The sequence below is a fragment of the Pholis gunnellus genome (assembly GCF_910591455.1).
Source record: "Pholis gunnellus genome assembly, chromosome: 15".
NCBI classification, from domain to species: Eukaryota; Metazoa; Chordata; class Actinopteri; order Perciformes; family Pholidae; genus Pholis; species Pholis gunnellus.
In genome coordinates, this window is record NC_136542.1 from 9,252,362 (window position 1) to 9,381,273 (window position 128,912).

A 128,912-nucleotide genomic window follows, 5' to 3' on the forward strand; every position below is an offset into this window, starting at 1 on the left:
ATCATCGTGTGCCCTCACTCATGCTAGTGTTTTTTCCATCCCCCTCCCATGGAGTTGACTGCGGTCCCTCAGTGAGATGAGCGTGTTGGGTAATTGGAGCAGCAGGAGGCGATTTGTTCCCATCCTTCCCCTCAGTAGCAGCAGTTTTGCCGGTGGGCAGCCCATACAGCCATGCCATCCTGCCATTTGTCAGACAGGGTGCAATTTCCCTGTCATCTGTTTCCATCCATAACTGAGGGTAGGGGGGGAAAAAAATGGTGACTGATGGAGACTTTCATATGGCTCCTCACACTGTAGGAGCTTACTCCTAATAGCCACAAGCCAGACTCATGCACACTCACCCTTGTGGCAAATACCACAGCACAGTGATCATAGCCTTCAAATGCTCACTTTTTTACAAGTGACGCATTTCTCAGTAATGTGAGGCCCTGTCGATTTTTTTGTTTGCAGACTAGTGGTGCACTAGTGGACACCTCGTCTGGGAGGGCGTGTCGTGCTGAAATGGAAGCAGTCTTAACACAAAAGGTTTGCCCCTTAGCAACAGGCGGAGAAATTCCAGTCATTTTTTCCCTTATGCCTTAAACTCTTGTTGCTATAGCTCCCGGAAGCAACATATATGTTTAAGCTTTCACATCTTCCTGTGATCGACCTGAAAAAGGGAAACAGAAAGATGTCGACTGAGGGTTTGGTCAGATAATTAAAAGTGAAACAGGCTTGTGTTGGTGTTGTGTACGTCTATGCCGTATGTATTCAGGACTTTATTCAGTGGTTTGAAATAAAGTAATCTGTCTCGCTAGCGATCAAGACTCTTCTTAGCGAGCCGCCCATAAAACAAAGAAACCCCCGCAGTGTGCAGCTGTGCAGCACGATAAGCAGGCGAACTCTGCTTCCCGAACTTGGCCGATCACATGCTTCCATCTATCCATTTACCAAAAGCAATTATTTTTTTCAATCCAAAGGTGCGCCTGATACCTCCCCAATCAAACTGATGCAGCAGGGACAGAGGAGTTCTAAAGAAGAGCAATGGGTGGTTTGGGCAGTGCTCCTCTGAATGTGGGGAAAGGCTAGCTGTATTATTTGTAATCACAAATTGATGTTCTTTGTGGCCATCGGCCGGGTGTGATCCGTGGGTTGGGAGAGGCAGGCGTCATGCGAGGCAAGGCGGCCGCTCTGCCCGTCTCCCCTCCCTGCAGTAAAGGGTTTCCTTTCAAAGAAGCCACATGTATCTCCTTTGAGCTGGAGAGAATTGAGTCACTGGAGTTGAGGTCACAGATAAGTTTGGATAAGTGTTAGGACACCAGTTGATTTTTCACACAAATATCTTTTATTCTTCAGTTGTCTGGTTTAAGTAACCGTATGAATGAATACATTTTTGATGACAGGCATTAACAATAGCTATAGAAATTGAGACAGAGAGAGGCCTTTCTCTCAGACCTCAGTCCTGACAATCGCGCTGCACAATGTCATACTGCATTACAGATTCTGTATATTTCAATGTAGTATTTAGTCTAATAAATAGCTTAATTGTTTGGTTTGTAATATAACTCCAGGCGCGTCCCCTTGCACAGAACTATGTTGGAAAGTTGTTAAGGGGGAAGGGAGAACTGTTCATCTTTTCATCCTTATTGGCCAGACTGCGTGCCTATCAACAAAGATGTCTGTTTTTCAGAAACGTGCTGCAAAGGCAGAAGGGTGCCGCTATACTCTGTTATAAATGCAAACGTGTCTAGCACCTGACCTCATAATTCATGTCCAGTTTCAGGTACAGTCATACAAATGTGTTCAACCCCTGCTGTAAAAATATAAGTTGGTGATAGGTTAATGGACAGCTGACATTTTGGTTAGAAAGTGATTGCACTTATGGAGGTGTGCTTTCTCCTCTGCGGCATTTAGTCGACTTGGATTTCAATGGCTCCTCACGAGCATTACAGATGCATATGTTAACAAGTCCACAGTTATAGCTGCCGCATTCGTGTTTGTGCGGATGCATTAGTATTGCTGCTGCATGGTATGTAAGTCATGTTGCTATCAGAACAAGAAACTGAACAGCCGGAGGTGAACCTCATATCGCACTACCAGTAAGGATGAGGGACCGTTAGAGAGTGCGTCTGTGGCAGGGCCGGGGTCTGAAAGGGAAAGGTAGTCCCTGCAACTACCGAAGCTATAACGATGCACTGTGTACGACCCCCAGACGAGATTGATCAATAAGTCACTGCAATGAAGTGGCACATCGATTACACCAATGACAGGGCATTTACAGGTTTAATCTGTATAATGAGTGTAACCTTTTTCTTTCAGCCACCTGCTTTCTGCCTGGCACCAACCCGTCCAAGGCCAGCGGGGACTAGAGGGGGGGGTGGGGTGGAGGGGAGCAAGATAAGATGAATGTCTGTGTGCATGTATGGTGTGTGTGTGTGGGTGTGTGTGTGTGTGTGTGTGTGTGGAGAGGGGTGGTTGCAGACAGAAATGATGATGTAGGAAATATAGGGAGGGGAAAAGAGAAAAGACAGGAAGTGGAGAGGAGAGAGCGGTTTATGTGACACCTGGGCCAGTGTTTGTGTCACAGCTGTAGGTAAGATAGTGGTGCAGGGGAGGATCATCATCACCATGCATTCGTATGCAGTGAAGAGAGGCCACCGGTGATTAATGTGTGTCATGGGTAACTCGAGGCTCTGCAGTCTCTTTAGCATTTACAGTGTGTCCTCCTCCTCTCGCCTTCACAATCCTTCCCGAGCCTGAACAGCTTCTTCTGCTCTTTCCTTACGTCCTGTTGTGCTAGAAACAGCTTTCCTATCCGAGACGTTCTTCTCATGTTTCCTATTTGGGCTCACAGTGATAGATGTTATTCACAATAACTAGTTTCTTCTTCCCACACAGTAACTGAAAACTCCACTGAGTTATTTCTCACTTACGTACTTGCTTACTAACTTATCCACGTTATATCTCGCATGTTACTTTTCTCCCTCTTTTGCAGTACGACACAAATGCCATTTAACAGAAATTATATAAATTCTAATTAACCTTCATGCTTATCAGTGAAACACAGACTTGGTAAGAGCTCTGTGGGGCTGAATGCACTTTTCAAAAGCAGCTTGTTGACTTGTGGGATGTATCCGCATTAAGCTGTCTTTACACAGCTGACTCGATTTCCGTAAGTGCTCAACACCTGTCTTGTATTATCGTCTTTACAGTGTGGAAGCGGAATCTGCGAGTGCATCTTTATACTCAATTAACTTGTGGGTTTATACTCCTATAGATTTAAAATTTTGACCAATTTGACCATTGATATTTTTATCAAGCAGGCTTTCATTGCTGTTTTTCCCACTGTTTGCACTTCGCTTCTTATCAGTTGAGTGACCCTCGATATTTTACTCATTTACTTATTTTATTTACGTACTTTTTCCTAGCTTGACATCTTTACATGTATACATTATAATAATAAATACTTCTCTAAGGAGGGGGTTCCAGCATGGTTCTAATCTTTGCTCAATTGAATATCACATTATGACATATTAAATATAGTTTATTTCATCTTAAGTCCACTTGTATACTCCAAGTAAAGAACAGGGCATGGAAACACTCCCCTCTTATCTTTTCTTAGCTAATAAAAAGTGTGAAATAACACAATGCAAGGAATGTATGAAATTTTAAGATGTTGGACGACTCATATAGATTATATGTATTTATTAACAAAACCATGATGAAAAGCGAGTAAATTACCAAAAATATGGAAAACCGAAACTGGAAGTTTGCTTTAATAGGCTGTCTGCTGAAGAAGTCTCAGCATGGTAAATGTTCTTCCCCGTGGATGGCTGCAAAATTGTCTTGGGGCACAAAGTGCTCCGAGCGTGTTGTCTAGGGGATATTACTGCAGTGTTATGATGTGTTTTTATTCTGTCAGCCTCATCCCCAAGGGCAGGAGCCCCGCTCACAACTGTGCTGCCTGCTGGTTCCCTTCAGCAGAAACGCTTCGACATATACAGCATAGACACGCAGACACAAACAAGCACACCGACATGCAGATACACACAGACACCAACGTAAACACTTACTGTATATTCACACGCACACGCACACACACACACACACATACCCCATCACCTTCAGAAAGTTGACTGCTTGCAGCCGGAGCCAAGTTAGAGGCTGCTTTGCCAGTCCATGTCTGCGTCCCCTCCCTCCTCTGCTCTCCTCATCTCTTTGACTCCCAAGGACAAGGAGACCCACTGTACAATGGGACGCCATTTATCACCGCAGGAACAATTACTGGAGACATTTCATTGTCAGAAAATTTCAAGCCAATTCTTCCCCCCATCTCTCTCTCTCTCTCTCTTTATCTTTCTCCTCCCGCTCTCTCCCTCTGTCTCCCCTTCTTGCCCTCCTGCCACCCCCTCCTTTTTTTCTGCCTTGCTCTACTCTGCCTATTTGCATGGCTCGCGCAATGAGCTCTATTGCAGGTCAGACTCCCATTAGCCCAAGCCCATCACCATAGATTACAGCACAGAGGCGGCAGAGCGCTGTATTATATCTCATCTAAAGGCCCTGACAGACTTTTTCTCCCTCTGTTTCTAACAATGGGATCCTCTTTTTTTCCTAAGGAAAGGCATGGAAAATTGCCTCTGATACTGTATCTCCAGCCCTGTGCTGTTAATGAAGCCTTTCAACATGGTGCGTGCGGTGCGAAGGGCAAGGAAGAAAAGCAGTTGTCCAATCTCTGTTTGATCACACACGCCGGCCCAGCCTCAGTAAAGCACAGCAGAGCAGAGCAGGGAGGGATTTAAATGCCAAATCTGTATCAGATATGTAATGTATTGCTTTTGCTTGGGCTCCTTCCCCCGCGATGTGCGACTTCATGTCTACACAACAGCATTTTTGAAAGTGGGGTAAATTAATGTTCTATACTCATGAGTCACTTAATGCTGAAAGCCTCCACTGTAAAAGAGGGGAATGAACCATACAGCTACATTAGGTCACCAACTGAAAAGGTCAGTCTTTGCTCCCTTCGCCCTAAACCGGCAAGTCTGAAACTACTGCTGTTCAGCTCTGGACTGACTGACCCACGCTTTGCCTCTATGCTACTTCAACTTTTTTTTTACAAATATGTGAAAACTGAACCTGGACTTGAGGCCCTGAAACACATTTGTTAAAGTGACTCTCGTCCTCCCCTTATTTTTCATTGAATGTTGCATTTGTTTCGACGCAATATTTGGTTTTTGACATGGCAGTGAAGTGCGTGATATCAGATAAGCGGATTCAATGAAGTGTGAAGCGGCACCTCAGGTTCCCTGCATGGCATCCTTGACATCCATCAGTGCAGAATAGAAATGGGCTTTTAGTGTCAAAAGTGCTGGGATTTATCCGCGAGTGCTGATATGATCACTATTAGATCGTTTTTAATGACTAATGACATTTGAAAAAGTGCTTGGTCTGTGCTGAGGTATAGAGGGCAAATTCCCTCTCACCAGTACAGTGCTGAGTTCTGCCTGTGATGACAGCAGCAGGCCTAAGTCAGTTATGGAAACACGCATCGAGTATGTGTGTGTCCATTTGTGTCGCTGAGCAAGACCCCAAGGCAGTGCCTGAGGGCTTATTGGTTGCTTGTGCTGTAATGTCCTTGACAGTCTCTATGTGTGTGTCTCAGTACTAGCCAACAAACTTACACACTAATGCATACACAGACCCAAGCACACGCATACTTGTGCTCATTGCTGTGAGGGGGGGAGGGGGTGTGATATTCAGTGGCTCCTGCTAGGGCAGTGACAATTACAGCCTGTGTTAGGGAGTATGAGTATCCCTGTACTAGGGTGTTAATATAGTGACTCTACAGTATCTGCTGCAGCTATAAATTAATAAGGAACAATTAAGTCAAAATTTCAATTTTAGATAATTGAAGTGTACTTTACTTTTTGTAGAATTGGTCCAATATTTCCTTGTTTCGTTGACACTTCGTATTTGCCAAACAAAGTTAGGACGAAGTCTCTGTGAGGGAGCTGGTGAATAGAGCCTCCACAGCCATTTAAGTTAAAGTTTTTCATTTAAGTATTTTGAGCCAGGTCTGGATTAGAGTGTTATTGGCATGTTTATGTATTTGTAATTAAACTAAATTGAGGTAATGTAATCTGTCCTACTTTCTTTGTGTTTTTTCTTGTGCCTCGTAGTGTTCCTTTAATTAACAGCCTGCTCTTCCTTGTTTGGGGTCCCGGCTCCATGTTTTAAACTGGCCCATTAGTTCGTAAGCTACCTCTCTGTAAAAGGATCTTTGGTCCACTTACCCTGAGAGACATGACTTGTTGGTACTGTATGTGTGAAGGGACAGGGGAATAAGAGGAGAGACGGTACAAGACGGAATGGTGGAATGTGTGAAACAGTTGACAGATAGTGAGAGAAATGTTATGCATCTGTAGCCATGGACTGTCCTTTGGTTTTTAGGAGAGGGCCACTTAGCTTTAGGACCCACAGCTGGTTTCAACAGCAGCCAGACACCCGAGGGAACTCTCAAACATTCCTACGGGTCTGTCTCTGTAATAAGTCTGTGCCGAAATGGGTTAAAAGGGGCCATAGAGATAGACAGAGTTATAGATCTGACATGGCTGTACAAGTGAGTGGAGATAGAACTGACCGTCCGGCTGGCGTGTACACTGAATATGGAGAAGAAAAACACCACATTATTCTATTTAAAGTGAAAGTTTCCAGTACTATTCAGTGAAACTACATTAACCTTTCAGCGGATTTAATACAGAAATCGCCAGACAGTGGAGACTTTGGGTTTTGTTGCAGCGCTGTCTTCCTTGTAGCTCTTTTAATTTCCATCACAGCAACTGAATCCAAGAATAGACACACACCACAGACAATCCATACAGACTTTAATATCACTGAGAGGGCTAGAACAATGATTTAGAACCACTAAATAGATGCTCCACATAATCAACTTTGCATATTTGATGTGAGTTGCTCTCTAGAGTGGGCTGGCTTTCAAATGTAAATTTTGCCTGCAAACTTAAATCATTTAGTGCATTTTACTTGAAGCGTATCTTTGACAACAATAAATCACAAGGTTGCTGCATCCATTAGCAAATTGGCTCTGCGGTAGATGGAAGAATAAAGGGAGAGGGAGGTAGAGCGAGAGCGTGCGGCAGCGGTCTTTTATAATCAACAGTAACAGTTTCAGAGCTCTAGTAGCCAGACACTGCGGCACACGGACACCCATAAACCTCTGGTCGCATACATCACAACAATAGGCCCATTGATTGGCTGGCTAGGACAGTGGGTGGGAGGCACTGGCTCTAAGTGATGTATGCCACTATCAACTTTGAAGACTCTCTGTTCTTTCTGCCGCCCTGTCACACTCACAGCCCTCTCTGTGTGTCCGTGAAACGCCAGCGACGGATCTTTCAATGAGCGTCCTTCATGCCTCATAGTTTGCAGCCAGCACAAACTCGCTGTCTGCCTCTGCTCTCCATCTCATCCCCATTCTGTCATTCTCTCTCTCTCTCTCTCTCTCTCTCTGGCTCTCGCTCTCTTGCACACACACACACACACATGCACACACACAGTTTTCAAGACTCTGGCCCCTGTCATTTCTCTTTGGTTTCATTCGGTGGGTTTTATTGTATTTGGGTAAGTGCAGGCTACAGTGTGTCCTACCTTTTCAGAAATATGTATTAGAATAGCCGTTGCTTTCATGAGCACAAAGAGAGAGACAAGAGGAGGAGAAATGGGGCCAATTAGAGGCCTGGAGCTAGCTGGTCTTCTGATAGTGCTGGTCTGGGCTAGATCACTGTGTGTGCGTGTGTGTGTGTGTATGTGTGTAGGTGTGTGTGTGTGTGTGTGTCTGTGTGTGTGTAGGCGGATTGTCTGCAGGTTCTGTGCGGTAACGAGTGAAAAAGAAAGACCAGGAAATCCATTATTTCTATTTTGGTGTCCAAAATTACTGGAAGCTGGCTGAAATATGAATTATGGAAATGGCTGTAGGGGTTTTCTAGCCCAAAGGCTTCACTTCAGACCTCTCTAGTCCTCTAGTGATCAGATAAAATACCAAAAGCTGGGTTCCAGAGGCTGGGTGTTCTCCATGTCTTTATGCCAAAAGGGGGAACTTAAAATGGGCACTGAGCGCAGTAGTACCCTATTTTGTAGGTCTGTGTTTTATGTATATAATTCTGCCAAACGTATATCATTTCTTTGATGGAGTCACTGCCATACAAATTGCAAAGGAGAAGAACCCCCCCCCCGACACACCACACACACAAAGAATATCACATTGTGGGTCTTTTTTCGCACTGTGGTAATGGTGGTGGAAATGTGGCTCAAACCTTGCAATTGTACTCAGCAGGGAAAACTTCTGACCGCTCATTGGGGAGTTGCTAAAGGGATTGACCAACAATATTTGTCATCATTGTTTGACTAGAGAAGCTTGTGTGCTGTTGCAGCTCTTTGTTGACTTGTTCCTGCATCCTCCTCGAATTCACCGACTGCGTATCTTTACAGCACTAACCACATCCCTGCTAATTAACGGGACAATAAACATGCTGGCTCCCATTAACTGTGGCGGCCGCTGCATATTTCCCCAGACAGTGTCTGACTGGTAGATAGGGGCTCTCTCTACTGCACAATATGTTAATCGGCCTCCTTCATCTCAAGCTCTCCATCTCCTTTCTCTGTCTTCAAAGTCAAGTAGGAGACCCTCTTCCCTCCTGTCCCCAGGCCCTGTCCTATCTCCATCTGCAGGTAGCTTAATCTCTCTTCTCTGGAGAGAGAGTTTTGCCACATTACTCGGGTACTCACCAACCAATTACTATCCATTTCAAGTGGAGGGCTCGTCAGGTTGGTTTCGCAAAGAAAGAATTGGCTGCGTCCTCTTGACCTTTTGGTTGTCCTGATGCATCAAGCGCTAATGCAAACAAGGGAAGACTTGAGCGGGTCCATCAGGTTTTCGGGTGACTAACTTGTTATTGTCAACCAAAGAAGAACAGTGTAGCCGTCCTTAAAATATGTCCTGAAAGCGCAAAGGGAGGTGTTGCACAGTTCTGGAAACACTTTGGGCTTTATGGGGCGTGGAACCTCTTTATTTCGGAAGGAAGCGTGTGGCGGTAATCCGACCTGCAGATAATACGACGCCATGTCATAAATCCTCTCAGAAAACTGAGGCAGTTAGGCTCATATTTGCTCATTCCATTAGGGCACACACTGTTTGCTGCTCAGAGGGGATTGTCTCCATTTTGTTAAAAGACTAAAACTCATAGAATAGTCAAACTCTTTAAATATCAGCTGGCCGCATAGACACAGAGCAGACGCCCACCCAGCTTTCGACGTAGCTCAAGTGTGAACTCTGTAAACAGAGAGATTGTCCCACAGAGAGTCAGTATCATAAGCAACTGTCAAATCTTGTCTTTGCATTGTTAAGTAGAGAAAAAAAAAAAAACATGATTTAATTAAAGCTAGACTGAGAGCAGAGGAGGAATAAAAAAAAATATCTAAAACAAAAAAAGAATAGAAGTTGATTTAGTGGCATGTGTTTCGTGTGTGTGTGTTGTTATTGTCGGGCCAGTTGCAGAGTATTATTTTTTTTACCTTTGGGGGATTAGAACAGCGGTGGGCATATTGTGTGTACCCAGCTGCTGGTCTTAGACAGGCAGTTGTTAGGCAAGCCAATCTGGTGGCCTCTTCCAGCCTGCCAGTCTGACCAGATCTTCAGGGCTCCCCGCTAGCCCCCTCTGCTTCGCTCTGCTCTGGCAGAGGAGCTAATTAAAACAGGGCTAAATTAAACAACACATACACAGGCTGGCCTGCCTCGCCCATTTGACTCCCTCCTCCCCGGCTTTTCTTCTCTGTACCTTAATGCACACACACACACACACACACACACACACACACACACACCTCGTCACCCTATATCTCACTGAGGCTGCCTACTGCGGGAACATGTGTTTACCTTAAGGGGTTTTATGGCAATTACAGTCCTGCGCTCTCTCTGCCCGTTTTGTTTTCCATTTATGTGTTTATTTAATTGGCATTCAGTGTGCCGTAATTCTATTAGTTCCTGAAAAGGTCAGGGTCATAGGGGATTGGCCTCTGGCGGACTCTCATGTGAAACACGTAGCACTCAAACTGCTCTATACATACAGAGAGATAATTAGAAGGGCTATGGTAGAACTTGCCTCACAACCTTTAAGGAAAACAATTAAAAGGCGGGTTTTGCCAACTCAGTAGTACTAACAGGAACTCTGGATTTTAATCAATTTTGTTAAAAGTAGTTGGAATACAAATATTAGTTCTCATTGTCTACATAGCACAGAAGTCTGACTTAATTTCTCTTCATGATTTCTCTGTCAAATGGAAACATTGTTGAATTAGAGATTATTAAACATCATTACTTAACGGAATGCTTGGGTACTATCAGCAACAGTTTTCTAATGATTTTATACTTTGAACAACCTGTTTGGAGCAACGGTTCCTTTTCTCTTTTTAACTGAATAATACTGAGATAACGGTGCGGGTCTGAGTTACGGAAAAAATCCTTAAAGTAGATTTATGCTCATTTCCTGGTTCATACTTCTGTTTTGAGTTTTTACTAGATACATTTACATGCTTCAATGTTCAAAGAAGTCTTTAATTTTCTCATACTATCTTCTGAATATACCTGTATTCAGCCTCAGTCTTATTTTCTCCATTTTAGTAATAAAAAAGAAATGAAAATCTAACTTTTTAAGATATGGGACCCATTTACAGAGCCAGGGCTGTGTATGAGCACTAGAGGTGTCCCTGACTACGAATTTGCATAATCAAACCTAATAGGACAAGTCTTGCCTATTGACGACTGATAAAATATTGTCAAGATGCTGCTCTGATGGTCCCACAAATTTGGATAGATTTTTTTTCACACACACTAAGGAGAATGATTGTAAGCACAACTTTGTATTTACAGTATTATTAATAGACTGATCAAATATATATCATGAATATATATCATGATTTATTTGGAGAAACCAAGCAATTACATGTAAACCAGACATTCAGCACCTCCAAACACCAGATTTCTTGTCAGCACACACAACGAGCGGACAGCTAGCAGGCCGTGAGGGGATATTTGCTGAATTTGAAAAAAGTGTCCTGGAATCATATATTGGAATCGCTGACTGCACCTTTTAATGCTGTCACTGCGATGTTTGCTGTAAATATTTCTTGAGACTGTGTGCAGCGCGCCACCTTTCTGTTGTCAGGTCATCGTCCAAATTACCCAGGAATTTTGAAGTATTTAAATTTTAAACTTCCTTAAAGTGGCCTACATGGCCCCCGTCTGCATTTGGCTGTTCAATAATGAATGAAGACGAACAGATCTGCATGTGTAATGGCAACTTGGCTGGAGACATAGCGTGAGCTGACTGGGTATTTCAGACGATCTGTCAGCATGTCTGCTGACCTCGATGAGCAGTTATTAAAATTATGCAAGATGAGATGCAGGCACTTGATGGAGGCAAGACTCGACAAGCCTTCAGTGTGTTTGTGTAGCTGCAGTAGTGGAGCGTTATCATTCAAGCTTTAGCGTAAACGTAGGCACAGATCTCTCAGCTTTAGACTCGCAGCCTTAACACATATAGAAGATAATGGTGTTATTGTCATAAGTGTTTTGATCTGAGGATGCACTGCCAGCACTTTAGTTTTCAGTTTTCACACCTTCAGTACAGTGAATACTAAAATGTATTGCATTGATAATTGATGGATCAGTGTGTAGTCGACTGAAGCTGGGTATTTCACTTCACCCCATCGCAGCAATATTCCGCAGTTAAAATACATCACGTACTCAACCATAATTGTTTTTCATATATCCTTACATTTTTTTACAGCTGTGCCACCTTCAGAATATTTTCACTGGCATGTTTTTCCCTCCATCATCCACCTTTGTCTCTCTGTGGATGGTGCTGATTATGGTTAATTATGTTGATGAATGGTAGCGCTGAGGGTACTCCATCAGCATTTCATAATCTGTCTTCTCTCTGCTCTTTATCACGACGGAGCTGAGACAACGCGCAGGATTGTGCACTTGGTGATCAAATACTCATACATGTCAACCTTGTTTGAGTATTTGACAGAGAAGTCAAGTCCCTGGTTTGAACACAAAGAGGAAACAATATCTGTTAGACGGCAAGTGTTTGCAGATTAATTCAAATGGAAGTATGTAACCGAAGACCTTTCTTTATTTAAAGCAGATATCTTATTTTTGATAATAGCACCCGTTCTGGACATTTGTTCTTGTTTCCATTTTTTTGTAGACTTGGAAAATATTGCAGTGTTTTTTTTTTTCTAGTTTCCTACTCAGCAGTTGTAGCATTTGTCTTTTTGTTGTGCTTCTGCGATAAAAATATAACACTACACACACTTGCATGTGATAAAGCTCGGCTGACAGTCTCTTGTGAATGTGTTTAGACAATGATATTTAGCAATAACTATGAATTCTTAATGATCTCTTTTTAGTTCGCAACAGCTCCTCCTTTTGTAGTCGTCGTTACAAATCTCTCACAGAAGCTGCGTGTTCTTTTTTAGCAGAAACACATTGGGTGAATAAATTGCAGGCAAGCCATGCTGCTATTTCTGAGTGGACTGGGTCCTCCTCTGACATTGCTCTTGAATGTGCACTCTAACATTCAAGCAAGGATTATGCCCCATCCCCAACCCGCCTCGCACTTAATTGGCTTAGATGAATATCTAAAGAGCTAAAGCTGGGTTTAAGCCATGCAATTAGTAGAGTGCTGTTATTGAATTTACACAAATGCCACGGGTACTGATTGTGTGTCATATACAACCTTTAAATCATAGCCCATATGATGGATACTTTACATACTGTAAAATGTTTATTTATAGAAAAGAGGGAGCAAGTCGGTGTGAGAAAATTGCCCGAAATTCAATATGCTGTGCAATTATCATGTGTAATAGCCTGTAAAATCCTAATATCTATGCAGCCACTTGGAAAGGCACAAGCAATGGCCTGACCACTTAGCCCACTTTCTCTGGACCCTCACTGGCCATGACAGACGGCCCTGTCTGGAGAGCAGAAAGAAATAATATGAGCCATATTTCATTCAAAGGCCCCTCCATGTAGCCTCGTTCTTTCTGTTTAACTGACTTTCACCCCTTTCCTTATCCCTCCGATTTCTCAAGAGCCGTATTGGTGATTACCTCCGGTGAATCAACAGAGGTAATGGGGACTGCATCCTGGTGGAAAAATACATTGTGAGGATGTTGTTTGCTTGTTTTCATACTATTTTGTCCTATTCAGCACCAGGGTTTTGGAGCCAGCTGAAAGAGAATTTGAAACCTGTTGAGCTTCAGTTGACAACGTCCATTACGCATGAGCGCACGTGCAACCAGTAGTGTACAATATGTACGCCTCTTGACAGAAGTAACAAAAACACAAAAGCAGGGTTCGCACAAGGTGTTTGAAGTGCTTGCATTTTGAGGAGAAAAATCAAGTACTGGAATATCTTGAAAATGTTCCTTTTTTTTAAGCAAAGTGCTGATAGTCAAATGAACCAGTTAATGCTGTCTTTTATTGTAACTAACAGTTTTTTTTATCAAATCATAATCAAATTACGCAGAGTTAGAAATCGTTTGCTTTTTTCTTTAAAAACAATTCTGACACGTCACCGTCTCGCGCCACTTCACGGTGTGCTTTTTCTCTCCTCTCTTCCTCGCCTTGATGAGCTTTTTAACAAAAACTAAATATGCCAGTTAAGAAAGAAACATCAGAGAGAATGAGAGAAAGACTCTTTGGGCTCCTGGGTCTGTGACCGGTAGGCCCATTCAGTAATCCATCTATGGTTTAAAAGTCTTTTAAGTTCCTTTTTTTGTTAAATGCTAGAGAAGGATTGAGCGATAGAGAGCAACAGAATGAACCTATTACTGATAAGTACTGGTGTAAGAGGTATAAGTCTTTATACCAAATCTTTATTTCAAATTCAGTTTGATACAAGAGAAGAGTTAAGATTGAGATTTCCTGCCTTACCGTGATGGTAGAACTAGTCATCTTTCATTTGAGTGAGGGAATTTAGGTGGGGCGTACTGGACTAGTGGCCAGACTGTACACCAGCATTGGCGTCTGGAAGTATATACGAGCAGCAACCGTTAAAATACCAGAGGTGCATTTGCAGAATTTTTACTGTGCATGCTAACAGCCAGAAATAGTCAAGTAGTTATAGTTACAGTCAAGGCCAGAGATGACCAGTGTCTGTAAAAGGAGTTGACAGCATTTCTCAGTCAGATAGGACATGAGAATGTTGCATACATACAATTCTCACATGCTACTTTCTCTCCTTTTAATCCCGAAAGTCATCACTTGTTAATGTGAAGCTTCAGACGCAGCCTAATCTTGTGTGTGTGCGGATCCTTGCGTGCATCTTTTGCATATACTTGTGTGCGTGTATATTCGGACAATCAGTTTGCACCTACAGTGTTTGCGATAAACCTGTCAGAAGCATACTCATCTTCATCACCGCACTGGTCCCTTTGTCGTCTGACAATGCCTGCCATATCTCTCCACAGGATTTCCCAAAAAACAAAATCTCCCCACATCTTTCACACCAATGACAGCAGCAAAACTGCAGCAGCAGCAAGCAAAAGCAGCAATAACTGCTTTCTTGTTGGCGTGGCCTGTGGACAGCATTACAAATTAATAGTAGACGATGGTAAAGTTGATCGTTTTTTTTACAATATGATCGATAGTCACAGCAAGCAACATTTAATCTACAACATTTTTGCTGTCCTACCACCAACCATGTCTACCCCTACACCCTTAGCCCCCCCCCCCCCTTCTGTATTGTCAGACTAAGCTTCCTGTCTGTGCATGACATGACGACTGGACTAGTGCTGCTTATCTGCCTCAAATCTCTCCTCCTGGGGCAAACCAGAGATTGCCTGCTATCATGAATGAAGGAGGGACTCTTTCCTCATTTGCTGTCCTCTTCACTTAAAGCCCACAACCACTACCTCCACCACCTCCGCCACCACCACCACCATCACCATCATCTTCCCAATGTGTCACATCTGAAAAGAGCAGGGTGCACTTGCCACCTTTGCTGGAAGATTTCCCCATTCTGTGGCATGCTGATAAGCCCTGACTTACTTCCTCCATGTGGGTCAGAGAGACTTGGAGACACACGGCTTGTATTGCCTTTTGTAATTACATCTGCTTCACTGCACTGTTTCTGCTCCCCTCACTCTCTCCTCCAAATGGAAAGTAGATTTGTAGTTGTGTGTGTGTGTGTGTGTGTGTGTGTGTGTGTGTGTTGCGGTGCAGTCGGGTGGGTTGGGGTGGTGATGTACACAATCCCTGGGCAGCAGCTATTTTTCTTACATCTGGGCAAACAACATTAAAATGTTTTTCTCCTCCCAACTACATGCATATTTGCATATTCTCTCCATCCATTGTAATGTCACCCACCACCTTCTGTAATGAATACCCTACAATCACCCCACACTCTTCAAACTGGTGGATTCAGAGTTTACGATTATATTTATTTAATGAAACAACGTAAAAAAGTTTTTCCTTGTATTGCAAGGTCAAGTTATGTTTGCCAATTTAGCTTCTCTGCATGGGTCTCTGTATGGATTTATTTGGCAGATTGGTTACACCGGCTCTCCACCTTGAGTACTGTAGTATTACTTTGCTTTTAATAAATTCTCTCCAGCTACCATTAAATATAACAAATAGTTACGCTCAGTATTCCGATTTTAATATTACTCACTGATCAGTGATTATCTTCCCATCCTGACAGTAGCATAAGTCATGTGACTTTTCTTTTCCTACTCCAGTATCAATCCAAGTCCCAGATACCTGTTTTTCAGCATACTTGTTTTCAACATGTAAAAAGCAACTTCACACCAAGGTAACAAAAGCTCTTACTCTTGTAGTTGTGTCCCCGTCTGCATTTGATTTGCACTTCCTGTTTACAATAACTTCAACTTTGATAAATGTTGTCTTTCAGGAGTTAATCCCGGATTTCTCAATCCTGTTTATTTTCATCACAGTTTGGACAGCTGGAAGTAGTCATTTCAGGAGAGCTGTGTGTTGCTTTTCAGTTAGTCATCTGATTATCTGAAGATCATAGTCAGGCTATACTAAAATATTGATCTTGCAGTAGTAGTAGCAGTTATGTGTGTGCTCAGACTCATGCAGCTGTTTCTGTGACATTTCACAAGTGGCTTTCATCCCACTCATAAGGCCAAGCGTGTAGAGCACATTAGTCAGTTCCTCTGAAACAATCCTCTCCTTTAGATTCAGGCCTCGAGTGAATGTGTTGAACCAGGAGACCGAAGATGGTATCATCAACGCTGGGGAGGGACATCTTTCTCCCTGCAGGTGGATGATGGAGCTCTGTGTGTGCGTGTGTTTGCCTCTTGATATTCATCGCACCAAACCATTTTCTTATCTCTGGACCATCAGCTGCACAGCTGGCTACCACTCATAACTCAAAAGGTCGATTGCACATCACCTGACAAAGAGCCTCGCCCTTATATCACTGCTGACCCTTAGCAGAGCGGGCTAACGTTCTAACATGGGCTCATTCTTTACGAGCTATAGGACAGCTTCAGACGTGAAAATGCCTCACTTCACCATGTATGGCCCCACCAAGTATCCACAAACACTCTATAGTCATGCCTCCTGTCTGTCTTGTCTTTCACAGAGTACGACTGTTCATCCTTCTGGAGAAACACCATCACTAAGTGACACCACCTTGCACAGTCGTTGTGCTGCTGCTCACAGTCACATCTATCGCCTAGCTTCCCCCAGATTAGGTTTAAAGGAAACACCACGGTCCCACTTGACTTTTATTGCTGGCTTTCATCTTTTTTGTACTCCCCTCTTTTCCCTCACCTACCTTAATAGAAGCAGAAAATAGAAGAATGGGCTGTAATCTGCCTGTGAGGGTGAACAGAGGGACACAATGCATGCTTATTGAAAGGGATAGGTTGGTTTCTTTTTATCCTTTCATTTCTTTCTTACCGGTTTGTGTGCATGCTTGCTTATTTTACCCTTTACTTACCCTTCCTACTCCACTGTCTGCCTATGTCGTCTCCATCCGTGCAGCCCTGGTAGCTCTGTGGAGTCCAGGCCTTCTTTGATCTGTAGTCCAGAACACAGGATGAGAGTTATCCGCTGGCAACAACAAGAACATCCCATTAGGAGCTGGACAGAGCCTTGACAGACACTCTCTGCCGCTGCTGCTGCTGCTGCTTGGCCCTAAAAGCACACTGCCTACTGCTGCTGATGCTGCATATTCTCTGTGCTTCTCTCCAGCTCAGGGTGGGCATTACTGGCTCAGCACACTTGACACACAAGCTCAAACTCTGCTTCACTTGTTGAATTTAAAACGTCGAACTGCTCTCGCTGTGATTTATTTGTTGTTAGTCATGGAGTTGTCCCCCACTGGTATGACTGGCACTTAAAATCTAGCTGGCCACCTTGGTTGATCAGGAATTGGGAGCTTTAATTGAGGCAGGCAGCATGGAATGCAAGCGATAATTTGTTGATTAAGAGTCTCACCACAAGGCCCATTTGATAGCTCTTCACTATTCTCCTCAGCGGATGGCGTTTGGCTAGTTGTCATGGAAATGTACATATTTTTTGTTGGTTCCTGTACCCAATTTTAAGAGACAGATAATCAAGGTGGAAAACAGAGAGACAAGGCCACATTCAAGTAAATTTGCCGGAGATCTTTTTTTTTTTTTTTTACACGTTAATGATCTAATCGTATCTGCATCTGCTGAATTAAACGTCATCCTTGTTTTCTTGAATTTGTCGATCCCGTTTCTTCAAACTCTCGCACAGAAGGTCACACAGCCTGGTAAAGCCGCCTTTATGTCTTAAACAGACTGAGCATTTGTCTTGGTCTCTATTGTTTGGGCTTCATGCACAAAATCAGTGGAGCTCATTCATCACATGCTCATTGAAAACGAGCATATTTGTTTGAACATTTCTGAGGATGTTTTCGTACGGTGTGAGGCAGAGGAGCACGATTTATCAAAAATGTGCAGGCAGTAGATGTTACAGTCATGCTATTCTGTCCCCTTATGTTCACCATGCATCTGACAAGTACAAATCACACACATGCAAACACACACGAGTAATTAATGCATGCACAGACACATGTATACTTCGCTCGCTCAAACACTCACACAAATACTCTCTCTGGTTTCAGTCACAAACAAGCAGTGATGGATTGGCCCTCTCCATTTTAAACAGGGAGAAAGCACATGCCCCCGGGGACCCTTGTGTGTGGAAGTACTTTGAAGTGTCCACATTTAATTCTTCTGTATGATAAATGAGAGGAGAGCTGCGGTTGTTACCCGTGAGGAAAAAGCCCGGCTCGCTCAACGAGGGGAGCGGTAACAAATGTAGCGATAGCTGATAAGCTGACTGTGTCTCTTGCTCTTGCTTGTTGTTCTGCTCCCTGCAGACCCCCACAGCCAGATAGCAAATCCATCCTATCAATCAAACCCATCAATGGCTGGCTGCAGATTAGAGACAGTGATTTTGGGGCTGATTGGAGGGGAAATGCTGATTACACCTCCCTCTCTCTGACTTGATTACACTCTGCCTGTGTGTTGTCAAGCTCGGCTGCTGAGCTGTAATCACTGGGAGCTAAGAGCAGAGGCCGTGGCTCCTGAACAGACAAGAAACAGACGCAATCACACCGATAGCTGGCGAGATGTGACCATTGCGCGGTCATTGGAAAAGCTTATATATATTACCTTGTCAGAGCATCTGCGCACGCTAACGGCACACATAGGCCAACGCATGTGCAGACAAGCACACATTACACTGAGATAAAGAAAACTCTAAACTATGAAACCTATTGACTCATCTTTTTTTTTCTCTCTCCCACTCTTGTTATGTTCATCTTCTCCCGTTTCCCTCCTCCAGTTCTGGCCTACTTCCATCACAATGGCAGCGGGTCCCGTGCTGGAGTGCACACGCACGCACACGGCGAGCGGAGTCCTAATCTGAGTTTATTTTAGCTGGTTCACCTTTAAAACTGGAGCAGGTTCCAGTCTCTTCTTCTGCTTCCTCAGCTTCTTCTAACATTGTATTCTTCTACTCCTTCGTCATTGTGCTCCAAGGGCGTAGGTTTGTTGTCATCATTGGTGTTGACACATATTATGCAGGGAGCTGGGGGTCCTCCTCCAGAACATTTCTGAACATCAAACACTTAATTTCCTGCATTTTCTTCCGTATCAATTTATAGTGGAAATGTCTTTATCTATGTAAAGCAAAAACACAAAATTCAAGCGCCAGGCGACAATTCAAAATATAATTGAATATAATGCAGTGTGGCTCTCAGGCATTTTGTGCTGCTTTCAAATATTTATTCTCCTGTAGGTCAACACTCATTTAATGTTATCCCTGCTGAGTCAACACGCATGTAGGCATGATTCACTCTTCCCTCCTCTTTTGTGTCTCATCTTTGGGGACGCAACCTCTTTAAATATGCATGTGGCACCTATTCACCTCAATAATACATTAATTCATTTTGATTCATTTATAAACCTCTGGACTTGAATAGTTTATGTGTTTCAGCAAGATGTCTGCTCATGTTCAAAACTTTTTGCACACATTTAACACATATCCCACATATCTGAGTGCTCTGGGAAGTCCTCTCTGACTGCATGTTACAGACATTCGTGTTCGCTGTTGAGCGCACCACAGCAGACGAAATTATCATCGTCGATTGTAGAAATCCAAGATGACATCAAAGAGCAATAAAGGATAGCCAGATAGTTTTGATAATATTGCATACAAAAAATAAATCCACCATGTGAAATTTAAATTTCCAACAGGATCGTATGCCAGAGTTTTTCTTCATCTTCAACACCAGAGTTAGTTGATAGAAGCGCAATCTCAACAGGAACACTGTCTACAGGGTCACTGTTTCAATTACTCTGGCTAATATTTGTTACTCCAATAACACCCTCCTGCTTTCAATCCTCAACACACCATTTGGGACCGCTGGCACGACTGTGAGTAAAATTCTTTTCATCTCAGTGTTGTGTGTGCGTGTGTGTGTGTGTGTGGTAGGTTCACATTAAATGTATAACTCTCTGTGTCCTGGTGCTGAACTGCCTTTGAAGCCCCAAAATTGTCTCATCCAGCTTGTGTTAGGTATCATTTCAATTGACACATTGCACTCTACTACTACTGCTTTGAATTGAGCATATTTGCATGCTTGTTAGATGGAAACAGCTGTCAGGGGAGATAGCGAGAGTGACTCACTCCTCTTTCCCTCACTTATCGCTTGCCTATTCCAGTCTTGCTCCTCTTATTGTGACCTCCAAGAAAGTCAAAATATTCTGTTCTTTCGCTCCCTTTTCCCCTCCTTTTTTTTTCTTTATCGTATCCACAGTGAGTGCACACAGCATTTTTTTTTAATGTTGTGGGCAGGGGTGTGCTTTGCACCTGTGGCACAGTTGGAAACTGAGTTGGATTGGTACGGGGGAAATAAGGTATTATATGTGCTGTGTGCAGCACGCTCATGACAATTACTGAAATGTTTGAGAGGTTGTACCGTAAAAATGTCCATAAAAGGGAAATTTGAATCTGTGTCCGGGAGGTGTAGCATCTCTGCAAACTAATAAATTAAATCTTGAAACTTTTTTTGGTTTAGCTTACTTCAGTTGAGAATGAATAGCAACATTTACATCTAAGCTTGTTTGTCAAGGATAACACAATAAAGTCCAGTACTTATTTTGCTGATATATTGTGTTAATTTAGTTAATGAGGAGATGTCAACATGTGTTAACAGCTTCTAGAAGAGCTAACACTGAATGTAGAAAGGGGCTTAATGATATTTTAAGAGCTCAAGTTTATTTTTTTGTAATTGTATTTTATTTCGCCAGGATAATCAATAAAAAAATAGTTTTCCGTTGCAGCAAAAGAAAAGCAGCATTTGTTTCTATTACAGAACCTAACTTCAACCTGAGTTTATTTCTAAGACACTCAAGTTTGATGAATAAAAGACATATTGTCATCTTGGGAAAAAAACTCAAAAGGTGAGTGTCGTTCAATCACCTTATTATTAACAGTAACAATCTGATACACCTCATCAGTTAGCAGCAACCTGCAGTGAGGTCGGCACTGTTGAGCATATGGCCAACTCCACAACCCCCAAAGAAGGTTTAAACGATTCCATGGACACATCAGTTTCTTAACATCATCACCATAACACTTTGCTGAAACCTTGCTTTTGAAAGCTAAATCCTCTTCACAAACTGGCTCAAATTAGGAACTGAATAACTTTTCTGTCTGGCTGACCTGTTGGCATGTTTGATCAAGGACGTCATTGTTTCTCAACGTGGTGAATTCTCTTGCCAAGTTGTTACAGAGTCCAAACTGTGATGTCTGCAGCTGCACAGAATGCCGCTGGAGGCTGGCCTTGTGTACAGTTTGTGCATCCCAAAGATACATTTTATGGAGAGGCAAACTATTCATGGGAGATATTAATAAGCGGGACATTGCTATCCACAAAGTCTGTGTCTTGTTCACGGTGATTTGAGCTGCTACTTAATGAATTGGTTCATGGTGTGCTTCCTTTACCTTCATTTAACAGCCCTGGCCCCTACAGCCGGAAAATTAAAACATGAATTGAAGTTTATAATTTCCTATTGTTCCACCCTAAATAATCATTTCAATACCTCATAATGTGGCATAAATATTCAACTAAGGGCCACTCTGAAATTACGGCACCCTGTAATTGATTGTTAGATGGGACAGAAAACCAGCCTGGGAGTCAGAAACAGGACTGCTGCCATGCCATGCATGTACAGAAATTCTACCACAAAAAATGACAAATCCCAGTGTGGTGTCATGTCTTCAGGATTCTTATTACACTCTTTAGGAGAGAACTTGCACAAATCTAGAACACGCTGAAAGTGACATCTTAGAAACTGATATGTGTTCTCAGAGCAACGATGCGAGTAGATGCAGTATGAAGTCAAGATCACACTGATGACTGATAGTAATTGTGGTACGTTGTGTTATTGTTGGTTCATGCCTGCTTCCTGCGTGCCCATAACATACAACCCTCTTAATGCTTAATCGCCTTCCTGACGGTGAAAACCTTCGAAGATGCATGCCTCGCTGTCGACGTGATATTATATGTGAACCTGCATTCCTTTTTGGTCTTCAATGAAACATTTTCAGTAGAACCAATGGAAGTGTGTTTGGGCATAGTGACTGAATGACTCACAGTGTGAGTGGCACCAATAGGAAGCCTGTTCTCACAAGGCTGGAATAATTGACGGCAGCTCATCTGCCAGCTCATCTAAATACAGAAACCTGCACTTGTGTGAACAGAAAGCTGAATCCAGGTCAAGTCATTATGGCATCATCAATTAAAATAGCACCATTGTCAAACAGCTGGCGTACCGCCGGATTCTTGCATGACCTATGAGACATGCTTTTTTTGCTAAAAATGGTTAGCACCCAAGATTGGATGGCAAAATCCGCTATTTGCTTAGCTTCAGTAATGTGACATATTCCCGACTGAAATGTGGAAGAGAATTTATCAAATAGTTGGTGGATTTGAAGTGTCTGTGGACTAAAATGCACTGTTGTAGAATGATGTGGAGCATTAAAGGATAGTTGACCTCCACCCACAGCTCCCTCACCCACGTCATTAGATCTGGAGGATGAGGAGGGAGAAATGTGTGCATTATAACACAACTAGCCATCTAAACAAAAACACCTCTAAACCAATGATATTACAATACCAGCTACTACGACCCACAATTTAACAGTCAAATGCAGTTTTATGTAATGGGAGAGGAGTAACCAATCACATTTGCTATAGTCCACAATCAGACCAAAAAACACACATAAACACACACATGCACACTCAATGTTTTCCTCTTATCCTGCTGTATAGTCTATGTGTGATTTTACCTTTAGCTTTTTCAACACTAATGACTCACACCACACTAGCAAACTAGCCCAATAGCTTAGCACGTCTGAATACACACAGGGTATATATGGACTCGGATGTAAGCGTTCACACACACACACACACACAAACACACACATCGCGCATTCCATCCACCCACACATGTATTCACACACACCCCCACACACAAATCATGTCCCAGCTATTGTGTATTTAAATTGGCAGCCTGCTGTTTTTCGTTCCTCCTGGTCTCCTGATGCCTCTGATGCTGTTGTTTAATGAGCAGAGGCTCTCCTCAGACTTGTTCCTGGTCTATCTGCTTCTGTTGCTATGTGTCTGCTCTCGCAGAGACATGCGGGTCTGTGTCCCAAGGCTAATTGCTGCTACTTTCTTTGCCCCACTCTCATTGACTCCTCGGACTCCAGGGGGATTCCCATAGGCACCCAAAGACAAACAAACCTGGGCGGACAATCAATAACGGATGCAAGAGTTACCACTGAGTGCAGCCGCTGATTAAGATTCCTCGGGAATGTGTGTGTGTGCGCGTGTGTAAGAGCGTGAGTATGTGAAGGTGTTTGCTGATTGTCTCCACTCCTTCAGTGCTAACTGGAATCTTCAGCCAGTCCCTAACTGCTTGTTTATGTGATTTGGATTAAGAGTATCGCAGAGTTCAGAGGCATCTTCACAACAACACCACATTAATGCTCGCAGGTAATTACTCCCACAACACCTCAGGTTTACATGAGGATAGGTGAGATCGTGTCTGTGCCTAAATGTGAGACCTGATCTACTGACAGTGTTATTAACCCTCCTGTTATGTTCGTTTTTTAGGTACAGCCATGATGTTCGCGGGTCAATATGACCCGGTGCAGGTTTAATCATCCAAAAGTTGTCAGAAACCAAAAAATCCTAATAAATATAGTTTGTACCTCATCACCAACACCCTTACTAACAATTCAATCAGTTTTTAGTGGAATGGAGTTATTCCCCCCTCCATAGATCATAGTTCAATGAGGGTAACTCACTCGTTTTAATGAAAAATACATGTTAAAACAATTTTTTAGGTACATTGGAAAAACCTAGATGTAAATTGCATTAGTCTACCATAACATGTATTTTCTTCTAAATTTTTTTTACATTTTGAAACTTTCTTTTTTTCATGGGGTGATGTAGATAAATGAAGAGACACCTCTGCTGTTCAGGGTCATATTGACGCGCTCACTCAAAATCAAGCCAAATGAGTCATAAGGATTTGTATTGAAAGTAAACTGTATTTATGTTTATTTATAGTGTTAAGAAACACACATTTACAAAAATGAACAAGATATCAACACAATGAACGAGGTGTGTGTGTGTGTGTGTGTGTGTGTGTGTGTGTGTGTGTGTGTGTGTGTGTGTGTGTGTGTGTGTGAAATCGGGTGAAACATGTTGGGAGGAGTAAGAGATACTTTGTCTCACATTTTCAAAGAAAGAAATGGTCTAAACTTGACCCCTCTGATCCCTTATAGCCTCCACTTCACTGCCGGGTCAAATTGACCCCGAACATCATCTCTGTTATATAAACCTGCAGGGGGGGGTTGCAAATACATGATATTTTTTATTTATTTTTTTTCACGTAGATTGCCCTAATTAAGGCAAGCAGAAGAAGTTTCATACAGAAAAAAAAATTGTAAATATTTGTTCTAGATTTTCAAACTTTGAAACGGGTCAATTTGACCCGCAACATAACAGGAGGGTTAAATAAGACTCTGTGCTATTATGAGTTAGCTTATAGTTCCTATACGTTTCTCTATTTTACTCAAACCATTAAACAGCTATTTAAACTCCTGCGTAATATCATGAAAAAGAGAAAAACATAAACTCGTATCCTGTTAATGCCCGACAGTATAGCACACCACAACACTTCACCATAACGTTAAATGAGATGTTGTCAGCTATGTTGTTTTCTGTTTTCAATTCCTCAATCCTCATTCTACGTTTGAATTATTTTTAATCCTCTTATTAATGTATTAAATGACCGACATTTTCCTATCCCAAAATAGAATCACATTGACCAATATGATCTCAAATTTAGATAAAAGAAATCTAAAAGCAGCATACGGTATGGCACGACCCGTCCCTGTGTGTCATTGACTGCCATCGGCTAGCAAGCAATGCTGTGCGTTCGTGTCATCTTGCCTCTCTTCGCCCTCCGTAACCCCCCATTCCCTCTGCTCCCCTTCTCACTGGGCTCATGTTTGCTTTTGTTCTCGTCTCCAGTCCGCCTGACTCACAACGATGATCTTGACCAAACGCGGGGAAAGGTCAAGGTTGGCTGGCAAATTGCCTCAAAGCAATCAGGGCTTTTCTCTCTCTGCGCTAACAGTGTGAGCTCTCTGTCTCTGTCGCCATCTTGCCATCTCTCCATATTTTTTCTCTCCTTGTCCATCTCTGTGTTTACCCATGTGGGGGGGGGGGGGGGGGTCTGCCCTGCTTTGAAGTCTCGGCTCTGACCGGCGGCTGAGCGAGGGCTGGGGACTTGAAAGCACCAAGCGCCACTGCCTGGGTGACATTTCAGCACAGACCAGCGTGACCCAGCAGGATGTTTGTGTGTGTGTATAGGTATGTGTGTGTGTGTGTGTGTGGACAAGAGAGTGTCTCCTTATGGCTTCAGCTGTCCTCAAGGACTGCTGGCTGCCGGGGGCTATTTGCCTCCACACCAAAGGGATTACCTTTCATTACATGAAAAACAGAATCACCCATTCAACCTCTAACCCCTCTCTCAACAATAGTGCCATTGGGATGCAGTGCTACAGCTGATACCCCTGTTGGCAATCCACACTCTGCAGCTAGATCTAGTACAAACTAATATTGCATGAGCCATGGCTACATGCAACCTTTTGAAAGATTTTCAGAACACACACATGGCTCAAGGACAGCCTGCTTTGGGTCAGCTGTTCTTTGCAATCCAGTGTGCCCGAGTGGCTTTCCTCTGATGGCTTCACACACATGACTGACTTTACTTTAATGTGTCACACACTACCCACACACTCAGCCAAACAACATCAAAGCCGGCCCGTGGCCCCGTAGCTGGACGAATGTCTTAATCTACCACCTGTGTGTGTGTGTGTGTGTGTGTGTATGTGTGTGTGTGTGTGTGCCTTTTTGTCTGTCCTGTAAATGGTGTAAACAGGTGTTAACATGTCAGCCCACAAGATGCCACATGCCGCTGTGTCATGATCTCCTGAACAGCTGTCCGCCCTGCCATTGTGTGTATGTATGTGTTTACTCTAAGGGTTATAAATGGCTGCATGAGGAGCTTTAGCCCTAGATAGTGTGCTAAGCCAAGGACAAACAAAGAGAAAGGGCAATGAATGAAAGGAAGCTTAATGGCCAATGACTGATTTTCTGGACAACACAACAATTTTCATCTGCTATATCTGATGTAGTGGGTACGTAGAGGGACTGTCCAGTAAACAAAAAGATTGTTGCTAGCTAATGTCCTGATCAACAGCCATATGTTCCAACAAATGTCCTTGAGAACAGGACAGAAACTCTACCCCCTCTGTCTTTGTATGTCTCTCTGGATCAAAGAAGCAGCTAATAATGCCCGGAATGTAAATAGTCATTTGTGTCCTCAGGTGGAGTTTGAGAAGCTGGACTACAACTACTACCTCCCTCTGTTCTTCGATGGCTTAACTGAGACCGATCATCCGCACAAGTTCCTCGCCTGTCAGGGAGTCCATGAGTTGCTGGACAATGGAGGCCCCAAGATCCTGCCCGTCATCCCCCAGCTCATCATCCCCATCAGGAGTAAGTGTGGCCCGGGTGTCTACTCTCACGGTTTACAAATCACACACAGCACAGCTCCCTTCCCGAGTGACCCTGTGTGTGTTGATATCATTTCACCTTCACTGTGTTCCTCTGCCGCAGAGGGGAAAATGTGGTTATCTCAAGACTGAAGAAACACCTTACAAATGCTGGTATTGTGTCATCCTAAATACTCTTAGAGTATTGATAACATATCTCCATAAAGCTCTAACAAATGTTAAGATCATAGCTATACAATGAGAAGGAGAGAAAAACCATAGTTGACCAAAAATATTATTTTTCAGTTCTTAAATATTAATACAGGACCATTATCACAGACATTTTCAATCACTAATATACAGCAACTATTCAATTAACTTGCAAAATGTTCCTACTGTCTTATTCATTTACATCAGATTTACAAACCTTTCTATAATTAAACATTATTATTATTATTTTATGAGCGGCTGACAGCTAAGTAATCCTCCCAGTTTGAGTTCAGTTGCAGCCTTACTGTTTTGATGACAGCATCATTACATTTAAATTTTTGTTTGCTGATCTCAGATGAACCCCGGGACTAGAGGACATTCACAGTTGCTTATAGTGTAGCTAGCTGGAGCCTTAAATAACTCACACAATGAATTAAAAGGCCTAGTGTAGTTAGTAGGAAACCTCATGTTAGGTAACTTAACATGAGATATCATAAAGAGAGTCCTTTGTCGTTCTTTCATTGCTTGAAAATATGTGAAAATAGATGATAAATATGAAAATTGTTTTTTTAATCAATATTAATATGCATCTATATCTAAATTATATTATCTTAATTTTGTAATAATTACAGACAATGGCACTCTCAAACCCCTCTCAGACAATATTTCAGCTGCAATAGAGTGCAACCAAAATAGCACAGCATACTTAACCAGGAATAGACTCACCTGTTTTACACGCTACAACAGATTCTAACATTACCATACGACCAGTCCTGTGACAAGTCCTAATTTGGTTTCGCAGTCATACGGTTCCTATTATTACATTAGCCCTCAGGGCGAAGCGTCCTTGTTTTTCCCTTTTCCCGGAAGAGGTTGACTCTAAAAGCATGCCTGATAATCTGCCATGTGCGACGTGGTGACGTGTCACATTTAACTGTGTTATCCTGGTGTGCCTCCTTACCTCTCCACACGGACACATTTCCACGTGCACACGCTCACACTCTCGCATGCTCGCAAGTTGGCAGATGGAGATGTGCTGAAAGGTCACGTCTCAGGTCAGAGAAGTCTATGACTAGCTATGTACTATATCAGAATTTACAGTGATGTGGACGGTAAAGGTTTCCTGCGTGGCAAACACGAGGAGGAGGATCGAGGTACAGAGAAGTTAGAGGAATGCAGAGTGTAGCTTTTGTTGGAAAATTTCAGCACACTTGCACAGACACACAGTCTCACACACACATGCGCACACACACACACGCACACACACACTGTCTTTTGTTTGGCGCCGTTGCCAAGTGGAGTGTCAGTTTCAAAGTGGGAGCCTTTAAGTGGCGCCCAGTGAGCCTGGGATAGTGTTCATGTCAGGCAGTCGGCTGGTGGTGTGTACGTGTATGTTAGCGTGTGTGTGTCTCCTTTGTTTATGTGTGGCTGTCGGACGTCTGTGGAGGCAGAGAGGCGTGACGGAGACACAGTGACAGACTGACCCTGGCACAAAGTCTGTCACCACACTACACACTGCTCTGAGCGCCTACTGTAAAAGTCTTCACCATTACACATCTTACAGTGTGACATATCTTATGCGTTCGCATGAGTTTTACTGTATTTTTAACTATGCTAATCCAATATTATAAATGATGGAAAAAGTTGTGTTTGAGTTTTCAGATAGTTTAAATATTTGGACGGCCTAATGTCCACTTGGCCGTACATCGAGAGGCATCCTCTTTACACACAACTTGTCGTCATGCCCTGAGCGACCGGGCCACTCGCTAATTTAGGCAGTTTATAAATTCAAACCCCTCAGCAGTTTTGGTCATTTGTCTCGGGGAGGCCAGACCAAAGGTGATGGTTATGCTCCTCATGAAAACACGCACTTCACACTGATAATGGAATTCTAAATGGCCTGCTCCTTATTAACTTTGTGGTTTATTAAAAATCCGGCCTGTTTCTCCAGCCACAAGGCAAAGCCGCCGGTCCGTGTCTCTGTTGCAGATTAATTACTTTTCCATGGAGAAGGGAAGAGAGGAAGAAAGTAAAAAGCCGTCTGCAGTCGAAAATGGCAAGATATATATTTTTCTCCTCTAACGTTAATACATCTTCAATGTGGCTGGCAGGCTCTTATCTGAGTGACTGAGTCACGTCAGGCCCTGGTGAATTTTGATGAGTCACCCAATGAGAATACACAATGAAGGAGGCTCTGGCTGACATTATACTGTAAGACGCTGTCCTCAGTGACTTAAAGACTGAACTATTTCTTACTGCACACCCTGTTCCCTTCACCCCATGTTAGAATCTCTACCTTATACCTGAAAAAAAAGAAACAAGAAAATATAAGACACCTTTAGCTATGAATTGAGTACATATTTCTTTCTCAAAATGTGTTTTTTGGAAGTATCCACTGGTAAAGTAATCCAAAAACTGAAATTGCAGACGTTTTTTTTTTTATGAAACCCTGACATTTCAGAAGTAAAGGCAAAAAAATCTTGCTCAGCTAAACAGTACCATGGTGACTCAAGGAGAAAGGGTACATGTTACTGAAATGCTGTGGTTTTGTTTTTTTCTGGCTGCCTTAAATAGGGAGGAGGATTCAGAGCCATGCCTCCATTGAGCCTCAGTTGATTGGCATAACATTTGTTCAGCTTTGGACCAAAATGAGACTTTCATTACAAGAAGATCCCCAGTTACGCCTCTGCACAGGAACATCTCCTTCTGATCTGAAAAGTATATTTATACTATGAGTGAGAACAATTCACCGCTAAACTCTCCAACGTGTCACCCTACCGCTGACATTTCACAGGAAACACAATACAAGGTCACCTCTGTTTTATTTCCACACTGAATATGAAACAGGTCCTTGCATGAATAGATTATTACTTTATTCAGATTTGTCCCAACACAGGTTTTATACCAGCGTTAATATATCAGGCCCTCGGCTGCCTCTTCTAATTTTTTTTTCCTTTCCTCCTTTTTCTTTTTTGCGGCGAGGCGAGAGTGGCGATGAATAATTGAACAGTCCCGCGGTCCAAATGTCACAGCAGGGGAAATTGTTTGCGCTAGCTGGTAATTAGAATTTCATTGTTTGTTATGTAGGTTTGAAATTCCTGTCATTCCACATTCCACCTTATCTCGGTGATGGCAGATATATCCGCGCTTGTCTATCTGGGGAGACACTAAGGCAGAGATGGAGAGATGGCACGGAGGACAATACATTCGCTCATTCAGCATCATCTGCACTGCTGCTGGTCCAATGTATAGGCCTCACACACTCACACACACACACACAGAGACAAAGACACTCTCAAACGGACAAAACAATGGACCTGGTACAACTGGTCATTTTCTCACATGCACACATACTCGCGTGCACACAATTGCATTATTGCAATAATGAAGTCCAAGATGTTGAATCCCTTCAACCCATGAGCCACTTGTTGTTTGTATGACTTCGACATTGTATAACTTCATTCGTATTTGACTGCTGCCTTGTTCATTGCTACTAAATTAGTCTTGCCTTCAAGTCGCTTGACACTTTGTTTTATACTTGCGGCAACAAGCATTGTTGTCATCAACACGACTGAAGAGTTAACGCGCTTCATTATTTTCGTTTATTTCAGTCCTTTTCGCCGCCATTTGTTCCGTGAGAGTTTACGTGACCAGCTCGCTTACGAAGTCAGGTGTCAAGAGAGAAAAGAAGAGTTGAAAGAGGCAGCGAGAGCATTAGGTTTAGCTGAGCCTGTTTCAACAGACTGTATCAGAATGTCGGTGCTTCAGGTTTCACTAAATTAGTTTATAATTAGTTGTATCTGTGAGACAGGGCAGATACTCCGCACATTCATTTCTTTTCTTCAAAACCAAAAGCAAAGAAATTACTTGATTAAAATGTTTAATTGTTTTGACTGTCTTTTAATTTCTGTTGTTGTAAGTGCTTACTGGCAAAATGGCGCTGCGATGCCATTACCATCCTCTTTTTGTGAAAAGGTGGCATCAATTGACAGTTAAAGGTTTCATAGAGATAAATTGCTCAGGCCTGTTTTCTAACTCTGGGTATGCTGACAGTCTGCTCGGGGATTTACGATCACTCGTGCAGAAGCTCGAGCACGAGCACGAGCAAGCACGAGCGTAAAGAACTCGAAAAATATCTCCGTCTTAGTTGCTAATCACAGTTATTATCTAACCCTTTGCCCTCCGCCTGTCACATCTCTTCATCTCTCTCTCTCTGACATTTTTGTCTTTTGTTGTTTTACCCCCTTCCCTCTTTCTCTCTCTGAATTTGTCTCTCTTCATCCCTCCAGTCCTCCATCTCTCCCACCATCGTTCCCTTTTGTTCTCTCTATCAGTGGGAGATGGAGTTAAGTGCAGCTGTAGGCCAAATAGCCCAGTGATTGGCTCTCACTTACTCCTGCCTCCCCAGTGCATTTGAAATCACTGATTGCAGACAAGCCAGTCTAAATCAAAGCCAAGCTATAAAGGAAATGCTTTCAAGGGGAAGGTGGTGTGTGTGTGTGTGGGAGTTACGATTTATGTGTAATTTCTCTTATGTACCATATAATTGCAGTTGTCAGAATCATTCCACATTTACTGTACCTCCACCTGCCTGAACAAACAACCTGCAAATCAGATCTAGAAATGGACTGACAGTTTTACCTTGTAGCCCCTTTTTCTCTGACTTCTGTCCTGCTCTGCAGAGGCCCTGAACACGAAGAACCATCAGGTGATGTGCATCATGCTGAAAGTCCTGAAGCATCTGGTGGTGTCCGGTGACAACGTGGGAGAGGCTCTGGTGCCGTACTTCAGACAAATCCTCCCCATTTTCAGAATCTTCAAGGAGAAGAACAGTAAGTTCCAACTGGTTGAGTGTTAATTCACGGACAGATTGTCTGTCAGCATAACGAGGCGCTGCGCTTTTGTGGGGCAGTCATCGTGTAAGCACGTCTTTTTGTGTTATAAATCATTTTTCGTGCGAGCACTGCTTCTCCGTCAGAGAGTTGAAGGACAGACAACATTTACGAGGCTGTGACAGGCAGTGATAAGTATTCATGTGTATTGTGTAGCCTGTGTTAAGACAGTGAATCTTGTGACTTCCAGGCAGAAAGCATCCTTATTTTCTCCGTAGATCCAGTGCATGCACCTGTCCCTGAATCCTTTTTTTTTTTCTCCTTTTCCTCCCACGCCTTTAACATCCACTTGACAGAGAAGCTCCATTTTGTCCTTTCTGCTGTCAGTCAGGCTGCATTGTGCGGCGCTGTTGAGGGGGAGACTTTGTCCTTGCTTTCTCTGAAAGCCTTCACCTGGGTGACACCAAGACCTGGGAAGATTGGCATCAGATAGGCAGGGCTCTTTGTGTGGCTGTGTCAAAGCACTTAGCATGCTGTGACATGATGTGAGCCCATTGGAGTCTTAGAGGCACAACCGGTCGCAAACACGACTCAAACACACAGCCAGTAGGGTGTGGAGAGTGACACTGAGAATCAATCATTTAAACACAGGCTTTAACAGGACAAAACACAAGGCTTTAGTCTCTTAATCAATATCCAATTTGAATCTCTTGTCTCTTTAATTCGCTTACATTATCTCTTCGTATTTGCTGAGGTATATATGAGGAAGATATAGCGTGGAAAGACACGGGATGAAAATGAAAAGCCTGCCTTATTAGTGCATGTCCATATGCAAATCTCCTCTGTGAATTAGCTGTCAAATCAATCCCCTAAACCGGTTTGAAGCGTGAGTTTCTCCGTCACAGCGCAGGCTCAGCAGTTGGCCGGTGAACCCCACCAGGAATAGTTTTATCTCTGGATGGTAGTTACTGTGCCGGCCTGTCTACCTGCCTGCCCTGCTCGTCTGTCCTCCTCTGGCGGGCATCGATTAAGCCCGAGCCAACCTGCCACCTGGCAGAAGTCCCTGCTATTGACCTCTCCCAGAGAGACCATCCGGGCCAGAGAGGGGTCTATACAGCTGCCAAAGTACAGGACCCAATCGGCCGAACGACGACAGCGCTTCATGTTCAGCAATTTATAGGTATCTAGTAGAGTTTCCAGGTTTGGTTGGAGTTCAGGCACAAGGTTCAACCAAATTATGTTCATATATATAAGTTCATAGATAGATAGACAGTTTTTCCATCTGGAGCTTTACTATAAAAGAAGCTGTCAATTCATGTTCTTCACCACCCACTCTCTGCTAACACACAAAGATATGACTTCAAATGTAGAGAATATACGCTTTTCTTCTGGGGACACACTGTGTGATTCAGAACTCTGTGTTCTTTCTCTCTAATGCGGAAATATTTCAGGGCTGTTGTTCTCTCGCACTCTTTCTCTCCCTGCATTCCTTTGTCTCTGTCTCTTTCTACTGCTTAATGTGGCTTGTTTATATTGATATCAAAGCTTTCATTGAAGTCCATCTATTATCTAATATCGCTTATATACACCTCCAGCTCCATCCCACGCTCGGTCGGCTGTCTCAACCCGAGCAAGCGGGCTGCCTCTAGCAGACAGACGTGATCATTGTGTTTAATACACTAGAAGACACTAGGGGACTGTCTAGTAGTGTGAGGTAACATCTCCCCTTGGCTCTCCCACACTGTAACTCGCAGAGCTCGCATGGCATCCCTCTTATCTCCTGAGCCACAAACGGGCCACTGTCCAGTATGTGCCAAGTGTGTGTGTGTGTGTGTGTGTGTGTCTACACTTGTGTGCATCTGTCATGAATAGATCTGTTGAGTCCCATATGCAGCTGTTGACTTCAGTGTGGATGAGGGCCCCAGCTTTCTGTCTCCGTGTCTCTCTGTTCACTGTTCTTTATGCCTGCCCAGCCTTGGGGCACATAATGCTCTACTAGCTGCCCACTACACTCACATATACGCACAAATACACACACATATATAATCACATGTTGTCCCAGCAACAAAACCAGACTTTGTCCCTGTCGCCTCGGTTGTTGGAGCTGTGAATCAATAGGCTGACTGACACTGCTGCAGCGTCGGGGATACACTTATATCACCAGTATCTCATCATGGGACACATCCCCTAGGCTGTGTTCACACACTCCCGCTGTGTCGCTCCCACTCCGAGACAGGGTTGTGACCTGTTAAATTGGTCTGTATACAGGCCTTATCTGAGCCATTTTTCCAGGGTCAGAGCTGGAGCTTCACAGCCATCTCCAAAATGGACCCTTGGGTGTCCTCTCACTCTCACAGACAGAGCACTGGACCTCTGACCGGCCGAGCACGCCCATGCCCCGCATGCCGAGGCGTCTGAAGGAGGAACAGCTCCATTGTTCAACGAGAAAAGAAAATGCCTCTGTTTCACTTCCAGCCGCCTGGCTGCTATTCTTACCACTGACACAGTAATGCGTCACTTTTGAAGCGCACAATAATGAGCAATCACATAGTATCACCGTCCTTGATGTACCCCTTTGTCTCCTGAATCAGCGCTCTCAGCTTTTGTTTGCTTTGTGCCTTTTGGATATCAGCTGTGTTTGTGTGTGTGTGTGAGAGAGACGTTGTTGAGGACAGTGTAGGAATTTCTCCAATGCGATTTGCACAGCTCTCTTTTTTGCTTGCTGTGATGAATCTTATCCTTAATGAAATGCAACAACGTCCCTTATGAAGGAGCGATGTGCTCCCTCATCCAGCAAATTCCTCTTCTGAGCTTGAAAGGATGGGAGCTCATCTACTGTGCACCATCTGAGAAAGAGAGTTTGTGGAGTTCTGTGAGGCAGCAAAGTAAACTACACATACTCATATTGTTATAGAGTCTTGTATGGGGATCGAATGGGTGCAGATTTTTTCTTCATTGTCATAAAATTCTGGGTTTTTCGGCTATTCCTTTACATAAAACTGATCCTAATGAGATCCACGCAGTGAGCTGCACAGATTTGGTAAAAAGAGGATATTTGTACTCTGTATCTGAAGTTGGGGCGTCAGAAACTATGTTGGGAAGACAAAGCACCTCGTCTTGATATCAATTTTTGAGAATAATTAGAATTGGATAATGATGTATCAGCCAATATTAATTTTCTTTGAGCTACATTTATTAAAACAATGTTTTGATTGAAGATATGTCTGAGTAAAGAAATGTTAAAGAAGAACATTTAACTTCATTTAAGATTACGGAAAAATAAGTACATTTTTAAGTATATTATGCTTTAATTGAAAAAAAAAATCAAGATGTGACTATTAGTAAACAATTACGCCGCCCAGGGACCAGTACATGCTGAGAATATCTTGAAACACAGCTCACTGACAAATGATTTGGTTCCAGAACATCGTATTTATTCAGCCTCACTAATTCATAAACAAATAGGCAAAGAGTGTCTAAGGGAATATTTTTCTTCAGCCTTCCACATTGTGTTTGCAGGAGGTTGATGTTTGCCTGGAGGGCTCTTCTGGTATTTCTTTTAGCCTGCATTGTAGCAATTGTTGTTGTTGTCCTGATGATTTTCTTCGCTTATCTGTAAGGTGTAGGTCCTTAAACTCCTATTCATCACTGACAAACTCTCTCTCTCTCACACACACACACACACACTAAAACACACATTCACGTATACTCATACATATTGCTCACACATGCTGCGGTGATCTGGTTCATTTGGCCTCTTTTGTCTTCCTGCTAGGAATGTGTCCAGCTATGATAAGGTCTTCCCCACAGTCAAGCTCTCTGTCTTCTGTTCCTGGGCGACTGGTGTGGTTTTTGTGTTGGTGACAGATGCAGTGCTGTGGCTGGCCACTCTGTCTTCCCCTGTGGGCCTGCTTTATCTGTGTATCACATGACACACACACACACACACACACACACACACACACACACACACACACACACACACACACACACTCACTGCTCATGTTTGGATGTCTCTGTGAATACGGCAGATCAGTAACTGCCCAAGCTGATCGTTGGGATGGAATTAAACAGGAAGAGCTGCCTGACCTTGTAACCCCTCCCACTCCGTGACAGAGGGACGGTCAGGAACAAGGAGGCAAGGACATTTCATCAGTAGTGGATGGAGATAATATACATGTAACTGTCACATATGAAATGACCATCATGAACACGCAGGCATATCTAATCCAAAGCATTTTTTTTTTTTTTCTCCCCAACTCATTTTAATCTGACAGAAGGCCAAGCTTATGCCAGTGTGCTCAGCCACCTGTGCTCTTGTCCACAATACAACGTAATGCTCCAGTTTACTGCCAGAACACTGCACTGTTGCGTATATAGTGTTGAAGTTAATTCCTGGGGATTCCCATTCACAAATATTAGTTTTATTTAATGACCTTTTCCAGCTGCCGAAATTAATTCACTGCCATTCTTTCACTGTGTACATAGCGAAGCAATGGCGGGGACCATGCCGACACACACACACACACACATACATACATACATACACACACACACACACACACAAGCCTGTGGCCCCCATGTAATCCATCATCCTCCACAGACACACAGAGCCCCTTGTCCCTGTGGACGACAGAACACACACCTCATCCTCAGCCCCCGTCTCCTCTTCCATGTACCCCTCTCCAGCGGGAGATATCTATCTATCAAGCAATCACAGCCTGCCAAGGCCCCTCCGCCATTAAAATACAGAAAGAGTGGGAGAAACTGCCAGAGAAAAGAGAGAGATAGAAATAAAGATAGCATGAGTGAGCGTGAGGTGAAATCCAGGTAATACCGAGCTTGTCTGTTCTTACCTGCTCCACCGTTAGCATGCTTCAGAGCACATAATGACTTTTTCCTTCTCTCCTGAAGCTTAAGGAAAGACGAAAAAAATATATTTTTATATTAATGCAGTCCCCATCTCCCTTCACTCCTATACTTCTTCCGCCTGCGGATATGCCCACTTGGCTCTGTTAATTTCTATTGTCAGCAGGTCTGAGGCGGAGCGGCCAATCAGGTGGGAGCGATAGCCCTTGGGCCTGCAGTCGCTCTGCGGCTCCAATTTAAAGGTCAGCTGATAAGCAGCCTGATTCATGCATAATCTGGGATGCTCTGCAGGCAGGCAGGCAGACAGACTGTTCAACAAAAACACACACACACACACACACACACACACACACTCACTCAACAGATATACACATCATACTCTTAGACTATGATTGACCCGCTCAAACTTTTTACTTCGCAGACGATGATGGACAAGTTTCACTTTGCCTTTTCCAGCTTGAAGGCATTTGTGCCTCTATTGTTGCACTAGTTTAGATAATGTACTTTTACTAATTGCTTGAGAGGAGCGCCTCTGTAAGAATTTGACTTTATGTTTGTTGATTTCTTCATTAATTTATACATAGTGCCTTTTGCAATGTGAAGCACTTAGGGGGATTATGTGATCCACTCTTTAAATGGCACAGAGCCCTGAGGCACGCAGTATAGTTAAAATGAAATAGAATTGGGCGTCTTTGCAAAGGGAGTCTGCAACTTAAACAAATCACCATTTAGATAGCTGCAGTGTACAGAGGCTGGCTCTCCTCTCCCCAAGCACTGCCTCTGGTCAAAAGTGTTGTGTCGTTGCTTCTTCCCTTCTTTCTGTTTGTGTAATTTCTGCATAACATCATTGTCATTCTGCATGCCTCTTTATCTGGCATGAATAGCATTAAACAAACAGAACTTAAATTGACTTAAGTAGAACTTAAACCAATTTACCCTTCTCTATAGTCCTGCCCCTCGAACGTAGACTGGCCAATCGATCAGCTCTGACCAGTAACCAAGAACTGTACAGCTCTGCTCCATACTCTCATGCTATAGCCTCAGATGGTCTTTATTTTCAGCCTTGTTTTGTGAATTTTGAGCTAGTCATGGTTAAATGTTGTGTAATAGTGACACACGGAGAGGTTGTTAAAATGTTATGTTTCTACATTAAAACCTGTGGAGCTAAGTTTAGCAGAATACGATGTGAGGGTGTCAAACAGAAGACGTATGCTGCACAGATTGTAAAGCCCTCTGAGGCAAATTTTTGATTTTTCAAAAGATTAGTTAATATTCATCCAGGGAGTGCAGTTAGTGACAGTGTGGGCTCGACTTTGACAGCTTGACGGAGTAGCAGCGGAGGGCGGGGCTTAGCAAAGGTTCAAACCTTAGAAATAGGTGGATTAGAAGCATGAACAATTAGAGAAAGCCTGTAAGTGAATGTTGAGCTTTTAGATGGATAAAATCAGCTTTGGCGCATACTTCCTTGTAATCTGTAGACGACCATGTTCATATTCTTACTGTGAAGCCAGAAGTCCTCAATCTCAGTGGGGCTCGTCCTTTCATTCTCTCTAATCCAAGTAGCACTCAATTACCTAATTGGATGAGTTATGAGGGTCCTTTTCCTCCCATCTCAATGAGATTAACACACTCTGTAATTAATGAATTTGGGGCACTTTCAAACGATTTGCAGGATTGTCTATACTCTGGGGGCCTGACATGTGTAACAAGATTATTGAGCTGTCCAAATTAGACAATAGAGTGAGATGAATAGTGCGAGCGTTAGCTGTGTTCTCTAAAGACAGGTGATCGTTCCAGTCTGAACGTGGATCATGTTGATCGCGCCGATTTGTTGTTATTCCGTTTAGTGTGTGTTGGCGGAGGTTGGGGCCTAGTCAGCAATTAGATCGCCAGTGAACGCTCTGCTTCCTGTAATTTTACGTGTATTCTGGTGTATGAATCTGTGTCCTTGTGTGTGTGTCATGACTTCCTAGTAGCGAGCAGGGAGCTCTCATGCAGCCTCTCACCGCATCATTGTGTTTGACATCTCCGCGGGCAGCAAGCCACAGAATGCTGGTGTGTGTGCAGACGATTTGTCCAGCCCGCTCTGGATCAGCGTTTGCACCCAGCGCCAGGTTACCTGTCAGCTTTCATAAATAGCCACACCTTTGCAAACAGTCCCGCACAATTTCTCAAAACAAATCACAAATAGCATTTCGGTCTCCCTAACGTGTTGTCCCAGACAAGGACACACACAAACAATAGAAACGGAATAGATTTGACCACCAGTGTTGGGGGATACAGTGCTACTTCCCTCTGTTTGTCCGATGTGGGCAGAAAGGTATGTGCACTGAGGAAAACAAAGAAGTCAAATAGCAGACATTTGAGTAGAATATTTTATTTTATTTCATGTAATCTGAACAGTTCAATCTTGGACTTTTTCATGGACTACTAAACTGCAGTCTCCCGTATAATAATGTACACATCTAAAGAAAATATGGAGTTCTTTAGAGTTAAGATTTTCAACTGAGTCAGTCCTCAGCCGGGCATTGTAAGGCTTCTGTCTCCTGTCTGTCTACGTCTTTAGAGAACCACCCCCCATTACTGCCCCTTCTCATCACGTTTCCCTGACAGAGGAAACCTTATCTGCTCCATTTTCACACTGCCACGCGCCAGTCACAGTCCTCACATATCTCTAATGGATGTAATTGAACCCTATTCTATCATTCTAATGCACACTATTTCTCAACAACCTGCTACACACCCTCACAGCGTTTCCCATCTCTAATGTTTCCATCTGACTCCATGGCTCATATTGCCCTAGCCATTACAAAATATAGGTATACAATACTTGGAATGGTAAAAGATTCTATCCGTTATTAGAAGAAGACTGATACATACTCTCACAAAATGATTGCTGCCATTAAACTAAAATGAATTGGTTTTGTTTGAACTACACTTTTCCTATCATTTAATTAAGTCCAAATACAAAATGATCACGCTTTTCAATTAAAGGAAGCAAGATTGTTTCATAAATGAGTCACAGCAATGGGCAACTTCCAATGGACAAGCGTAAAAAAACAAACTTTATTAGCCGTGTTTATAGGTAGGAATTTATTGGTCCCACACATAACTATTCATCCCTATCATGTTGTGCATTAAGGCTAATCATACAGCTAATATTCGGGTCAGCAACACGGATCAACGGTTAGTGTTTTATAAGCAGAACTACAGAGAAACATAATTACGTGCGTAAAGGGGTCATGTTGACCAAACAAAATTGCTAAACTGCATGTGTGGGCATATTCAGGCACAGGAGTATTACAGAGAATTATTTGTGTCATTGCTGTTCCTTTCCTTTCACTTTTGAAACTTAATTAAGTGGTGAAATAATACTACTTAGCTTGCTTTGCTCCTTATTCGCTCACTGATGTTTCAACCCAGGACGCTACCTGAGGAGCTCAACTCCTGTAGCGTCTTGTCTGAGTATCGGGGTGTTTTAGTATGTGCGTGGATGTTTTAGCTTCTTAATATACATAGCAAACGGAAGCCAATCCACTCAACCAGATGTTACCTTATTAGGTTCGACCACCCACTGTAGGAGAAGGACTAGGGTCATAGAGGCTAATGGCTTGCATGTTTTACCAGACGGTCAGTTAGAGATTCTCCGAGGCCTTCAGGTGACAAATTACAACCGATATTCTATTTTCTACAGTTTAGCAACGTATCGTCAGAAGAAGAATAAATTCTGCACTTGAGTTACAACAATAACAGTTAAGCTTGCACTAGCTAGAACAGGGCTCTCAACACTCATGCATCCACCGTGAGACTCACACAATTGAAACGTTTCACACACTCTCACAGCACAGGTCCATTTTCTCATGCAAGGAAAAAAAATATATAACTGAACACGTTGCCAACAGCAGTCAAGTGAGTCACTGTTTCCAAAAACCCAGTCAAGCAGCCTGAATTTTTGTGCTGTTACAGTACCGGATCTCAGCGCAGCCAAAAAGGTCAAAGAGAGACTCTCGTTTCATTAATAATTTCTCACATTTCATCTACCAGATATATCCTGTGGGATAGAGTCCTAATTTGATAAAACTATTTCCATATTAGCAATGGATTTCGGCTAAAAATTGTCCCTGACTATGACCATATACAATTTGAGTTAGTTTCGATTTACATTACTGTCTAGGAAAAGACAGCTAAGTTTATACTGTAACACATTGAAAATGTCTTCATTTTTAAACTCATAAATGAATTAATTAGACAAATGTTTTCCTTCAGAGAAATGCAGAACATGTCAATGTAATCTTGTTCAGGATGTCCTTCAAATCTCATGAAATCCTTTCCTTCAGAGGTTTGCTAAAATGTCCAGTGTGATCCTGTTCAGGAGTGTCCTTGAGCAAGACACTGACCCCCAAGCGGCTCCCCGGGCGCCTGTCATGGACATCCCACTGCAGAGACAAATGTCCCCCTTAACGGGATAAATATAGTATCGTAAATAAAATTAAAATTAAAAATAACTAGCATGTCAAAGAAGTAATCCACTCTAAACTAAATTGAAAACTTGGCAGCCCTGTAATAATTATTCAAACACACATACTATTAACTACAAACGAGGCAACAATGTTACCGTCCTCACGCATTCACGTCGCTCACTCGCTTCCTACAGATAAATGCTCTCTCACCCACAGGATGATCATGTGATTATGGATCAGATAAATGCTGCAGCGGCTATGTGTGCCTTGTATTTGATTAAATGGAGTCGTTTTCCTTGTTGCTTTAATGAGATAGAAAAACAAGACTCATTTCAGTGTAGCTTTAGTGTAATTTTAGCTGCACTAAATCATTATTATTGCTCTCAAAGTAATGTCTTGGCTACTTATTGGAATCTTTGAGTCTCATCCTACACAAAAGTTTGATCAAACTTCACTTTCTTAGAAACAATGGTAATACCTTAAAGCTACAACCTTCAAGCCTCGGATAAATGGACACATATTTAAAAAGAAAGTCAGTTGTAAGCCGCACAATTTGGTGTTCAAACACTGCATGACAAACAGGGCAAATCTCTGAAATGTATGATTGAACACACCGGGATTCTATTCAGCTCCAAAACCAGCAAACAAATGCAGCTTGAGAATGTTTTTGCATGCACGCTGCCAGCTGACAATGTGTTCAGAAATGAAATAAAATGAGTTTTATCTGCAAAGAATATGCTTCAAGCACTTACGCTTTTCAGTGCTGTAACACTGCTAATGTTTAAAATTAATTTAATAAGGAAAAGATTAATATTTAATTAGGCTTCTGGCAGTGCTCGGTATTATAATTTAGAATGCACATTGTACATTGTTTGCATAATCAATTAATTGCAGCTTCATCTGTAAATAATATTGGTACCACACCAGTTGCCCAGGCATAGGACACCACTTTCAGGACCTGTGTGTGTGTGTGTGTGTGTGCGTGTCTGTGTGTGTCTGTGTGAAGTGGGCTGCACCGTCACTGCTGCGCCAACTTTGAGAAAATCCCCATAGTACTGTCTTATTTACTCTCAGGATCTGTACTGTCACACAGGCATGCACACACAGTCCATGCCCTTCAAAGTCAATAGAGGGGATATAAACATGTCTGCTTCACACCACCACGTGGAATGTAAAATATGCCTGCTATGATCTCCTTGAGATCATATTCTATAGGCCGTTGACGTCCCTCCAAGACCGTCATGTTGCTGATGACCTCAAAACTTAGTACATAACACGTATTACATTATTATTAGGACTGCAGCTGTGCAACTGACTTGAGATGCATGTCAGATTGTGTTGTGACAGTGTTTTACGAAAACATTTATTAGTTGTGTAAAAGCTTAATTCATCGTATTTAATTCTAAATCAGCACAAACAATCTCAATATATGAAACAGTCATTTTTCAAATGTCTAAATAAGCTGCCACGTGACATACAGTGCAGTACTCTAACAGTAAAAAAAATAACACTGTCGATCCAGACTGTCAAATGTGAAACAGGCCTTTTTTCAGTCAATCGCAGCGGTTTGTGTCTGTTTCTAACAGAAAATGTTTCCATACTGCGGATCACAAACACAAGGATACAAATGTTCATGAGAACATAAACAAAACACTGTCGGGTCACGGATATTGGAAGCCTTCTCATCCAGTCTTTCCAATTCCTTTCCAATGGCAGCGGCCACATGATTCATTTCATCTAACCTCCAACACCAACCAGTTTTTACATCCTCGCTCATCATCCCATGTGCACCTCCACTCCTCCTACTTTCTCTCTATTATCTTTCTCTTTCTATTCCCTTTTCTCTCTCCCACATGAGTGCAGCCATGCATGGCTTCCAGTTTTGGATCCTATGTGCTAAAAGCCCAGGCCTCTTTGTTCTCTGCTGCATGCCACCCATAATGCTGTTCTGGATGTTGACCTCAGCGGGATGAATAATTCACCTGGTGGACAGTGGAGACTCTTGTAATGTCCTGACCCCCACAGCCCGCTGCACGCCTGGGACACACATTACACACTCCCCAAGGAAATGCACCCACGATTCTCCTCCTCTCACCTCAGCTCCTCTCCACCACCTCCTCCCATCAAATATTTAGCCAGTGGGGTTGGAGAGGCGCACATCCTCGGTTCTCCCACGGCTTTCACTCACTGTCTCACCTCATCTCTCTCCCTCATACGCTGCGCATCCTGCTGTTCTTCTCAAGTCTCTCTTTACGCACGGAGGCAACAGGGAGATTGAACGAAGCGATGAGCGCCTGAATCATTTAGGTCCCTGCCCCCCCCCCCCCCCTGAGTGGCCTTGTCAAACATGCTGAAATCTCAGCTCTGTGCTTGGAAGAGAGCTGCACTGATGGCCTGCCGCCGTCTAGTGTAAAAATCTTTCCCCGATAGGGGCTTTGTGGACCAGAACGCTTAGAAACCAGACTCACCTTTTCTCTTTATTCTTTGTAATAGTAACAATAGTGCCTCCAGACAGCCTCCGGATGCAGACCAACACAGCCACATATTCTCTCTGCTGTTTCTCTCTGAAAGAAACACCAATGCTGAAATATGAGACGCTCTGTCTTTGGGTGTTTTGAGTGTATCAGAGTTCTGTTTGCGGTCAGTATGCTTGTCACTCACGATGATGTGTGTAGCGTGGTGGCGAGAGTGTGGATATGTGGGCATATCTTACTTTAAGAGGATCCTACAGTATACCACAACTTTCTGCCAAAGCTAGAATGTTTTTTTTTCTTTCTCAGCTCTTCCTACTGGTTTCAAGTGACTGTGGCTCAGTTTAAAAAATAAAAAAAGTGATGTCATGTATGCAGTCACGTCATGGAGTCTACGCTGGTCAACCACAATGTGTTGTTCTTAAACTTTTTGCGTATCGATTAAAGGAAACAAGATCAACCGGTGCTAACAGCGCTAACCATGCAAACTACAGCCAAAGTGCTGACAGAACTAACAGTGTTTACCTGAGGGGGAAGTGGAGGGCGGGTGCTACACTTCCACGTTATCAGCTGCAACTGCCATATGAGCACAGTGCAGAGCGAATAAGTATATAATATTCCTTTAAAAGATAATACATGAGGATGTTATTTTCATAACTTTAACATTTATTGCTGCTTATTTAGCCATTTTGATTTATTTTTTTACAGAAAATAAAGGTTTTCAGGGAGTTTTTATACATACTGTTCATGTCTATGGGTGGTAGGTGCAGATATACAACCTCATAATTTGAGCTTGTGTTCAGAGCATGTGTGTTGGCCCCTGAGGGGTCATGTTTTCTCCTGTGTGTTTGTCATCACAGCTTTTGTTCCCCACAGTGCTGCTATTCTGGGCAGAGAAAGGTCATCTTCACCTCAGATGCTGACACCTTAAGGATGCTTAGATCATAACACACTATCCGCGGTTTCTGGGTCGTGAGACACATGGTTGTCTGTTAAACAGGCCGTAATGGTTGCTCGTTTACTGCACTAGTGTATAAAGTTGATGTCAGATTCCTGTATGCATTCATATTAACCCCCAAATGTTAGTCCACAGCTTAGGAATGGTTCTTATAAGAATGTTTATATCATAACAAGTTTCTATTTGGCTGGCAGAAAAGACATTATATTAGATGGTGAGTGTTTGCTGTGTTTTTCATGTAGGCTGAGTGTGTTGTTGCCATACTGAAGCAGATGCTATAGTGTAATTTAAGCTCAGATTGCGGTGCTTGTTGAGTACCGAGGTATGTGACAGTTGATGCGGAGTTCCCAGCTCCCTTTTCTATTTCTGCCTCTGTGGTCCCTGAACATAAGAGGGCAAGCTGGTGGGTGTTTCATGGAAAACTGACCCGAGCAGCGTATCACCTCACCCTCTGCACATATGACAAAGTGACCCGTATTCTTGCGAAGGCTTTCATCACCTGACTCCATGTGTGCGGAGAGATTGAACTAACAGCTGCTTTGGAGTGATTGGGAAACAGCTAAGAAATACACACCTCAACCATACTGTACGTTGTTGAAGGTCGTGCGAGACCACGCAATTTGGAGTTCAACTCTCTTGACTCCGAGAAAGACGCTTTCAACTCGAGGGTGGTAGTTAAGCTGCTGATTAATGCAAGTCTCACAATAGGAGCATTTCAGAGTGTGTGTGTGTCACGTTAACTTGAGAGTCTTTCCGATATTAAACATTTTCAACCCCAACATAAAGCTGATATGGATTAAGCCATTGATACCTCAAAAGTCCTCACCAACAGGACACTTCAGAATAGGGAAACGAGTCATGTTATTACAAGAGCTATAAATGATTGGGATTCAGCTGCCTGCTTGCAAACGATGTTGTGCTCGCTCCATGTTTGTGAGTTGTGTTTTCCCTGTGTGTGTAAACAGAGATTTGGTTTCCCGTGTGTGTGTGTGCGTGTGCGTATACTACCCAGAGCAGCAGTCACCGCAGGGTGGGCTTTTATTAAAGAGTTGTAATGAGTGAGAGCCATCATGAGCCAGCTCAGCTATTGATTACCTATAAAGAGCACTCAGTGGAGACGTGCTGTGATCCATAGATAATGCTTTGCACAGGGAGGCTCAACTTAGCCTGGCTCCAAACCTCTGAATTGCCGCCCACATCTCAGATTTTGTTGTGCAATTCAATTTAGATCTGGTGTCACTCTGGCAAATGGCTGTTATCCAGGTTGGAGAATCAACTGAGCCAATCTGAGCCTTTGTGGACAGGACCAAGTGAAATTGTGACTTTAACAGTTGAACATGGGAATCTTGGTCATCGCTCATTTAACAAGCAAATCATCTTTGCATTAAGGCGCGCTCTCGATAGAGAATACCGACTGTAAACGTACTGAACCTCTGCTAACTGTACACTGGGAAAATGCTCAGCCTCAGTGCTGACTGACAATGACGTCACAACAGCCAGACATGTCTTTCAGGTGAATCTATTCAGGGAAAATCAAATCCTCCCACAGAAACAGCTAACAAGAAGGCAATCACACAGAATAATGGAGTGGTAACGAAATGGCCTTTCAATCTGTAGATCAGTCTGGACTCAGCCACCACACCAATAAGACCTCAGCATTGCAAATACTAAAGCCGTCTGCACACTTCTGCATATACCAACAACAACGTGACACACAGAACCGTGTTGACATCAACGCACAGACACAGAATATATATGTTTTGCATCTATGAAAAGGTTACCTGATAATTCAATGCTTTTGTCCTAATGTTTTGCCTGGGCTACCGCTAAACCAACAGCTCTTTAGTTTGATAGCCTCTGGCATTGAACTGCTCTGTTCATATGATTGCTCTAAGCTTTGTTCGACAGCATCCAGTGGTTCCGTATTTGTCGAGAGGTAGTTTTAGATGTAACCAAGTAAAGAAGGACAGCATCAGTCTGGGGATGATTATAAAGAAAGCCTCTTACTTTTATATCGGCACAATAAGAGAGCCATGGCAAAAGTTCAGAGCATCTTAGATAATACAGATGATTCATTCCATGTCATACAGGCTAAATATAAAGGCCATTTCAGTAATTGAGTCTTACGTTTACCTCGAAAAATGCTCTTTTGTTAATGGAACTGTCTGGTGTACTTTCCCTGTGCAAGGAGCCATGTTTCTGTGTTCTGGGTCAGTTTCTTTGTTGATGCCCTATTTTATTTCTAATTAAGGTTTATAATGTTAATATTCATGCTGCTTTTGTTATGATGAGTAGGTATACATAGTATACTTAAATACGTGGGTCTAGTTTACTAGCTTCACAAAACCAATCCGCCAATTTCCCTCCACTCAGCTATGAAGTACTCAGTACACGTACTCAAGTGCAATTTTGAGGTATTTTTTATAGCAGTTTAGTATTATTACATTTCATAATTTAAGTACATTTTCCTGATTATACCAACACAATTTTACTTTTACTTACTTACTTTTACTACAATTTCAATCCATCTCTTACACTTGTGATGGGGTAGTTTTAAAGTGTGGTATTAGTCATTTTTACTTCAGTAAAGGATCTGATTACTTCCTCTGCTACTGCTCAAGCTGTATCCCTATTTGCTACCATGTGGACTGTATTTACTTTCTACCATTTTATTAAATGTCCAAACTCCCAAGTGTAATAATCATGCACAATATAGCAACTTTACAAATATAAGACCCAAAGTAGTAGTTATCATTGCACGTACACTTCTTTCTCCCGGACGAATGCAGGTCTTTGCATGGATAGATGTGTAAATTATGCAATGCATCTGTGAGTGGGGGTGCACAATGATGATGATTGATGAGTGTCCAAAAACCCCACATACTCCCTCACTACAGAGTAAACTATTCAGTATTTACTTTGTAGGGTATAGTGGATGAGTTAACAAGAGAGTTATATTGTACTTATCTCCAGTGTAAACTGGTCAGATTCAATAGGCAATATCTTGGAATAAAGACTTTGTCAGTTGAAATTACAACACAGTCTTTCTTGTTGTGGGTACTATTGAAACCATGCCCCATAGCTGATTTGCTGCCAGACTCTATTGACTACTGTTTGTTTTTCTCCAAACTAATGTTGCAGGAAAACCTGAGTCTACAAGATGTAGGTTGACTTGTGGAAGGCTCCATGGAAGGCTGTAAGGTACAGTAGGCTTAGTATCAAGGCTTGTTTGGCTACACCTCCCCGCCCTTGGAAGATAGACCTTCTAACAAGCTTGTAGCTAATGTCTATCAAAGCGATTGAGGTGAAATGTGTGGTCCAATCAGAATATGTACACACACGAATGTTTCAGGTGCCATTGGTTGCCAAATACTATACGCCTCTTAAACATCGGTATAGGCGACATGACAGAACAGGGAATCACTTCTCCCTCATATGTGACTAAAATGAATTTCGCACACTGCATGTACTCTTACAAAGGGGATTATCGAACAGATTCTAAAACAAATTTTCTAATGTCATGCTGATTTACAATGGCTTTGAAGGTGCTATGCTTGCCAGCACCATAGATCACCCGTGGGGATGAGAAAGCACTGCAGCAGCACTGGGAATGGACAGAAAACATACACTCTGTGTAAGTACAGACGGATACACAGCTCCCCCTGAGGCTGGAGAGCGGTTGGTGGTGAGATTGAGGAGTCACCCCATCACTACTGATCCATGCAGGTTGACACGCAACGCCCCCTTGACAAAACACACAAGAACGCAGTGTCGTTGCAACACACAGCCCCACGCACTCACACACACACACACACACACACATGTCGCAGACAGTTCATTTCAATGCAAATAAGTGTTCTCGCCCCTCTTCTGGGAGGAGAGTGTGACAGACTGCATTTTCTCTTCTCTATCAAACAGAGGATCTAGATTATATAGTGAGCTCTCCGGCCGAACCAAGCAGCCACGAGTACATAGAGCGCATTGCATGTTTGAATTGATTTATTGAGTTTTTATGTTAAGCAGTTTTTTTTTTATCCTGGCTTGTTGCATTTTTACTTTGTCCGTACAGGAGGATGCACTCATGCTAATCGCCAATGATGCATATATTGTCTTAAATGCACTGTGAGGTTTAATTGTTTTGTGTCACAGAGTTGCATTATTGTTATGCTGATATATGGTCCACTCTATACTGTACGCCTGCAGCATTACAGATGAGGCTAGATTCTTCCGCCCTCCCAGTGGGCCTTTGTCCTCAAAAGAATGGAGGCTCCTCACTTCATCAGATAGATTACAGCCAATTAAATGTGTCCATTATCACCCATTAATTACCGCCACCACTTCTTCCAGAAATAGGCCTGACCAAGCAACGGCCGTGGACGTGAAATTGACCCAAATACATCAAGATGAGTTTCCATTTTTCACCTCATTTTCCCAGCCCTCATCAACAGAGGCCTATCATTGAACCGAGTCATCCTTCAAATTGATTCCCAGGGAGATGTGTATTGCTGGGTTAGCATGTATGCATGCAGTGTGTTTGTGCATGCATAAGCAGACACATCTAACTGGACGCACATGTTCGCTGAAGTAAAGGTCTGCATTTGCATTCATGTGTGCATGTCCATACCTGATGTGTGCTCGTGTTTTTGTGTGTGCTGCTGCGCGTGCATGTGCCGTGCGTGTGCGCATTGTTATTTGAGGTCATGCTCTTCGAGAGACAGGCTGCAGCCCTGAAGGATTGACACTGTGTGACACCTCTCTCCGTCAGCCTGATTAGTCACCTCTTTGATGTAGCAGCCTATATTAAGGCAGTCTGACACTTGCCAGCTGAATAGGCCTGATTGAGACAAATACGGAATCTCAGGTCGTATGAACAACATAATGCTGAAGGACCTTCGCCAATCATATTGCAACACTTTCTTCTATGCCTTTTTTAGATTTGAGTGGTGTGTGAGCACCTATCTGTGCCTTGCAGTTCAGTTTGTGTTCACAGTCATTTGGAAAATCTTGCATGCATACTTGCAGAATCACAGGAATTTGAGGGAATGTTGGCAAGCTCAGATGTCCTCCCTGTCTACTCTCTTTCTTTCTCTCTTGTACTTTCTCCGTTCTTTACAAGCTCAGGGGAGTCGACGGCTGCCCCCTAACCTAGAAATCCGTCATTAGAGGAACAGCCTGACAATTAGTCTGCTATTGCCTCACTGGGACGAGATCAGAGTAACAAGTCAGACAAAGAGCAAAAAAAAAGAAAAAGAGAGAGGTTTAAGATGTATTCCTGCCATGGGAATATTTGAAGAAACATAGTTAGGGTTTCACATTTTTCACTTTGAAGGTGTGTTCAAATAAACGTTGACGTACCGGTCACCTCAGAAAGTGGCACGGTCAAATTAATTTGCAAATCCTGGCGAAATATGTGATGCTGGAAGCTTAGTAATCTAGTCTTATCTTTAACCGGACAGTAACTTAACATATTGGTACTTCCTTTGCTGTCTCATCACTGACTGGTGTATAAAAATGGTTTCATAGAACTGGATGGTGCGACACAGCTAACATGATCCCTCCATTTTGGACTGTTGGCTCTCCGTTCCCTCAAAGGTCAGCACTGTCAAGATGACTTCCAATTGTTCAATAGTTCAAATTCATATGTTAAAGTTTGCCTAAGTTTAACCCCATGCAGAAGCACTGCATTTACTGATGAAAGCAGCAAGTGAATCTACTGATTGCAGTGATTCCACTGAATTTAATTGATTTTGGTCAAGTATTTTGTTGTTATTAATGCTGGCGGGACTAACCCCAAATTAGGACTGGGCAAACCTAAAGAAATTCTTTGTTCATTTTTTAAGCTTTTACTATTAAGTGTATTAATTATTTATACTGTATAAAAAGCCAACACAGGGGCAGTTTATGTGTGAATGTTACCGTAAATTGTGTATCTTCATTATCATAAGGTATATAAGGATGGTGCTGATAGGGCTAATGGTCCGTTTGTTGGTCTGTTCCTCCATCTAAGTTGTCAAGATATTTTGCTCTAAGATGGCTTGACGTAACACCAGCCTCAATCTCGCATGGCTGGTTTCTACACCATAGGGAATGACAGACTCATGATGGATGATGTGACAGAATCAGCCCAAGTACACAAGGTACACGTGTACAACACGGACCCGAAAGCTAGCCTGAGCTCTTGCTGCTTCTGATTGTTAGCGAAAATCATTTGTCTACATCCCTAACGCTTCACTGTAGTCCTGTACTCATACTGAGCTGCAACTGTCATCGTCACCATATGGATAATTCTGCATCATTTTGAAATTATAGACAATAAGGTCTAAGCAACCAATTAGATATAAACCAATGTATTGGAGAAAAAAAAGAAAGTAACATTAGTATTGACCTGTATAAGCGGAGGGAGGGCGTGAGCACATAAACATACACATCACTCCTAAAGAAGCTTTTTTTTTACACATGAACTGTTAAGAGGAGGGTAAAGAGAGAGACGAGGTAAGTGATGAAGTGAAAACGAGGAAAAAGTTTCAACCTGCTGTAGACTATAGAGCATCAGTGAAAAAGTAACTTTGTGTGTGTGTGTGTGTGTGTGTGTGTGTGTGTCTGTCTGAGAAATCAGACTTTCTAGCACCTCTGATAGTTCCACGGTTGTTGAAAACATTTTACAAGATCAAAGCGTTTAACACTCCCGAGGCCTGTGCACCAGCCAGCTGCCTCCCCACCCGTTTCTTCACAGACACACACAAACACACACACACACACACACACACACACACACGCACACACAAGCGCACGTAGTTCATCCAGCCTTTCCACACATCTCCGAGGATTTTACAACGCTGAAGTCACCCAAACACTGCACCTGGAATGGACCGCCACCAGGTTCTGAGATAAGCCGAACGTAGTTGGAGCCCCTCAGCTCTCGCCTACTGAGCGGCAGCCACAGCAGCAGAGTGGTATCAGCTCGACCACAGCAGCCACGGTCCCTCCCTATCTCTCCTCCACTCACCCCCCCACCACCCACCCCCAGGTGCTCTTTGACAGAAATAATTGAGGTAGGGAGGTGGTGAGAGGTTAATGAAGCACTCCCAACACACGGCTGACCTTTCCCCAGCCCCTGCGCAAATCATCGCAGCACAGTTTTTGGGACATTTTTAAATGAAAGCCTTTAAATAATTTATCTAACTATAGTTCCCGGAAGGCCCTTCATTAGAAATTGGCCGTGACATTTCCCTCCTCCCCCCAGCCTCTCATACTTACCGCCTCACATGCAGTCCAAGAATATCACTGTTGATTTCTCTCGCCTTTGTCTCCTCTGCTGTCATCTCTGTCTCTGTCTCAGTGTCTCCCCCCTCTCCCTCTCTCTCTCTCTCTCTCTCTCCCTCTCTCTCTCTCTCTGTCTGACATTAGCCGCATTAAAGATTCAAATCTCTGGTGTGTTCCACACGTGGCTATGAGATGACAGACAGGCGGCAGGACAGGAGACGGGATTTTGCCGCGGTGGAATGGAAATTGTGCTTATTTAATCTTTAAATGTGTTGCAGGCCGACTGAAATAGATTGCAGGAAGGAAACAACGAGAAACATGAAAACTGAGTAATCGTCTGCTCGGGTCTGCACGTTGGCATCTAGCAAATCAACAAGTTCTTTCCTATTACCTCTGTGTCGTTTGAGTCCTAATCAAAATGAAAAAAATGCTATTATGGCGTGGTTGTATGATTGAGAATTTAGAGGATTGATAATAGCTTGCATCAGGAGAGACAGACAGACTCGACCGTTATGCCTCCTTGTTAGTTTACTTTACTGTATCTCCACAGGAGGCAGGATACAACATATTGACTTCTGTTTCATGCCTGCTTGATTGTGATGAAGACAGATTTGTACAGTATTAGACAGGCTTGTATTGGGAATGGGTTCAGGGAGGAAATCAAAGCTGTTCTATAACAAACCTCTGTGCTAACAGATGGACATACGAGTATGCCTGTATAGACATAAATCAAACGCAACACAACAAAGTCGACCCTCGGTCTGGTGCATAGGTGCGAGAGATAAAACAAACTAGATCAGACATGTTAAGATAAGAGTGCTGTCACTTCACAAGGAAGGCAATTCATCAAGCCTATTTCACTGATGAAACAGAGGAAAATGAGACTTGACAACCGTTCGAGTTGTACAATATTGATATTAGCGAAAATGTTATCAGATACAATGCGTGAGGCACTGCAGAAACTCTGCCTTCCCAGGGGAAGAGCCGCAGTAAGGCAATATCCACTTGTCTCAGACACTCTCATAACCCGAACGGCTTCTGTATAGCTGTAGGGAGTCTCCAAAAAAAATCTGGCAACTCAGTTTAACAGACGTCAAATATTTAACCTTTAGTGTATGGTGGTCGGCAACATTTTAGCACAATGCAACCAAAGCAGAACCCCAAGCAAATGGACAAAACATATTCGCCAATTTGACAACCAAAACACTGTAAAGCGCTGCATATCCAGCAGAAAATGTTGTATTAAAAAGCACATTTATCAGTTTGACAACATGCACGCTGCATTTGGAAACGCAAACACAGAACCACTCCCCTGTGTTTGTGTTTGTCTGGCATGAATAGGTAGGCAAATTGATTGGGACATTTAGCTTTCATAATGAAAACAACACAAAAAGTTAACTTTTAACTATCACACTGACTTACAGCAACCAGTACAACGACGTCAAAGTCAGCCGCGCGTGTCACTGCACCTTCTGTCGCTATTTTTCACGGATGTAGCTACAAGTTAGCTTGCTATAAGGGTAGATGACCACCATTCTTAATCCTGTTCACAAAGCTCTGATTGTTGTTGTTTTTCTAACAGGAAACAGCCTCCAATAGGCCCAACATCACACCAGTTAAAAAGGATTAACAGAATAGAGCCGGGCAGCATTTCAGAGGTCTGTAGTATGTTAAACTGAACAGCATTCACTAGAGTTCAGTCAATATGTTTCCACTGAGAAGTTCATCAAGGTAGTTTTTGTTAAAATAATTTATATAATTTTGGTCAGGATTTTTAGGGTACCGTGGCAAGTGAAGACGTCATCATACACAACACATTACAGTAACTGGTGAGATGTGATGAAGCACTTGTTCATGGTACTCTGCTTGTTGGGTCTATTCAACAGTCTGCTTACAAAAGAGCTCTGTACATAGTGCTTCAATTTTAAATCTGTGAACTTGTCATCATAATTGAATCTGATGATTGAGTGGTGAATTGACTAAACTCTCGTTTTGCAGACTTTGCCTCTATCTTCCATGCTTTGATATTGGAGGTTTGCTGCAGAATCCAAAATGCCCGTCGCTACCCCATATTTTTTGTCTAACTTCAAAATCATCCAGTAATTATGCTTTTACATTGCACTTTTGTCTGTAATTCACTTGCCATGAAGTTATTATACCATGTTACATCAGCGCGATGAATCTTTTTTATATGTATTATTATCCTCTTCATTAGCGAGGGAGTTTTCTTTCGCTCCCTTAATAAATCTGTTTCTTCTCTGCTGCTGTATCAGAAGTTCTTTTTATTACCTGGAAACAAGCACAGATTTATGCCTCTGTCCGGGACCGAGGCAGACGTGGTTTACAGTGTGCGTTGAGAGGGATGAGTTGTGTGCAGGACCCGTTTTCAGGACGACGGGGAGGACTAACAGGAGAGGAGAGGAGAGGAGGATTGTCTGGTTGTCTTTTACCTTGTGCTGTGGTGGATGCAGCCAGATATAATAGGGAAGGACTGCTTCATTAACTCTCAGGGTCCACGGCAAGGGTCTGTCTGTGGCTGTCTGTGTCGCTCACCTTGGAAGACTGCTGCTCTTGCTCTTTTTCTCCTTCTCTGGCCCTCAGTCTATGTCTGGTGCTGTATTGTGGGCTTAAGCCCGTATTTGTATTGAAACCAGGGGAAGCCATGGGAGATTCATTGACTGACGTGTGCATTGTACCTAAATAAAGATGGATGGGCTAATTATCTACCTATGGAAGGCCTTTAGAAGAAATAACCCTCTGATTTACTTACATTTTATTTTGACAACTTTACAAACAACAGTGTAGTTTCAAATAATAATACAAACAAAGTTTAGATTCATTTGTGTTACAGAATAAAGGCAGGTTAACCGGCACATTAAGACTGTTCTTTGAATTAAAACCTATTTACGTGCATTAACTGTAACAATGAAGTGTGTTTGTATCCATATATTAATAAATAACAATGCCTTGGACTTAATGTTTTTTTAACAAAGCCTAGTTTAAATTTTCACCTCACAAAGTATAATATTCCCTGTGGCTGTACGATTCTATTGTGATTATATCCTGTGCCATGTGCCTGTTGATGTGCTTTTCTTGTTTACGCTATATTTAAGACAGAACAAAAGGGAAAAATGCACTATTACTTGCTGCCTCGAGCACATTAGTTCACAGCTCCCACCCGTTCTCATTCCTAGGTGGTACAGCTGCCGTCTCAATAGACACGTGCCTTGCGTCAGTGATAAACACATGACTGCTCTCTGTGTCTTTAAGTCTACCCACAAAGAAATGACGCCCATGAGTTTGGCTGTCACTGGGAGACACGCTTTGTTCTTGAGTTCAGAGGTCTGAAACCACGGCAGCTGTCTGCCTCATTTGCCATCTACACATTTCTTAACTGACTGGCGTATAAAACATAAATGAAGCAAATGAATAATCAGCAGCTACAGTAGAATTGCGTCGTAGGATGTTTGTTTCCGAGTGATAGTGTGCATACTTCTACCAGTAAGGCTGCAGCAGTACATACAGTTAAAGTAAATGTTAGCTGTGTTCTTTGTATTTTCTGTTTATATCAAACAAAGTAGGTTTATGGATTGACATAACTTAAAGGGTGTAATATAATACATAGGACGTCATGCATTCAGTAATTGCCCACAGTGAGTTCAGACGGCAAAGGGTACTTTTCACGTGGCTATTGAGACGCTGTGGGTTTGACAAAACGTTGGTATTGGACGGTCTGGGAAAGGGAATGGGTTGACGGTACTGTTTCCCGAGATCTTAGCATTTTGAGCGTAGGAGTGTCTGCCTTGCATTTTTCACACACAAGCATACACACAACCAGAAGTATCACAGTAATGTAAGTAATTGGATGTTAAACAGCCTGGAATAAAACAGATGGATGGCAGCGCTACAGCAGCGAACACGGGAAATGGACTTAGCCCATCCCCTAACCCCTGCTGTTCTCCCATAATCTTTTAGTGTCCTCGGTTCTCCCACCATAACACACTGACGTACAATTACAGACTTTATGCACACCCTTAAAGTCCAACTGAAATCACATGTAGTCATCTCTTTTTGTTGTTAAAAATAATGTGAAGGGTTTTTTTTTTTTTATTATTAGAAAGAAAGAAAAAGGGTCTTCAAAGAAATAAATGCTTCTTATCGTCTCAGCCGGCTTGAGGGGTGTGTTAGCGACTACCAGAGTGCCGGCGTTGCAGCGTATAGGGAATGAGAGAAAAAATAACAACTGTAGGCTGTAGCCTCCATGTCACGGGAAAACGGCTTGTTGTTTCTGATATTGAAGAGTGACACCGGAACACACCAGAGCAGCGTCAAAATACGGCATTCCGGTGAGCTGCCTTGTAATGTCTCTATGGAAAGCTGTGCTCCGAGCTCAGCAAGCTGCAACCGTTTTGATTCATTGGACCAGACTCCAGGCAGACAACAGTCCTTATACCGCACCGACCATCATACGACACACTTCATTCAAACTCAGGAGAAACAAAAACAAACTCATCATAACCATCACTGTTAGTCTTTCCACTGCTCCAACAATCCCCAACTCTGGATTGAGAGTTTCAAAGAGAGACTAATTAGTAACAGAAACCCAAAAAGTAACAATTTCACTGTTCACTAACGGTGCATCTTGTCGACATGTCTAATCACTATTTGTCAACCTGGCATGATCCTTAATAAGTTAAGGTTGGTCACCGTCATACCCCTTCAGTCTTCCCCGTCCAAGTGGATAAACGACACAACTCTGACGTCACGGCTTTAATGCAAGATTTGTATCGGCTGTATCGAAGTAAGATCTCCATCTGTAAACAGGTACAGAAGCGGTATTCTGTCAAATGAATGCAAAATGATGTAGCGCCATCACGAAAATCTTCATTTTTCCTTGACTTCTTCCTCAAAGGAGAACACAGGATAATTGATTTAAAGAGCAGATGCTATGGCAGACAAAAAATAAATAAATACAATTTCACCATTGATCTCATCTACGTATGTCCACAGAGTGCATTCAGCACATTCCTTTAAAGAAGGCCGGCATCGTATCATATTTCTTTAGATGGCTGTCACATACCATTAACATTCTTGAGTATAATCTTGTTGGTACAGCTGTACTTAATCAATGTTCCTCGCCCTTCCCTCTCGGCTTTCTGTGTATCGCTGCAACTTTCCCAGAACTAATTACAGAGATATTTAACGGAGATAGGTGCACGCTGCCGACCAGGAGAACATTCTTCTTTTCTTTATATTTGTTCGCGTGCGTGTGTATATGCACATGCTTATTAATTCGTCTCTATCTGCCATCCTCTCTCCAGATAACATACCCCCCCCCCCCCCCCCCTCCTCCAGCTACTTGTTTATTCAGCACAATGACAGCATTACATATTACTGCTGTTGGCTTTTTTCTTGTTGTTGCCACTCACAGTAATAATTTTGCTTTTTTGTTAACTGACTGATGCAAAGTGGGCTAATCCCTTCATGAGAGGAGAGGGTGAGGCTGAATTTGTCAGCGAGTGTTCGCTAATGAATCAAGCTTGTATCATCGGTATGCACAATGTGTTATTGTGTAATGTGCGCGCGTGCGTGCGCGTGTGTGTTTTGTCTTGGAGGGAGCGGGGCTAATTTCCACCCTGCTAGGGTCCTAGAGGACTAAGCTGCTTTTGACCTGATAAGCTCATTACAATTCCACACTAATTACAACAGGCCCTGTTTGGCTGTCACCAGATGAGAACAACAGGTCCCAACCACATCAGCCTACCTAAGAGAGAGAGAGAGAGAGAGTAAAGTAAGGGAATAGAGGAGAGGATGGATAGATGCTTGTGAGGAAGAGAGAGAGTAGAACAGGAGTGCGTAAGAAGAAAAGGGACATTGAAGGAGATGGAACAGATGGAGGGTGAAAGCAGTTGTTCGGCTGTAAAGGTATGGATGGAAAGACGATTAAGAAAGTCATTATGATCGGTACAATGAGATGTAGGAATTACAAACAGAAAGTCCTGCAACTTTGATGCAGAGAAAGCGAGACGATGACGAGAGACAGAGGGAGAGACGGCAGCGAGAGGGAACGAGAGATTGTAAATTAGCCGGGCCGCCGCAGAGCGCTTTCTCTGACTTGTCGAGGCTAAACTGAGGGCAGCAGGGAGTGGGGCCCGATATGTCAGAATCTCCCTGGCAACCAATCCTTCAGCCGCCCACACACACACACACACACACACACACACACACACTCCACAAGCAGCACCCTGTTGAGGCTGGGCAGAGTGTTGTTTGCATCCCAGCCCAGATTAAATCTAAAGCAGGCAGAATATTTATAACAGGGTATCTCTGCTTGTTTCACATGTTGCAAACCAGACCAGCTCTCTTTTCACACTTTCTTTCCCGTTCGTATTCTTTTTTACCTCCCCCCTTACATCCTCCTATTCCCTCCATCCCCCTCCTCTCTTTCTGTCCGTCTCCCTCTCCCTTTCATATGTGCCCTTTTTGTTTCTCTGTCGTTTTTCTCTGGTAACTCTGGCTGCAGTGCCCGCTGTCCAAAGGATCACTTGTTTCCATTCAGTGCATATGTGCTGTGTCTATTGTGCGCTTGTGTGTGAGTGTGTGCACTTGCATTTGTACAAATGTGTGCATTAACATGTTTGTGTGTGTGTGTGTGTGTGTGTGTGTGTGTGTGTGTGAGCGTGGGCTGTGCTATCTGCGGGGCAAAAGCACTCACAGGGGACCCGTCTGCCTCGACCTCTATTATTCCCTTCCATTTGCTGTTTCCTCTCACACTGCCGCACACAGAATGTAAAAGGGAATTATTAGAGTATGTCGATTTGTTCTCTATGTCAATATGAAGCATCCCTTTAATCCCACCCTAGTGCCACAGTCTGTCATTCAGTCACTCTGCTCTGCTCTAGTCCAAAGCCACTCGAGACAGGGGCCTCACTCACTAACCAGACTTTTCTAAGAGACAGCAAGCAACCCCCAAGGCCACAGCCTGTGTGTGTGTGTGTGTGTGTGTGTGTGCGCGCGAGACAACGGGCAAGATTGTTTATGTGTGTGTTTCTGCGTGCTTGTATATGTTTGTTTATCCTCTAGTGAATGTGTCTCCTTTTCATTGAGAGCTGACGCATGTGTATGTGTGTGTTTTGTATTTGATGTCTAGCTCACTCCGGGGTAGTGTCTGTGCTGCCCCTGGGTAGCAGCTGGTGGGTGGGCAGAGCAGAGCAGAGCAGAGCAGAGATGAGTGGGTTAGCCCCTGGCACAGATCTGCACCTTGGGACCAGTAGCTGCTGGCGCCAGCCATCTTTGGCACCAACTCGTCCCACGGCCGGTCCTCTAAAGGCTGAGCCCCTCAGGAGAAGTCTGATTGCAGATGTCCACAGTTTCCATTTATGTGGCAAAACTGTTAAGATATCATTTGTGTTGTTTTCGTGCTCTGATGAAATTGTGTAACCACATATGTGTCGGTGCCTGTGTTGAACGCGTTAGGAGGTTTGTGTGTATGCGTCGCACCACGTGACGAGCAGTATGTCCTTGGAAGCCGAGGCCGCGTAGCCCTGGCAGGAGAGGATGGGGACGGTTGCCTCTACTGGGATGACACTTAATTGGACTCCTGTCAGCTTTCGGCTGTCTTTCACTCTACTCACCTCCCTCCCTCTCTGCTACAGTGTCTCTCTCTCTCTCTCTCTCTCTCTCTCTCTCTCTCTCTCTCTCTCTCTCTCTCTCTCTCTCTCTCTCTCTCTCTCTCTCTCTCTCTATGCTCATGTACATTTGTTCCTCCTCAGCCTCCACGTCTTCCACAGTGAAACGCTCTTTGGCCCCACCTACTTCAAGCTCCCCTGCGTTTCTGTCTCTCTATCCGCCGCTCATACTCATCCCTCCTTAATTTGAGAAACAGCAGAGGGATCGATTGGTGGTCGCAGCCTCTCATCTCCCCGCCCTCCTCAAATGTATTATTCTCTCAAACACTCACACACTGATGGTCACCCGGAGGGTCGGGTTGTGCAGCTAAACACACACACACACACACACGCATGCTCACATATACGTGGCATATATGTCAGATGTTGACGCATTGTCCCATCCCTGTACAATAACACACAACCGAGGGGCCCACAGACACACCGTAACATGCACGGTGTCAACTCATACATTATGGATATGCATAGACGAGAGCAAGATGTATTCACACGTGCACATTCATTTAGGCAAACTCAGACACTCTCGTTCACAAGAATCAGAATGGGCTGGGGGATTGTGGTCTGACTCAGCATTTCACATGGACTAACATTTCAGCTTTGTCTTGATCAGCTGTGATGGCATAGTTTTAGCAGAGAGCATTATATTAGATAGTCATACGGAGAGATACAGACAGAGCTGCTCTTACTGTGGATGAAAGTGTTGTGTCTCTCAAAAAGGACAACTTTTCAGGTATTTGTTTCTCTCTGGTTATAGAAATAAGAGATTCGCAAAGGTGGCGTGATTTCATACAGAGTAGTTAGAAAGATGTGAGTGGATGAGGGTTGGATAGGTGGCACAAATTGAAGCAAAGATTCGTCCATGCAAGTTGAATTGATATCGAGCACAACTTCCTCGCTTATTCCAACCTGTGTGACTTCAATCCATGAATGTCAGAAAGAAAAATGAGAGAGTGTGCTGTAAATTTGTTTCAGTTTCCACTGGGAGTGAGGGGGACATGTCCCCTTCACTTTTCAAAGTCCTTTTTTGTCCTCGCTTTTATGGTTTTAGGTTGATTTTCTTACTAAAGTCTCTCTGAACAGCATCCTTTTACTCTCCTGCCAGTTTTTATTACAATCAAAGCAGTAAGCTTAATGAGCAGCCATGAATACTGTGTGTATTTTTTCCCTGGTTTTCGCCTCTAAGGCAAAACACAGGCTGTTCCTCCTCATTGATAAAGGTTGTCAGGGTTGAATGCAGCCTGAAAGGAATACCTGCAGACAGTATTTAAACTTGACTAACTTTGTTTTTGGATAAAAAAGAAAGAAAAAATAAATCTGCATTGACAGTTGATATTCTCCTTAACATATACTTGAATTGAACAATCTAAAGATAAGAGCTCTTTACAAAGATGCACATATGTTATCAGTTGTATACAGAAAGTATAAGGATACTAAAAATGATTTTAAGTAGGGTTCTAGCATTAACACTGACATAACATTTCTATATTTTGCTACACTACCAATATGAAAAGCGCAATAACAAATGTTATCATAACTTGGTAGTTGCTAGGTCAATTTAAACATATACTGTATATATACATACTGTATTTATATATGTATATATAGTTAGAGATAAACACAAACATTTGAAAGCATAGATCTCAAAAATACTTCAGTAAAAATTAAAAAAGGGAAAAATTCACTTTGCATTCATTCTTAGTACGCTGTAAAACCTTTGAACCTGTTCTTTTTAGTTGCTTAATTGTAGTTATGCTGGAGGTGAATGTTCTTGCACTGTCGCACTTGACAGTAGATACTAGATGATGTGTTCAAGGGTAAGGGCCCCGACAACATGATGGCTTTCAATGAAGAAGCTTCAGAGATACAAAAGGAAACATTTGAAGTGAACTGTGCTATTTTACACTCTGGCTTTGGGAGTGAGCAGAGTGATTTGTTTGACGAGATAGTTATTGAGAAAGCGTTTCTCGCCTACGTGAGGCTGCTGCCCCCCCCCCCCCCCCCCCCCCGAATCTGGCAGAGCGCTGTCGTCCTCTCTCCCTCCTATTTATGACTCAGACCGCAACTTCCAATTTACACACCGCCACAAATCACCCGCACTAACTTTGGGAAGCTGAGTCGTCTATGCTGTAAGAAGGTTTGATGGTGCGTGCTTGGCTAATAGGCTGATGCAGAGAGAGTGCAGGTAGGTTTGCTTGATACTGAGGAATTAGTCTTCAAAAGATTGGCAGATGAGACTAAAAGCTAAAGCCAGATGGGTAGGAGGACACAGTTTTATGATTTTGATTTCAGTACTGAGAAAAGACTATTCTGTCATATTGTGCCACGACGTTTTCTCTCTATCTTTTTTTTTTTGTCCATCTGTAATAGAAACCAGAGCCAAATCACATTGATGAGTCCAGGGCCATCCTCTCCTTGGAAGAAAATGAAGTCTGAAATTGCTGCTTTATGACGGACTTAAGATGTTTCATTAGCTGTTTAAATTGCTCCAGCCAAGTAATTTACCTTACACTTAACATTGACCGTCTTGACTTCACTTTAAGTCTAGATCCTGATAGACACCTTTCATCAGCTTAAGTCTCCCTCAGATGTCGGCTTCTCAGATGTTTCAGTCTGATTGAGGAACTAAGGTGAATTGAAGATGATAGGGAAATATTCCACCTGTGTTGTGTTTGAGCTCTGCAACTTGACACATGCACAATTTAACCATGCTGTAGTATTTCACCTACCTGGTAATTAAAGGACACTAGTTTCAGTGAAACCTGGCCATGTATGCTCAACTAGCCTGCATCAGAGGCAAGATTAGTACATTTTTCAAAAGGCTAGATAATTAGCCACACTGTTCAGCCTATAATGTGGTTTGTAGTTTATGAAATAATCATATAATATTTATAATCGCATTCATGCACAAACATCTTATCGTAAAACATCATTAAAGGACGGAACATAAAAGCAACATAAAAGAAGTTAAAGTAATGATTAGTGGATTTGTTTTGAACTGCATAAAGAAGCATGTAAAAAATGGATTTCAGAAGATTGTGATTATTTTGCCAAATTGCACCAATTAAAGTGCGTGGCCGAACATGACAAAGACCCAGCCACCTTGAGTTTTTTTTAGACTCTTAGCTGGGTCTTGCTTGTAAATAGCAAATCAGCGTCCTCCTCACAAAGAGAAGCAGAGCTTAGATGTTTCATTTCTGTCTTTAATTTTTCAGATATCGGTTCTCAAAAAGTGGGGACATGCTTTGTTTATTCAAAGCTGCCTTTGAAAAGTAGCTTTAGACGAAGATGTGAAGGAGTGATATGTTTGATCGCAGTGCACACACACACACACACACACACACACACACACACACACACACACACTCTGCGCAACAAAAGCCCATATCACACAGTGCCCAAGGATGGCAGGCGTTCACTTTTAAAAGACTGTTATGGAGAGCCCCATTACAGTGCAGAAGGTTTCAACCTCAATTATATGGAGAATATATAGTAGTCAAGCTGCTAATGAAAATGGAGGAGAGTGTCTACTCTAGCAAACAGCTTTCCGTGAAAGATGGGGGAAGTAATCTATTCTCTTTACGAGGAGCAGTACTTTTTCCCCTCTGATTGCCACAGCTTTAATGAAGAGCTTACATACCTGAGGGGACCGATTCAGGAGCAAAGCGTCGCGCAACATATTGGCTCTAAAATGGAAGTCGGCAAAGCAAATCTTTACGTTGTATGTGTGTCTAACCGTGTGTGCTTTGCTAAAAACCTGTTGTTCATGCCTCCTTCATGTGCGCTCTCTGTACACAGTGGAGGTGTGAGCTCCTGCCAACAAGCTTACCCGAACACTGATGCTCACTTGGAAAAGAAACAGACTCGCTAGATATGCAAGCGGATGCAAACGCGATGGAACACAGGAAGGTGAAAACAACAGTAGATTCACGCATGGATGCCTTTGTGTCTTGACACCTGTGTGTGTGTGTGTGTGTGTGTGTGTGGGCGGCCAAGCGGAACCAAGGGCACACGTCATGAGCAAATACTTGTCAACATGTTGACGTCCTCTATGTCATCCTGCCAAACTCTTTAGGCCTTTAGAACCTGAAAGAAGATCACCTTTTTGTTTCACTAAAAACTAGCTGTTGTAGAATCTAGTCCTCATCCAGACCTACCTCACATTGCACATTTGTACTGCTTTTCATAGACTATAGAGAATGACACCAGTGTCTGAAAATGATGCTTAATTCAGGGTAGTATGTCTTTGGTGGATATATCGGGGCCATCTGTGGCACTACGTTCATGAGGTACAGTGGTATTGCACATCTGGCCTATACGTCATGTAGACATACTGTCTATACACGTGGATTTGGCTTAAAAGTGGGTGGAAACAATAAAACGGTATAAAAATCCAACACTTAACAGATTCAAACCAGAGGTTGTAATATAAACAGAATAAAATGCCTTTGAGCGTTTCAGTTGGTTGTCGACGTATATTGACAAAGGGATAAGCAGTAAACTGGCTCCACAGAGCACTTAAGTGCGAACAGAATGCCGTGTTGTAATTTTAATTTGCTGTAGTTGTGCGTCATGCTGTTGTTGTAAACTTGGCACACTTAAAATGAGTACTTATTGTTAGATGAGTTAATTGATTTTGTACAATATAATACATTTAAGAATTGGCAAGGTAACGGATTTATATGAAAAATGCATAATGATCTTAGTCGGTTAAACGTATTCATAGCAGCTGGTGGGTTTATTTATTTCATTGTTTACCAGCCTTTGGAAGGTGAAACAAACCCTAATCTTGGACACTAAGTAAGAGTTCCTGCAGACAATGTGCAATCAGTGTTGTTTACACTGCAGCTCTATCCTGCAATCGAATCCAATCAAGAGAATTACGCCTGCATGCCTGTTTTACCTGTGGTCAAAAGAACAGCTTATCCTGTTAATCATTTATCATAAATATTGGTTTTGGTAATATCGACAGACGCGGAAAAAATTCTGTCTAGACTAACGTCTTGCGCCAAACGCAAGCACTGTTCAGAATAAAGAGAGAGAACTCCAGTAACTCAGGTCCGGGCTGTGAAAGATCACGCCCGGGTTAATACATCAAGCCAGAGGGAGATAAAGACAAAGAGAGAGACAGGAAATGGCAGAAATAAGATTTCATTTAAGAGCGTGTGCCGCTGCCTCGGAGACAGTCCAGTGATGTGAGTCTGACCTCTGAAAGGAAAGCAGCAGCAGGGGTCACTGAGGTTGATCCAATTCTTGGGCAGTCAGTGCCAACACTCTGATTAAGAGGTGACGAAGAGGGCAGGCCGACCATCATCTCCACAGGCGGATTCTCTCCAGGCTGCATGTGTGGCGGGAGAGACGAGGAATAAGTGAAAGTTCAAGCACCATAGCTGGGGAGATCATTAGTAAAGGCACTAAGATTAATCTAAACGTATCGCCATGGTACTTGCATATATTGTTATGTTTTTGAATATTTTCGCCAGAATATATATTTTTATATGCATAACAAAAAAGTCACCTTCTGTATTGTTTCCCATAACTTTACTGAAACTATAAATTTATATGAATGATGCCTCGGGGTTGATCTCTTGTGCGTTGACGGGTGACAAGCAGGGCTATAGATCTTTTTAAGGTACGGTAGCTTACGGTAACTAATTGTGGCTAATATTAGCAAGCTTTGCATAAATATTGTATTTTACTGACACACTATTCTGTTTTTGACTGACTACTCTTTGTTTGTGCTACAGTCACACTATGTTTCACAGATAAACTTGTCAGTGGTTTTATTGCAACAGTAAAACAAGAAGTAAACACATCGTGCCTCACCAAGAGACATGAGTCAAGTTTGTTGTTTACTTCTAGTGGTCGCACTCTAGTTGCTTTCTGTCTGCTCTTCTAATGATGATGTTTTAAAGCAACAGACAAAATGAGAATCTTGGGAAATGAGGGGAAATTCAGTGTTCAGTGAAATTCAATTTAAAAAGAATTAGGGGTGTAGTAACCTAGTGGTTAGGTGGCCTTGATTTGATTGTAGCCATGCAGACCTCTACCCATGTTTTCTGTGTGTTTCTACGAGTTACTAAAAGCTCTTTATTAAATACAGCATTCAAATGAGCAGAATTAAAATGCAAGACTGTAAACAAGGAGAGGAGAGATATCATTAGAGGGTAATAAGAGAGGAAAAAAAGAGAGACGACATCAGTTTCCCTCTGTTCCAGCACAGAAACAAGAAAAACACTGAGGTCAGAGGAAGTGCATTCGGTGTTTCCTCCCAGCCAGTGAGCCAGCCATCGGCAAGCATGTGTCAGCATGTGTGTGTGTGTGTGTTTGTTTGTGCGTGGATGAAGCGGTGGGGGTTTAGATGGCATGGAGGAGGTGGTGGTGGTAGGGAGTTCCCCCCTGCTGAGCCAAAAGCTGGGCGACTGCTCATCTCTAATTAGGCCTGTCTCAGCAGTCTTTCCCCACCCTGGGTGCCCACACCGCTCTTCCTACCTGTATGTCTGCTAGCCAGCCCAAGCTCAAAGTATACACACACACACACACACACAGATAAAGTTTTACTATGTTTTTTAATCAGGCTGTAGATCTGTCCTTTGTTGCTGAAGATCTAGACACGGGTAGGAGACGTGAAACTATACAATGAGGCACAAATGGGCAGAGTGGAAGCCATAACACACAAAGATGGAGGGGGGGGGGGGGGGGCCTGCATAGAGATGTGAGACAGTGCGTTAATCCACGCGGTGTAGCATTTCCTCCGTGGATCTGTGTGCGTTTGAACTTTTCAAGGGGGAGGATGGAGAGGAGCGATCGGCCGCTCTGTAAATGTCAGTGGATCTGCACAGCCAAACAGCTACGCGCCGTCGCCTGCCACTCACTTTGTCTCCGTCTGGGTGCTGTTTTTTTTTTTTTGTCTCCTCTCCTTTCCCCATCCTCCCTCTCCTGCCCTCTCCCACACTTTTATTATTGTTTTTTACCTCTGCCTCGCCATCGCCTGCAGGAAAACAGTAGATCCTGTAATAGACACGGCTGTTTTTTTGTTTCCAGTGTTTCCCTCTCATTCCCCTCCCTTTCTCAGAATCTCCTTTGCATCCAAATCCACCTCGGTAGCGACCTCTCTGCCTCACATTACTCAGTTTCATAGACAATATAGGATTCTGTCAACCCTTTATTTCTTCCTAATTTATTAGCCTCCCTTTGTTTTGCTCTCCTGTTAATTAGATTTTTTTTTTTTCTTGTTGTTTTATTTCATTCTTTAAAACCATCTGCAATTTCCTTGGAAAATACCAAGGGAGCGGCTCCTTCATTTAATTTGTACGGAAATTAATTTGTCAATATGAGAAATAGGATACATGCTAATCTAGTTAGGCCAGCGCTTGTGCTCTCTTTATAGCATTCAGGAATACTTGAGTAAAAAGGCAGCGACAGAGGACAGGCGGAGGAAGAATTCAAAGACAAATGAAAAGGAAAATCCAGCTGCTGAAAAGAAACACAGAAAGAGGAAGCGATAAAGACACAGGGAAAAGAGGTAAAGAGAGGAAGAGTATTAAAATCAAAATGCCGAGAGGCGTGGTCGTAAAATGGCTGCCTTTATTGAGCGGGGCACAGTGGGCCAGTTGCTGCCTGCAGGCCTTTTCTAGTCCATCTACTTGTACTGCACTGCATCTCTCTCTCTCTCTCTGTGTCTTTGTCATCAGTTCATTCCAATGAAGCTTTATCAACGTTTTTATTTGAATTAAAAATATAATGAAAACATTCTGCCAGAGCACATACAAGGGTAAAGTAATTTGTAAATGTATTCACCGAATACACACATTTTTGTGTACTTTCCGCGAGTTTCTGTATTTTAATAGTGGTATTCTCGTCTGCCTCACAATAACATGGGGGTGAAATGTTCAGATGTTTGTATTCTTTGTTCACGTGTCCACATACTTTTGTCCATTTAGGGCAGATCGAATGAAACAAGTAGTTGTTGATAAAAAAATAAATAAAAAAGGATGAAGACAGAGGTGCATTGCAGCATCTATAAAAACACAGAAAGAAGAAAGGAAAGAAGAGAAGAAAAATAAAGAGCATTTTGTCCCTCTCCTCAGTCCCGTCCCTCCTGGCCATCTCCTCTCTGGACTCAGGCAGACTGGCTGTTGTGTGTTTGTCGGAGATATGGACTCGGATGCTCGCCGAGCGACCGCCCACTCCACACACTCCTCTGTAGTCCGCCCGCTCCTCTTGGACGTTGAACAAATTGATTTGGGCGTTGATTATTCAAGGAGCATATTTTCTCTTAACTTTTGGACTTGCTCCTCGCTACCTCCCACTCTTACCGTGCATCTGCCTCTCTCTAACTCACACCCGTATCCGGCTGCCGAAGTTCAAGGCTCTGTCTGAAGTCTGATTGCACTGTAGCAGATCAGCGGTGTAACCTTTCTCCCTAGGGAGCCCCACAAAGTGCCCGGACATGGCTGAGAGTCAGAGATATGGAGACAGAGTGGATCCATAGGTAACAGAATCACTATCTTTGCATGGAATAGAGACACACATTCATATCAGGCTGTCACATTGCAGTGGACGAACTTTGTGAGGATTTTTTTATATTTATGTTTTATCTGTTGTTTTTCAGTGCGGTGTGTCATGGCACTAAAGAGCCAAATTCCTGCAGCGACATATTACACTTGTGTGTTACTTTGCATAAATATGTTAACTTTTAGAGGAATTTAATTATTTGTTCCACTCCCATATAGATTAAAAGGAATGGCTAAAGGGAATGAAACCCATGACTGCATAAAATCTATATATGTATAGTAATAATGAATATTCAAGAAATATTGGACACCAACCAATAAAGCATTCATCACAGGGACATGAGCTGAGGCACGGCTGCAGGCACACTCCCGCTTGTTATTAATATAAATGATCCTCACCACAAATGACTAATCGACTCTACTCCGTCCCCCTCTCCTGGGCATGGAAGTCAAATAATATTCCCCTGAAGATTAGTATGCTTTAAAAAATGTGATAATCTCAATAAAAGACCAAATTCTGGGATCATAAACCGCAGGGGATTGATTTACAATATACCATGAAATGTTAAGTTCAAGGTAAAGCTTTTCGAAGAACTGGAAAGATGTTGTTTTTCCTGATTAATTGTTTAATCTATAAAAGGTCAGAAAATAGTGAGAAACATGTATTGGCATGTCCGAGGTGATGTCATCTAATTGTTTGTTTTGTTCGAAGAAAATTCCTATTAAATTTGCACTGCCAGGAAACAGAGAAAATCCTCACATTTAAGAAGCTGGAATGAGAAATTGTTTGGCATTTTTGCTTCATAAACGCTCTCGTTGAAATATTGAAATACTCTGGGTGGAAAGAAAAAGAACTGCCTGGACACAACAAATCACATGTAGCTCCAACTTTCAAATCAATAGTTGAACCACAGAGTGCAGTTTGAAGACCACAAACAAAAGCCTGACTCTTCAAGATGACAGTTGAAAATATCCATTCTTCCAAATTGACTACCCATTCAGCTGAGACACCATTTGCAATTAAATCCTCAATTGGATGCATAGAGTTGGTCAGTTTGTTTAGGATGGAATGAGGCTGGCAACCACTTGTACGAGCTAACAAAATAAAAGCCATTACATTCTGAAACTGTTTAAAAAGCCACCAACAGACACTGCTGCTCTCATCCAACGCCACATAGCCAGATAGAGCAATGAGAAAAGAAAGAGAAGAGTGACACGCAAAAATGAGACACTCCTGATTAATTAAATGCTCTCTCCTCCTCGTCCTCATAAGGCCAGGAGAATTGTGTGACTCCGTATGAAGGCTGAAGCACTGTGTGCTCCGGCTCCGTCTAGTACACCCAGTCAAGGCATGAAACATAGATCAAGAGGAAAGTTTGAGCAAGGAGAGAGTGTGTATTATAAGAGCCTATGGTTGATTGCTCTGAAACCAGAGAAGAGTGAGGGGGAGAAATAGCTTTGGTGAGCTCACTAACGCGTCTGATGTATTTCTTCCTCTTGAATGTAATGCACTCGCACTTTTTGCAACACAAAAGTACTTGTAGACACAAACAGTCCACCCTGATGTTGAGAACAGAGAGTTGTAGCTGTTGCTTTCCATTGGACCCTCAGGCTCTCGGAGTGTGTTGATTGGGTGTCTGCGCCGTTCACGCCAATCCTTGTGTCTTTTATTGTTGTCCAGCACTGTGCTGTAATCTCAGTCAGATACTATGACCCACGCTCTTCTTTCGTGTTTCATCTCTCTTCCTCACTTCTTCCTCCTTCTTCTCCTCAGCATCCTCCAGGCGCTCTAATCTGCCTTCCCCCTCTGGCTCACCTTCCTCTCCTCCCTCCTCTAGCTCCCCTCTGGCGCACTCTGTCACCGCATCACCAGCACCGGGCCTGTTTCTCAATTCATCATGGTTTCCTGGGACGAGAAGGTCTTTGTTGTGTTAGATGTACTATAAGTGTGTGTAGGTGTGTGCGTGTGTGCGGGTTGAGTATCGTTTTTTCATACGGTTTTGGTGCTCACCCTGTGGTGTATGTGGTTACCTGTGTGTGTGTGTGTGATGAATGTGATCATATGTGGACACATATATGTACTTCCAGTAGCGAAGCCAGTTGCACTAGCAGTTTGTCCTAGTTCGTTATACCGTTAGTGTTTATGTCTTTTGTTTTTGTATTACAAAACACTATGCTAATGACTTAATACTACTGTAAATGACAGAATATCTTTAGTACATTAGCATATATTGACCACTAATTCTTAACTGCATGGATATCGCTAACTCTGAAGCATCTAAGCATATATAAAAAGAAAACAAAGTCGTACCTGAATTTAAAGAATGATCAGTTAAGTGTATTCAATTGTTTGGCAGTTATGTTACAGGTCGTGATGCTACCATAGACTGTACATAAGAAGTGGACGCAATCCCCGTGACCACCCGTTGGTTTGAGCACTACCGTTCTGAAGCCTCAAGTTTGGCGTTTTTGGCTGTCAGCATCTTGTTTTTTTTGTAACCAGAAGTGACCATATTTGGATGAGAGAGTGGAGCCGGGAAAGAGTGCAGCTCGGCCGAGCCAGGTCCCGTTAGCATAGCAAGCGCTAAGTTACCACCTAACGCTAGCTTGGTTAGCAAGGTGGATCTGTAATTCATGTTAACTGTGATATTAACTGTGATTTAAATGCTTTCAACGAATGTACTTAGCGGAAAGGATAAACAGCCGACTCCATAGAGTGTCATAGAATGTAGCTAAACAAGGCCGTGGTAGGGCAGAGGCAGAGGTAGCAACTTTTTAGGGTGTGTCTACACACCATACATACTGACTTATTGTCTATACTCTAAATGGGACCATAATTTACTAAATGAATCATGTTGTATTGAAGAAGACTTGAAACTAGCGATAACCATGAACCCATGTTTACAATGTTTACTCGGGGTAATAAATCAAGTGAGAAGAAGGGGAATTTTCTTCTAGACTTCTATACAATCAGACTTCTTTTTGCAACCAGTGGAGTTGCCCCCTGCTGGCCATTAGAAAGAATGCAGGTTTGGGGCACTTCCGCATTGGCCTCACTTTTCAGACCCGGAGCTTGCCCCCTTGGATGTTATTGAGCAATCGATTTACACATTACTAAAGTCTTTAGTAGCCTAGCTTTAATGGTGAGGCTTGATTTAGGAAATGCCTTTGAAACCTAGTTACTGAGAACTTAACAAGGACCTCACACGCAAACTCACCAGTGGAATTCTGAGTAGCTGCCTGAAATAAATCACAAGTACAAGCAAATGCCTTGCTGTTTATATGAACAAACATTACAGGAATTTTGCTTTTCTTGTCGACTCCCTCCCCAAACACACACACACACACACACACACACACACACACACACACACACACACACACACACACACATATGCGCATACAGACCCACCCTCTGTCCTGTGTGTGTTTAGATTGAAAATGAAAGCTTCCAGTAAGAGTGTTTGCCAAGGTGTCTGTTTGGTGGATAGATGATTTAGTGGGTGATTCTATGAGAAGAGCGCTCTGTGGTCTCAGCTGGTATGGAGCAAAAGAGATAGTGAGGAGAGCCGAGTGGAGGAGGCTGCCCTCGTCATTTGATGTAGAGGTGGAGTGGGGCAGCAGCCTGGGTAATAAGGCTTGCGTCCGCTTTTTTGCGCACACACAAACCTGAACGTACACACAGAATCGCCCAGCAGATTAAATGCGCTGCAGGTTGTATGAGAACAGAGAGCGAAAGAGAGGGACGGGGGAGAGGCTGTTGAGTCAGTGTGTAAGCCGCAGGGCAGCAAAGTCTTCCTCTACCACTAAGTCAGCCACTGATCTCATTTCTCCACAGATGGACTCCTAACACACTCCCATCAGGGGACAAATATATATATATTCCCTCCGTCTCTCTGCCTCACACATTCCTGCACCAACGACCTTTTCTCTTTATGCATCTCCCACTCTCCTTCTATTTCTTTGTCATGGTTTATTGCTTTTTTTTTTTTCCTCACTCCCCATCTTCTCTTCACTCTGTCTATATTATCCTCCTCCATCCCAATATCCCTCTCATTCTCCCACACATTATTTTTCTCTGCATCTCTGGGTTTAACCCTCTCCTCTGTCCAATCACTTCATTCTGTGTCAGATCAGACACCATTACCCTCTCTCCTCTTCCCTTGATCAATCACAGCCAACAGGTGCCGTAAATTGTGTCCTCTTGCGAACGGCTACCGCAGTGTCTCCCGTTTGCGTGCGTTCCCTGCCCTGCCTCCACCTCTGCTCTTTCTCTTCGTTCTCCTCGCCACATCCCTCCAGCTCTTGCCCCAGTTTGTCAGCGAAGCAAAACTGGCTGTGTCTCAGAGCCCATCATTCATCTCCCCCCCCCATCCTGTCACAGCGGCGGCTTGGTTGGTCTCAGACAAATAGCATCACGGAAGATAATATAGCCACAGCCAGAAAAGAGTCTAATAAATGGCCCCTCCTCTGCCAACCTAATGGTCCTGCTTTCCACTTGGCCAGGGGACAGCGCGCTACATGCACACGCACATCGGCTTCTAATGAGGAAAATCTATAAGCTTCAACTAGCCATGACATTTTGCATCACACGTACACACCTGTCCACTGTCAACATATCCACAGAGACACATATGGTGTTTGTCTGGGGAGATGTTGTGGAATCACATTACAGTGAAGAAATCCACATCTTCAAGCCCAAATCAAAGCATACACATGCATACAGGCAGCCCTCAGTAACCTGTATGGGGAAACGTGTCAGGCGTGTTGTTCTGCATGTTTTAAGCAAATTTCCCAAAAAAAGAGGCAAAACAAAATGCTAATCAGTGTGTATCATTTAGTGCTACAGCATGTGAATATTCTCTACAGGGTGTAAGAAAATGACATAATTAAATGAACGCATGCGTCTCTTCTCTAAATCCGGTACATCGTGGCATTTCATTTTTTGCCTCCCACCTGAGATGACATTTGTTATGAATTAGTCTCCTTTGTCAGAATACCAGGTGGTGATTTCATTCAAGCAGTCATCATTATTTGGGCTTTCTGTCAGACAAGAGGGTGTTGCAGATAGCGCCATCCATCTGCTGTCGTTGCTTGCGTCTACATCTAAGATGCTGAAATAGTTTAGTCAACATCAGTTCAACAGTTGTTCAACACACTCTCACTTTTATCAAACTACAAAACATATAATAAAGGTTTATTTTTTTTCCACCATGTTGAGAAGACACACTGTTGAACTGACCCCAACTAAAAAACAAGTCCTCTAAATCAAGGGACAAAATGTATGCCGTCGTTAAGGGCGAGGATGAGGCAACAAATGTGGTTTGGGTTCAAATAAAAAGCGATGACTGATGGGAAACTACCAATGGTCTCCAGTGTGTCATTCTGACATTTCCTTGACCCATCCATCCGATTCGTCCTTTACTCCCATCACACATACAGTCACAATTCCTGTCCTTTTCCTGTCCACAAGACTGGAAAATGGCTGCAATGTAAGAATATTGTTGCTGGGCATTTGCTAAAAAATGACTGACTTTATTTGATCAGCAAGTACAGAGAGCCCTGAATGAAAATGCTAAGTCTGCTGCGTATGTGTTTGTGTACATCTGTAAGTTTTAGTGCCATCATCAGCGCAGGGCCGAGAGAAACGCCACCACCGGAATTGCTGACTGCGTCCTTTCATCGTCTTTTCTCTCACTGATGCGCCTCTTCCATTCTCCTTGATCATGGCTGCTGTTGTCATCTCGTCTCCTCCAGCGTAATGAGTCAGTGTGTGATGTTGGATGGCTGCTGACAGTGTGGCCTGTGACTCACATCAGGGTGGTACTGCTGTCCCAGCATATCTCAATGCTTCCCACCTCCCTCTATCCTCCCATCCCTCCTCTCCTCTCTCCCTGTGCCTCTGTTTGGAGTGTACCTCCCCCAGTGGACAGGGACATCTGCTAATAATAAGCAAACATACTGTAAAGGTGACACACACCTACATAAGCCCCCACGCAAATGCATGGTCCAGTTGGGCAGCTGAGCCTGTTTTCCATAGCGTTCATCGTGGTTTCAGCAGTCGTATGCTTTTTATAAGAAGTTGAAAAATAAAAGCTGGAGAAAAAAAGAGAGCGAGCTGGCCTGTGGAAAGGCCAAATTGATACTGGAACCGAGTGAGATTATGTGGGTTTGATTTCATGTGCTTGTGCAACAAAGATTTGTGGTATCACAGTTTCTATTCTGAGGGCTAAAGATTGAGCTGGACTACAAAAACCACAGCCTTTACGGCGTAAAAATTACAGTATTTGACATTTTGTCCTTTGAATTTTGACAATATTTCAATCTTTTGATCATAACAATATGTTTTAAATGGAATTTTTTTATAATTTAGATCCTAAAGCACAGGAATATATGATTATTCTTGGTCCAATGAGATATCAGCTTCCGCCTATCAACCTGTGGTAAACAGTAAACATTTCTGTACTGGTGTGAGGCCTGCTTGGGACGGACAGCTCTCCATGCTTTATGTAAATACCACACTTAAACACTCCTGCTTTAAAGGGCCTGGGCACTCGTAAACCTTGACAGACCCTCGGGCCGTACCGCTGCCTGTAAAACACTGACTGTTTATGGATGCCTGTACCTGCATCCTTCCACCCATAAACACTTGTCTTTGTCCTTCTGGGATAGAATGGGTGAAAGGGAGATTATGTCCCCTCAACCAGGAAGTGTTTTAGGCCATATCCATGCCACAGTTTGATTATCATTTTGTAAAGTTTATCACGTACATCTACTCAAGTGAGCATGGAAATCTGAGCTATCGGCTACACAGTTTTTCAGGCCATTTTCAGGTTGTTGTTTGTCACAAGAGCCTGCAATCACATATCGTGTAAAGCTCTGTTTGACTTGCTTATCCAGTGAGGAGAGAGGGTAATTGAGAAGTGGGTAAAAAGAAAATTTGTGTCTAAATGGAGAAAAAACAATGCATTTCCATATCAATTAAAATTTGTATGGACATACAAACTGGGAGCTAATGCTTCCCGTAGCGTCTGCCTGCCTGTTCCCGCTCTGAATGCAGACGGACTGCATGCCGTCTGCTTGGTGCCATTGTCATTGTTGAGCCAAAGTTCTTTTAATCACTTTGCTGACCCAACCCACTGTGATTTACTAGCCAGACGCATACATAGGCATCCACTCCCAGCCAATTGCATTAAAGAGATAAATAACCAGACCAATAAAAGTGTTGTGAGGGGGCCGAATGGGCCCTGGACTGCTCATCGTCCATTTGCTGCAGTAAGCAATGGGGGAGGGGGGTGGGGGGGTGGGGGGGCTTTTAGTGGAAGGTTTTTTAGGGGTGATATTGTGATTGGTGGTGGAGGTGATGTCATATCATCCATCTTAGGGAGCCACTTCATTAGGCTAATGGAAGAGCTGGACCGGTCACCGTTCGTTCCCGTACGTTAATGTGTTTGTGTGTGTGTGCGTGTGTGTGTGTTTGTGTGTGTTTGTCCTTCCATTGATGCTAGCTTCCAAGGCTAAAGTGGTTATGAAGACTAAAGTGATTTTATGGAAATAAATGTGTGTGTGTCTGTGCGTGTGTGTGTGTGTAGGCATGTGTGTGTGTGCGTGCCAGTATTTTCACACAGTGCAGTGAAGACACTGTTTTTGGTGAGGTGAGATGATACAGTGCATCTGAGGAGCTAAAACACACCTTATTCTTTTCATGTTTAAACTACAATCACGTACCTTCAATGACTTGGAAAAATGTGAAGTGAGGAGCGGTAACTCACCGCGCTTTTGGGTAATATCAGTGATAGACTTTGATTTGTCACTGACTTAAATGAGTACGTCACTTCAAATGTTCCTCTTGTGACAAGTGAAGAGGACAAAAAGAAACGCTCTTTGAATTTGCTACGACGTTCAGCCTTTTCTCTCTCTCTCTCTCTCTCCGTCTCTCCATACTTGTCAGTTTTTCCACCTGAACCCCGCTTGATTCTCGTCTGGACATGTGCTGCCTTTACGAGAGCGATTCCTCTGAATGCATTCCTCTCTTTGTTGTCTAGGTCATTCCACCTTCAGCAGCCCTGTTTTATCAATTTCCCTGTTTTTCAGATGTCATATATGAGGCCTGCATCTGATTTGCTTGGTAACATCCTGAGCTTATTCTTATCATATTGACTCTTTTCTGCCCTTTTCTATCCCCAACATCCGGCCCAACAATGATTCATGCAGGTGAATATATTGGCAATCCAAGGTTCAGCTGGGAGATGTGTTCAAGCGGCGAGTCTGCTTCGTTCCACAAGCTCTCTGAGCTTTTTTTAGACAACAAAAAAATAAAAAATAAACTAATAAAATGTCAAGAAAGTACATTTTCTTAGACCTTTTTTCCTTGCAAATACAACTATACACCAGGATTAATTACGATGTTAACTCGTCGTAAAACACACTTCCTTCAAACTGGAGAGAAAGACTTTCCACTGTTCCAACAATCACCAACTTTGTTTTGGTCTGCAATATTTGTTTCTCTGTTTATCGATCAATCTACAGTTAACTGAGTGACATTTAAGCAAAAGAGCGTTCACTCACAACCCGATGAAGCTCATGGCCTTGACATGGTGCTGACAAAAGGCTTAGAATGCTTTTAAAGACACGTTAATAATTCCATTACAAACTCATTTGTAGTCTGTTCATTGTTACTGTCATGTAAATACATTAACAATGATATCTTAGAAATCAGAGAAATAATTTAAGTACCCAACCTGGATTACTGGATTTTAATTTGGTACACCTTAATTTGAATTTATTTGAATTTATTTGGGATTTTATACACGATTACTTTATATTCGCAAGCCTCACATTAAATTCATCACAAGCAACACCAGGAAAGTCTCTCCATTAGCAAACACTGTCAACTCCCCCTAATTCCCTCTTCTGTTGTGGCGTTCATAAAATGTCTCCTCGGGAAAACATTAATCTGTTTATCAACACCATTTAGACCACAATCTGAGTATACAAGTACTATTTCTGCATCTAAACTTGCACAGTGGAGGTGTAAATGAAACACAATAGCCACACTGTGTCCAAGCTGTGCTGTGTTGTTTCATTCCAAAGCCACCATTTCCCTGTGGAAGAAAAAAATACAAAAATATGAAAGTAGTTTCCTTGCAACTTAAACATATGCTCTCTGTTCCCATTAAGATGTGTAAATGAAAGAACGGAACGAGGAGCAGCCTCAGCAATGAGCCGGTATCCCCCACGAATGGACACCTGCTACCCGAGCAAAGGTACATCAGCCCAGCTGTTTCCTATGAATATTAATCGCTTCAGTATTAGCTTCTGGTACTGACGATCGCAAGCCACCGGGAATAGGAATAAAAACAGTCCCCGCTTTTTTATGTATTATTTGTGGCAGCCATTAATTTGATGTCCATGTATGCTCAGATCTGAGGAATGAATGATGCTTCAGACGACATTTTCAGACGAACATGCATAAAGGTGGACATTTTCTTTGAGCTGTGACATAACCTTTGATGGGCCTGAGGGATTGAAGCATGCAAACACTTGTCATTGCTTATTGGATTCCTGTCAAACGCGTTAGAAATTAGAAGACAGTCTTTCTGCTGTCATCTGTGAGTAAACATCCGTCTGCTTGATGCAACAAGAGACAACATGATTAGGGGACTTTGCTGCCGGGGATGCTATTATCTGACGTAACCTGTGGGTCACAGGTAACAGGCAAGGCTTGGTGGTATGCTTGCACAGGTTTTTGATGTTTCAGGACCTTCTTTTAAGTGACAGCATCGAATACTTGTTTATTTTGTGATGATGAAAATGTGTCTTCCATTTGTTTTGTATGAATAAAGCAAAAAAAAGATAAAGAACATGTTGACCACTGACTCGATATGGCTCGCGGTGAAATGTTTGCTTGTTGCATTCGAAAGTTGAAAGGCGATGCAATTCCCTGCAATATGTTACTATGTCATTCTGCACCCATTTCACATGGCTTCAGACTCAATCGCAGCGTGCTTTCAGAGCTCTGTGTACATGTTATGTGCCTACACCCTATTAGTGAACCTTTGCATTTCAAAGTGCAGCGCTTGTTTGGCTTGTGCACACTGCACACCGCGGTGGCCTTTAACGCCTGTCCCTGGTGCAGATCGATTTTGTGCCTAGCCAGCAGCCCATTGCTAACCTTGAGGTAAGCTGCCGTAATGAGATCGCATCTGACGGCATTGACTCGCACCTGACAGCACTGACACTCTCCTCCCAGCCAGGGAGAGACACAGACAGAGCAGAGTGGGAAAGGCTAGGTCCTCTGCGGTTGGCGGTACTGTCAAAGGCTTTGATTAGTTTTCTCTTAATTTCACTGTAATATTCACCTTCAAACGAGCTGGGTTTCAGCTAAAGTTATAGCAGTTTTTATCACATTTATTCTGACTTGTATGATTGGAAGAACCGGAATGAAGAACTACAGTCTTCTTTTGTTCACCCATAATCCCAAACTTATATAAAACCTCTCTTGAGAGATGGTATTAGGCATGAGAACGCCAAGGTTTCCGGGGTGGACAGCTGCAGTCTCTTGGTGGGCAGCACAGTGGAATTCAGAGCGTAGATTTGCAGTTTTGCTGTGGTGTTGGTGTGTAGGCAGCATGCCGGGTTACACACGGCCCTCTGTCTGGCCAAAGCTGGGATAAGAAGTACCCTGTCTGTACTTTCTGGCCCAGATCAAAACGTCTGCTACAGCTGGCTGCAAAGATCGTTTGTCACCAACAACACACACGCACGTGTGCACCCTGAAAAATATGTAATCTAATTGAAAATAATTAAAAAGTAGCTGCCCATCCAAGCCATCAGTGGCATATGTACCTGTGAAATAACAAGATGACTCATACCTGGAGGGCTGTGGCAAGCATACTGAAGCTGATTCTCAGATGCATGCATCAGGCTACAATTGGATGAGATGGGGCCGGGATAACCATTATCTGCGTGGTGGTAATTGAAACAATAATGGACATGTTAACAGCTTGGAAAATAGCATTGATCCATCATCTGAGATGAGCCCCTTTTATGCATTAATACCACGACTAAATGCCGCAAACTGATATTGCTCTCGGTCATAGCTAGGTCTACTTGGCTAATTGAAAAAGAAAAGAGCATGGAGAGGCTTTTGTGAGATGTGGAAGCGTGATCCTCCCGCCTTTCCTCTACAGGGCTTTGGAACCCTCCCGCAGCCTTGGATTTCTGGGGAAAGATAAGCCAAAGACACGGCACGGTTTTTGGCAGAAGTGTGGAATTGGAATTCAATTCCTTTATACCTACGTACAAATGTAGACTAGTAAGCCAGTGGGAGCCAGATCGATGGGAATCTAACAGCCTTAGCCCCTGTGCAGCTCAGGAGCATCCTCAGCAGGTTACGTCTTTGTCTCAACCTCGTCTACACCTTTCCTCCGCTCTTACCGTCTGCTGCGCAATCTGATCTTTACACGTTTTCCTCCACCTGGCATACTGCTTTGCTGATGTCCGACTTTCACCCGGTCGAAGTGGCACTGAGCTGCGGCCAGCCTATAGACTGAGCACTGCTGCGCTGGATGAACACATGGAGAATGAGATCACTGACCTACAGCAAAGGTTAGACTTCAGTAAGCATGAGCAGTCAGATGATGGCTGGTGTAAGGGTTGGGGGTTTCATAAACTACTGCTGGCCATAAGCCTGTTGTTTTACTTCTCTGCTCGCAACCTCATGTGGATATCCATGCATGCGTGTGTGTGTGTGTGTGTGTGCGAGTGTATATTGTGATGTGTCGGAAGATCCAGGACTCATTGTGGCTAGCTGTGTTAAGCTGAAATGCTGTTATTGATTACACACAAAGGTTGAGACGGAAAAGCAACAGAATGGGAATGTGCCCAGCTCCAGGTGTGTGTGTGCGTGCGTGCGTGCGTGCATGCGTGTGTGTGGTGGGTGCGTGTGTGTGTGTGTGTGTGTGTGTGTGTGTGTGTGTGTGTGTGTGTGTGTGTGTGTGTGTGTGTGTGTGTGTGTGTGTGTGTGTGTGTGTGTGTGTGTGTGAGAGAGAGAGAGAGAGATCATTATTGTGTAATTGTGAGCCACAGCTGTGCTGTCCGTCAGCCTCTGGGTTATCTACAGGGGAAAAGGGGGTTGGGGACAAAGGCAGAAGGAAATACCCGTGTGAGGGAGAGAACAGAGATTGAGACCACGGTGGTGTAACAAATAAATTGCACTGTGCTATTTTGAAGTACTGGCATTTTACTTGAGTGTTTCCATTTTCAGAGACTTATCGCATCGACTCCATAACATTTCAGAGGGAGATGTTCTTTGAAATTTCTTAAATCTGTTTTTCGATTGTGGCTATATTTATGGTGCTAGAGCAGTGGCAGTAAATGTTGGCATTGGAAAACAAAATGTGGCATTGAGAAAAACTGCACTGATATAATTCCACTGAAAAATATGATGCAGGCGTTAGAAACATTTGTTTATTTTTGTATTCTTCGCATTGTGACGTGTTTTTCAGTTAAAATGTTTAAAAAAAATTGCGTCATGTCACTCTGTTTTCAATGTCAGCTTTCTTTTTCAGTTTCAACTCTTTATGACTGTTTTACCGTGGAGGGGAGGGAGTTTAAATGGAGCGGGCAAGGAGAGCGTGATTTACATATAATCTGCATACTAAGGAGAGAGCCTCAATCTTCTGAAGCCACATTTCGCTCCAAAGCCTTTGGCATCACCACACAGCGAGCATATGATTCCTGGGATTGTTTTAATCCACTGAGGATATGTAGAGTCACAACATTTTTATGAAAGTTCAAGTATGAAATTGTCTAAATGTCTTTTTGATATGACTTTCACGTAACAATAATCGACAGTGAACTGCTTGATATGGTATTAGGCACTTTTTGAGCAAAAATTCATCTGCTTCTCAGCAAACGGTTTTATCATATTAGTGATCTTAGGTGATGTCTTATTTAAGCCTTATTTGTTATCATGTGTAATATAATGACACTATACTTATTACTATACTTATTGTTTGGTAGGCTATATAAAATGTTAGAAGTGATTGCTGAAATCCGAGTCTTTCTGAGTCCCACCAGTACTGTAACTGCATGCATAGAAATCCAAACCATGGATATCTTAACCGCAATTAAGTTAAGTCTGTTTCCCACTGCCATTGTTTTTAACATAGAGCCTAATGTGAGCTATAATAGTTGACGTTAGCTAGCGTTCGCGCTGGTTAAAAAAGGCAAACAGCTGAACTCATGGAAGACATTACCGTGTCCTGACTGTGTGGTCATGCCGGAGGGTTCAGTGCGAGTTGTGGGTCCAGAAGAGTGACATTCTTTCCTTCGTGTGCAGACTTTATGTAAATCATGCTCCCCTCAAACATCGCCTCTATCAGTGACATAGAGTTGAAACTGAAAAAAGAAAATAAGACGAACAAATTTAGACGATAACAGCACTAAACTGTATTTCAATCATCACATTCAATCACGGGTACATACATCAAATGTGACCTCTACATTTATCCCATACTAACATTATATATTACTATATTTACTTCCACCACTGGTCATACTGAACTAAGTCCTCACTCCCTGTCTCCCTGTCTCCCCTGCTCCCTCACTGTGTCTGTCCTTGTCACATGTAATTATAGAGGAACACTTATTCTCTTTCTTCGTGTGTGTGCATCGCCACGTGTACGTGTCTGCATGTGTACAAACAATACCCACAGAAAACGCAACATGCATTCTGCTAGGATATTCTCTTTCACACTGTCTCGCTGCCTTTCTTTTGCAGACACCTGTGGTTAGGAGAACACACACACACACACACACACACACCTGGTGTCTCCCACCTCTCTGCCAGTGTGAGTCTCTTTATGAGAGGCCTGCCTGGCGCCCAACTGTGAGGCCCTTTTAATTAGAGCCCTGCTGTTAAGCACAGGCCTCCCCTCGCGGTCTCCTCCATTCCCCACCACCTCCTCACACCTGCACACCCTCTCTCACACACTCACCACTGTTTTGCTCCTCTCCCTCTCTTTGTTCTTATGACCTGGTTCACACATAGTATCCACACATATCTAGTATTTACTATACATCATCCAAAATCCACATGAGGTTAACATTTTCAAAGGGCCGCTAGGGATCAGATTTTGCTGCAGATAAAAGAGGATACTGCACACTCAAACGTGTTAAAGTAAACTAAGCTGTAAACTAAACGGTGTGACTGTACTGTAATAACACACATCAATGCTGGTGTTAATATTGACATTTCTTACATTTGGTGGGTTGAAAACGGCTCTACACACCGTCTACTGTTTTAAATCAGCCCTAATCTTGTAAGGCATGCGCTGAGATAGAGTCGACCGTTTGGGACTAATCTACGTCATGAAATGAAAGAATGTTAATGCCCTCTAATCAGACCCCCCTCTGTAGCCACAGAGTAGCATTACAATCACAGCACAGACCTGGTCTCTTCTTTCTGTCGACTTGAAACTAAGCCATCAGCACATTACAAAAGCTGGGGAATCCGTGTCAACGACCGATCATCTGGTGAATGTGCTTTCCTACACTGTGACAGTAGAATGTAGATGAAGCAGTACGTTGCTTAAATTGTGCTCATATAGCAGCTGGCTAGTTAGCTAGCTAAATGTTGGTTTGCTTATTTCACCGTGCTTTCAACTTCAACCAGTTAAAAAGGACGAACTTTTGTCTTCAGACTGCACAAACTTCCACACACTCGAAAGTCGAAATGGGAAAGAAAACGTATATATGACATGATCCCTTAATATCTATGCCTTTGGGTCTTCTTGTAATTTTTGTGTATTTTCATTTTCCAAGCTGAATATTAGAAAGTATAACATTTAAATTTGAGACATTTTTAAGCCTAAACAACAATGTTAGTATGAATGAAATTAATTTGAGGGAAAACATTAGAAAACTGCACTTCTATACCTTCTGCTGTCACCAAAGAAAAATAAAAAAGCATCTACCTCCGAGACTATTATGATCAATATTAACTGTGATAATAACTTAACCTACATCCCATTTTTTAAGGAGAGGAAACAAGGAAAAAATGAAATGTTTTCAAGCTGAACAGCAATTTTTTTTAAAATGTCTTTGTTTTAGAAAACTTTGATATAAATGAGAAATTAACATTATGTGCTTAGTCTTACTCTGAGAAAAATTGGGTTGGAGGGTTATCAGTGTGTGTGGTTGGTGATAAGAAAGAATGACAACACATGCACTCGCATTACACCCTCAGCCTTGTAACTTCTGCACAAAGTATTCCTGGCACTCGAGCGGTTCAATCGCACTCGTAACCTTCATTCTTCCGTTTCCTTTTTCAAAGAAGGCCAAACCCCTTTCAAAAAATAAAAATAAAAAAAGAGGTATCTCGCGTTCATTGATTCTCCTCTGCATCTGCCTGCTGTGATCAAACAGCTATTGTGTTGGGGAGCCTCCTCTCTAAGCTGCTTTCCTAAGGAACTTCCACAAGCAGGGGTAAGTTGATTAGAAACAATGGCAGGTCGGTTGATATTGTGTTGAATCAGGAATTCCGAGCTAAACTTCCCAAAGCTGCTGCAGTGTGTGTGTCACCCGGTCCCTGGCAGCAGAGGGGGATTACAGCCACACAACATACACATGATGCATGCTAACCTCGGTCAGAAATCTTAAGCTGGGGGTTGTAGCACAGCTGCCCTTACAGTTGCCATCCATTAAGCTACGGTCCCCAACTGTAAATATCCCCTTAAAAATCGACTCCATAAATTTGAAATTAGTTCGGACGAAAGGCTTAAGCGTTGCCTGCAACTGTGACTGCCTGTCTTCAGCTTGATGTGGGAAGACAGGTTGTTTAGGACCGTGGGGAATGAGAGATGGAGAAAGAGCTGGGTGGAGGAGGAGGAGGAGGGAGGCTGCAGCTGTTGTTGTGCGTAGTTTAGTGTTGGGCTGGTGTGGTTTGGCAGAAATCCCAGCAGACCCCGAGAGGGGCACAGCCCCTGTTGTCTTAATGAAAAGGAGGACGGACGGACGGACGGACAGACCTTTTTGTCTGCCACTGTCCTCGTCTTCCTTCACCCTCAGTGTAGCAAATATCGCTGCACTGAGAATGCTCCACCGTCTGCGTCTGTATCGACCCTTCCTCTCCCTCAAAGGAACAGACAGACAACTCCTGCTCTGGCCCTTTTCCTTGTGTTCACAGAGCAGGAGTTTTTTTATTATGATTGTTTTTAAAGATTTTTTTCTTTCTTCTCTCTCTGTCTGCCCTGGGTTGCAGATATTGCCGTAAGCAGAGGAGAAAAAAGACAGGGAGAGGAGGAATGAAGAAGAAGAAGAAGAGCGAAAGTTATTTTGCTGAAGGACATTTGCAGAGGCAGCTTTTAACACCCTCGCCCCCTTCCTCTCCCTCCCTTTCCCTCTATCCCTGCTTAAACACACTTTTCCCTTTTCTCCTCTTTAAATATTGAGAATCGTTGCAAATTCCTCTGGCCTCTTCCTTTTGATGCTACTGGCCTCCCAACGGCTCAGCATTAGAAATGCACTTGGAAGGGCTGAAACTCTCAGTATAGCAACAGCAACAATTCCCCCTTTGCAGGACCTCCTTGCTCCCCCCCTGCAGGCCCCAGTAAACGGGTCTGAGCTTTGGTGGTTCCCAAGCCGCACCTCTTCTCCGACTCCCCAGGTTCTGCAGTCTGAAGGCCAAAGCTCTCCCTCTGGGCTGGCTTTGGCTGCTCATTTTCACTCTAACAGAGGGTGGCTCTCCACAGGCCTGGCTTTTTAACCTACACCAACACCGACTGTAAGAGTGACTCCTGTCACTTTATTCTTTTACTTGCCTCAACTACACACACACACACACACACACACATACTGCATACTCATTCCTCCCTGATTGCTTTGCCTTTTTCTTTTATTGCTCACATGGCTGCATTTTAGATGCTATTTAAGATTGTGCTAACTAGTAGCGGGCAGACGCCTCTGTTGTGGGTAGCTCACGAATAAAACGCAGCCCGAGTTTAGATACAAGACGAGCTTTTCTCAAAGGCTGCATTCCTGATTCTGTGCTGTTTCTGTTCACGTTTCTCTGAAAGGAAAACAGAAAATAGCTGCTGAATAAAGCCAAATCTGTTTAAGTTGCACTGCATCGAGGCTAACAAACGGTCAAATCGCGGCTGGAGAATTCTCCCCCCGTCGAAAGCAAGTGCTGCAGACTGAGATCATAGACGTGTTGCTGCTTAACAGCCCACTTTATGGGATCGGCTCTCTTTGTGTTTTAATGAGGAGGCCATGGTTGGGTGGAAAGGCAAAGAGAGAGGGAGAGGGAGAGAGAGAGAGAGAAGGTTGAGTCTGATTAGAGACTGGAAAAGACTGAGAAAGTATAAAGGATGGGAGGAAGAAGTCTCTCATCAGTTCTAATTAAGAGTGAAAGAAGGGTCTGAGGGGTCCTACTTACAGTGCTACTGTTAATTTTTTACATCACAGGTACACTTCATGATACACTCTTCTCTTCTCCTCTTCTCTTCTCTCTGCTCAAAAAAATGGTGTCAAATTACCACTTTTTTTCTTTCTTTCATTTTATAACCTCAAGAAATAAATCCACATTTTCTCTCCAGGATATTTAGTAGTTTAGCAGTAGGACATTTTTCGTGAGTGTGTGTGTGTGTGTGTGTGTGTGTGTCTCTATATTTACCTCCCTCTGAAAAGTGTTTTGAGGCCCCAGTGCAATGCCATGAGATTGGCAGTTTGCTGTGTGCTGATAAAGTCACGATCCGTGTGTGTATGTGTGCGTGTGTGTGTGTGTGTGTGTGTGTGTGTGTGTGTGTGTGTGTGTGTGTGTGTGTGTGTGTGTGTGTGTGTGTGTGTGTGTGTGTGTTTAAGTGTGCCTGCTGCTGAAAGGGAGGAAGAAGGAAGGAGCGGAGGTTGGACACCTCAGGAATGTTTTTTCGATAACAAGTTCCCTCAGCGCTCTGCTATTGTAAAATGTTGTGTTTTACTGCACTGTCTACGTATGTGGGTGTGTGTGTGTGTGTGTGTGTGTGTGTGTGTGTGTGTGTGTGTGTATGTGTGTGTCCTCGGGGAGGGGAGTTTCTGCAGCTTTCTTGCCACATTGTGATTGGCCACAAGTGTATTACGCTCTCTGACTCTATTTTTCATTAAACACACATAGAAACACCCGAAAAATGTAATGAACAAAATGTAATTATTGGACATTTGGATACTGTTTAATTTGTTCTTTGTTTCAGATTTAGATTTTTTAATACAGATCCAAACATCAGTCACACACACACATTCCTACTTGTGGAGTGTGACTCCAGGTCACTGCTCATCGTTGTGCAACAGCAGAGCCGTCACTAACTCATACGTCCTTTGCCTCGTTAAACTTTCAGCTAAAACAGTTTGAAAACACTGCTGCCCTCCAGTCCCAGCTGACCACAGCGTTAAAGAAAAGAAAATTCAGTCCGTCCGGTGGATTTGAAGTCAGATGGAAGGATGGCATTTGCCGACTCTGTCCGCAGCAAAGCATTGCAGCGTGGCCACAGGTGGTGCTCTGTGAGCCTTGACATCAAGCTCACAGTCTGCGATGACCCCGACTGAGCCTCAATATCTTTGTTTTTCTCATGCTGTCTGTCTGACTCTGTTTCCTCGTCCCCAGACATCGGAGATGACGAGTACGGCGAGGGGGGAGAGAACATCGGTCAACTGATCGGTGAGACTCTGGAGCTGTTTGAGCGCCACGGAGGAAGGGATGCCTTCCTAAAAATCAAATACATGGTGCCCACCTACCAGTCCTGCATGACCAAATGAGGAGGGGGATTGTTGACTTTAGTCCTTCTGTATCTGCCTCCAACTGTTATCTCATCCCTTTCTGTATCCTAGCCCTAACCCTAGTCCTCTGCTCTGTTCCGCTCCACTTTGCCGAGCTCAAACCCGCTCCTCCCGCCTCTCTACTCTTTTTTTATACTGTTCAACCCATATTAAATTCATTGCAATTCATTCTTTGTGTATCTGTGTATTTATCACTATCACTTGTTAATACAAATGCAAGCTTGACGGAGCAAATTTGCCTCATTGAAATACAAGGATTGTTCATTTATTTTGTTGCTCTCGTGATTTATTTAGCTCGCTGATGAGGAATCCTTGATGCACGGTGACTTTATTTCAATCAGATGAACAATGTAGCACTTTAACAATGTATGAAAACATAGATTTTCCATTGATTTTAAAAGTGCAACTTTTTTTCTTTTGGCTATCAAATGCTTAAAAAGTGTAACTGTAAAAAGTTGGTTCTTTATGCTCCTTCACAGAGAACAGCAGCCGTTGCAAGCTTAAATTTATGTCGGCTCCAGTAGACTCCATTTAATGGTGACACGATTTCAAGGCGGAAAAAGTGTCAGGTCCACAGAAACTTCTCAAACTACTCCTGCAACATTTTTTGCTTTTTACAGCCACCTTCCGAGCCCACAGGGTGTGAGCGCAACTCAAAAGACACATTAGTTTCACTTAGATAATATGTGATATTTTGCAATCCGTGCGATTCCAGTGATGCAGGCCCGACTTTTCTGTCTCAGCCCATAAAATCCTGTTGTACATCTGCACAGTCGTTTGTCCTGCTCTACAACTGCTTCTATTGTGTTATACCACTCTACCCATTCTGTCACAAACCCAGCTGGAGATGGAGCCTGTCTAAACATGCAGCGTAAGATAGGAATGACGACTGACAGCATTCCTTCCGACAACACACATACACTCGATTGGTAACCATGCGTTGAACTCAAATACGTTCCCTTGGATCGGTGCATGTATCTATGTTTTCTTTTGTTAACAACATGTGTGTTTTTTGTATTGTTTATCTAAGCCAGCCAGTACCTCAGTAGGCATCTTTAACCACCCTGTGCAGAAGAAGGCGCTCTCTCCTGCTATCCGTTCTACTGCATTAAAGTCACAGTGGAAACTTCTTCCTTGACACAATGGAAGCTTTCGCAACCATATCCCCCCCCCCCCATACACACACACACACATACACAGAGAGAGAGACACACACTTGCGCATATACATATACAACACTGCAACCGACGAGGGAAACGTATTTGTAATTGATTTCTGACACTCACAAGGACACTTGCACCATCTCTTATTATAAGTCATGTCTCCAGCAAAAGCAACTTTACAGGCCTGCGGAGGAATCTATTCTCAACCAGAAGACAGGTTCATAATGCTCATATTTCAACCTCAGCACATCATGAAAAGAATGTTACTGAATAGCTGTTCCACGCTGCTGAACTCGGTCGTGCTGCCTGATCTGTGCAGTGAAAGATGAAAAGCAGTGCAGCGCGGTACCCTTTCAACACAAAAAGCGTAATTCACCTTAATTACTGCGGCCGCATAATAAAACTAATATGGCAACGTTGCAGGCACATTAAGTAGTGTTAAAGGGAGGTATAATTTCACCTCTGTTCTCACTTGATGAGCTGATCGAACTCCGAACAGCCTGCGGTTCTTTCGAACTGTATCAGTGACGCCCCGCTGTCCCGCTTCACCTGTCCAATTTTACTGAGCCACGGGCTAGCAGCTGGCCAGCAAAGGAGGGAGAGCTTAGAGAGGACAACTAGAAAAAAAGGGGACAGAGCGCAACACGGTGAACATTTTTGTTAAGCTCTTTCTCACAGAACGCTTCAAATATTGTTTTTCAGAACTCGTCAGAAATTGTACTCACAGCTCTCCATCTGTTCATCGTAGTCTTTTGCTTCGAGCCAATGTCATACAAGCCATAATATACACAAATTGCCTAGAATTCACTTCACTTCTTCGCACTTAAAGGGCCAGGCAGTCTGATTGCTTTGGCTCAATTGGGTCACATGACAGGCGCCAATGGGCATTAAATGCTAAATAGTGTCCGTTTCTTCCTCCTCTGAAACCCACTGAAGCTCATTAAGAAAGGTGAATATGGTCTCCAATCAAGAGCTGCGCGCACACCTGCGCATGGCCTAAGCACACACACACACACACACACACACACAATAATGGCAAACAATACCAAACAACAACACCACACTGTAATTGCTCATGCAAGTAATAGAGTGAACTGTGACATGAAAGGGAATGGAGGCAGCCAATGAGGTTATTTGGCCAATCACAGGCATCAACACATGACTGGTCCAGACGTAAAGGCCTGAATGACCAAGCATGACATTACTTGAATATCTCCCTTATCTCGTTCTGTTCTCCGACAAGAACAAAGACCTCAAAAACAAATGTAGCATACAGCAGAAATTGTCCTGATCATCATATTCTAACCCTTTCCCCTTAGTCATAATGAGCAATTGATCATTTTGTGACTGCGGGTGCCCCAACATACACAAGGAAATAAATTGCTTCCCATTCAGAGTATTTCCTCCAGTCATAGAGCACAGGTTATAACAGCATGCTCTACTTCCCAACAGAAGATCGTATCCGTCGCAGGTATAACGCCACATTATTATCTTCAGTTGAGAGGATTTCCGAGTTGTTTTATTTTTTTTTATTCCTGACGCGAAGAGCAGACGGTGATATCGATCTATCACGTTATTCAGCCATTCTGCAACGTCTTTGTCTATTTGCCTTTTTTGTTAATGTCTCCCCAGCCCAGATAAGTGCTGACGAGATCAAAGGTCCAATATTGCAGAAAATGTGATTTTCAGATGGATCGTGTGTTTGTGTTTTTTATTTATTTATTATATAGCAGTTCTAAGTGCTACATATATTATCTCTGAATGTGTTGACATGGTCAATCCAGGGAGAAATGCATGCAGCGTGTATTCTGAAATCTTGCCTTCAAACGAGCTGTCAGGAATTCCGTCGGGTTGTTACGTCACAACTATAAAATATATAAACCATTTCACATGTTTAAACATAAACATTCTTAAAGTGACAGTGTATGTGAATGACATCAGCTAACAGGAAGTAAACATAGACCCAAGCTGTTGTCTAGCAGTGCAATTGTCCTTACCGTTTAGTGAAACAAGCTAAAATGTAGCGATTCAGACAGGGTGAATAAAGGGAGATTTAGTTGTTTTTTTAACATTGAATCAATACAAACCTGGAAATTAACATAAATATATCTCCTTTAAATAAATCCCGGCTTTACTAAACATGTTTCAGGTCAGAATTCAAGGTAAAAAACATATCATGTACCACGCGGTCAAGGCGTCCGTGCTTTCAAAGTGGTGCACTCAGGGTCTTATGACCCCAACATTAACCACTGAGTGCGTAGCGTTCCTGCACACCTGCCTTCGTCCTTACATGGGTGAAATAGCGTCCTCTAATCCACAACCTGGCCTAATCCACACTCTCCGCTGCAACTGGACTCCGAGGGTCAACTCTAGACGATGTGAGGCCTGTGGACACTCACTCAGCTCCGGGGTTATTATTAGCCTAGCTAGCTCAGCCCCTCACAACAGCTGCCACTGCCCTGCAGCCAGCAATAACTCCCATTGAGGAACACATGCAAGCCATTCCACTGATGGAAACACGCATTGCACCGACACAGGATGATTTATAAGCAATTGATACAGCTTCGCAGATCAGACGCATGTGTGTCTGGCTCGCACCCCACCAGCTACTCCAACCACCAGGTCAAACCGCTATTTGCGAATGAGCATTGACTTTCTGAAAGCTGGCATCACGGAGTTTGTCCTTGTGCATCTCCGTCTCACCACATCACAGTGGTGGCAGGCCAACAAAGGCTTTTGTAATGCAGTGAGCTGCGCAACAAAAGCTACACAAACACGCCGATAGCGTTCTGTTGACGGAGGGGAAAAAAGAGATTGAGAAAAGTACAGAAAAGGCTAAGACAGAGGGTGGAAGAAAAAGACAATTATGGAAGAGGAAAGGCGGCGTGAAAATGTTTGCGGTGTGAGTGTTTGAGTGAATAAACATGACGAAGAAAGAGGAAGCCAGGGAGATGCATTCGGCCTGGGACAGACCTGCAAGTCCAAGATGAATCCAGTGCAGAGAGAAATGAAGGAGAAGGAGAGACCGTGTGGGCCTCGTCGAGATGGATGGATGAGGGAAGTGGGGTGTTGTGTCACCTGGTAGAGAGAGCTGTCTAGCTCCAGCCAGACCTGAGATTTAGGAGCAGTCAGCTGCAGAAAGAGGAATAAGAGACCAAAGAAGAAGAGGTGGTGGTAGGGGTAATCTGTTTTTCCCTCACAAGTGACAACTGGCACTTAACGATATCATCGCGCTCCCTTATCTGAACAAACAAGCTGAATGTACGACGTCTCCCCTTGTCGAAAATCAAATAATTCATCCACGTGGGTCACACTTAATGTGATCAAAGTTGGGTTGTGCGTCGCATGTTGTAATGCAACCCGCGTACAGTGGAGGATTTATTAAGCATTCAGAAAGTCTTCATCCGTCTTCCCCTTTATCACTTCCTTCCCTGTTTTCCTCCCGTCCCCTCTACTGCTGAGCTGTCTTTCTTATTCCAGTGTTATAGTCTCAAAAGGCAGATTGTTAGGACCAGCAATGAGAGGGATTGTGCTGTGGAAAAGAAATAAATGCCCCCCTGGGAATGATTTGTCTTGTTCTCGTCTGCCAGGCGGAGTCCACGCTCGTCCAGGGAGCTACTGAGTATGTGCTAGAAAGGACTGCACAATGGAGATTTATCTATCAGCCTCTCCATATGCCAGGTGTCTTATTTGCAGGCTTAATTCAAGAGTGGAGGAATAATGTAAACACGTTTGAAAGAGGAGCTCAAATTCTTTTTTACCTGTGGAGTCCTCTTTAAAGTTCCCCTTCAGTGTTAATAATGTCTGCTAAAATCACAAATCCTGATTCACTGGAAAGGTTTCTGAGAGACTCTCCTATCTGTGCTTGTGTGTGTGTGTGTGTGTGTGTGTGTGTGTGTGTGTGTTTAGATCCCAGACCACATCACAGGATCAATCCTTCTCTGAACAGATGTGATCAATGAGGATTCTCCCGCTCTCTCTGTCACTCTCCTTCCTCTCCTACCGGTCTTATCGCTCACAAACACTCATTTCTTCCCCTGCTACGGGCTGGCAGGCGTGCACAAATGAGCAGGTAAACAAACGCAGGCATCGCCAGTCGGAGCAGGAATGGATCTACACGGTTAACAATTGGTGGGGACAGATGTAGCATCGGCTGGACTCCTTTAAGCTGTATTGACACCAGTGTGTTCTCCACGTGGGACGGAATGAAGAGGGAGGAGCGGGTGAAACTTGTTTACCCTCAGCTCAGTTTAAGTGCCCCTTACTGTAAAATGGTAACGCGTGATTTGTGTGTCATTTCCGCCTGTTGATTGATGATTAGCAGCTCGGAGGTGGGACTTTGGAGGTGATGTTTTCCCATCAGAGCCTACTACCACAAGTGGCTCCAGCTGTCACCCCTTCCTCCCCCCCTGTCCCTCTCCCCACCTGTCTGGGCACCAACAGGCAGGCCAACAGGCACTTCCGTCACCAGATTGCCAAACCGCTGGAGCATCGAGACTACAAAACCCAAGGTGACCTTTAACAAAATAGAGAACGCTGAATATCTGTGCCCGCAAGAGTAGAGTGGGTTGTGGGAAACACGGGAACATTGCAGCTTCAGATTGAATTGTGATCGATTTTTCCTCATATCGCTCCACATTGTAGCACTCCTTCAGGCGACACTTCTACCTGTATTGTGCAAATAGTATACACTCCTCATGCGTGGTGTAAATTGTGAGTTATAAAAAAAGAAGAAAACAAGCCTGTCTTCTCACTTAAGCTAAACGTACTGCCTGTATGGTGTGCACACATCTTTTCTGGTCAACTAAGTAACCCTTTCCCATCTCCAAATGATTCTACAACCACAAACTGTACAAAAATTAGCAGAAAAATACTTTAAAAGCTCATGCTAGGTCTAAACTCTGCCAGATTGAAAAGGCACATTTTTGTTACAGTTTTGGCCCTCCTTAACCCTGCCCCCCACACGGATGTCTTTGGTCCTGTAGAACTAGTTCTTCCAACATCTAAATTTGGATAATTTTTAGTTCCTTGTCTGCACTAAAAATCTCTTCTCTTTTTGTTCTTTTTTTCTATCACTTCCTGCTCTCCACGATCACCGATGTGTTAAAGTACAACCAGTCCCAATTAAGTTCTTGTTTACATATTTTTCTTTTTTGTGTTGTCAGACAACTGAACGAGCATAAAAGAGTGATTTGATCTCATAACTGCTACCTGGTTCCTGTGCAGCATTGATCGTTGAATTGTAGTATTCCAAAGTCGTCACAATAAACATAGATACAGTTAAATGGCAACAACTCTACTGTGTGATCATTATATTGACATACTGTAAAATGAGTGCTGGCAAAGAGGTACAGAGGCTTTAAAATGTACTGATTTTTTACAGACGAGATCTACAACACCAATAAAGTAAAACTACGGAGGGAGAGTGGTTGATTTCATGTCATCCCAGCATGTCCCACCATCGCTTTCAACAAACTCAACCTTCCTCTTCATCCTTATTGTCTACAATCCTTGCTTCGGGAGATTTCAAGACAAATGAATAATGTTCAGTCACTGACAATAACAAATGCACACAAATAAGTACGGGTGCAACAGCGCATAAACACGAGCACGAACGGGGCATTTGTCACGTCATGCTTATGATACGACTTCAAATTAATTATAGGTACATTGTGTATTCCTCCGGTATATGCTCTGTATATGCTGTGGTTGCTAGAAGGACATTTATTTCTGTTGCGCTGTGCTCACACCTTCCTAATAATGTAAATGACCCAGATTCTGCCAGCGCCCCCCCCCCCCCCCCACAGTCCCCAAACTAGTAAGCCGAAAGAAAAAGGAAAAGATGTTCTTGTTTGTATGTCTGCGTGTTATCAGAGCCCGTGGGCTTATGTTTGCCTCCTCCGGAGCTACAACCGTTATCGCAGACAGCCGTGCCTCGACAGTCACCAGCTCCCACTCACTTTCCTGCGACTGTGGCCCCCGAGGCAGGCTGTAACCGGCTACAGGGCCCCTACCGAGGGCCCCATTGTCTCCGTCAGCACACATTCAGTTGAAAACCCAGGGCGCTCTCCAAGCTCATTGTGAGTGAGCTAACATCCTCTTTTCAAAAGGGGCTAAACGCATGTTCATTAATTATCTGGATCCTCGTTAATTGGATTAATTGTTCAATAGAAACCGTGTTATTAAAAATGACGAAAACACAAGGGCAAGGGGGAAAAGGGGGGATTAATATCGTTACTGTTTACTCTCGGGCTGTCAGAAGACACAAGCGTGCACAGGCTCTCACACACACACACACACACATTTAAGTATGCTCTGCCTGTCTAACACCGCATCTCTCTAACTCTGCATTTCTATTGCACACACACATCAACACACACAGAAGCCATATGTGACCCAACTCAGAAGAATGAGCGCTCGGCGAAGTGCAAATTACCATGCACACCGTTGAGATAAGAACTAAACCCATTTTCAAAGCTCAGAATAAATGCCAGATTCTTTTTGATGCCAAGAAGTCTGTGACTTTTTCCAGCGCTTATATTCAAAGAATAAGGGAGGGGGAAAATAAGATATAGAAACATAAAGTCAACACCATGAACAATATAGCTATCTCCAAGTCACATGAAAAATGGGGTTTCTCATTCCCCCTGCCTATCTACACACTCTTATCCACCAAAATCCCTTATCAGCGTTTGACTTCAAGGGATGTTTTCTCCCTCTTGCTTTAAGATGGAGCGCTGATATTGCAGACCACTGGGATGACGGGACTAATATTACATGTCCTGTTTAATTGGTGGTGGTGCAACTGACAAAGCAAAAACCTCTGTTTCCCCGTGGTCTCTGGTTGAAATTGTGACAATCGTAAATACCAGACGCCCCCAGAGGACAATGGATAAGGTGGGTGGTGCACTTCAGGTGTTAAGCATGTTAAATCCAATCAAATGACATCACTGTCATCTTGATGTATAGTGGGCAGTTACAGACAAAAGTCCACAGGCGATTGTCTGAGCGTCAACTGACGTTCGACCATAATTATAGCAACAACATGTTGTAGTTATACGTATACGCTGGCTGTCGGGCAGGGAAGCAGGATCCAGGTTGTTAAGGCAACTGTATCTGTCATCCTGCTTTGATGTGGAGGCTCCTGTCGCCTGCTGCACTGCCAAATGCTATTATCTGGGACCAGAAGACTGATTGAACATGTTTTTTTTGTGTGTAAGCAAGTTTACAATCTGTATATACAGTGGGTGTCATATGTCACTTACCTTAATGATGCAGAGACATAATTTCAGTCTAATTAAACTTGTCCCAAGACATCATCAGATCGAGTGTTCTTTGATCAATTTATTGGACATACTGCGCTAATACTGAGTGCTTGGATTTAAGTTACTATTCTCTATATGCTAAGACAGTGGCGGCAAACTGCAGCCAGAAGGTCATAGTGCAGCTGTTTGAGCATTCATGCACCCAGCGTGGGGACTACTTTTACAAAGACATGAGTGGGTGAGCAGTAAGTGGACAAATTGAATGGTGGCCAAGGTCAGGGCTCAGATTTAGTTGGGCCCCTCTCAGCCAACAGCTGTTAAAATAAAAAACGGACCAGTCGTGGTTTATTTTAACACTAAGCAGGATGTGAGAGGAGGTAGCTTGTTTGTGTGTGTGTGTGTGCCATTGATCAGGGATGTTAATCTTCAGAGGATATGTAGAGAGGTCCTCCCAAGGACAGGACAATAAAAAGGCCCTATTGATTACTGGAACGTTGATCAATCGGTCCCAAGACAGATAACAAGATGTACAAGTCTTGAGTAACAAACGGTATCTTGTAAAATATTGCACAGGATTTTTTTTTTCATTTTTCGACACCCAAATGTGAAGCATAAATCCAAAGTCTGATTTGGTTAGTCTTGGCAAGTACACACACACTCACACACACACACACTCACACACGCATTGTGTGAAGTGGGAGATTGAACACACATTCAACCCACGTGTGACTCTTCAAACCAGATCACTAGTCCGTACCAGATAAGTAGACCCATACGCGTCGTTCCTAAACCGTACAAATTACACTAAACCTTGGAAAATCAATGTGACAACTTGGGCTGATGGGCCTTCCAGTAGTCACTCACTCACTCACTCACTGGAATGTTGTTTTCACACTGAATGTGCAGCATGAAGGGCCGTGCTAAAGATTTTATGTAACAAAGAGGAGGGCGAAAGGGAAGCAACATAAAACCTGTTGGAACCGGCAGATATAGGAAGGGAAAGAGGCCTGTGAGTGTTGATAATAACTCCAAAGAAATAAATATAAGAAAAAAAGGAATCCTAACTCTGTATCTTTAAAGGATTTATGTCCACTTTTCCCTCTCAGCATTGTCATGGGCACTGCTTTCAGTGTTTAAATTATGAGACCACTGAAGACAGTGCCGTACGATTAGTTCACACAAAGATTATTATTGGAGACCTTTTTAACTGATACAATGTTGCTATAAGTGAGGAAAAAGAGAAAGAAAGACATATGTGCTATTCTGTGTTGACAACACTTTATGAGGCATTGTGTGCATTCCTGCGCACTGCACTCCATTGGCCCAGATTTCTGTCCATCATTCCACCAACCCACCCCACTCCACCCTGCTGGCTCCGATCGGAGCGCTCATTGGTTCTCCCATTTGTCCACCGAAGGCCCCACTGGCCAATAGCCGTGGAGGAGGATGGAACCTTTCCGGTGGATCAGTCTCTCGCGCCCACAGTGGTGGAATCGAACGTCCCCGAGCGCACACGGCGTAGAGGAGAGTACGGCGCACGAGTCTCTGGAAGGAAGATAACGGGTTTCTTTTTTTGTCCCCTCTCGACTCAAACAACAAGAACAAACCAAACCTGAATTTTTAGGGGGGTTTACAGAGTCTTCTCGTCTCAAGGAGGAGGGAAGCGAGGGATTGGAGCCGCAAGTTTTTTTTTTCTTTTTCGTTTTTTTTCTCCTTTTCCCCTAAAAGAGGATTCTGTGTTTCACGGTGGTTTGTTCTCCCTTCTCGCCGCAAAGATGATGGTCGGAGAGGTCGAAGTGAAGGAGCGACCGAGGCCGAGTCCCGACTATTTGATGCAATTATTAAACGAGAAGAAGCTCATGACCAGTTTGCCAAATCTCTGCGGCATCTTCACACACCTGGAGAGGCTTCTCGATGAAGGTAAGTGTTGCTGAGACGCCGTGGAGGGGGACGCGTGACCGCGGCGTAGTCCGGCGTCCCTTGCTTGCACAACGTTGGCGAGACCCGTACGCACAGTTTTAACGTGACACCGATATAGAAAAGGGGAAAAAGAACTTCCCCAAATACGACCTCACGTCCAAAACAGTCACTCCAGTAGTTTCACGAGAGTCTGTAAGACCATGACGGGGTTGTGGACTTGAGAGTTGTGTTGCTAACGTTAAGGCTTCCACGGAGTTGTTTCTCCACTCTCGACTTTATGTCGACGAGACGAAAACTTTCTCCCACGCACTTAAAGAAAAATAAAAACTGCCTATCGCTGTCAACGTGTTGACGACGACTGACCACAGAGATATTTTGAATCCACCCGTTAGGTGTATTAAATGCGTATCTCAAGTAATTTAGACGTGTGGGGGGGGGGCCTGATTCCACATGTTCCACAGCAACTTAGCTTCGGGTTAGCCACATTTTAAGCTAGCGAGCCTGGGTGTCTGCATTCCGTTGAACTCTTCGGGAACCAACTTAAAGCTACGTCTTCAAATAAAGACCCAACCAGTCAACAACTGCGTCTCAGACAAAATACCAAAGAAGCGTAACACATGTCTTTATGACTTTATTTCTTTCTTTCTTGTTTTGCTCTTGCGGGTTGTGTGAGTTGTTGCCCAGCGGCCGAGCTTAAAAAGCACGGAGGAATGTGTCTGCTTGTTGCCCAAACAATGGCCAGTTAGTTTTTGCTGGGAGGGCGAGTGCACGATTTCAAACGGCTAACTTTATTTTTTTGTATTGTATTAAAAAGGAGCACCGTTTAGTCTTCCTTCACACGTCTACTACACTATTTGTCACAGAGGATATACCTCTTCTCGGTTATATTCCCTTCCCTTGCTGCAGCAGTCGTCGTGTTTTTCGCCAGTCAACGCGTGCTCTACCAAAATCGCGTCGCCTTTTTTTTTTGGTGTGTGTCGGCGGCGCCGTCCAAATCTGTCTGTCTACGTGTATTTTGTCGGTGGTTTCTTTGGCACTAAGCAGCGGGCGCTGCAAGACGAGGCTTATTCGCCGTTTATGTGTCTAGTATCACTAACATAAGCCGGTCTAAGCGGAAGGTTGGACCTATGCTTTATGTAACTGAGCTGGGGACACTAGAGAGCGCCACAGCCCCCCTAGCACACTGTCCCCGTGCTGCGCGTGTGTGTGTGTAGTGTCGGGACTGGACACCATGACACTTGTGATGCGTACAGATAAAAAGGCACAATGCAGAGTACTTTACTGGAAAAACCAGATGTGTCTTCATGGACGTAAAGAGCTGTGCACGCGCCAGTTTCGGTTGCATGCCTGGATGAGTAGCCTCCGTAGTATGTAGTTGCGAAACCGGTTGGTAGTGATTTTCTTGCTCCCTTGAAGGGTGATAAACAAAAGATTTAAAGACGTTAAGTTGGCTATATCCTCACCATTTCACTATTGCAGCAGTGCAAAAATACACGTTCAAACACTAAATATAACACCTCGACTCAAATCAAGTTTAAGCTTAAATGTTATTTCGCTGCAGTAGATAGAGTAAGGTCTTACTGATCTGCCTAAAGAATGCCACTGACGCTGTGTGAGTGATTATAGAGATAATGTAGTCCTTTCATCTGGAAAAAAATGTCACTATAGTTTCAGACCTCCAGACAAGCAGTTAAGCAATAAATAACAATGCTCTGAAAAAACGAGATATGCGTTTCCTTTCCAACCAGATTATGTCATTAATAGTACCACATGTGATAACTCTCCAAACCCTGTTAACGCCTTACAAAAGAGGAATAATGGATTATTTTTTCAATTCCGAAAGAGACAATTGCTTTTTAGGACTCAATTGGGAATGGTGGGTGTGTAGGGAGTTTACATTTAGGGGAGAGTCAGGAAGCAGACTTGTTTTCTTTTTCATCGCTGATCCCCTTTGGCATTTCCCAGCCCCCATAGTCATAGACCCTAAAACTCCCTGAGCAGTAAAGAAAAGGATCCCGCACACAGTCTGTGTACCTCTCATTGACTCGAACAACTCACAGCTGTGAGAGCGTGAAGCAAGAAACCACCGTTTTCTTCTTCTGTGTGGTCAGCAGGGACTTAAGACATTTAACATGTGGGTAGACTGTAAATACTGCCATATACCTACTCATTGTGACCAGTGGGGATTTACGGTTACAGAGTTATGATTTGCTTCACTTGCAAAAAATGAATTAAAGGCAACTTTAATTTTGGATGCTGAATGCGGAACTGATTCGTCATTCTTTCTTAAAAGAGAAACACTTCTGTAATTTGATGTCTTGCGCCATGTGATGTTGGGACTTTGGAGAAACTGGTTTCTTCGGGGTTTAGAAATCAATCTGTAATGCGGGATTGGTCTGACGCTCCTCTGCCACACAAATAAAAACGCTCCCTCTTGTGTGCAAGAAATCATGACTGGGACACTCATAACTTCCCAGCTCTTTCCTCACTCCTCTAAAACCAGTCTGAGGTTTACAAGCGTTTCCACAGCACCAGCCTAAACTTTATCCTGCCACCAAAAATTGCGTGTGTGTGTGATGAAAGCCACCCTGGTGCAGAGGAGGCTGGTCTGGTTCCCGTTAGGGGCGGTCTGGTTTGCTTTCCCCCTTTGAAACGGAGCTGAAGCTCTGATGTGATATTCGGGGCCCTCCCTGTCCCGGACTGGTGAAAACTGACCCCACCCAGGTTAAAACACCAAACACACTTTCTACTCCTCTAAAATGACAGAAGAAACCGTAAAGAGCGCTCTATTTATTATTCCTTTGCGTGTGTGTTATTTTTAATGTGCTGTGCTATGTGGCCTGTACCGTCAGAGTGCTGCAAGCTCAGAAAAGTTATTTTAACTCTTTTTTTTTTTTTTTTTTTTATGGTAGTTTGAGGTTGATATTTGTGTGAACATTTTAATGCTGATCAGTGAAGCATGTTTTGTGGTCTTTGCCAGCTGGAAATATAAACGTCACACTCGACTGCAACTTCCAGTCAGACTCCAGACGTGTTTCTTTACCTTGTGGTAGTGTGTTGTGAATTACGTTTGATGTGAAACGTTGTTTTGTTTGGTGTGTGTGTAGTGTGACTGTACTCCTCAAGAGAAATCATTGAAAGCGGGTGTCATTTCAAGGCGACAATGAGAGAGCACGAAAAGCTATTTATTCTCAAGCAGAGGGAGAAACATAACCAGTCCGTGTAGAGCGATCAAAAATGAGAAGAAAATCCAAAAGAAATGCGGTTAAGGGCCGTCCTAACCTGTCAACAAGGAGTCTCCTCTGGGACCAACGTTTCTATGTGTCGTAGATAAAATGACAATGACGAGTAAATACAGTTTCGTGGGCTTAAATGTGATTGAACATCTTAAATGCCTTCCTTTTGTCAGACAAGATTGGGCCTAATGAGAGTAAAGAAATCTAGCTATGCCTCAAACTCTTTTCCAAAGTGTCCATCTCTCAAGAGTATACCCTTTCGACAGCTGCACCCCCCCCCCTCATTTTGTGCATGTCTACACAGCTGTTTCCTTGGCGGAAGAAAGCTGACACCACCCTCGTGTGTGACGACTGCTTCCATTGCTTTAGTGGCGTGAGTGCATGGACGCCCTTGTTAAGTTCCCAATATGTGTAGTCCCTCAAGGTCACTCTGGCTGATCGACGGGCCCCTTTTGAAATCCCCTTGCGTTGCAGTTGTTCATCTCCCTGAGGTGACACCTGCTATGGAGGTTTTTTTTAGTTTTTTTTTTTTACTCCTCTTTACGATCTGCCAGCCAACAAGCTGCTTCAAATCGCTATATTTTCTCTTGGCAGGAGGAGACAGCCCATATAACATCTAGAGACGCAGCCTAGTAGTGAAGTGCAGGCGCTGTTGTAAGCTAGCGCAGCAGAGGAGAAAGTGAAGTTTGCCTCTTTTTTTTTGTTGTCATGCTGTTTTGAGTGTTTCTATGGAGAACAGAATAGTTGGATTGATTGAAAGTATTCATTCCAGGCTCTCCTTAGCTTTCCTTCCAGGCTCATTTTTGGGCTTGGTTTGTATAATAGATTAAATGGTCCGTTGTTCCGTTGCACGCTGTGTTGCGGAGCCACATGGTGCATTGTACCATTTTCTTTTCTTTTTTTTTTGCATATACGGTTTTGTATCTGCTTGTTTGTCTCTGTGTGTGCCTTGATTTTAACAGGACCTTCCCAGGAGAGCTGTCAGCGTTTGGAGGACAAACTGTCTGCTGTCCACTATGGTGCCTGCCTGTGTGGGGAACGGTCCGTTGGGAACAGCTGTTTAGAGGACAGATTTTGATAAATGAGAGAATGCCAGAAGTCTGTGTTTGGTTTTCCACCTGATGTCCCATATTTCTGTCAATCCCGTTTTTGTCTTTCTGTGTCTGGCTGTTGTAGCACTGTCCTCGTCCGCTGTAGGCTAACCCTTGGCAAGACCTCGACTAACCTCTGACCCGCAATCAATCCAGCAGCTAACAAGACTGAGTGCCGTTTGCAAAATAAGAAACCACTTTGACCCGTGAGACAGCACAGGAATAGAGACATGAGGGTGTTAGGCCGGGATTGTTGTCGCATGCTGAAATGTGTTATAACCCAGTCCCCCTTTCTTCTCCCCACATTCTCTCCCAAAGCACCACTTATAAGCTGGAATTTAATTAGCCAGGAGCCATTCTGTGAGCTGGTTTACTGAGCTGTCGCCACCAGTGAGAAAGCAGAATTGGAGCCTTTGTAGCTGTATTTCTCTGTCTGGCTCTCTGTTGCACTCGTGTGATCCTTTTTTCTTTCTCCTCAGTCTCTCCTCCCTGGTAATAAATTGGGTGGTGGCATGAGTGTGACAGGGAGCCGTGTAGGGGTTGTGGCAGGACCCGGCGTCGCCTTGCAGGTCGTCCTTCCGACGTGCCTCTGCCCTAGCTAGCCCTCCTATCCAGGAGCCCCACCACAGTGCCTGTGTGAGCCTCAGTTCATGTTCTAGCTCCGACCCCCCCCCCCCCCCCCCCCCCCCCGACCCATCTTGCTCCCCTGGCCCCACTCCAGCCCCAGCAATGCCACACCCCCCCCAGCGGGTGCTGTAAGATAAAGTCATCCAGCGACAGCTCGGGGCTCTTATCTCAGGCCTCAATCCCGTGAGTGCTGGGCCTCCTTATCACCTCTGCCTGGCCTCCTGTCTCCGTACCCTACCCCGACTGCCTGGCCGACTATCTGGCTCGCTGTCGCCAAAACTACGTGTCTTCCCTTCTATTACTGCCGGCTGTTAGACACAGGCTCTAAACACATTTCTAGAGGCAGTTTATATCTCTTTTTTTATTTTTTATTCCTCGAACCTTAAAGCAGAGCAAACGCAGTAAAATTAATAGCGAACAACTAGAGGCACAGTGAATTTCTCTGAAGGCATTTCACCGTGTGGTTTCTGTCAAAGCGAGAGTCATAGTTCTTTGTGTATATGTGTGTGTGCTAGATGACAACGAGTAGCGTTAAAGAGGAAGAAGAATTAGGGGATGTTGTAATGATTATGTCACAACAGCTTCCTAACACGGACATGTTCATTAAATTTGGTTGTTTATCCCTTTTTCTGAAACCACTGCGCCTCCCATTGCCCTTGACCCAAAGTTATTTCAGCTTTTACCATTTTTGTGTCGTACAAAAACATCTGACGGGAAGCAACGCCCATTTCAGACAGGAATAGACCGTGGAGAAGGCGAATCAGTGGTTTGTTTTTCCTTCAGACAGACGGGGAGAAGGAGGGGGGGGGGGGGTTGTTTTCTGTCTGTGGTGAAAAAGAAGCGTGCTCTTCTTGTGCCCTCTCCCATAGAGGTGGGTCTGTCTCGGCCGACTTTTGATTAATTCAGATTACATCGTGAATCAAAACTTCTGTCCCTCCTCCACACATTTGTATAGATACGCAGCACACAGAATATTTCTCTGGAGAAGTACGGGCCCCACCCTGTTGCATTCTTTGAGTGCTTTGAATAGCTCTCCCACCCTCCCCTCACTCATATTGGTCCTCCTTATTTTTTCACTCTTTCTCGTTGTATCTCTGTGTTTAAGCCCTTGTACAGTCGCAACAGATACGCGGTCCAACAATTAGGGTTTTCAGGAATCATGCCGGCAACTTTTGTCGCGTTTCCTTCCCCATTTTTATCATAGAAAAATGAGCTGAATGCTCACTCTGTTCCTCTCTTTTGAGTCGCCCACACCTCTGCATTCATTTCCTCTCTCCTTTCAGTGGAGGAATGGCAAGCGAGCGTTGGCAGCCAGCTCAGGAATGTTACCGGGAGCACAGTCGGAGCACTTAACCTCCAGCCTGGTGTTTGTTTTCCCCGCACACTCTCTCATAGTGTGTTTTAGCTCAGTTGAATGTGAATGCCATCCAGAGTGAGACATGGGAACGTCTCCTTGCTTTAAATATCTACACATGTTGAATCCACAATTTGTCTTTAACGTCATAGGTTTTGCTTCACGGCTGGCACTAGCAAGCCCTATTCCACTTGAAATCAAAGTCCCCTAATGTTTTCCCAAACAGTCATATTTTATGACATAGTCTTCTTTGTCACTGACTGTTTTATGTTTGCAACATTTTCCCCTCATCCTCGTCCAAACTCTCCAGTCCAAGAGGTTCGCTAGCCCCCTCCTCCTTTAAAAACACCCCAGTGGATCAGTCTGCCCGTGGTTTGCAGCCTTCACCTTGGTTTAGTCGCCGGCTGGCCGATAAATCAAAGATGAATAATTTACCTGTCCCTCAGCAGCCCGTGTTGTTTCTGTGAGGCTTGGCGAGAGCAGGCGGTGCTGCCATAACCATCCCTTAGGCCCACAGAAAGTGAGGTGGCAAGAGGCAGAGAGATGCTTTGTAGCTTTCTGCCATCAAATATGAAGCACTGGGAACTCCAGTCTCAACCAGACTCAGCTGCTTCCCCGGCTCTCAGCAGCTTCAACATATTCTTTAGTCCATACATGTCAAAGTCCACGTCATACTTTCACACAGTACTCCCGTTGCTCTTTACTACTCTCTTTTATATTGTGCCAAACAAGGGGGTTCCTCGCCATTGTTCAGTGCAACCATTTATCAAAAGCTAATATATCTTTTTTTTGTCAAATGTTGTTTCTTAGCTCACATTTTGCACTGCATTTGCTTTAATCTGAATGTTGACTCATTTCCACCACCATAACCCTTTTTACACAGGAGTTCTACAAATAGTATACTTGTAATATAATATTTTGTGCAGAAATACTGGGTTTAAACAAAATAAATGTCTGTTTTTATTCCACTGGCTCCTCTACCTACTGAGCAAAGCTATTGCTTAATTAAACTCTCTGTCACAGTCACACATACTGGCTGTCTAGCCTCACTAGCACTACGTGTGTTGCACAGTTGTTTTACAGTCGCTGTCTGCCCTGCAGTCTTGTGCTGTGATGTAAAACATGATTTGCTGAGCATAATGTATGCCCATGTGCTACGCATTCAACCCAAACTGATCGCAGAGGCACACGAATAAGGCCAGAGTTGTACAACTGCGAGTGAAAAGTTTCGCGACTGTCCTGTTTGTTTAGTGTACGTCGCTGCTCTTTCTGTTTGCGGTGAGGCTTAAGTCTGTCTGTCCTTATCAGTCCAGCGTTCTGGAGGAGATTACAGAACAGAAACAATGGTTGGCTTTGAATGATGAGACTTTAATTGGTGAAACAAAGTCCCTCTTTAGCACCGTGTGTGGCGTAGGAAAGACTGGCATAAAACCCCCCACAGATAACTGGCAGGAAAGAATGTGTATCTGAAAGGGTGAGTGAGCGTGAGCCTCGTCCCGACTCAGTTGATTGATTGTGTTCGCTGAAAGGAAAAAGGCGTGCAAGGCTGCTGAGAGGGGAGGATGGTTGAATGTGATAAAGAACGGTGGGGGGAGACAGAGGATTCCTATGTGCTGTGAATGAGGTCATTTGGTTGGTTATGAGGAAGGTCACTGACCCCTCCCTCAGCTCCACACTCCACCCCTCTGTCTCTCCAGTCCTCCCCCTCACCTAATGATGCACAATGGCTTTTTGTGCTTTAATGGGCCAGACGCACACACAGGGTCAATCCTACCAGTTCACATAGAAGTGTGCACACAAGTGCTGTCTGTAAAACAAGCCTGATCCACCGCAATGCATTTTGACTTATTGCATATATCACTTGGTTTATTATGTTCGCTGCATGCACAGCGCTGAATGTACTGTTCTTTAAGTTGCTGACTCTTAAGTGTGGATTTTGCAATCTATGTTGTTGCTCTTATAGTTGAATGGTGAGATTGGAGACAATTTGGAGCATGTTGAAAAACAGCTGTGATCTTTTCTTAAAATTTTGTTAAAGAAAGATTGTAGAAAAGGCCATTTTCAGTGTCATACATGATGCAAACATACAGTATATTGTCTGTGTGTGGATCGGTAACCACATATTTTTGTATCAAGCACCAGGCCATTTCCTTACAGTTCCCTATATCCTGCCCTATATGCTAAACATCCTAATTACCCATTACTTGACACTTTCCCCCTGATCCCGACCATGACCTAATTAATGGGGATTAAATTCGGAATGCACCTCCGACCTGAGCAGTCTGGGTCGGATCAATCTTTAATACACTGTGGTAGCTAGCTAGCAGTTCCATAGCTCACAGATGGTAAACTGTCTACTAAAGTTACTTATGTGTGCAGAGACATCCCTGCTGCCATCTTTGACAGCTCACTAAACGACTAACTACTAACTGTTTCTCTCTACCTTGTAGATACTACAGTTAGGACTTAACTTTAGCCATCTTGGCTTTGTGTCAGTTCATATGAATGTTGCCCATAAACAACTTACACGGTGTTGCTTTATATTCCTATTGGATAAGATTACAGCTGCTCCTGTCTGTCTGTCTGGTGTGGGACGCGCTCAGTGACTAGGGGAGAGCAGTGATGGAGTGATTTGATTCAAATTGCCATCAAAGTTTTGGATTGGATACACGTTTGTGATCTCCTGCAGTGTGAGGGTAATCAAATAATTAACTGTAAACCTTAGCTGTCCTTTAGTGGTTAAAGGCAGCCAGAGATGCACACGGCCGGGGAGACAGGTGTGGGTATGAGCAAGGTGCGAAGGCACCAGCTGCTGTTGACACCTTGAGGTGAAGAATAGTCTGCCAGGAGATGGACTTGTCTCTCTGTCCACTCTCATTCCTCTCTCCCTCCATCCCTGTTGCATCCTTCCTCTCTTCTCCCCTGCTTCGCTTTCCTGGAGAGTGTTTGTCTGACATGAGTTGAGACCGTTTGTGATGGGAGCTCTTCCTGCAACCTTATTCTTATTGAGCGTCTGACACTTTTGATGAACCAGACCTTGGTTCTATCTCTGCTCCTCCTCCTCCCTCATCACCATATATAAACTCCTATTCTCCTTCTGCACTTCAGTTGCACAGACACACACACACACACCCACACCCAACCTGTTTGCTTTGTTTCCTCCCTCTTATCACTGCCCTTATGTCTTTCCCCCTCATCGGTTTATTTTGTATTGCCTTCTATCATTGCCATAGTGTTTTCCACAGGAGAAAAATCAGTATTCATTTTCCCAAGGGAATGACTCATTTTTCCTGGCTTTGTCTTAACTATTTATTTGAACGCAGTGACTCTACTGCTGATCTCTTTTCTCATCTCCTGTTTTTCCAGATTTTTTTTCTTCACCCGCTCTATTCTTTTCCATTTGTTTTTCCTCTATTGCAGCTTTCCTCTCCACTCGTATGTGAAGGCAAAAACTCCAGCCTTGGGGCTACATTGCCTCTTTCATGTGAGGACCAGTGGTGACATTAAAGGCCTGCTGCGTGGTCTGTCGGTTTGCATCAGCGTAGCTCTCACTGTCTGCGCTCAGGACCCGAGTGTTTGCTCCACTCTCCACTCAATCACTCTCAGGCTCAAACGTTGGTTGGTAGAGAACATGCCTGCACCCGCTGGCTGTAGTTCTGCACACTTATATGCTCTCGCAGATTTGTTAAGTCCTCGCACCCAAGTGCATTAAGGCACTGAGGCGGATCGATGTTTAAAGGCTTTAGCATACTGGAAGCTTGGTTAATGACAGTTGAGTCTCTTTTTCTCCTCCCTTTATGTTACTGTGACGCAATTGTTGGTTGTTAAGACCCGCCAATGTCTTTGTTTTCTTAAATGCTATAAATGGTACGTTCAACTGAAAGCAGACCATCAGACCAAAACACACCAAACCGTAGCTTTCTTTTAAGACGAGCAAACGTAATATCTCAAAGTGCATCAGACAACGAGAGAGTTTTTTGGTCTCTAACCAGTGCCAGGCCTCTTTGTTCTTCATAGAGAAGCAGTCTGTACCAGTTTAACTCACAGCTACAAACCCTTGCACACAATCCATCCTTGTATACTTGGCCAAGAACAATTGAAGTTCAGGCGGAGGAGGGTGTACATCCGTCAAGTCTAATTTGTATTGTACACGAGTAGGCGTTTGAAGTGATTCGATTCAGATTCTGATAAAAAAAAAAAGAAAATGGTATGTCAGGTTGAGGACAATGAGGAGCTGGCACAAAGACACAACAGCTGTGGTGTGAGTCTGTGCATTGTCACACCCGGAGACAGAGACTGGCTGTTGGATTTAAACTTAAGATGCTATAGACGAGCCCAGGCAGGCCCGGTGACAGCAGATAAAACAGCTGACACACGCGTACATACACTTTGTGATGTAACCTGTTTGCCTGCCTGTGTTTTATAATTCATGTCTGTTCTGGGGCTTTTCCGCACAGAGAATTAAAGCCTTGCTCAAAATCTGCGCTGCATTAGGTACGTCACTGTCAACTTTAATCACGACCGCAAAATCACTTCAAGCTGATGATACACGAGCCAAAAAAAAAAATGATTACAGGACAACTCCTAAACCCCTGAACTCTGAGCGTACCAGTCTTTGTTGAAGCTGCTTCAGAGAGGACAGACAGGACGTTGTGGCGGTTTAGAAGGGTGTAGCTTGTGGTGTTGTTGAGTGGTTTTAGTTTAGTTTTACCCGGGTGTAACACAATAAGTTGGCAAGGAGCCAGTGTGTATCGAAGATAAAAAGATGATATCAAGCTGTCGTCATTGTTTTGTTCTTGTTTTGTGTTTTTTCATTAAAATGAGCTACAGCGTGTGAAGCAACCATAGAGTTGAATCGATGCTTCTCTGGCACACAGCTGAATATGATAAGATTAATTTAGGTAGAAGTTATTCCAGGGCTGTTGATTGCATTAGAATATAACTATATTTTTGTCTTAATATTCATTTTAATTGTAGCTCATTTTGTTTAAACGCAAGTATTTACTAACACCAAATCGGTATATTTCAACTGTAGTGCGTAGCAGTATTGACTCACAGCTGTACTTCCTGGCAAAGCTAGTGTGTAGAATGTATTGTACACAATAAGGAGACCACAAGAACAATGAATACAGCCCAGTTAAACCTTGTGTTTTTATTTTATAGCATGTGTGTCTGAACTATGGGAAAGCACAGTAAATAAAATGGATAAATAAGTATGTAAATATCATAACATAATTATTATAATAATGTGCATTACAATACCAATACAAACAAAAACTAAATTAATAATAAATTCAGGGGAACAAAAAACACTTGAAGGCAGTTGTCACTATGTTTGCTTCAGTGTTGTTGAAATCAAGTGACCTCATTCCTGACAATGAGAAGGAAAGGAATGTTTTTTCCTCATTGTGTCACGCCCCCACCTCCCACAAACATATTAAATAAAGAGATTTTATTTTTTCCAATCTGTTTTTTTTTTTTTTTCAATCAGTATCAAACTTATGGCAGGCATCCATCTGTCCTTTGCCGAAAACCACTGGAGTCACAGTTGATGTAAGCCACAGTCTTTTCCCTCTGTGTTTACCTGTGAGGAAAATGACCACCTGAATTTAACCATCACCTATCTGGTTCCCTTCACGTTAACCATGCGGTGCTCCGTCAGTAGACTCTATAATCTCACCGACAGCACTGTTCTTTCCTGTGGATTTAGGCCTCGATTATTTTGGATCAGAGGACAAAGATAGAGGTCGGATCATAGAGACATAAAGTAAAAAATCTCTTTTTTTTATAACAAATGATCCTCTCTCGGTTGTTCCTCACAGGTTGTGAGCGCTGTGGTCTCCTTACTTACAGGGGTGGGGACAGGAAGCAGCGAGCATGTTATCTTCTCCAGTCACATTGACAGTCGGAGCCTTTCCTTCCAACCTCTTCCTGTCTCGTTTCCTCTTCTGACAGCTGGACCTTTCCTGCCATTGTTGCATGAAGGAGGGGGGGGCAGCTGTGTGTAGGGGTAGACACCGTTAAGATGTGTTTAATAGATTAATAATGCTCTGCATTTTTAGATCATCTGAATGTTAGTCGACGGTCTTTGCTAACTCTTCAGTCACCCTGTGAGGAATGGTGTTTCCTCGTATCCTAACAGGAGCCCTTCTACTGAAACTCTTTTCGGGCCCCTCCAGGCAGTGAGCAAAGGAAAGGGGGGCCCCCTTTTTCCATAGGCCAGAGGACATGGTTCCTGGGCAACAGTCGATGCAAAATGGGGGCCAAGGACTGCACAGACATGCATCCCATCAGCATGCATCCTGACTCCTCTTCCTGTTATTCTTCCCATTCTTATCTCGTTTTCTCACATCTTGTTGAGCTCACAGCGGGCATCCTGTGCTTCATTTGACATAGCATCCTCTGCATTGTTGTAGTGTGGATGCATGTTTGTAAAAGTATGCCTAGGGCCTCAGTGGATAAAACATTTGTGTTTCTAGATGCCTAAGTTGCGCGTGTACATCCCCCGAAACACTAAAAGTAGAGTTAAATGGGTTAAAGCGAAGTGAGAGAGGGATTCTTGAGCAGCAGCGTGCAGCACGGCTCATGTCTTTCTTTTGTCTGTCTGTCTGATTTTACTTGCAGGTAAAGCCTCTGAAATGAGATCCCACGAGATGCAGAAAAACCAACAATCTGCTTGGCTGTTTGTGCGAATGCTTTTTTCATGCTGTGTGTGTGTGTGTGTGTGTGTGTGTGTGTGTGTGTGTGTGTGTGTGTGTGTGTGTGTGTGTGTGTGTGTGTGTGTGTGTGTGTGTGTGTGTGTGTGTGTGTGTGTGTGTGTGTGTGTGTGTGTGTGTGTGTACTAATTAATTCACCAGTTTTGACTGCCCCTGTAGGCATCCCTTTTAGTACAGATGGAACCACACGTACACAGGTTGTATAATTGATGGAAGTAAAAGGTGGGCTTCCTCCTTGTATTATAGCTTTCGACCAAGTATATCCCCTTAAATTTGTGAAAACCATTTTCAGCTCATGAGGCTTCTCTCTTAAAGCCAGCCTGTTAAATGACTATTGCTGTGACTTCCAATTTAACGCTACATATCGCTCCCCCTTTTAGATGGCAAAAGCAGCAGTAAAATAGCCCATCTTTGCATGGTATTTTAGAGGGAGCCTGAGTTTGCATTTGTGTGCATTAGGCTGGCTGTTTCAGCTGAGCTCGGGTATTGGGCTACTTTAAAAGGTGAACCCGAGGAGAGAGGAAGTATTAGCTCAGAACTCTAGCTTGTGCTGTGCTGGATTAAAATATTTCTGCAATCGTTGATAAATTAGCAATATTATGAAACCACCTGTAAGGAATATATATATATATATATATATATATATATATATATATATATATATATATATATATATATATATACTTTTTTTGTCAGTGTGTGAAAGAAAGAAATGCTTTCTGTAGCTTTCCATCTTGCTCATGTGCCTTGCGGTGCCTCCACCAAAGTTTAAGTGTGTGTGTGTGAGCGTGCATGCACTCACAAGTCTCACTCCGGGATCCTGTTAAAGTCCCCCCACGCAGAGAGTAATGAACGTTGGCCCCTCGCGGCAACCATTAGGAGTAAGCCATTATGGTTCAGTATCGAGCCAGCCCTCCCTGCCAGTTTCACCTCACTCTTTGGTAGACCCCACTAAGTGCACAAAACTGGCACTCCTATGGCTCATTGAGCTGCTAGCGTGCCCCCACCAGCACACGGCCCCATAAAGCAGTTCCACATCATCAAGTGTGATGATCCCTTATTCTAATTTTAGTCTGAGGTCTTAATGGCTCTGCAGATACTGTCTAAACCACTTAATTCACTGTTAAGTTTGGGATGGGTTAGCGTGGGGGTGGGTGCGAGAGGGATAAGATGGGTTTCTGCTCCAACTTTATTTTAGGAATGTCGAGCCAAATGTTACAAAAAACTTTTTGAAAATAAGTCTGAGAAAGTGAAGCTACTGTTTTTGGATCCCAGATCATGCCTTTTCACAAGATATTGTTAACATGTTTAAATCGCACACATGTAAACTACTGCAAATAAAAATGAAACCACTATTACTATTTTCAAACGAAAAAATACAGTTGACGTAGCAGTCATACTTCCATTTTACAATTGTAAAGACAGCTGGTCTTAACCAGTGGATGAAGCAGTTTGTCGACTTCTGAGGAATAGCTCCAGTAATCGTCATTCTGTCATTTCATTTTTCAGACTCATACAAACACTCTTGGAAGCTGCCAGTTTTGGGACCACAACAAGATTTTCTCTATTAGCATTTTATTTTTTATAAACTGCCTTTGTGGTCTCTGTATTTTTAGGGCCTCTTGACAGTTTAATGAATTTGCCTCCTCAATTATCACGATCTCAAAAATTGTCACCATAACTCGGTTAAGTTGGGCTGCGTTCCCCCGGGACATCCACTGTACCTGCTCAGCTGTCGCTTCATGGTGCTGGAGTTCAGGGACAGCAGTCACTCTACTCCAATACAGGCTAATAAACTAGTGTAGTCAGTCCCCCTCCATCACTGTTTCTGCTTCCTTTCCTGCCTCCCCTCAGCTCTGCCTCTCCTTTGGTCCCTCTCTTCTTGTCTGCATTGTCTGTTTGCTTTGTTTAATCACCAAACTAACGCGCTATGACACGCTCCTATAGCACACCGTCACCGCTGCTGCCAGCAGACACAGAAAGCCACATTCAGCTTGGCACTTCTTCCCTCTCCTGCATGCAGTCCCAGCGACAGCCCCAGAAAACGTTGCATTTGTCACCGGTTATGATTAATGGCTTTGCTGATTGCTGTTCTTGGCCATCACCGCACATACACATTCAGCTTTCAGCATTTACATATTCTCAGGGGCTCAGCCAGAATAGAGGAGACGGTAAACTGTGCGTCTCAATATTTCTGACGTAATTAGGAATGTAAGAATGTGTTAAACCCACGGTTTGATTGACAGACCACTGAAGAAGTAGAGCATTTATGCATTACAATAAATTACATCCTTTTCTCTTTTTTTTTATATATCTAAAAAATATTGTAAATGTGTTTATGTAGTTCTATTAATCCTGATTTGGGTTTACTGTGTTCTTTTTTTTAAAAGGTAGAGGAGGGAATATTCCCATTTTTGGGTTGATGTGTAATAAAGAGCAATCTGTAAACATGTGCTGGTGGATAGAAAGGTGGGCTGGAGGAGAGATGTAGCACTATTTCCTGCTGTATTTGTTCAGCAGATTTTTCTCTGAGGCAGTTTCTCTCTTCCTTCTGCGTGGAGTTATTTCTGTGGATTCACCGTCTCAAGAGAGCCTTGCCTACAAACACAAAAGCTCATTAGCTCATGTGTTTGTGGGAGTTTTTTTTAATTGTCAAGTTGTGTGTCTGTTTCTATCTGCATGACATGTACTTACGTTTGTGTCTGGGCACACACACATTCCTGTGTATTGTTGGACTCTGGCTAAATGTTCTGGTGTTTTTCAGGCAGCTTCAGCTCATTACTGATGATCAGAGAGTGGAACATGGTGCTATTGGGGAGGTGGTTGGCTGGCATGTAATGTGCACGCATCGCAGTGTATGGCTTTAACCGAGATTGTGTTACTGTGTAAGCGTTTTTACTGGTGCAGAATGCATCAACCGTTCGCTCCCAATTTGGATGAAAGCTCGGCTCCTCAATGGCCTTTTTACCCATGAGATGAGTAAGCATGTGTGTACGGGAGTTCTTTTCTGTAATTCAATATATTTTCACCTGGCTTGGGGAGCAGAGAATCCTGAAACCTTGTTATGCTAGTCGTTTATTTAGTGGCCCATCTACTTAAAGACCTGACGCTGGAGCTTTTTACCCAGCCTGCCCTAGGAGAATCCCTGACACACAACATGAATCTCTCCCTCTGGCTGCCAGCGATCCACACAGTCATTTCTGTCTGGAGCCATTTAGACCCCTCAGCCTGTGGGGCCCAGCGCTCCTATCCGCATCGTGTCTAATGCAATGCTTTTTAAATACATTGAGATAACATTAACGGTTTAAAATGAATTATTGGACATGGTGTTACTATTCCAAGTTTGTCTCACAATACCCACATGCCATATGTACATTGAAGAAGTTGTTGTTCACTGTAATTCCAGCTTCCTTCTGTCCATACTGGTGGTGATCCTTTTGTTAGTGTAACTCCTATCTAACAAAATCCTATGCCCTCATTCTGTGCCAAAGCTACTAAGATGCCTCAACAGTCGGGGTTAGTCGAATCAAGTATTTATCCTCCAACATTTGTTTTCTTGCCTCTTTGTATTACCATCCCTCTGCTACAGATCAGCGAGGAAACACTTTACGGGGAAACGCAAACGGGGAATTTAAACTAAAAACACTGGAAGATAGCCAATAAGTAATCCAATGAAAACAAAAGACGGTGTGTCTGTTTGGCCCCAGCTTAATTACAAAAACTATTCAGATGTGAATGAACACTATCACAGGGGGCTCAAGCACTTTGTGTTTTCTCCGCCCGACTCTAGTCACATATCCGCAGCAATAAACACTCCGATGCCGTTCATTATTGCCTTTTCTCTCTCTGAATGTGTAGAAAGAGGCTGCTCGGAGGCCATGGGGAGAGCGCCTCATGCCCAAGTGTGTTATAGACTACCTCAAGTAATAGACACACTCTCGAAAATGAGTTTGTGCGTTTGATGTATCCATTCCCAGAGACATAACGGTGCCTTAATTGGGTTGAAAAGTGTTGATCCACAGTCTGATCTACTCCTGCTCGTCCAGCGTTGCTATTTTACTTTTTTACTTCCCCCATAATGTCTTGGTTCATAAACCAGGCGCATCCTGTACTGAACATGTTGTGATTCACATGCTAACTGTCGCACTCCTACAATCTGTTAACATTACATTTACAATCTGGTAAATAGTAAACAAAGGCGAGTGAAGGGCCGACCCTCTGGCTACAAGATGTTGACATTAAAGTTCATTAATGCTAATGTTCCCTAATGCAAACTCTAAAGCTGGTATTTTCCTTGTAAGAACTGGAATAACTGTTCTTAACTATGCTGATACTACAGTATACTCATTAACAGCACAGGAATAGTTTGTGCAAGAACATCAAAGGAGTGTGCAGTGTAGGCCTACTGTTAAATCAAAGATTAGGAAGTAAAAACTTTCTCCCTCACAAAGAGGGAGGGGGAGGAGAGCGAGGAGGCAGCTGTGAGTTGACGATAAGACCCAGAAATGCATACGTTTTCATGGCTCAGTCACCCCCACCATTGCGCACTATATTTCTGCTCCCTGCTCTAAAAGAAACCGTCGTCGTTCATGTGCTTGGCCTGCCAAACCCCCCGAACTGTTGAAGTGGAGTGTCGTCTTGGATAAAGTCGTCTGTGCCGTGAATAAAGGGCAGGAATGCATTAAACAGCCAAATCCTTTCGTTTGCAACGGGTACCCGGGCTTTGTGATTGCTAAAGTGCACTGCTTTAAAGTGAAAAGGCTTGTTCCTCGCCGTAGTCTTGTTTCACTCAGCACCGGTACATTCGAGTGTATCTGTGATTGCTGCTTTTTTTTCTTTTTTTTTCATGACACGACCATTGTGTTTTAGGTCTATATTTACCTGGGCTTCCTGGAGGCTTCTTCTCCTCTTCCCCTGTTTAAACCATGAATTGAGAATATTTTCTCATGATTTTGAACACTGCCGTTTTTGAATCCCACTAAACAGGTAGGACTTATTCAGTGCCTGCACAGCTAAACATTTGATCATTTTGGCTTTCGGGTGCCAGATATTATCGGCCTTTTTTTTTGTTTGTTTTTTACCAGGCATCACAAGGCATCTAAAGCTGCTTATCACACTGATTACTCACCCATTGCATTTCTTCTTTTTTCTCTCACTCGCTCACACTCTTATATGGACAGATGTGCTCTGCATGGTCAGAGGACGCTTTGCTGTGAGCTACAGGGTGAGGACAAAGCCGTTGTGGAGCAGGTCTATTTTAGGGCTCTTAATGGACCTGTTCACATTCTCTAGTGGAGCAGCGCTAGCTGAGCGAACTTCACCAGTCTTTAACCTGATTACATCGTCCCCTTCTTGACTACTCCATTGTTTTTACCCTTTTTATCTGTCCCTTATCTCTCTTCCTCGCTGCTCCGTTCTCCCAAGTTTACCTCGTGCTGTTTCTACTCATTAGATCATGTTAGAGGGGCGGCATCATTAGAAAATAGTCCTACCTCATTTGGTCCATTCTTTGGTCCCTCCTGTAAAATGTCCCTGGATTCTGCCGGTGCTGCTTCTCTGTGATTGTGTTTTTTTTTAGGCTGAATAAATGAAAAGCCTCCCTGTTCCTTGGTGCTGAGTCAGTCAAACATCACTCATTCAGATGAGTAGATACACTTTAATGGATTTGTTTTGTTTCTTTTCCTCCCTTGTGCACATGACTCTCCAGTCTAGGCCTAGTTCTTCCTCGCCCTATCAAGGTGTAATAGAGTAAAAATCTGACCTTAAAGCAATATGCCACTCTGTGATCTTTTTCTTTTTCACTTGTGTGGAAAGTCGGCCTGCTTAACAACAAATAGTAACAATAGTGGGAGTAAAGCAAACGATGTAATTGTGCAGATTATTGGCTTGGCATGCTGCCTTTAAGCTTCATTACATGATGTCAACACATTTCATTTAGCTTATCAGTACATTAATTTTTGTAATTCTATGAAATGAGCTTTTGTTTACTCAATCAGTATCTTGATTAAATCAGATCATTATTCTACAGACTATTGCTCGGAGTCACGAATGATGGGTTTATCTTTTAGGAAGATCTAAGTATTCACTTGGTCATAATTGACCCATGTCATGGCCGACATTCAAGCGTCTTCTTAAATTCGACCACGGTCAAGAAGAATGATCTTTCACACTTAAGATCCCCTCAATAGGCCAAATGTTGGCTCCTGGCTCTCCACTTCCAGCATCTTCCTCTCCCATCATGCTCCTCAGCCCGCTGCCTCTCAAACTCCCACATCCTTCCTTTTGGGTACTCCTCGCTCCTCTTTTGTCAAGATCACCACTAAGATGAGGAGAAATTGTCTCTTTACTTGTGCTTACAAAGGGCAGATACATCTGCAGCCACAGCTTCGTGACATTTTCTTTTGTCGCTGACTGTTTGAGGAGAAAGGGCAGATATTGAGAGAAACTCCCAAAAAAAGCAAAGATGAACTGAAATGTTAACTTACTTTGAGGCAGAGAAGAGCAGTGAGAGTTAAGTGCTGGCTCAGCACGGTAGGGTTATATCTCTCCTCCGTCTCTGCCACATCAAACTGTCTTCCACTCTGCCCTCCAACTCCTCAAGGTTGATTTTTGTTTCTTCCTCACAGATGTCTGGGTGAAGCGCTAAACAGAGATGTTATAGTCTATCTGAGTGAGTGAGTGCGCCCTCATGCAGCCTCCCTCCACACGTAAATAGACAAAAAGTAAAAAGTGCTGTTTTGTGTTTGCTTAGCTGAGCCAGGTTTTAAAACACTGGCACTGATCTGAGAGACATCTGAAGAAGAGTAACTTCGATGCCATGAAATGCCAAAAAACCAACCAAAAAAAATCAAGTTTTGGCTAGCCTACTCGTAGCACTGCTCTTACTCCTGCTCACTGTCTTCCTCCTCTTTCTATTCCTTCTAAGATGGTGATCCTTAGTCTCCCTCACTTCTCTTGTGTCTTCCTTACAAAAAGCCTTCTCTGCCGGGGTGGACAGCTAAGACGAATGATTGTGTTGGCTGTGCAAAGCGGGGGGTAATTTGTAGATGAGCGTGGCGCTTCAGAAAAGACTCTCCTCACTGAAATTAGTGGTTGTCAAATGCCGCACGTCTCCACTGATGGCCCAGCACGGCCCCCTTATGGTAATGTGGCATTTCAGCAGGAGGAAATAGAATTAGGAGGAGGGGTGCTGCTGCTGCTGGTTTTTGGGTAGCATTGTCACGTGTGCGCACACTTTTTTTTATTTTTCTCTCGCTATCAGAAAGATGGCGTTTCTCGGAGGAATCGGAGATTGCAAATAGCACACGATTTATATTTGCTTTCGCTGTGAGCTGTGTGCAGAGAACTGATTTTCTAACCCACAGAATGTCGGCTCTTCTTTACTCGGTTCTTTTGGACACACCGCGCATAATCATTTGTAGTTTACTGTTGCTGTTTTTCATATTCCCATCACTCCCTATGTTATGCTGCCCTGTTTCCTCCCTGTACGATGTGTCACTGCTCATACGCAAAGCCTGGCTGTAGACTGGAGCCGCTGGTGTTGGTTAGGACTGATGTAATCTGTCTTCTGGGCGAGATACCATGAGGATGAATTCATCTTTAGGGACTACTGGGAGGATCTGCGGACCACAGAGTGCTGAGGTCATGTTATCGGGGAATGAGTCGCTCTGGGCCGAGTCTCCCGGCATGTTTGCACGGGGCCGATGTGTCCCGCAGGTGTTGTCCACACAGCTGCAGGCCAGATGTTTGTGTGTATGCTTGTCAGTGTCCGTGAACTCATCTATCACACATTTGTCAGTCTGTCATCGACGGAACGAAGACTAAACAAGTTCTCAGCTCAACAGGAAATCCCTGCAAACTGATGCCATGGCTAAATCCATCATTTATTGTGTCTTATTTTTATTGTGTATAGTTATCCTAACTTAAAACAAAAACGAGAACTAAAACCTAAATATTCGAGTTTGACCCACCTTGCAGTGTTGCGTAAGGTTAACTATAGATGCCCTCAGAAAAACCTGCCTGACCTCGAAGCCCCGAGTGTCAGGTTCCCCAGCTCCAGTTTAATATAGAGCTCCCAACTGCTCTAAAGTCTCATGAGATGGAAATAGTGCTTAACAGCCGGCCCCCCCTCCTCCTCACACACGTCATTCCTTGAGGCCTCGCCACCCCTATCACCTTGTTTCAGCTGTTTCACAAAAACAAGCGTCGCAGGTCTTCGTAGATGCCTCTACATGAATCAGGTTTCTCCTTCCCTTTACTGCTGATGAACTTCTTCGTTCAGCAAAGGCATGACTCTTTGTATACTGATGGCGTACGTGGGAGGTTACAAAGTGTGACCAGTGTACGTCCTCTATTAACTGGGTGTTACAACCGCAAATATACGCGTTCAACTGTGAAACACTCGCACATACACGCACAAACAGGACGGGATGGGTGAATGAATGCTTCTTTTTTTTTATCCTGCGTAGCACAGCATTTGTCTGCTGTGTGAATTTGTATGAGCTACGGCGGCAGTCAAAGTAGGGTGCATGTGAGATAGAGGTGTGTGTGTGTGTGTGTGTGTGTGTGTGTGTGTGTGTGTGAGAGTGTGTGAGAGAGGTCCATTAGTTTTATCTGACAGAGGGATCAGATCTGAAGGCGTCTCTTCTCTGCACCTGCCCAGCCGCTCACACAGGCTGCTCTATTAGGGAGCAGCCACAGGGGAGTACCGGGCAGAAGGGAAAGACGCTGGACTTAACCCCTGAATAATGCAGCACTTAACTTTTGTCTCTGGCACATAGAATAACTGGCACACAAACGCACATTAACAGCTTTTAGTCGTAGCAGAGAAAATAGCCATACACTGCAGGTATTAAGAAGCATCCATGCTTGTAGTACTCCCCAAAACAAACATACTCCGTTATTTGTCTATAAAAGGCAAACAATACTCGAGGCAATTGACACATTTTTGTTTGTTTCTTCCTCTTTTTTTTACGACAGAGATTTATATGCTACATTAAGCCTTTGCCCAGAAGTAGAAATCAATATGACAGTGATATATCAAATACAAAATGGAAAAAGAATGTTTGACGGTGGTCTTCCATTCGATTGCTTACCCAGTTGTACCTGTTTGTGTGTTTTCAGAGATCAACAGAGTGCGTAAAGACATGTACAGCGACTCAGTGAATGGCCTTGTGGACAGACACCCGCTGGAGCTGCCTGAGCCTCTCGGACCCATCGTCCACCTGCAGGAAAAACTGTTTGTGCCTGTCAAAGAGTACCCTGATGTAAGTAGCTGCTCCGCACACCTCACACTAATGCACACGTATCACAGTGCCTGTATTATTGGTGCGTTTGCCTTAGATTCCTACATCTGTGGACACTCAAACACACAAAGCTGGTCCTCTCACCTTTGGACGTGCATTCTTTCTGTTGAACGTTCTTTCTTACTCGTAAATGCAACTCCTTCTCCTTTTTTGCTCCTTTTTTTTCATTTATAGTCTGTACACACACAACTCATGACTATCTTGACTGTTTTGTTAGTTTGTGAAACAGTTGTTTATAACAGCTAAGTTGTTAATGGACTCTCGTTAAAGCTATATCAGGTGGCAGTCTAAATGGGTCCCGGTCTCATGCTGGTGTTTATGGGCCGACTCACTTTTAGATTAGTGCTGAGAGTGAGATATGGAGGGGATCGAGAGGAGGGGTGTCATGAAAAGTAAAGTGCAATTCCATAAATATTCAGTTTGAAGGAGATGGGAATCTTTTAGGCTTACCACTCGCGTTGGTTAGAGCTGTGGCATAGACAGTTTTGTTCTGGAAAGGAAAGACGCACACATTTGCATGCACACACAAAGCTGGGAAAGAAAAGCACACGATGGAGCTATCATGCTGGCTGTAGAGATGAGTAGGTTGGTGGCAACAGAGGCGAGTCAGCAAAGCTTTGTCTGAGGAATGATTGATGTATTTTTGCCTCCTCTATGTAGAGACATGTAGTGCGTTTGCAGGGTTTTGACCAGTCAGCCACCTCTGTGTCCTCATGGTAATCTTTGGCGCCCGCGTGAACGGTCGTGTCACGTCTTGAGGGAGCAACGGTTCTCTTCGTAATCCCAGCAGCTTGCAGCGAGGAAGTGAATGGAGGGAGGTGACGAAGGATAAGAGACACTGTAGAGCAGGGCGAGGCTCAGCCAGGCGTGGATTGCATTTTCCCCCTGACAGAATTGATAAAGGGCACCAGGGACTGGCTTGGGATCAGCTTAGCTCCAGCTGTTCCCTCAGACCAGACCCGGCCTCTGAACTTAAGCTAAACCAACCGACCACAACACACAGTCTGTCACCTTTCATCTCCAGTGCCACGGCTTCAGCTCCTTGGGCTGTCCTCTAATTAGTTGTGAGAATCATACATTTGCACTTGGTGCTGCTTTTCTGTGCTAATTGCAATGATTTCCATTGTCTGATATTTCTACAAAGTATTGGTATTGTATTTCATAGCAGGAATTAGTTTACCGCTTTGTGCTTCTACGATTACATGCATTACATTTGCTTGTGTTCGGGTTGTGCGTTAAGCCTGTAAATGGCCGTATACATTTTAAAAGAGAGCGAGGGAGATCTGTATGGAGCAGTGAGCGCCACCTGTGGCTGTGAGGACACTCGTGGAATGACACTCTCACTTACACACACACACACAGACTATTAAAAGCATGGCATCCTCGGGTGACCCCTGTGTTCCCTTTGCTCAATGTGTTTACGAGCTGCCGGTAAAGCTACTTATTAGGCATCGCCCTGGTGGCTGAGAGGACTCACTGATGACCTGAGACACTCATTTATATACACACGCTACAATACACATTCACGGTGATGTAAAATGGTGCATATTTCACTTAGGCATTTTTCCACTCTATTTAGGCACACACACATTCACACCCCTTCCACCCAAGTGTGGTCGTTAATTCTGCTGCAAAAAGAGGAAAACGGATAGCTTTGTTATGTATGGTTGTGATGATTGGAACCTGGGGAAATCAGCAGCAGGTCTAAATTGAATTATTTTTCTTACATCTCCCGTTTGGGACAAGATTAATGTGAAAAACCCTGTGAAACTGTTATTACATACACAATTAAATGCACATAATGTTAATTTTAGAACTATATTGACCTTATTCCAAGTCCAATTATATCAGTGTACCTTGTGATAAGTAGTACAGGTGTACCTTTTACCTTTTTAAAATGAAATTTTGAATTTCATCATTTGAACAGCAGACAGAGGCAGATGAAGTTTTACTATTTGTTCAATAGACTTCCACAGAGAGCTGAGCTCCGTAGTTTGAGAAGCAAAAACAAGCACAGCCCGAGACGCAGCGTCTCTATATCCAGTTAGTGTTTTAAAGGAGGATAACGACAGTGTGGTGAGAGAGGAGAGGATGTAGGATCGGTGTGACAAGGAAGAGAGGAAAGAATTGATGAAGGAAGAGAAGAAAACTGTAACTTCCTGTCCCCATCTGCCCACTGCTAAAGGGATAGGAAACTGTAATGATGATTATTAGACCGGGGAATATCTCCCCACTCTCCCATTTCCGCCTGATTTCCCAGATACCCCGCGTCGACAAGGCGTATGCATATATATGTGTGTGTGTGTGCGCTTGTGTGTTTGTGTGTCTCGGTGACGCAACTCTGGGTTCTTCCAAGAAAGCAGGGAATGATGGTCGAAGCCTCGGTTTTGTTTTCTTGGCAACATCTCCCCTACCACAGAAGATTTGTCACCATTCAAACCATTTCTTTTCCTTCTTTTCCACACTTCCCTCGTCATTTTGGGACACCCGCCATCCACTTGCTTGCCTCTCAGCTTCCACTTTCATTTAAAAAAACGCAACTCCCACTTACCTTTACCCGCTGTATCCTTACGCCGAGGTCATACTCGCTCGATTGGGCTTTTCTCTGTCTCACCTACGCGTCCCCTGCTCTGGTTTCACCAGTAGATAATTCGATTTTTTTCCTGGTGCCAGGATGCAGTGCAGCGTGTCACTTCTACCAAAATAACTAGCCTTGCCAGCTCTACTCTAATTCCTCTTATGTGTGTCCCTCATCTGGCCTGTGTGTACTTGCCTGACTGCCCCACAATTGGCTGTAAATGTGTTTGTGTGTGTGTGTGTGTCTCTATCAGTCTGTCTGCCTGCGTGTCTGTCTCCCTCCCCGTTCTTCAAAGTCAGCCGTTTCCTGATGCCGTCAGTGCCGTCAGTGGTGCAGAGCGCTGTGAAGCATCACCGTGCCGACTGCATCTTGACTGACAGCTGAGTCGCCGACTATCTGATAACTTCAACCTTCAATTAAATGCTATCTGTGGCATTGCGTCTTTCCCAAGCCCAAGCTCACACACACACACACACACACACACACACCCACAATGACAGGCAGCTGACTGACACCTCTGCATGTCATTTCTGTTGACCTTCAGGCATCCGATAGAGACAGAGACGCACTTAAAAGACGTGTCACACATCCAATTTTATCCCTTGTGTGCTTGTATTTGCCAACTGTTAAATACTCGGGTGTGTTGTGGGCAGGTCACTGGGTAGTAAGAAATGCTCAGGAGGGAAAATACCCACAGACACCGTCTCTGCTGTGCTGACTCCCTCTGAGCAACTACTAAACAGGACTGTCTGACCTCTCGCCAGCTTAAAAAGGCCTCACAGAGGCGAGTGATCACTTATATGGATGAGTAATAGAGTTCTGGTGTTTGTGCGGTGTTTAGGGGGTTGTCATGGTACTTTAGGTTGTTTGCCTCGGTAATGGAATCCCTTTAAACCCCCTCCCACCCAAAATGGCCCCTCCTCGCTCCCCCCCGTCACCTCTAAACTAAAAATCCTAAGCAGTAGATTTGTTTGATGCTCCATGCAAGTCTACACTTTTGTTGTTGTTGTTAATCAGTGTATTAAAGCCAGAACAAAGGTTTTCATCAACTTTGCCTTTTCTCCTACATTAAAAGCTTGAAGCAGTGCCTTTCTCGAAGTATAACATGCGTTACAGAATAGAACAAAGGTACAACTGGACAGGAAATGAGAATATAGGATGCGATTATATGAATAGATAAGCTCGAACTGATGTTATAAACTAATATTAAAAACCGTTCTGGCTTGTTGGTATTATCTTTTAAACCCATCTTAGGGTTGCTCTAAGCAGAGGATGCAGCGACTTCACTTCGACCTCAATGCACAGAGATTTGTGAAAAACCCGAGGCTCTGATGATTTCAGCTGGCAGGATGTCCTGGACCTTTCTGTTTCACTGCAGTAAAATTGCCCGGACCAAACCAGCCAGTTCCCTGCGCGGGGAAAGTCATTAAGCTTGTTCCCATGAGGGTGTCATCACTTATCATGCCAGCTCCTGATATCCTGCTGACCCCCTTAAGTCATTACCAGAGTCCTGGAAATGTACCGCCCCACACCTCTCCTCACCTCAGCGGTGGAGCGGCAGAGTGGGAGGTTTTTTTTTTATATCTCTTGCTACCCAGCCATGCGCGATGATGATAATTTGATGAACGGATGGTCTTCTAGTTAGATATTTGATGAGGAGGGCAATTACAGTGATAATTTAAACAGAGATGACTCCATTTGTTGTAGTCGGTTAACGTGATGAAGGGCAACAGGGTAAACTGCTAGATGTGTATAACCGCTGTAATGGCAGTGATTGCTCGCATATTACAGAACTTTAAGTAAGCTGCGTTTAGCGCTCATTTGTCCGGTTGGTCTCTGCAGTCGTTAGACGGAGGATGAAGGACAAAGGAAGCAGGTTTAGCACACAGAAAGCAAAGGCTGCACCAGGGACGGAGTGTTGGCACATTCAGCGTCTGTGTGCACAGATGAGATCCCACTGATGCAGGACTTTTGAGTTTTGAAAGTATCTCATAAAGTATAAACATCACTATTGATTCTTACATTCTCCCCGAGGCTATTTAAGAGTTGTGATGAAGACAGGTATGGAATAATAGACTAATAGAGACGACTGTCAGGTTGGAAAGGCCTTCTTGTTTACCTTTATGAATCCGTTTGGCTGGTTTATGAGCCAAAGAGGATGACTCATAGCTGAATTTTATTAAGTGTCTCCCTCGTCATTTTTCTTCTCTCTGCAGCTGGCTTATCCAACAAGTTTACAAACTTTGCTCCGTGCTTCCTCCGCTCATAGCTTCCAAACCTCCAGCCGACATCAATCTTTACGCTTTCCATCTTCTCCGTCTTCCCTCTATATTTTTCACCCTGCCTCCAACCCCAAAATAAACCCAAACAGAATTATCAAAGGAGCCATGGATTAGGCGCTAAATGCTGGATGTGCTGAATAGAGCGCTTTGATGTCTACAGGGCTTTGAGGCGAAAATGTCACCGTTGGAATCTAAGTCTAATTTTGACTCCTTCATCGCCCCGACCTCACCTCCTCCGTCCCTCCTGTAGGTAGAGCGTGCTAACCGCTGTAGGTTAGGCACTTGTGTGCTCCTTCCCTTTCCTCCAGTCCGTTCACTGTGTGGAGAAGGTATGTGGAGCTACTCTCTGTGTATGTATGTATGTATGTATGTATGCAGGGTAGTATAGTGGGGATCATGCCACAAAGCGTAGGTAAGTAAGATGGATTATTTGAACGATGGAACATTTCCACCCAAAGATGAATGAGTGATGAAAGGCGGGCAGCCGGCTGGTGGCTAAGGGGGGTCGCGTGTAGATGGAGAGAAACATCGATGTGTGCTCTGGGAGACCCATGCACACAGGAGGACGGCCTGTACACGGAAGAGGAAAGGCAATATCCTGTGTTCCAAGACAAAAAGGAAGCCTGCTCAGTTTCCAGACGCTATGAATTGGACACAGCAAAGAGGAGGTGTGAAAGGAGCAGCGTTCAACTCGGTGCTCTCTTTGAACCCTCCGAAGACTGTAACTTGGAGTGAAATGACACGGAAAGTATCTTAGGTATGAGGGAAAGGGGAGTTTTGCTGTGATAAATGGAGAGCCATCACTTTGGTATGAGCTGTTTCACAATGATACTTGTAACATGATGGGAGGGTTAGAATGGAGTGAGTGGGAGGAACAGGAGGAAGATGGCCGTGCCTGGTACAAACACAGATTCCAGCTTGCTTTGAGACATCGCACTGAATGAACCATTCCTCATTTCCATAAGCCCAGCGAGGCCGGCTAATAAGTGATTGGTATTCTTCTCCTGGCCCGGCCCCGCTCTTCGATAAGCTCTGCGCGCACACAGTCGGAGCCCTCAGCATGATCTCATTTCCTGTCTCACCACCACCGCCACAAACAAACGCCGTCAAAGGCACAATTGTTCTGCTTTCCCGAGCATTGTTGGAGAAACTGTTGTTGTTTCTCAGTTGTTCACGCATACACAAACCACAATGCACACACACACACACACGAACCCATGCGACAATCTGCTCCAGGTGTGGAGGGTGTGTGCAAGAGTTCACTCCATACATTGTGCTTTCACACACACACACACACACACACACACACACACACACACACACACACACACACACACACACACACACACACACAGTGGCATAGGCGTAGATATGCTCACAACAAAACCCGCCTGTGGAGTAGCGATAACTGGTGCTAAACAAAGGCCCTTTAATGTCAGTGTAAGCCCTCGTCCTGGAGGGGGCTTTGTGTGTACGTGCAAAGTGTGTGTGCATCTGTGTTTGCACACAAACTATGGTTGTGTATATACTGTGATTCTCTGTATTTGTGAATTTGTTTTGGGGGACAAAAAAAACTGACACAGAGGAGTAAGGAAAAGAGTTTGTCCACCAAAGATCCCGGTGTCTCTAAACTCCTAATTCTTTAAATGAGAAAAGTAAATAAGAGTGCAGCAAAGAGAAAACGAGACTGCTGAAAGTTTCCTAGTCAGTAAAACACACGGTTTCAGCGTGTATTCTGTTCACCAGATGAGTGCTGTGAGACAGTAGCGCCGGATTAAACAGAGCTAGTTGACATACTTACTGCTCTCTGTTTAAACATTGGGGAAACAGGCGGGGGGGGGGGGGGGGACATAACCATTGATTGTAACCATAACAAAAACAAGACATGGTGGATTTAAAGACCTCACTCCTGGGAGCCAGTGGAGTTGATTTGACAGCAGAAATAGAGGAGAGAGAGAAAGTATCTTTTTTTTTTTTTTTTTTTCAGTAAGTGCGTAGGGGCTGGATAGTTTAGCTAGAGGAGGTGAGGAGCGGATAGTGTGTTTGGCAGAGAGGGCAGTGTATCCATTCTACTCCTCTAGCGGTACTGAGCGGAGCTCCTGGCTGGCTCGATGGCCCTGCACTCTCCTGATAACTCACCCTCTCGGCTCTCCATTGTCTCCACATTCCAGTGGCTTTAAATGGAGGTCACCTTTTCTAACAGCATATCAACATCCTTGAGAATAATGTCAAACCCTGAGTGCAGAGCAGGAAGACGGGGAGCAGAGAGAGAGATGTCTAGTGAATATAAAACATTGAGCTTTATTCCATCACTGACATAATTTTGACATCACTTTCATTAAGAGTTTCACTCTGAATTGCCAGGTTTTTTTTATTAAGATGAGGTTGTTTCTTGTTACAGTGCCAGATTGTGGTGAGATGCTTGAAGCACAAACACAGTCACTTGATTTGATGTGTTTGCGTTAGAATTCAGTTTGTGAGTAGAAGTTGTGGTAACTGCTTGGCCCTCCCACACATGTTTGGTGAGATCGTGCACATGCCTCTGTCATTAATACACATCCATGTGGACATAAAACCTGAGCCACAGGCACGCCTTCCCTAATCCTTTGTCCCTGAGCGACCTCTCGGATAAAGTTCAGCTCTACGTCTAGAGTGGGAGAACTATGAGAATGTCGTGACACTGTTGGCTCATAGCAGCTCCCCCAGTACTGGGAAAAACAAGACATTTGTGGCATCGTCTCGCTAACCTTTTCTCTCTTTATTTCTCTCAGCTTTCCTCCATCAGGCCCCCTGCTCACTGTCAAGTACAATTGTCATCAGCATATTCGTGTCCACAGAGAAATGCATTCCGCTGTCAGAGAGAGGCTGGTATTAGCAACAAAGCGAGAGAAGGGCAGAGAATAAAACAGGTTAAAGGGTCTTTCTGTGTCATTTTGGCTTATTCTAACAAGCAGGCACCTCATATTTTTAATCTGATCTACTTCTTCCCTTACTCTTGTCTATTTGACTACATCTGCAATCCTGTATGTATTTGATATATTTATAGTGGGTACATCTGGTAGGATTCGGACTGATGTTGGGAACTGTCACATGTCATACCTGCACAGAAGCCTACATATGAATATACAAAAAATTGCCAAATGACCATCTTTCAAATAACAGTTGCTGTATAACTACACCCAGGAGATTACCACTGTAGCTTATGTGTAATAGGTTAGAGGCTGTGTGTGTGTGTGTGTGTGTGTGTTGTGTAGGAGTACCACAGCACCGCCATAATGCCCACAGCTCGGGGTTCACCCTTGTCTGCAATGGGTGCTGTGATGCAGACAGACAGCTCTCTCCTATGCTCCTTGAGGCTGTGTCTGTCTGTGTGTGTGTGTGTGTGTGTGTGTGTGTGTCTGTGTGTGGGCCACCATGCATCGTTGGTGACTGACCTCAGAGCACAGGTGCCCCTACATCCCTCAGTAGGCGCACACACTCGCAGAAATAGCCCCCGTACCAGTTTCCTTGATTCGAGTTAACCAACCTGACAGTTGCCTTGTGACACACACACACACACACACGCCTGTGCAGCCGCATGCTACGGGGAGACTCCAGCATCTCTCCAGCCACAGGGTGTGTCTTTCCTGCACGAGACGGGCTACGATTGCAGGCCAGCCCAGTGACGGGGACAAGAAAAACAACAGCCCGGAGTTTTTGGACCGTCTGCACAAGTGTTTATTTGCGTAGTTTAGGGGAAATACAGCAACATCACGTCGAATTTGCAACCCCTTTGTAATCAGATGTGACTTCTCTGATGGCCTTTTGGATTTGTGTAGAGGCGTCGATGCGGTGGTGTGCATAAGCAGATGTGACTGTGTTTTAAGAATATAAAGCAGCTGTGTCACGGTTGATTTGAATACTTCAAGAGACGAACAGTTGTTGCCTCTTGTTGTTGAGGAAAGCTATTTCAGTGAGCATTTGAATCATCAGTTTTGGAAATATGCTGAAGTATAAATTTTAACAGTGTCGGACGATCTTAACCCATCGTGCTCTCCACCAGACGCTGCGCACACTGTTTAAAAAAGAAAGAAAGTGTTTGGTGGGGTGGGGGGGGTTGTTTACTTCCTTATATGTCACTTTGTTGAGGAAAGCTATTTCAGTGAGCATTTGAATCATCAGTTTTGGAAATATGCTGAAGTATAAATTTTAACAGTGTCGGACGATCTTAACCCATCGTGCTCTCCACCAGACGCTGCGCACACTGTTTAAAAAAGAAAGAAAGTGTTTGGTGGGGTGGGGGGGGTTGTTTACTTCCTTATATGTCACTTTGCCCCCCCTCCTCTCTCCTCCTCTCCTTCTGTTTTATTTTGGCTGAAAATTGTGTTGGATTATTTCAACACATTTTCCCTTCATCCCGTTGGAAGCCAGTTTCAAATTGGAGAGGATTACGACGGTAAATACGCTTCCTTTTGGTGCAAAGCTCCAAAGCCACTCACCAGTGAAAGGGGGCCTTGATAAGAAAATTGTGTCAAGCTCACTACCTCACCTCAGAACTCACCTCCCCCTCATCACCCCTCCTACTCCATTTTCCACTTGCTTTCCC

General features: G+C 43.6%; 1 protein-coding gene and 1 pseudogene across 2 annotated transcripts; both read left to right on the plus strand.

Annotated features, from left to right (window-relative positions):
* Positions 1–25,783: 25,783 nt before the first annotated feature.
* On the plus strand, positions 25,784–86,769 carry LOC306707289 (parkin coregulated gene protein-like; annotated as a pseudogene). Its single transcript has 4 exons — positions 25,784–25,872; positions 26,543–26,714; positions 31,603–31,752; positions 86,618–86,769. The product of its transcript is annotated as a parkin coregulated gene protein-like (transcript).
* A 9,946-nt stretch (positions 86,770–96,715) lies between these two features.
* Positions 96,716–120,187, plus strand: LOC306707290 (protein quaking-A-like; the record flags this gene model as incomplete). The annotated part of the gene is made up of 3 exons (XM_079174683.1): positions 96,716–97,138; positions 119,286–119,428; positions 120,128–120,187. Exons 1-3 carry the CDS (start codon positions 96,994–96,996, stop codon positions 120,185–120,187), a joined length of 348 nt encoding a protein of 115 aa, XP_079030809.1. The 5' UTR covers positions 96,716–96,993.
* Between the last annotated feature and the right edge of the window lie 8,725 nt (positions 120,188–128,912).